Source organism: Acomys minous (genome assembly GCF_964271855.1).
Source record: "Acomys minous genome assembly, chromosome: 14".
Lineage (NCBI taxonomy): Eukaryota > Metazoa > Chordata > Mammalia > Rodentia > Muridae > Acomys > Acomys minous.
Genome location: NC_140496.1, coordinates 55,935,894 through 56,078,943, shown reverse-complemented (window position 1 = coordinate 56,078,943; position 143,050 = coordinate 55,935,894). Strand labels below are relative to the sequence as shown.

Sequence of the window (143,050 nt, the reverse complement as noted above, 5' to 3'; positions counted from 1 at the left end):
AACTCAGGACCTCTGGAAGAGCAGTCAGTGCTCTTAACCACTGAGCTATCTCTCCAGCCCTTTATGTCCAATTTTCAAAACCACCAACCACTGTCAGAAATCTTTATTAGTATCTGCAGAGGGATTACCAAAAGGCGCAGGGAGAAATGTGAGTCTTTACCAAGGTTCCCAAGTAGGATGGAAAAAGAAAACAGTCAACAACTGGAAAGGAAACTTTTCAGGGCTGCCCTTCCTCCAGCATCAAGCAAAATGTGCTAACCCCGTGACAATGTGTGGCACTGATGCCAAAGCCGGACATCTCTTCGAAATAAAACCTAGAAAGAAGAGTCGATGGTAATTTACAGTAGGATCCTAACAAGGGTCTCAGAAGGTCACATGTATCATATGCCTCCTGAAGAAAGGCCACCCCTCACCAGTGAATGCACAGAACATGACACAGCTATCCCAGGAACTTCCTGCCAGAAGACAAGTTCAGTGTCATGTCAGCTGAGAACTCCTTGGGCCCAGGGAGGAGAGGCTGCTCCGACATCCATATTTGCTGAAGCCGTCCTCAGTGCTACTCTTCTCAGCCTTTCAGGGGTATTTCAGAGATGCTTCTGCACCCCAGCCTCTCTGTATTCTATTTCCCGCCCTGCTGGCACTTTGGGAACACCTATGGTTTTCTTACATGGACAGTAGAAAGGCCCCACCCACACAGCCTGAAATCATTAACCTCCACCACCATCCGTGTTAGCACAAACACAGAAAACAGCATGCCACAGCTCTGCTCCGCATCCTTCCAGCCGGAGCTTAGCAGTCAGCCCCACTGAAAAAAAAAGTTATGAACGAGAAGTAAGAAAATCAATTTCTTTCTGGTCCTCCTACAATAGAGGCCAACTGTTGGGATGAAAATGTTTCATGCCTCCATTTCTGCATTTTACCCATGACTAACCACTCATCATGAGCAGAGTTCTGAAAGTCCACCACATGCCATGCTGTGTACTGGACACACAGGCTCTGCCATGTGCTCAAATAAGTTCTCATGAAGAAATCAGGGAAACACAAGCATTTCAGGCAACGCAAGAGACTGAAGGAGAGGGTAAGGCTGGCCTGGCACAAGCCAACCTACACATCAGATAAGAGACCTAGCCTGGAGAGGCCAGAGAATTCACATAGGGTAGAAGAAAAATAACAAAACAAAACATACATACAAACAAACAAAACCACAGAAGAAGAATTCTGGGCATATTTCGGTGCCCAAAGGCCTCGCAGGTTCTAAATTTGGTCCTTCCAACTGATAGCCATAGGGAATTAAAGGCATGAAAAATAATGTGGTTTATTATTTCTGTTGTTTTGTTTTTAATTTTAAAACTGCACTTCTCAGAATGAGAGCCAGTAGGATGATTTTAGAAGTCCAACAATATTCCTGGCACGGAACCTGCACATGTGGAGGACTTTAGAGGGAGAAAGGACCACCTGGCTGTCCCCTCCCACCGAGAGCAGTTCTGAAAGCTGTGCTGATCAACAGAGCTGCATTCCAGTGCATCTCCAGATCAGAACCTGGGACTCTGGGCAAGTTTTTTTTTCTTTTGACATCTCTCTGACCTACGGTTTCCTCATTTTTAGAATGGCAATCATATCAGTTATCAGATAAAATAGGCAGCACATGTAATCCGTCTAGTTTATCCTGTGTGTGTGCACAGGTGCACCTGTTCAGAAGCACATGCATACACATGAATACGAAGGCCTGGGACAGTGTTGGTGGTCATTACTCAGGTGACGCCCACCTGTTTATGAACCAGACCTCTCGGTAACCTGGAATTTACCAAGTAGGCTAGGCTGGCTGGCTTCGGGGCTGCTCCTGTCTACACCTCCCCAGTGCTGGGATTGCACACACATGCTACCATGCCCGGCTTCTGTTAACATGGGTTCTAGGGATCAAATTCGTGTCCTTGTACCTGCAATACCAGCAGTGTACCAACTAAGGCATGCACATCCCCAGCCCCAAATTTCCTAGTCTAACCAGTGATACATTCAAAAAATATATTCATTAAACTATGATGGCTATATATCACATGAAAAGCAAGCAAGAAAAACACTATTATCTCTCGATGGAAAAAAAATACAAATTGGAAGGAAACAAAATTTGAGGAGCTAATTTGCCCCCATTCTTCCTCATGCTTTATTTTGACCTGAATAGACAGTGTGTGCTGTGAGAAGGAAGAGACGTGCTCGATGTCTGACTCAGTTGCAAGGGCAGGGCAGTCCTCAGAGTCGAGCCGTCTCATGAGCACTTTAACAACTGAGAAAAAAAATCACCTTCTTCAGGGGAGACCTATAAAGATAACTGGCTACGCACTTGCATTGATCCCTTCCATATGTTGCTACAGTTTAAAATTCAGGTTGGCAAAGAAGCTCAGTAACATAGTTCTCATGAACATCTTTTACTAGATACCATGACAAACACTTCTAGAGCTGCTTCTTCCTCTTTTTTTTTCTTCTCCTCCTCTTCCTCCTCCTCCTCCTCCTTTTTTTAGTTTTTTGTTTCGTTTTTAGTTTTTTGAGACAGGGCTTCTCTGTATTATCTTGGCAGTTTTAGGCTCATTTTGTAGACCAGGCTGGCCTCGAACTCACATCGATCCGCCTGCCTCTGCCTCCCAAGTGCTGGGACTAAAGGCGTGCGCCACCACGCCTCACCTTTTAGAGCTTCTTTTTTAAATTTTTTTTATTAATTTATTCTTGTTACATCATCTCAATGGTTATCCCATCCCTTGTATCCTCCCATTCTTCCCTCCCTCCCATTTTCCCCTTACTCCCCTCCCCTATGACTGTTCCTGAGGGGGACTTCCTCCCTCTGTATATGCTCATAGAATATCAAGTCTCTTCTTGGTAATCTGCTATCCTTTTCTGAGTGCCACCAGGTCTCCCCTTCCAGGGGACATGGTCAAATATGAGGCACCAGAGTTCGTGTGAAAGTCATACCGCACTCTCCACTCAACTGTGGAGAATGTCCTGTCCAAGTAGAGCTTCTTAAACCAGGATAAAGAGAAGACTTCAGTATGCCATGAACTAGAGGCTTTACTTTCCCTGTGCAATGAGTCCTCACAAGTCTGTGAAAAAAGACTATGAAGCCTTACTAGAGAAACCAATTAAGAGATAAAATAATCTGTATGTGGGCTCGGGATGTAGCTCAGTTAAAGTTGCCAAGCTTGCACCACATCCTAGGTTGGATCCCCAATATAAAGCAAGGTGTCCTGAAGGTGTCCACTAACCCCAGCATTAAGACGATGGAAGAAAGAAGGGTGAGAGGGAGACATGGAGCCGTTCAGTCATCCTCGGCTACCCAGTGAGTTGGAAGCCAGCCTGGGCTATACAAGACCTGATCTATAAATGAATACAAGATGTGTGTATTCTTTCACTGCTTTCATTTGCTTACGAACTGCAAATCAAGCATCCTTTGTGCGTCTGCTAGTTACAAAGCAGAAGGCAGGAAAAGTCATTGTCCTCAAGGAGTTTATATGATTTAAAGGAGACCAAGATGAGCGGCTCTCAGACGGAGAAAGGTGTCGCCAAACACAAAGACCACGGGGATAAGCTTAACACTCGCTGGGAATTCTCGAAAGGTTCCTATGATGGAGTTAGGGATAGGGACAAAAATGAGACGCTGTGCAGGGACGTGCTACAGGCATGGGGTTTGTAACCCCACGTAACCCCTAAGTAACTGATGCCCCGGAATGTGTGGCACAGCTCTAGATGAAAGCTGTTTGCTGCAAGGACCAGTTGATAATGTAAGTACAATGGAGAAGTGGGTAGGCACAGGGTATGTCCAGAATTCAAAGTGCCAAATTAAGTCATTAGCCTTTGTCAGTTACATTAACACTAAATAGCATGTGGTATACTCAGAAACCTGCCAAGAGGTGAAGAAAAAAAAAAAGAAGAGCTGTGACTTAAAGAGAAAGTCTCCAATGGCACTGAGGCACCCACAGGGTGTTTCTGTCTGTGGCTACTGTGTTGTTCCTTTGGAAGCAGACAAGCTCTTTGCTTGTTTTATTGTATCCTCTTTGTAGCCAGTTTTTTATGCTTTTCTGGGACACCAAAAATTAAGCAGACAAGTCAATTCTGGAGAGATTCAAAGAGCTTTTGGCAGGAGGAAAAGGAAATGCTATGCAAATCCATCATCCTCAGACATGCAGCCTCCAGTGAGGTCACCCTGGTCTCTTCAACTTAGCTGCACCCTCCGAGTTTTCTGCCTTTCTTGTCACTGGTTCCTTGATCTCAGTTGTTTTTGAATGCCATTGTGTTCAGTTCATCTCCTGAATGACCTAGAAGGCAGTCTGACTTTCACTGTATGGTCTTGGTTCAATCTCAGGTCTCGTCCTTAGCTCTTAAGCTGTCAACATTCCCCCCAAGGATCCTACCTCCCAACACACACACACACACACACACACACACCACACACGGTGTGTGCAACTGGAGACATTTTCCCAAAGCACAGCCTCTTTCTTCATCTCCTCCTAGCACTGGCTGCCTGAACAACTCCAGTTAGTTCAATACAACTTAGTACACATGTTTGATCGAACTAGCGATGCCAGTGAAAAACCTTCCTCCCGAGACAAGCCATTTATCCAGGGTCCAGAGCATCCTATTCCCCAACCCCACCCCACCTCACCCCGCCCTGCCCCGTGAGCCTTAGGTAACTTCTATACACATGGAAGGGCAGAAAGGCAAAAGAGGCCGGTGATTTCCTTACAGGAGTCACACCCCAGCTGTGTTCAAGCTTGCCCACTTGTCCACAGCAGCTCTCAAAGCCCACGAAGTTGCTAGCCTTGCCTGGTCCAAATTGCCCCAGCAGCCTCTTGGGAAGAGACCCACCATATGGGAATGCTGACAGTCAACTGAGCCTGACTCAACAGACAGGATTACAGCACTACCAAATTAAACTGTGCCTCGTACTCATGTGGAGGGGTAGCTGATTCCCTGGGGGTGGGGGTGGGGGCTGTTAAGAAAATGGGAAATCCCAGAGGAAATCCCATTCTAGAAGGCCTGCTATTGTGTGCTCTGGCTGTAAGGTACACCCAGGGCCCATGTGTCACTGCTCCTCTTCACCCTACCTCATGCCAACATATGCCTCACCCCAGGCCACCTGAGCCTCAATAAGCTCTCTGGCTACAGGCTTCTGTCCTGTCCATCACCTAGCCATGATGAGCCAACCTGGACATTTGTGGCTGGGAATTCTAGCAAAGCCAAACAAACGACCCCTCTTGGGCCACAAGCCGCTGCGTTGCCCAGCCTTCCATCAGCGGGTTCTTATTGTGCCCTGTGCCCAATCTGATCGCAACCTCCAAACGGTAATCCGAGTTGGACAAACAGATGGGATGCGCACAGAACAGACACACATCTCACAAGGTCCCAGATGAACCTGCTGCCCCTTGCAAAGTCCCCACCTTCACCCCCTTTCCTCACAGTGGGGCTGGGGGCGCTGACTGTGCACGCAAAGGGAGCAGGATCTACGCCGGTGCACCGCTGCACACAAAGCCCTTCACCTTCTGCTTGCTTTGCAAGCTCCTCCCTGGGCTTCGTCTCCCAGGGTCTCGGATGCCCCCTTCGGTGGTCTGTGGGACGGTCCGACTAGCTTTTGCAGAGCAGTCTCAGCCTCCTGCTCCCCGCCCCTTGCAACAGAGCCCAAAGGTAGCTCAGCCCGGCTATAGGGATGCAAAGACTCCCCAAGCGTGCACGGTTCCTGAGCCTATATAGTGGCAGACCACGGTCCGGTGTGCGGAGCACAGCTTCGATCGGCAGCTCTGCCACAGCACACAAGCCCAGCCCCGAGGTGGTCAGCTCGGATACCCAGTTCTCCATCCCCAAAGCGGGCGCGCCCAGCCGCAGCAGCGCTCCTACCTGCGATGCGCCGGGAGGCTCGGAGCGCACTGCCAGAGCCTGGCGTCCGCGCGTCTGCCTGGTGCGCCGGCGGTGTGGCCGCGGGCTAGCACTCGGGCTGGCTGCCCGCTGCCTCCTCGCTGGGGCTTCCTGTGGGGCTGGACAAAGGACATTTCCTGGGAGGAGCGGGGGAATGTTCCCAGCATGCCTCGATTTGTAGTTCGCGGGGACTTCCTGCCACCGCAGCAACAACGGGGACCCTACTCGGACCCCAGGACTGGAGGAGGGGCGCTCACTCCATCCCTGGACACTGTCAGCGCGTGGCCGATGGATGGCCGACCCACCCGGCGAAGCTGGCCGAGCCGCGGTCCTGCAGGCGCGTGCTGCCCGTACCCTCTCGCTGTCCTGTGCGCGCTGTGAGAGCGGCCTTTTCTTTAGAAATGAACTTTGTTTCGGGTTCTCTTTAAGTTGATTTTATTTTTCTCTTCATCTTCTAATAGATAGTCTTCCATTAGGGGAGGTTGAGCCTAGGGCACAGTGACGCCCAGCCTAACCTGGACCTCACCTGCCCAACCCACCGCAATTTCTCCTTCCGCAGCTTCAAGCATGTGCCAAGCCGAGTTTGTTGTGTTTGCTTCTGTTGTGTGCTAATCTACCTTAAAGCCCCCCTGCGTGTTAGGCAAGTACTCTATTGATCTTCCAAATTGTTCACCTGCCTGTTTCTCTGCCCCAGTGTTTCTCAACATGTGGGTCGCAGCCTCCTGGGGTCTCCTAAGACCGTCAGAAAACACAGACATTACAATTCATAACAGTAGCAAAATTACAGTTATAAATTAGCAATGAAAATAATTTTATGGTTGGCGATCACCACAACACGAGCATGCAGGGTCACAGCACCAGGAAGGTTGGGAACCACTGCTCTACACAGTTAAGATCCCGCTGTGGCCTGCTTAACTGCAAAGCAAAACAAAAACAAAAAACTTGACTGCTTTTCTAGAATCCAGACCCCTTAAGATCTTGGCACTTAGCGGGGGTGGGAGGGGAGCATACGGCTTTGATCCCAGCACTCAGGGAGGCAGAGGCAGACACATTGCTGTGAGTTCGAGGACAGCCTGGTCTACAAATCAAGTCCAGGACAGTCAAGACTACACAGAGAAACCCTATCTTGAAAAGAAAGAAAGAAAGAAAGAAAGAAAGAAAGAAAGAAAGAAAGAAAGAAAGAAAGAAAGAAAGAAAGAAAGAAAAGATAAAAATAAAAATCTTGGCACTTTGTCCCTAAAAACCATATGGAGCTGATCATGCTCAGATCTAGCCCAGTGACGTCCCTTTCCGCCGCTGTGGGCCTCTACCCAGGCTTCTTTTCAAGAAACGTAATTGAATTGAGATAGAAAACAAACTTTGTGCATTAGATATGTGAAAGCGGTATGACCTTGTATTAGGAACATTCTGGACTTTCTGTTTATCTTATCCTCATTCACCTTTAAGATCCAGCTGCCTCAGCCCAGAGAAGCATTCTATGGAATGTGTGGGTGGGTGGGTAAGGACCCTAGCTACCATCGAGGGAACTCTACTTCCGGCTCAATGAGGTTTATGAGGCTCCCCCTCCGCCCCCTTCCCCGCCCGTTCCCATCAGTCTGTGGGGCTCAGGATCCCTGTGGGAAAGTCAAGGCAGGGCAACATAATAACTAAACATCTAAAACCTGTGCTTTCCAAAAGATGCCGTGAAGGCTTTGGTGGACCAACCAAGGAAAAGACAAGTCCTCAGATTCTCTAGAATACTTGAAAACTAATCTGGCCATGGTCCTCAGGTAGTAGCAGCACCCAGGAGGCTAATGGGGGCTACCTAGCAAGCCCCTGGCCATAGGTAATATAATACATGCATGAGTACGCCATCAGAAGGTCACACTTACCTGTCAGTTCCATTTGTCTCACATTTTGCATCTGCACATGTGAGGACTTCAGTCTACGTCTCCGAACAGAGAGTCTTCTGGAATGTTGTAATCACTCTTTCAGGCACAGCGGCACGCGGATTGGACGGCTGTTGTGATTCAAGGTGATGAAGAGCAAGTGCATACAATTCTTTACCTTCCAGAAGCCCCTGTTGGTCTGTCCATCCAAATTACTTGCACAAAGTGCTGCCCCTTCACATTTGTAGCCTTGGAACATTCCAGCAAACGGCCTCTCCCCACCCCCCACCCCCACTTCCTCTAGAAAGAACTCAAAGGTGTTTGTCAAACCACATAGCCTGGTAGGGCTGGGTCTGAGAGGGCAGGAGGCTTGCTGGTGGCACAGAGCACTGTCTACTCCGCCTCCGCTGAAGCTATCTGCTCCCCTTCCTCTAACTCCTCTTTTCGATGTCTCTTACTGTTGTTAGTGATGCTGGATTGAACCGTTACCTCCATCACCCCTTATCTAATCTGCCCCTTCTCCCTTGCTCTTCTTTTGCTTCCAATGTAGTTAATTCATTACTTTGACAAATTTTTGTTTGCTTGTTTGTTTGTTTGTTTGTTTGTTAATATACTCATGCCTTTATAACTTTCAACAGTGACCTCACTGCAATGGCCAGTGGAGAACGTGGAACACGTGTTTGGGGTGGCGGGTAGGGATGCTAGCCATAAGTGTGGAGCTCTGCTTCCAGAGTAACAAGGGTTCCTGAGGTCTTCCACGGGTTGTTTAATGAGTAACTGAAGGTATGTTGTTACCCTCAAGAGCCCAGCTAACAAGATAGAGTTCACACAATCACTATGCAGGCATCCATGTCCAGTGATGTGGAAAACTCTATATATGAGTTTGTGTTCTCATAAGCTTCTGGTCTTCCCATAAGCCCCTTTGTCCTTCTAAGACATGGTTCTCAAGCTTGTTAGTGAGGAGACCCTTCAATACAGTTCCCCATGTTGTGGTGAGCCCCAATCATAAAATTATTTTCATTGCTACCTCACAACTGTGATTTCGCTTTTGTTGTAAATCATAATGTAAACATTTGTGGGTTTTGATGGCTTGTGGCAACCCCTGTGAAAGGATTGTTTGACCCCAGATGGTCATGACCCCAGATGGTTGAGAGCCACAGCTCTAAGGGATGGGACAAGGAATGAGAAAGAGAAAACAGACAGACAGTGAGAGGCGCAGCTAAGGTGTGAACGTCCGTCCTGAAGCACCGTCCCGTGAATGAGCATTAATGGGCTCAAAGCTGAGTGTGGGTCATAGAGTTTTCTTTGTTTGGCTTTCAAGAAGCACAGATCCTTGGGGGGAATATTAGGATTTTGGTTGGAAAACAGAGGCAGATGGTAAAGACAGAGGGCGAGAGAAAGAATGAGGGATTAGCACTCAACAAATACTTGTTGGACTAACAAATTCCTGCACTGTAGCCTGACCGGCGATGTTGACACTGAAATTAATAAAGGGCACATTCCCACTGAGACTCACAGAGTCTGAGACCAGACAGAAGTGGCGTCCCTTTCTCCCTGGTCACACTCCCCCCAGGGCCCTTCACGTCCCCAGGGGGGAGATAATAATAAGTGGGGGAAAGGAGAGACTCACACATCGCTGGTGCTAGAAAACAGGCTTTCTCTGACAAAAGGATAGATTTTAAAACTGTGCAGCAACGGGGATTCTTAGTTTAACTATCTTTAAACAAATACTTTACCTACCTCTGCCTTTTATTTTTATTTTTGGTTCTGGACATTGAAAAAGGGAGCCTCTTTGAATACTAGGCAAGTACTCTGTAACTGAGTTACAGCCCACACACTCTTTTTTCCCTCTTGGTTCAAGGCTGTGGCCAGGATGGCCTTGAACGTTTTTTGTTTCTCCTGCCTCAGCCTCCGGAGAGGCTGGGAGAACCAACTGTGTGTTCCCAGGCCCTGCTCATTTTGTTGCCTCATCATCTTGAAGTATAATACACTCCCATCCTTGCCTTTCAAAGAGGGGTGTAGAATGATTGGCCAATCGCGTTTTTAGATAAATAGCTCTTGTGCTTTGTATTAATATGATTCTTTGTTATTGTTACTTTAGGTAAACAGGAAATAGGATTTACTGGTGTCGAGGGTTGTTAAAGACAGGGTTGCTATAGATGCCTTCACCAATGCAGGGCCTGCCACTTGCTCACCGGACGACAACTGGAGATATATTTGATCCTGTTGTCATTGGGGACAAGCCACTGTCAGCCCTGTATTATCAAGTGACCTTCCTTAAGCTTAGTAAAACCCCACTTCTCTGAGATGTGGATCTTTGGGTGGCCAGAGAATCTGAATGTGACCCATTCAGAGGGCGCTTTGTTATACGTTTATTTTCTGACAACCTGGTGATGACAGTCACAAGGACATGGCTAATGTTGAACCTTGACCACCACTGTGCCCTGAGGCTTCCCAAAGGCAGCTGTCTTACTGGCCCCGGCATCTAGACTAGAAATAGCCTGAGATCAGAGGCATGGACGTCTCCTTTAAAGGATGGTCTTGAAGGTTGTCCAGCGCAGCCATCCATAGTCCAGCCATTGCACAGAGAATGTCCAAGGGTAAAGGAGCCAGGGAACAGATGTTTCAGAAGCTTGCAAGTATAAAGGAGACAACTATTGTTTTTCTTAACCTAGTAAGTAATCATCTCCCCTTCACTGAATTGCTCAGAGCACTGGCTGTTCTTCCAAAGGTCCTGAGTTCAATTCCCAGCAACCACATAGTGGCTCATAACTATCTGTAATGATTTCTGGTGTGCAGGCACACATGTAGGCAGAATACTGTATAAATAATAAATAAATCTTCAAAAAAGAAAGAAAGAACCTGCAAGTCCTTGCAGTTTAGAGGGAGAGAGAGACATTGCACATTACCATTTTAATGTGACCAGGATGTACCAGTTGCAGTGCAATACAAGGGACAAAATGATTTTAAAAAAAAAAAAGAAGAAGAAGAAGCAAAGCTGAGCAAAGGGAGAGAGAGAAAGACCCAAGAAAATCTTTATGATGTTGTTGGATTGTGGCTGAGGCTTACACATTCACAGGCTTTTTTGGTTCCACAAGCCAAAGCATTCCCTCTGGGGTTCAAGCTATTTAGGGTTAAGTCCTATGCTTTGCAGCCAAGAGTTCTTTCTATACAGCTGGACGTGAGAGGGTGCAGCGCAGCGATTGGCTGAGGTGTAGAGGGTGAGAGAGGAAGGACCCCTCTGTGCCAGAGTCAGGAACTGGAATTCCTTGTGATGTGATGGCCAAGAGATTGAGCTAAGAGTGCCAAGTCAGCATTTGATAGGTGAGTCAGAGATGTCTTGACAGACGGACGTTGGTGTTTTATAGGAGTTGTTCACTGATTGTTTTACAGAGAATCTAAAGACAGGGGCCTGTGAAACTGTCTGCTGTAGAAGCAGAGAGGAAGGAATGACAGGCTGGCTTCAAGGTGCCTTTTCTTCTTGTCACCACAACACCTAAGATAAGCTGATCCAAGCCAGGCTGAAAAGCGGACTTTCTCCATCCCTTTACACAGTGACAGGAAAGTAAAAACTGACCCTGGGTCTAGATCGACGTCCTCCTGCCGTGCCATCCATGCCTCCACAAAGGAGGAGGTAACCCTTTCTTTTAAGTTGGATGCTTATATAGTTTGTCATGTAAGTGGGGCAATTCTGAGTGTGAAGGGGGTGCTATTAATAATTAGACCTAGTTGACATCGCTCAAGCGGGTTACCTAATTAAAAGAGCTGTCACTAGGACATGGTCTTACATCAAGACCTCTTAGTCCCTCTCACCGCCAATCATTTCTGATGGCCCCTGGTAGAGGCCAAAATGGCAGCCAGTCAGCTGAAGACTAGAGCGTGAAGGAGCCCCGAGCCTGTCCTTAGGAGACAGCAAGCCGAGGCTGAGGGTCAGTGCACAGATGACTTCTCTACTCTGAAACGCAATGGCCAGTGGTGGCTGAAGCCGAGCACCCAGAGAAGGGGGCTCTCCAAAGTTCCTGTCACAGTCCAGTCAAGAAATGTGGTAAGAAGACTTCTTGAAGGGAAGATGGGGGGGGGTGAAGAATTGGAAAATGGCCAGAAACTTCTCTCTCTTGGGGTAGGTAATGTCCGCTTGTATGTGGAGGGGTGGAGCTGGGGACCAAACCCAAGGTCCTGCACATGCTAGGAAAGCACTCTACCAAGTGATCTCCTTTTGTTAAATTTTATTTTACATCAGGATCTCACTATATTTCCCAGGTTTGAACTTATAAACTCCTGTCTCAGCCTCCCTAGCAGATAGAATTACAGATGCGAATCACCGGGCTCCCTGTTAATTTTCTTGTTGTGTAGCATTTGTTTTATTGCTTTTTTTAGTGTTTACTTGCGCTCTCTCTCTCTCTCTCTCTCTCTCTCTCTCTCTCTCTCTCTCTCTCTCTCTGTGTGTGTGTGTGTGTGTGTGTGTGTGTGTCTCTTTCTCTGTGTGTCTCTCTGTGTGTGCCTCTCTCTATGTCTCTCTGTGTGTCTCTCTGTGTGTGTCTCTCTCTCTGTGTCTCTCTCTGTGTCTCTCTGTGTGTGTCTCTCTGTGTCTCTGTGTGTGTCTCTCTCTGTGTCTCTCTCTGTGTCTCTCTGTGTGTGTGTTTCTCTCTCTGTGTCTCTGTGTGTGTCTCTCTGTGTCTCTATGTGTGTGTCTCTCTCTCTCTGTCTCTCTGTCTCTCTCTCTTTGTCTGTGTGTGTGTGTGTGTGTGTGTGTGTGTGTGCGCGCGCGCGCCCCTGAATACATTCTTGTACCACATGCATGCGGGAGCCTGTAGAGGTCAGAAGACGGTGTTAGACCTCCTGAAACTGGAGTTACGGATGGTTGTGAACCCCTGTGTGTGTGCTTGGAACTGAACCCTGGCTCTCTGCAAGAGCAGGAAGTGCTTTTAACTACAGAGCCTTCTCTCCAGTGGTGTGTGTGAGTGTGTGTGTTCCTGTACCTGTGCCTGTGCATGTATGAGTGTGTTTGTGTGCCTGTGCATGTATGTGTGTGTGCATGTGAGTGTTTGTGTGCCTGTGCATGTATGTGTGTGTGAGTGTGTTTGTGTGCCTGTGCATGTATGTGTGTTTGCATGTGAGTGTGTTTGTGTGCCTGTGCATGTATGTGTGTGTGAGTGTGAGTGTGTTTGTGTGCCTGTGCATGTATGTGTGTGTGTGTTTGTGTGCCTGTGCATGAATGGGTGCACACGCACACGCATGTGCATGTGAGTGTGGGAGGGAGGGTCAAGGCTGGCCTTGACATCAAGATCCTCTTGCTTCTGCCTTTCAAACGCAAAGACCACAACCCTTCAGCACTACCCCGGCAAATGTTTGCTGGTTCTTCTCAGCAGCCTGCAGTGCTCCCTGTGGGAGAGTCTATGCTAGAAGCTGGTCTGCCTCTTCATCTCCATCAGGAGCTCTATTGGCACAAATACTGATTGTTCCTAGTCAAGAGAAGACAGTTAGAATACTGACGCTGTTACATGTGTGCCTATCATCATTCCAAAGGGCTGAAGCATATTGGAGGCAACCTAGTCATTGCTGGAGAAAAACAAGAAGTGTTTCCCACTACCGGCTGCATGCAGAGTGACTGCACTGTAGTCTAGCCATAGGCTGGAGGTAGACACCCAAACAACACGAGGCACAGTGCCCTTTCAAGTGTGGGTGAACGTACTTTGTGCATAGGAGGAATGGTCACTTGCTGGGCATTTTTGTGTGGGCATTTTTAAAACTACATGTACCAGAAGTGAAGGCAGGAGGTGGACCACGGTTGGATGAAGGCTCAACATCTAGTTCTACTTTTCCTGTTTAATAGTGGCCTGGTTTTTCCTCTGTAAAGACTCACTTCTCTTCAACTTGAGGCCTGCCCAGAAGAGGGACTTTCACAGATACACACTAGCTCACTCCATCAATTTCTAGCACTGACCCCTCATCAGTGAATGTCAGGGACAGTCAAATGACCACCATGCTAAGCCAGCTTCTGCCTGCCTGCCTGCCTGTTTGCCTGCCTGCCTGCCTGTCTGCCTGTCTGCCTGTCTGCCTGTCTACCTGTCTGCCTGTTTGCCTGCCTGCCTGCCTGTCTGCCTGTCTGCCTGTCTGCCTGTCTGCCTGTCTGCCTGTCTGCCTGTCTGCCTGTCTACCTGTCTGCCTGCCTGCCTGCCTGCCTGCCTGCCTGTCTGCCTGTCTGCCTGTCTACCTGTCTGCCTGTCTGCCTGTCTGTCTGCCTGCCTGCCTGCCTGCCTGCCTGCCTGCCTGTCTGCCTGTCTGCCTGTCTACCTGTCTGCCTGTTTGCCTGCCTGCCTGCCTGTCTGCCTGTCTGCCTGCCTGCCTGTCTGCCTGTCTGCCTGTCTACCTGTCTGCCTGTCTGTCTGCCTGTCTGCCTGCCTGCCTGCCTGCCTGCCTGCCTGCCTGGCTGTCTACCCGCCTGCCTGTCTACCTGTCTGCCTGCCTGCCTGTCTATGTGTTTGTAAACATGTGCGTGTGTATCTCTTTGTCTTTACCTCTGCCTGTGTGTGTCTATGTATTTGTGTGATGCTTGTTGGTTATGCTAATCAAAACCATAGCACAAGGTATTGGGAAGATGAGTGAGTGAGTGAGTGAGTGAGTGAGTGAGTGAGTGAGTGGTTAAGAGCACTGGCTGCCCTTGCAGAGGACCCACGTTCAGTTCCCAGCACCCCCCCCCCAGCACCCACACAGTGCCTCACAACTGCCTGGAACTCCAGTTCCAAGGGATCAGACAACTTCTTCTGGCACCTAGGTATACACATGATACACATACATAAATAGAGGCCAAACCTTCATATACATAACATTAATAAATCACTTTTCAAAAGGAGCATTTATTATTTGTTTTAAATTAACACACAGCTAAGCACACCAGAAGGTCTAGCCTGTATGCAGAGTCGAGAAGAGAAAAGAAGAGCACAGACAAGATGGAAATTTCTTTGAGTTCAGCATATCCGTTTCTACTCTGTCTTCTCCCTTTGTTGTCGTGTGAATCAAGCAATCTCCATCCCCAGCCATTTTGTTTTTTATCTAATATCCACAGACACTGTTCCAAGTGACCACAGTGTGTGTGTGTGTGTGTGTGTGTGTGTGTGTGTGTGTGTGTGTGTGTGTGACTATTCCTCAGAAAAGATGGGGTGGGGAGAACAAGACGGCACAGAAGGGTGGGTTTGCAGCAGCAACAGCCATCAAACAGGAACTGTTCCTTGGGAGTCACACTGTTCTTCCACAGTCAACACTGGAGGGTCCAGCCGACCACCATGGAGACTGAAACGGTGTGGAACGTCGTCAGTCAGGGCCTGGCTGTTACATGGCGCAGCTGTGTTTTCAATATTCTATTGGTTCATTTGCTTGAATAAAGAAAGTCTTTTTTGAACATAGGGCCTAGCTCAGGCTTTTTGTTTCCTGGAGGCATTTAGCATTTCTCTCTTAAGTCCTGAGAGTTGCAAGCATCCTCTGAGACACTGGAACCTTTCTCCTCTTCTGCCTGGAGCCAGCATTCCAACTGCAAACCAGCCGGCCTGCCTGTCTGCCTGCCTGCCTTTCTTTTCTTCTTTCTTTCTTTCTTTCTTTCTTTCTTTCTTTCTTTCCTTCTTTCTCTGTGTAACACTATTGGCTGTCCTGGAAGTTTCTTTGTAGACCAGACTGGTCTCAAACTCACAAAGACCTGCCTGTCTCTGCTTCTCAAGTGCTGGAATTAAAAGCCTTTCTTTTCTTTTCTTTTTTAAAAAAGATTTATTTATTTAATGTATATGAGTGCTTTATCTGCATGTACACTGCATACCAGAAGAGGGAATCTGATCACATTATAGATGGTTGTGAGCCACCATGCGGCTGCTGGGAATTGAACTTGGGACCTCTGGGAGAGTGGTCAGTGCTTTTAACCACTGAGCCATCTCTCCAGCCCCAGACCAGCCTCTCTATGGGCAGCTCCTAACCTCACCCTAACCTGGTGGTAGGGGAGGGCATGACTAAGCTCAGTGGCATCTCTGAGATTGTGACTATCTAAGGCAGCAGCCCTCATTCCTTGTTTGCCCTTTGTTTTCTTCATATTTGAAATGACTTAAGCTTTGTTAATCAGCTGTTCGGACGCAATGAGATTGGAGACTGTGACTTGCTCATGGTTCTGTCCAGGAGTTTAAGATAGCAGACAGCTCTTGAAGTCTAAACTGCCGAGAACACTGATGGACTCCTAAAAATGATTCATTTGGTAAGCAGTTGTGAGAAACATCAACGCTCATCTGTGGGAAACTTGGTCGGCATATGCTTTTCCACAGTAAGCTTATTATTGCGGTACATATGGTATGAAGGTAGATATTTCATTAACATGTTCATAATCTGAAGTACATCTTGTGCCCCAGAGGAGACTTTAGGGAAATGGAAGGGAAGGTATTTCCAAGGAATTGGGTGGGGGTGGCCATGAGAAATGTTATCACTGGGATGTGCCTGGCTGATTGAGGGCTGGCCCTAAAATAGCTACATTGTTTCCCATGTAGCAAATGCCCATCACGGGGTGGCCTTCATCTGGGCTGGGATCTCTGATCCTCAGGCTGAGAAGTGGAGGAAACTGTGAGTCACCGGAAAACCCAGGCTCAGCGGTTCCACTCACCTCAACACTCCCGAGTTTAAATGCATTTCAGTCCTTGAGTATTAAACACAAACCTGTATCTAATTTACTAGAGAAACATGGGCAGTGTGCTGCTACACAGGGACTCCGGATAAGAACATTCCGTGTCTGTTGCCTTTCTGCTCCATGTTGGAAACTGATGACACCCCAGCAAGAGAAGACACTTGAGATACTGAGATGGAAAGTGAAGGGCTCCCAGAGGCCAGAATTACCTGCATGAAATGCACTGTAAGCCAAACACCCTCCCGCTTATTTTAATATGCGCAAACAATCTTGATTTTTTTTTTTTAAAGAAAGGAGAGATGGGCTTTGAAAAGCCATGTTATTCACGGTTGCTCATCAGTAGGCCTTGGATACTCAACTGAATTTCTACTTGTATAGGACAGCAGTTCTCAGCCTTGGGGGCTCAAATGACCCTTTCACAGGGGCTGCATATCAGATATTGACAATACAATTCATAACAGTAGTAAAATTACAGCTATAAAATGGCAACGAAAATAATTTTGTGGTTGGGTGCTTAAAAAGTCACAGCATTAGGAAGGTTGAGACCCACTAGTATAGGAACATTCAGAACGGGAGTGTGGAGAGGTCCAGGAAGTCCTATCCGCCCACCCCGTCATCCATCTATCCATCCATCCATCCATCCAACAACCAGACACTCACTGCACTAGTGTATGTCTGCTCTCTTTTCTATACGGTGCTTGATTCCAGGGGCCCCAATGTGAAAGCCAGAGGCCTGAGAACAGTCAGGCAAGAGCACTAATCTCATGAACACTCAATGCTGTGCATAAGTTAGCAAGCACCTGGGCACTGTTGGCGACATTAGGAGCTTTTAGAGATGCTTGCCCCAGTGTTGACATGGCATCACGGGGTGGAAATGGGCTTTCTGGCCATTTCAAATAATGGCAAAACCTGAGATACTGTAAGAAGGAGGCAAGGCAAAATGGCTGTACAAGTAGAACAGCTTGAGACCAGAGAAACGTAGACTCAGGAGGACGTTTTATGTTAAGGAAAGAAATAATTGAGAAGCATGGGAGAATAGCAAAGTAGAAGGATCCAGAGAGTCCTAGAAACCTACAAGTAGAACATTATGATAGGCAGATCTGGGCCCAGGGGTCCTGCTCAAACTAAGGCACCAGCCAAGGACAATACAGCCGGTAAACTTTAAACCCCTACCCAGATCTAACCAATGGACAGAACACTCTCCACAGTAGAGTGGAGAGTGGGATATGACTTTCTCACATACTCTGGTGCCTCACCTTTGACCATGTCCCCTGGAGGGGGAGACCTGGTGGCACTCAGAGGAAGGACAGCAGGTTACCAAGAAGAGACTTGATACCCTATGAGCATATACAGGGGGAGGTAATCTCCCTCAGGAACAGTCATAGGGGAGGGGAGTAAGGGGGAAATGGGAGGGAGGGAAGAATGGGAGGATACAAGGGATGGGATAACCATTGAGATGTAACAAGAATAAATTAATTAAAAAATTTAAAAAAGAAAAATAAATAAAGTAAAAAAAAAAAGAAATAATTGACACAGCAGTAATGCAATGAAACTCTGGCTGAGAGGGAAAAAACAACACAACATAGCAAACAAACAAAACCTATGCTGACAAAGGGACCAGAAATAAAATGGCTCAGGCCCCTGTAGGTTGAGTGGGATCCTGGAGTTAAGCCACTTTGTTTTCTGTTTCTTTTGTTTTGTCAACTACCACTTCTGTCAACAGGCGAGTTTTATGTACTTTACACCAGCCTGACCACAACTTTTTCAGTGATGTCGCCAAAACTTGATCCTATTCCAAATAAAATTGCATTAACATCTAAGCCTCATCCACACCGTCTGCCACTCATCTCTTTTCTCTCCAGCTACGACTTTTGCACAGGCGAAGAGATAAATCTGTTCATTCACTAAATGTTTATAAGCATTTGTAGTACTAGGAATATGCCGGCGAATAGCACATGGGTCCTGTTCTCAAAGAGCTTATGGGCTCAGGTTAACCACAGTGGTTAGCATAACAGCAGTCATAAATATTTGATGGTACTGTGCGCATTGTTCTAGGACATAGGAAACCTTCCGTTATTTACTGTCCCCTGACACCCGGTGTAGCAGTTCCTCTTGCTATCTTCCCTTCCTGGGTCACTTTGCCGTTGGCTTGAATATCTAGAGCTGTGCCGTGAGCCCTTCTTTGACCACAGCCCAGTGGGATGAAAGATCTGACGCAGACACGTTCATAGAGCAATATCCGAGGTACTATGGCACCTGAGCTGGAGGAGCCAGGGAGTATATTGTGAGAAAGATTTGAACTGAGCTTGGAAAGCTGTTGGCTGAGTACAGAGGAAAGGGAGTGAGGTGATGCTGGGCCAAAGCAATCTTCTGGGCAATTGTCCTGAACCCAGAAGCAAACTGGTTTGCTTGCACAGCCACTGCAAAGCATCATGGGAGGCAAAATGAGCCCAAGACACAGGAGTGGGATGAGAAGGAAGCAGAGGTAAAGTAAGAATGGATGGAGTTTCCCTTCCTTCCTGCCTTCCTTCCTTCCTTCCTTCTTTCCTTTCTTCCTTCCTTCTTTTCTTCCTTCCTTCCTTCCTTCCTTCCTTCCTTCCTTCCTTTCATAGTTGTTGGGTGTTTTCTCAGTTTTTTGAGATATGGTGTTGCTATGTAGCAAATACTCATGATCGTCCCAAGGAATGATCGTTTGAGGCCCGTCTAGAATAAATAGCAAGAGTCTATCTTAAAAAACAAGTAGCTTTTCTAAGATATATCTAAATTAACTTGTAAATTAACTTGTAAGTTTAACAAGTGAGTAATAAGTCATTTTTAAATGTATTTCTTTCTTTTTTGGTTTGTTTGATTTTGTTTGTTCAGTTTTGGTTTTTGGTTTTTTGAGACAGAGTTTCTCTGTGTATCCTTGGCTGTCCTAGACTCACTTTGTAGACCAGGCTGGCCTTGATCTCACAGCCATCTGCCTGCCTCTGCCTCCTGAGTGCTGGGATTAAAGGTGTGTGCCACCATGCCTGGCCTTTCTTTCTTTCTTTCTTTCTTTCTTTCTTTCTTTCTTTCTTTCATGTATATAAATGAGTGTTTTCCTCTATGCATGACTGTGTACATGTGCATGCTGCTGCCCTTGGAGGCCAGAAAAGGATATCGGATCCCCTATAACTGTAGTTACCAACGCTTGCAAACAGCTTGATGTAGGTGCTAGAAGCTGAGCCAATGTCCTCTGCAAGAGCAGTAAATGCTCTTAACCACTCAGCCATTTCTCCAGACTTAGGATTCAGTTTTAAGAAAAAAAAAATGTTACCATAAATGGAAAGCATCTAATATTTGAATTCAGGATTTCCAGGAACTTAGCTTCATCCATTCATTGCTTTGTTTGATTTCTTCTGCTTTTCAATTGCAAAAATCTTAAGATATGAAACAGTCATTTTTGTTTTGTTTGCTTGGGTCAGTATCTCATATAGGCCAGGCCAGCCTGGAGCTCAGTGGTACAGCTAAGGCTGGCCTTGAACTCCTAATCTTTCTGTTTCCACTTCCCAAGTATTTGACCAGTGTTTTCTCAGTATGGTGGTATGTGCCTGTAGTCCTAGCACTCAGGAAAGTGAGGCAGAATTTGAGGCCAGCCTAGGCTATAAAGCAATATTCTGCCTCAAAATACCAATAATGGATGGATGGATGGATAGATAGATAGATAGATAGATAGATAGATAGATAGATATTACACAAATGGTATGTGTACTATATCCTTGCTATTGAGGAATTATGAAAAATATGTGGAATAAATGCTAGAAGCCACTTGTCTCGGCTTTTTTTTTAAGCTGCTGTGACAAAGCACCATAACCAAGGCAACTTATAAAAGAGAGCATTTAATGATGGTTTACTTTCAGTTTCAGAAGGAGAGTCCAAGACCGTCATCGTGGTGACCATAGCAGCAGGCACCCATGGTATTGACCTTACATCTTTTTTTTTTTTTTTTGCACTTATTTATTATTAGTATACAGTGCTCTGCCTGCGTGTACACCTGCAGGCGAGAAGAGGGCATCAGATCACATTATAGATAGTTGTGATCCACCAAGTGGTTGCTGGGAATTGAACTCAGGACCTCTGGAAGAGCACTCAGTGCTCTTAACCTCTGAGCCATCTCTCCAGCTCCAAGAGCTTACATCTTAACAGCAAGTTGGAGGCAGAGAGACAGAGACTGGGCCTGGCATGGATTTTTTAATGTGTTGTTGTTGTTGTTATTGTTGTTACTACTACTACTACTACTACGGTTGTTGTTGTTGTTGTTGTTGTTGTTGTTATTATTATTATTATTATTATTATTATTTTGTTTTGTTTTTTGAGACAAGGTTTCTCTGTGTAGCCTTGGCTGTCCTGGACTCATTTTGTAGAGCAGGCTGGCCTCGAACTCACAGCGATCCACCTGCCTCTGCCTCCCAGAGTGCTGGGATTAAAGACATGCGCCAGCCACCATGCCCAGCTAGCATGGGCTTTTAAAACCTCAAAGCCCACCTGCAGGGACACACCTTCTCCAACATGGCCACTTCTCCTAGTCCTTCCCAAACTTTTGGGGGATGGTCTGATGTATTTTGATGCTAATTACTGCTTGCTGTCTCTTTTGCTTAATAGAAAGCCATCCCACCTGGGCAGGACAGGAGATAGGTGGGGTTAGGAGAGAGAGGAATTGTGGGAAGAAGAAGAGAGACCACCATGAGGAGAAAGGAAAGAGGCCTGAAGTGAAGAGAGGAAGGCCGCCATGGGTTAGCTGGAGGAGAAGCACATGGCCGGTGTGGATGGAGAATCCAGCCCAGATGAAGAACATGAACAAGTATATGGGATTATAGATGGGAGGTAGCTTGATAGACGTTATTAGAAGCAGATGGCATGGGATTGAGACGGGGATCCCATGCCTGAGGGCCTACTATGGAAAACAGCTTAGAGGATTGATATCTGCCCTGCCCCAGGTTAACTAACCCTATTTTAAAATATAACAAGTGTCTGTGTCTTAATTGATTGTTAGCTGGACCTACAGGTAATACAGATAATTTAAAAACAATACCAAACAGTTCCTCAATCTGCAGGCCAAGCACTCAAACACATGAACCAATGTGGACCATCTTCATTCAAACAACCATGTCAGTCTTCGCAGCACTAGCCTCCCTTTTCTTCCAGTGCCTTACAAAAGACCCTTTTTTTTTTTAAAGAAAATATATCTTGAACAAGACTATGTAACTATATATAAGCAAGTTATCTCTACTATGGGTAAATATGAGTGACTAATGCTTTCCAGCTACAAGTGCTGGAGAAACTGGAAAACAAAAGACAATACCAAGGAAATAAAACACTGTCCTATACTTAGTACCTATGCAAAGCTCATATGAGAGCAGAAAGGGGAACTTTGTTTTTATTGATGAAACCAATCATCAGTAGCCCCACCCCTTTGTATTTAAGGATATTGATTTGAGGAGCCATTCACTCACACAGGGTCTGGCTCTGGGCTCCTGACACACCTGTCAGAGACCGAATCTCCATTCTTTTACTGTGTGGGGGCTTCATGCTTTGTCGCCTCTCTACACTCATGCCCATTTCACAAATACATCCCACCTCCCTGTGGGTGCCTGTGGTCTGTGCAGTCTGTGCTGCATAACACATGTGTTCTATTTTATCCTCTTCCCATTGCTTTATGAGATGTTTTGTGCAATTTGCTGCTTTTATCTTCCCAACTGGACTCAAAGATCACTTATACAGGGATCATTTTTTCATCTTATTTCTGATTGACACATCGTAATTATACATGTTCTCAGGCCATAGTGTGACAATTCAACCCACGCGTAAAATTTCTGACAAACAAACCAATTGTAATTGGCACTTCCGACTCCTGCAGCATTTCCTCTCTCTTTGTACTTGAAGATTTCAAAACTCAATCTTGTAATTCTTGTGTTGTAACATACAATAAATTGTGGGAAAGTCAGGCAGTGTCTGAAACCTCCAAACTCCTCTCTTATAGTTCCTTATAGAATATCTCATAAACTGTTGTGAAGTCAGGTATGTGACCTTAGCACTTGAGAAACAGAGGCAAGAAGTCAGGAGTTCATGGTCATTGTCAACTATGTAGCAAATTTGAGGCTAGCCTGGGCTACACGAGACCTTGTTCACCATCACTGTCCACATAAATAAGTAAACAAACAAAAAATAAGTAACACAAATAAACAGATAGATAACACAAACTCCAACTGCCTCCTGTGCTGCAGAACTCCCTTTTCCCACGGGAGTGTACCTGTCATCCTTCCTCCCTCTGTCTGCTTCCAGTCCTTATCCCCTTGGGGGACGAGTGACCCTTTCGCAGGGGCCACATCTCAGATGTCCTACATATCAGATATTTACATTACAATTCATAACCATAGTAAAATTACAGTCATGACGTAACAGCAAAAATAATGGTACGGTGGAGGGTCATCACCACATGAGGAAGCTTCGGCGAACCTCTTCCTGGCCCTGATCTCCAACGCAGCCTGACTCCAGTCCTCTTCTCAGTGGCTCAGGTGTCCTCAGCTCCTGACTGTTCCCAACCAGAAATCCTTTCTTACCCGTGGCTTCTCCGCCATCGGCTTTCTTACTTAACAAATCGCGCTAGCCTTCCCACCACTCCAGGGATCATGCTACGGATTCGTTTCTTCAGGCGGTGTCCAGACACACGCTAACCATTTCCCGTGTGTGCTCTAACAGCTGGTCCCATTACTACCATTTTTTTTGTTCTACGATTACCGAGGCCACCCATACAGTGGACACTCCTGTCCCAGGGATGTGTCCATTCTTGGGTCACACTAATGTGTTTCTCACGGACATTTCTCTTTTACTGTGATGTTTTATGCATGTTCATTGTTAAATAAACCAGCTTAACAACTTCAAAAGGTCAACTGGAAAAGGAACGAGCCAACCTGTGTACCCATTAAATATAAATAGAAGTTATTATGTCTCTGGAAGACTTTTTTTGGCTTTGAGAGAAGAATATAAGGTGAGTCAAGAGGCAGATGATTAATATTCTACCTTTAGCCACATCTGTTGCAATATTTGGGTCTCCTCCATGTGAAGAAGTGTTTAGAAATTGGGGGAGGGGTTATGCCAAGCCAGGATCTTACTATAGGATGAGACTGCTGCTCACAATGAAGTTTTGAGTAAGTTTCTTGAAAGTTGACTGACCAAGTGTGATGAAGAGAGATAGAAGTCGGAGTTCTGCTAGTCAGGCTTGGTTCAGCACCTGTGGTCAATTCCGGTAGCTTCTCTCTCTGCACACTGTTACAGCAGGCCTCATCCCTCAGCCTGGAGCTCAGGTGTGTGCATTCCTGACTACAGGAGTTGCAATGGCGGCATGTATAGTGACCACTAACATTTACTGAATCCCAGTGACGAACAGTGGACCTGGAGGCAAGAACCTTTTCTCTGTTAAGGGCCAGATAGTAAATATTCGAGACATTGTAGTCGTATGGTCTTTGCCAGCTTCTCCACTCTGATGCTGTAGGGCAGAGGTAAGGAGGCAATAAGAAAATGAATCAACATGATTATGTTCCAATAAAGCTTTATTAAAAAACAAACAGACAGACAGACAAACAGTTGGCCAGGGCCAGGACCCTGACGCCACCATTGGATTGAACTATTGAGAGTCCTTAGATTTCAGTGCTTTGCTTAAGTGTGTCTAGTGTTACACTTTAACTTTTGCCTTTAAAACAGATCATGTTTTAAAATGTGTGATAAATTCTTTTTTGGGGGGGGTTGGTTTTTTTGTTGTTGTTGTTGTTTTGTTTTTTTTGTTTTTTTGTTTTTAACTAAAAGAAAGGAGTAAGAGGTCAAGGTTCACACGAAGCCTCTGGGAAACCAGAACTACTGGACTGGCTACGAGGTGACAGGTGGAGAAATGTGTTGTCAGCTAAGCTTGCACAAAAACACCCTGGGGCACCTCGCTAGCAGACCAGGTTGTGCGATATTTCTTAACTTTGTCTCCAGCTTGGAATCCCATATCGGCCATAAGTAGTATTTGGAAAGAAAGGGAGGAGGTGAAATGCCTGGTTTTGTGCTTCCCACGTCTCCATTAAAGCACAGGTGTTGTAGGCAGGGCATTCATCACTGACTTTCCTATAAGCCCCCAGCTCCCGCTGGGCCACTTTGTAGTCATGCTGTCTAGTGCCCAATCGTGGCTGGGCAGGGTCCAAGCCCCCACCACCACCCCCACCACCCCCTCCCCCCCAACCCCCCCCCATCTCTTAACATCTAGTCCTGGCGTCTGTCTAGGGACAGGGCTTCAGGGAGATGGTGTTGAGTAACTATGTTCCACAGTCTCAACTAAAAGTTACAGTTAAGTAAATTGATCCAGCACCCCAGGGGCAGAGGCAGAGGAATCTCTGGCAGGTCAAGGCCAGCCTGGTCTATGTAGTCCAGGACAGGCAGGACTGCATAGTGAGATCCTGTCTCAAAAAAAATTTTTTTTAAATAGCCATTGCAACATTTTTAATGATTTTATTAACATATATAATTGTACACAACGATGAATTTCATTACATTTTCATATATGAATATATTTTATCATAGTCACCCCACTTAAACTCTCTTGACCTCCCATTAATTTGTACTGCCTAATTTACCCTCACCACCAACAAAACCAGCAGCTCCTATTCCCTCTTCTATGAGGACAGAGAAGGTTTGTAACCTGAGCAGATAACCAACACAGAGAGGTCTGACATCCATCTTATGCCGCTGTCCTGAGAGAGACACCATCAGCTCACAGTGAGAAAAGGAAAGAAATCCCTGGCGTTGCCAAAGCCTGCAGGCCAAGCAGTCAGAAGCAGCCCCATGATGCTTAGTCCCTGGCATCTGACCCCACCCAGTTTTCTTCAGTGTCTCATGCCTTTTGCCCCACATCCAGATGTGAACATCGCCTTTTGACCCTGAAGTTGTGTGGAAGAGCAATCAGAGAGACTGCCCATCCATCTTACCAACTCGCTGTTACATAGCCCAGTGCGGAGCTTGAAGTCTACTGGGCACAATATGGGTGTGCACAGTCCCCACCTGCAGGGAATTCACAGCTGGCCGTAGAAAATAAGACACGCGTACAGAAGATGAGCTGAAACAACATGCACAGGACTGCACTTCATACTAGACAAGGAAAGAGTGCTGGGAGCTCCAGGCTCCCTAGAGAAGACAGGTTCTGAAGACTGGAGGGGGTATTTACCTGGGAGTAGTGGAATCCCAAAATGGGTGTTTGGAGATAAAGTGCCAGGTTGACCTTAGCCAGGCAGGGTCAGTGAGTCAGGAGGGGCAAGCCAAGACCAGATGAGGCACAGCCATTTGACTTCATTACAATAACTAAGAGCAAGGGTGCCCAGACCCAGGCTGTGCAGGGCCTTGGTAACTCTAGAGGCTGTTGTGCAAATCAAGCAGAAAGACCAAAGGCTTTGGAAAAGCATGGCGATTTCAAACCAAATCCCAAAACTTCCATTTATTAACAGTGTGACTTCTGGCTGCTTGTTTAATTTCTGTCCCAATTTATTCATGAATAAACTGTGAGTTGTTCTTACTACACGTGGTTCTGGGGCAGGAATGTGCCAGCTTTGTTTTGATGGGCCAGACTGTAGATATTTTCTTTTCTGAAGGCCACAGTTTTCACAGCAGCCATATGTAAACAAAAGAGCACAGCTGTGTTCTAATAAAACTTTATTTACAGAACAGATTGGCTAGAAGAATTTCATCTTTGAGTCATAGCTTGCCAACCTCTGTTATAAAAGATTAAGCGAGCCCTTTTCTGAAGAGAAATGGAGGAAGAGGAGATGGGGCGGGCAGAGGCGGGAGGGGGCGGGGACTGGGGAAGAGGAGGAAGGGTACATGGGGGTTGGGATGTAAAAAGGAAAGAAAAAAAGTAAATGCATTTCTAAAATAAATAAACATTTAAGTGAAATAATATTGACAAAGCAGTTACTACAACACAGAATTTAAGTTGGGCCTGTTTGCACGCATCTTTAATTCCAGAGCCCCAACGGCAGAGACAGATGACTCCCTGCAGCCACAAGACCAGCCTGGTCTATGTAATAAGTTCCAGGCAAAGCAGGGCTACATAGCAAAACCCTCTCTCAAAAAAAAAAAAAAAAAAAAAAAAGAAAGAAAGAGAATTTAATTATCAATTGCAACATTTTAATGTCAGATGCTAATGTAATTAATATATTTTATTTATTCCTATAACTATTAAATGAATATTTTTATTAGCATGTGGAATTATACACAAACTTGGGTTTCATTGTGATATTTTCAAATATGCACATATTTTTATCACTTCCGCTCCCGTTACTCTCTCTTGTCCTCCCACTCCCACTATCCCCTCCCACTTCCCATCCAGTCCCACTTCTACTTCCTGTCTTTGCCTGGGATTGTCGCCCAGTGAGTTTGATGAGGTTAGTTAGGATTTCTTACAGGCGCATGCGCGAGACTGTGCTGGAGCATGGATGCCTCATCAGTGGCTATATTATACAGCAGTGTCTCTTCGGCCCCCAATAACCACTAACCGTCTATAACTCCTCAGGCAGGGGCAGGTACTGGTTCGCCCTTCTGCACCGGCCCCTCCACCACCCCCACCCCCACCCCGCAACACACACACCCCGAGACGTCAGTGGGCCTGGTCTTGTATATATCCCGCACCGATAATCAAAGCTACTGCGAGTTTAATAGTGCAACAGCCTGAAAGACAGCATCCACAACAACCCTCGACTTCTGCTCAATATCGTACTCTGGTGTCCCTTTTTCTTTGAGGCTCCGTGAGCCTTGGAAGGGGTGACATGGATGTTTCTTTTAAGCCTAAAGTGTCAACAGCGTCTTATTCTCAGCGCTTTGACCAGCTAAATGTCTCTGCAGTAACCATTGCCCACTGCAGATAGAAGCTTTCCTGGCCAAAGCTGAGAGCAGAACTGACCTATGGAGATCATCATGGTTATTTAGAAGGTAATTTGATTTAGCAGGACCTTTACTGCCCAGGCCTCTGGCATCCCAGGCTAGAGCTTTTGGTCATATTTACCAGCGCTGCATTCCAACTTTGACGGGATCCTCTGTCGCTCAGAGTGAAGGGACCCCACCCCCACACTGCTGTAGTGGATGCTTACCTATCTGTGCTTTATCACTCGCCCCTTAAGATGGGCTTTAGAACTAAGAGTTGGGCAGTTCTTAAGGGCGCTGTTTACTCACAATATAAGGAAACGAAACATCCCTTTGTTACAGTTACAAAGGAGAAGCTGGTCCAGTTCTGTGTTGAGAAGACAGGAAGCTGAACCCAACATCCAGTCTCTTTCCCTTAAGGCTCAGGTTAAAAAAACAAACAAAACAAAACAACGACAACAACAAAAACTCCAGAGTTCCCTCTGCTGGGCATGGGGCGGAACTGCGCAAAGGAATTGTTGGTGACAGGGCGCCCCCTACCGAAAGGTAGCAGGAAATTCTCAGTTCTATCTGTAGCAACCATTATGTTGCTATACTCAGAAATCTCAGCTGAATGTGATTGTTCACACTGGTAATCCTAGCTAGCCGGGCAGCTATGGAAGAAATAACTCGAATTGAAGGACAGCCTGGACTACATAGCAAGACTGCACCTCAAAAAGTAAGCCCAGGTCTTAGCACTTAAGCTAGTTACAGAACATTTAACACTGCAGCATTTTCATAGGTTCTCTCTTGTTCTCTTCTCCCTCCCTCCTCCATCCCTCCTCCCTCCTTCCTCCCTCCCTCCCTGATTCCCTCCCTCCCTCCCTGCCTCCTTCCTCCATGTTTTATTTGTTGAGACAGGGTGTCACTATGTAGTTCAGGCTAGTCTTGAACATGTGACCCTCCAGCACCCTCTAACTCCTGGGATATAGGCATGCACTACCGTACATAGCTTCCCGTTTTCTCTTATTCTTGGTGAAAACACTTTCACTTCAGACTGTTCTTCAGCTAGGCCCATCTAAGGACCACTTCCTCACACCATCACAGTCACCCTCTCTCTCTCCCTCTGTGTGTGTGTGTGTGTCTGTGTGTGTGTCTGTGTGTCTGTGTGTGTCTGTGTGTGTGTCTGTGTGTGTCTGTGTATATGTGTCTGTCTGTGTGTCTGTGTGTATGTATGTGTGTGTGTGTGTGTGTGTGTGTGTGTGTGTGTGTGTGAAATCTGGGACAAATGGGCTGACCAGCATTTATTTCATTATTCTGTAGCTTTGCATACACGGCCAGTCTCCGGGTAATTGTATTTTATCAGCTCCTCTGTATTTCATCCTCTGTGCCATTCTAATAAGAACTTTCTCTCCTTGTTTGGTTTTACTCTAAAAGCTCTGAGCCTGGGGACCTGCCCTGATAAGTATCCTGGATCCTCCGGGTCACAGCAGTCACTGCCTACTTCCTCCTTCCTCCTTTGATGAGCATGGGGTGAACTGTCTCACCCAGCTGATTTCCCTATGAGCCTGTCCTTTATGCAAAGTGACCTGATCTGGAAAGTCAGTGGGTCAGAATTGGTGGGATGTGTTAGGTGCGAACTGAGAAGTGTAGGCCTAAGTTTGCTCATTTGTTTTGAGATGGGAGCTTGTTCTGTAGCCCCCTCTGAGCTAGTACTGGATATGAAGCCCATGTTCTTCCTGAACTTGCAGTAATCCTCTTGTCTCAATCCCTTGAACACTAGAAATTACATTGCCACCATGTCTGAAAATGTTTTGAATCAATGTTTTTGTCAAGGTCCAGTCGGTGGGTTTGCATCATCAACATTATTCTCTGAAGGCTTCATAAATGCTATGGACATGGGAGATTTGGGAGAACTAAACAAATGCTTAGCTGTCTCTAATTGTGTCTCATCATGAGACCCAAAAGCTGGGTTGGTAGACTGACAAATCTTCCTGATTTGCCCAAGACTAAAATCTGAAGGGTTTAGGTCCTGAGTAAACTGGGAGCAGCTGACCACTTTCCTGGTTCGAAAGTGCAAGGCCTTGTCTGTAATCAGGGCCTGGAAGCAAACAGAGCCATCTAGTGGAGAAACCTGAGAGAAGGCAGGATGACCTGGACTCTCAACTTGTCTCTTCGGAGATGAGCAGGGGTAAAGAATGTTGCCTCGGGTAGTATCAACTGAGCAATCAGATCTGGAGTTCAAAGAGCCAAGGACCACTCCCCTGGGTCTAGTGGTTAGGATTTGACACCCTCAGAGGATCAGAGGTTCCAACACAATGACCAGAGTTTATTCCTTACTCTGTATGCGATCCCCCATCATGCTCAGGGCACTCACGAGGCGTAGAAGGGTTAGGGTGTGCCAAAAGATCTGAACTGTACCTAAAATCTGGGCATGCCATGGCCAGCACTCACTAAACGTTGAGAGTAGGCAGAGAAGGGGAGAGGCAGCAGCATCTCTGGTCAGCTATGAAGATGTGGCCCAGCTTGCGGGAATCTCAAAGAAAAACCTCCCAAAGAACTGGTGTTTCCACTAAAGTTATGCATCTCTGGAAGTTTCCAGAATTACTTAGAGAAGTAAGCACTACAGGTAAACAACAAAAACCTAGTAGTTACAGGTGTGCAGTTAAGGGTGTGGAGGCCGGAGATGAGGGCTGTTATTATGAACATAACCTCAGGCTATCGTTATGCAAAACTGCCTAGCAAAGCTTGAGACCTACAAACTGTAATCATGCTAAGCTATTATAAAAGCAAACTTGCTGTCAAGTACAAGTAATTGAAGGGAAAAAAATGGGCTGTCCAGAAGTCATGGCCCAGTGAGTTTTCCAAGAAAATATCTTGGTAATCTCAAACCCAAATTAAAAAATAGAACTTCAGCATTTTCCCAGAGGGCCACCCAAGGCTCATATCCATCCTCATAGAGCATCACCATAGGTTGGCATTATGTGTCCTTGAGCTTTAAGTAAACAGAAACATGTGTAATTCTTTGTTCTTGTTCTTCAGACTCAACATTACATGTATGAATGACAGCCATGTTCTGACATCAGTCTGTGAGCATCACCCATGTCATGGCATCAGGCTCTGAGCATCACCCATGCTGTGACATCAGGCTGTGAGCATCACACATGTCATGGCATCAGGCTCTGAGGATCACCCATGCTGTGACATCAGGCTGTGAGCATCACACATGTCATGGCATCAGGCTCTGAGCATCACCCATGCTGTGACATCAGGCTGTGAGCATCACCCATGTCTTGACATCAGGCTCTGAGCATCACCCATGATGTGACATCAGGCTGTGAGCATCACACATGTCATGGCATCAGGCTGTGAGCATCACCCATGTCCTGACATCAGGCTGTGAGCATCACACATGTCATGGCATCAGGCTCTGAGCATCACCCATGTCCTGACATCAGGCTGTGAGCATCACACATGTCCTGACATCAGGCTGTGAGCATCACCCATGCTGTGACATCAGGCTGTGAGCATCACACATGTCATGGCATCAGGCTCTGAGGATCACCCATGATGTGACATCAGGCTGTGAGCATCACACATGTCATGGCATCAGGCTCTGAGCATCACCCATGCTGTGACATCAGGCTGTGAGCATCACCCATGTCTTGACATCAGGCTCTGAGCATCACCCATGTCCTGACATCAGGCTGTAAGCATCACACATGTCCTGACATCAGGCTGTGAGCATCACACATGTCTTGATATCAGGCTCTGAGCATCACCCATGATGTGATATCAGGCTGTGAGCATCACCCATGTCATGACATCAGGCTGTGAGCATCACCCATGTCTTGACATCAGGCTCTGAGCATCACCCATGTCCTGACATCAGGCTGTGAGCATCACACATGTCTTGACATCAGGCTGTGAGCATCACCCATGCTGTGACATCAGGCTGTGAGCATCACCCATGTCCTGACATCAGGCTGTGAGCATCACCCATGTCCTGACATCAGGCTGTGAGCATCACCCATGTCCTGACATCAGGCTGTGAGCATCACCCATGTCCTGACATCAGGCTGTGAGCATCACCCATGTCCTGACATCAGGCTGTGAGCATCACCCATGTCCTGACATCAGGCTGTGAGCATCACCCATGTCCTGACATCAGGCTGTGAGCATCACCCATGTCCTGACATCAGGCTGTGAGCATCACACATGTCTTGACATCAGGCTGTGAGCATCACCCATGCTGTGACATCAGGCTGTGAGCATCACCCATGTCCTGACATCAGGCTGTGAGCATCACCCATGTCCTGACATCAGGCTGTGAGTATCACCCATGTCCTGACATCAGGCTGTGAACATCACCCATGTCATGACATCAGGCTGTGAGCATCACCCATGTCCTGACATCAGGCTGTGAGCATCACCCATGTCCTGACATCAGGCTGTGAGCATCACCCATGTCCTGACATCAGGCAATGGTTTTCAGTATTTTCAGTACTGAACAGGATCCTATTAGAAACATGCAGAATTTACTCATGTGTTCTGTCTCTGGCGGTCATGTGTGTTATTTTCAGTTTAGGCTTCCTTAGGCAAAGCACTGCCCTGGCCTTTCTACTGCATGGATCTTTTTAAAATTTGTTGCATTCTGCTGTGTGTAGGTCTACATGTGCGGTAAGCACCTGTGTGGAGGACAGAACACCACTAGTGGGAGACAGTTCTTTCCTTTCACCACCAGGGTCCTGGGGGCTGAACTCAGTTGTCCTTTTCAGCAAGACCTTAGCCTGCTGAGCTTCTTCACCGGCCCCTACACATTAAGTTTTGCTCTCAGATCAAGCAAATTTTCTGGATCCTAACTATTAATTTTTTTTCTTGTTGAATGTCACCAACTGAAGTCCTGAAGATTAAGATTCAAAGACTGTTACACTTTGGCTCTTCAATATCCATGGAGTGATCATAGCCGAAAGCCTTTGGCCCCAGTACGTCAGCTGCGCTGTTGGGAAATGGTGAACCCCTCAGGAGATGGGAACGTCCTCGCTGTAGAAAGTAGGTCGTTGGGGTGTGCCCTTAAAGAGAATGATGGGATTGTGCAGCCACCACCTCCGCCTTGTGTGCTACCGGACCCCAATAAAGTAAGTGTGTTCCCCACCACAGCCACCTGCCTCTCTACAGAAACATCAGCTGCAAGTGACTGTGGATGGGAAGGAGGAGCCAAAACCAATCCTTCATCCTTCCAGCTGATTTTCTTAGTTTCGTCACAGCCGCAGAAGGCTGGCTAACACAAACGGCAACTGGCTTCTCTCTTTCAGAGGAAGCTGCATGTGTTGGTAAGGGAGCTGGCTTGTAGACAATCCACTTCCATTGAGCTTGAGGGGCATGTGTCTGCAATTCCAGCACTTGGAAGACTGAGGCAGGAGAATTGTTCTGAATTTGAGGCCTAATTGCTATGAGTTTGGGAGGAGATTCATTATCCCTGCCTGGGATAAGCTCGGCCAGTCTGAGGGTCGTGAATTCATGGAAGGGGTGGGGGGCGCAATCCCAATGTGGCTGACTTCATCACATGGTATGGAACGGTATTCCTCCTTGCTGAGGGAGCAGTTATCTCATCCCTGTTGTGCCTGTCTGCTAAGTTACCTGCCCAGAAAGAATGTGTCCATATAAGGCAGGGATTGCAGCAGGCTAACACACACAGGTGGCTTCTTCCAGGTTAGCCTCTCATATAGCAGGTAAGTTGGATAAAGGAGAGGAAGAGACAGAGGCACTAGCTTTCTCTTCTTTCTGGGGGAACAAGGAAAGGTCAATGCAGTTCCCTGTTTAAATTGACAAAACTACTTTTTATTACAATGAACTTGGTAAGGTAATGCAGCAAGGAGTGGTACCTGTTGCTCTTGCAGTACTTTTCCTAGAGGTACATAAACAAACATCTATTCACCGCAGATAGTGTGGACAGACCAAATAAATGGTGACTGAAAGTGAACGTCACCATGAAAAAGCCTGCCACTAAGGTGGGTGATTGTTGGAGGGACCCTGCTGTGGGAGGTTGCAGACCTCCTAGCTTACACAGCCATTCTGAGCTCTGTGTTGGATGGAGGACTCCCTCTCCCCCGCAGGGCTTCCTGCTCTCTGCCTAACTCCATTTGGAGAGTGTCCTCAGGCATAGTTGCCCCTAACCATGGTTGATATAAGGCCTTTGTCACATCTCCCTGCTAGCACTCCCCTCCCTATGCCTGCACGATAATTAGGTACTGCGTTTCCTGTCATAGGTCATATGACAGGAGTGTGCTCCCTAATGAAAAATCAAGCATCCTTAAAATGCCTAATTCCAACCAATTGTGGACACCTATCCTGGGAGCGCACCCCCCCCCCATTCTCCAAGGACTGTACAGCCTTTGTCCTCCCCAAATAAAGTTGAGCTGAAGTGGTTCCCAGAGTGGTCAGTTTCCATCGTGCTCATGGCCTGCTGAGGCCTGTGCTCCCCCTTCTGCTCCACCAGATTTTGTGGGCTGATGACCAACAGGTGATGACGTGTCTGGAGCCCCCTGCCCAGTTTGCAGGTAGTCACCAAAGACTCCTTTCTCCTCTTCCTCCGAAGTGCTTGCTGCTTATAAAAGACGAGAGAGATGGCCCATGAGGCTCCCTCCTCTCCTGGAGAGGACATTTCTTGATCCTCCTGCCTCAATCTTCTGAGTTCTGGGGTGACAGACATGTGACACCATACCCAGATACTACTAGGATGTTTGCTTGGTTTTGTGGTGTGAAGGATGAATCTCAGGGACTTTTGCATGTTCTGCAAGTGCTATGCTGCTGAGCCACAGGGCCACCCATCTCAGGTTTTTGTTTGTTTGTTTGTTGGTTGGTTGGTTAGTTGGTTGGTTGGGTTTCTAAGCAGGACTGTGTAGATAACTCTATGGGTAAACCATTTACCATGCAAGCATGAGAACCAAAGTTCATATCTCTAGAACCCATGTGAAAATGTCCAGTGAGTGTGGTAAGACTGCCTATAACCCCAAAGCCCAGGATGGGGAGTCAGGAGACCCCATTCCCCAGCAAGCTGGCTAGCTAAACTAGCCCAGTTAGTGAACTCGGGATCCAACTGAGATTCTTACCTCAGTGTATAAGGTGGAGAGTGGCCAGGGCAGACATCTCACATCAACCTCTGGCTACGTGTGCATGTGTCCCTGCACACAGTATGTCTACACATATTTGAATATGTACATATGAGCACACCACACACACACACAAGAAAAGCCATAACAATGGGGAAAACTCTCAAATTAAAAAAAAATCATGGGCTGGAGAGATGGCTCAGAGCTTAAGAGCACCTTCTACTCTTCCAAAGGTCTTGAGTTCAAATCCCAGCAACCACATGGTGGCTCACAACTGTCTATAATAAAATCTGGTGTCTTCTTCTGGCATTCTGGCAGAATACTGTATAAATAAATAAATAAATAAATAAATAAATCTTTTTTTTAATCACATCCACCCCCTGGCAATGGGCAAAGAGCCCCTGTGGGGCTGGTGGTTTTCTATTAGTTAAAGGGGCAGAGCAGATGGCAGTCCCTTAGTCATCCTAGGTTTGTGCCTGGCTTAGTGACCAAAGCTGTTGCATGCCTAGGGCACATAAAATCCAGAAGAAAAAGTGGATAATGAAGAAGGAGAGGAAGAGGAGGGAGATGAAGAAGAAAAAAAAAAGAAAGAAAGAGGAAGAGTTAAAAAAAAAATCTCACATCAGGGCTATCAGATCCAGTAGATAATGGCATTTGCCCACAAATCTGATGGCCTGAGTTGTAATCCCGGATCCTATGGAAGGAAAGAATAGACCCTGGAACCTGCCTTCTGATCACATATGCAACACGTGTGCATGCATATTCACATATATCTCTCACTAATAATAACAACAACAAATAATAATAATAAATTAAAAATCATACCCCAAAAGGAAGGACCAGAAAACAGCAAAGAAAGACTAGATCCAACAGAGACTAAGATCCAGCAGGGTGGCCACCAGATTCTGCAGTCCCGTGTCCTGTATCCGGGTCACATGGTGTCATCCTACACCCTCCAAGGGGACTTACGCAGGCCCTGAGCTGGGCCACATGCAGTCCATATGGCTGAGTCCTGACATGCTCCAGCTTTCCTCGGGCCGCATCGCATCTTCCTAGCCTCTCCAGGATCATGGCTTCTCCATATGACCAGGGAAAACCGATATGTTTAATCAGATTACACAGTGGCTGAGCAGACCGGGAAAGCACAGCTGGAAGAGGAGAGATGTGTGTCTCTGAAGCATGCCATAGTGGTAATGAACTAGAACCAGCCAGCCAGCCGCACTGGAATTTCCTCCAGAGGGCACATCTCACTTTCTGCATTCCGTTCTGTGAAATGTGCCACTCATAATTAGCAGATGCACATGCAGCATGGAGGGGGTGGGGCTTGTGTTTCTGTCTCGAGCATCTGAGTGAGTTATCCACTGGGGTCAGCAAAGTGAACAGTTGAAACAACTAACAGGATGGAAAATTACATGTTAAGCAGGAGCTACTTCTCCTTCCCATGACTGAAACTTCTTTTCTTCCTCCTCCTCCTCCTCCTCTTCCTCCTTCTCCTTCTTCTCCTTCTCTTTCTCCTTCTCCTCCTTCTCCTTCTTCTTTTTCTTTTCTTTTTTCTTTTTTTTTTTTTAATTGTGGGTCAGTAGTTAAGAGCACAGGCTGCTCTTCTAAAGGACCCAGATTCAATCCCAGCACCCACATGGTGGCTCACAACCATATGTAGTCCCAGTTACAAGGGTTCTGATGACCTCGTCTTACACATAAAATAAATAAATCTCTTAAAAATTAATTAACGTATTTATTCACTTTACAACTCTATCGTAGTCCCCTCCCTCCTCTCCCTCCAGCCCTACCCTCCCTCCCTCTTTCCTCATCCCCCTCCCCTATTCCTCAGAAAAGGGGAGCCCCCTCTTCTCCTGTGGCCTCCTGAGGCAGGCTCACCATGGGGGAGCAATCCAAAGAGCAAGCAACAAAGTCCACGACAGAGACAACCACCGCCTATTAGGGGACGCCCATGAAACCTGAGGGACCCACCAGGTACATCTGTGTGGAGGGCCTAGGTTCAGTCCATGCATGGTCCTCGGCTGGTGTTTCAGTCTCCCCATCTCCTGACCGTAGGCTCTGGTTAGTTGGCTGTTGGTCGTCTTGTGGAGCTCCTGTCACCTCTGGGTCCTTCTAGCCGTCCTCCCACTCTCCCACAAATTTCCCTAAGCTTCGCCCAGTGTTTGGCGGTGAGTCTCAGCATCTGTTTCGATCTGCTGCCCGGTAGAGGCTCTCAGAGGACAGCTGCTCCTGTCTGTGAGCATAGCAGAGCATGGTTAATAGTGTCCGGGGTTGGCTCCCTTCCATAGGGTGCCTCTCAGGCATTGATTGGACATTCCCTCAGTCTCCACTCTGTCTTTATCCCTGCACAACTTGTAGGCAGGGTGTAGTTTGGGTCAAAGTTTTTGTGGGTGAGTTGGTGTTGCTCACACACACACACACACACACACACACTGACTAAGAGTCCTGTTTAGTTAGAGGGTGTCCTCCTCTTCAGTCTCCATGGCCCCTGCTAGCAGGAGTCTCAGCTAGAGTCACCCCCGTATCCTCCCAGAAGCCTCCCCTGTCCTGGGTCTCCAGCTTCTCGCGGAGATGCCTCTGCCCACAGTTGCTCTCCTCTCTGCAGGCCCCTGTCCTCCTGCCCCCACTCTCCCCAGGTCTGATCTCCACCCTCCTTTCTCTTTACTGTCTTTCTCCTACTTTGTTCCCTCTCTTCAACCACATCCGCTATCCTATTTTCCCCTCTGAATGAGATGTAATCATCCACATTTGGGTCCTCCTTGTTATTTATCTTCTTTGGGGTCTGTGAATTGTAGTGTTTTTATCCTGGATTATGTGGCTAAACTCTGCTTAGAAGTGAGCACATACCATGTGTGTCTGTCTGAGTCTGGGTTACCTCACTCAGGATAATATTTTCTAGTTCCATCCATTTGACTGCAAATTTCATGATCCTCTTGTTTTTAATAGCTGAGTACTATTCTATTGGAGAAATACTTTTTTTTTTTTTTAAGTAGTTACCAGGGAGCTGTGGCTGGCACCTGTAATCCCAACACTTGGTAGACAGAGGCAGGCAGATCTCTGTGAGTTCAAGGCCAGCCTGATCTACAAAGCTAGACCAGGGACAGCCAAGGCTATTCAGAGAAACCTTGTCTTGGAAAACAAAACAAAACAAAACAAAACAAAACAAAAACAAAGTTGCATTGATTTTTTTTTTCTTGAGTGCCACCTGGTGGACAAATTTCTAATTTCCAATTGGATGACAAACTGCTGGAAAAGCTTAGATTCCTCTACTAGAGGCACGGGTTTTGTTTTGGTTCCCCAGCACCTAGCAGTTAGCACAAGATAGGCAACCAGAAATCTTGTTTAAAGAGTAAACCCTGATGTAATCTGGGCCTGTTGGGAGTATGGAAGTCCAGTATGAACTGCTGCAGGGGAGGGGTAGGTGGGCCGGAGGTGGGGTGGGTAAGAAGGCAACTTCCAGCCTTCTTTGACTTCAAACGCCAGTGCACTGCTGGAACTGAACAGGAAAATCTGTTCCAGGCTCAAAAGCACCCAAAATCCCACACAGGTTCCCAGAGGTCATGCAAGGACCCTGACAGAATTTTCCCTGAACCCAGTCAATGTCTCATAAAAAATAAACACAGGTCCTCTCCCCAAAGAAACATGGGGTGACTTAACTTGTCCATGTCACTTTAGCCCCAAATTCCACAGTTTCCAGGTCCCAGGCAGCAGACCTCAGGGTGTCAGGCAGCAGTTCACCTTCTGTCGGGGGGCATAGATTTAGAAATAGAACCCTTAGCCAGGCATGGTGCTGCAGGCTTGTAATCCCAGAATCTGGGAGACAGGAGCAGGATTACTAAACATTCAAGGGAACCATAGGCTACAGAGTGACACTGACTAAAAAAAAAAAAAAAAAAAAAAAAGGAAAGAAAAGTAAGCTGGCTGTGGTGGCTCTTGCCTTTAATCCCAGCACTCAGGTGGATCTGTGTGTGTTCCAGGCCAGCCTGGTCTATATAGTGAATTCCAGTCCATCCAGGGCCATAGACTGAAACCTGTCTGAAGAAGAAGAAGGAGGAGGAGGAGGAGGAGGAGGAGGAGAAGAAGAAGAAGAAGGAGCAGAGAAAGAAAGAAAGAAAGAAAAGAAAAAAGAGAGGGAGGGAGGGAGGAGAGAAGAAAAATAAGAGATGGAAAAAGTGGGTAGAGACACTTGCCATCAAGCCTGAGGACCACAGGGTGAGGAGAAGAGAGCCCACTCCTCCAGGCTGTCCTCTGACAGAAACATGTGCACTGTAACTAAGTCTACTAAAAATGACGCCAAGGTCAGAGGAGTAGCACTGGTGATGTGGCTTAATGGGTAAGAGTTTGGTTTACCGTGCACGAAGCCCTGGGTTTGACCCCAGCTCTGGTCCAGGTTCAGTGCCCAGCATCGTATAAACTGGGTGTGCCGGCACGTGTCTGCACTCCCAGGACTTAAGAGGTAGAAGCTGAAACTTCTTAAGTTCGAGGTCACCCTTGGCTACATTGTAAGTTCAAAGCCAACCTAGAATACGTGATATGCATCTCAAAATTATAAATAAAAAGAAGACTAAGAATATGGCTCAGTAAAGTACTTTGAAACATGAATTTGATCTAGAATCCATGTTAAAAATAAAAAGGCTGGATATGTTGGCATATACACACAATACAGGTACTGTCTTCACATGTACACACACACACACACACACACACACACACACACACATATATACTATTGTACAACATTCTTTAATTTTACAATGTCGGCTCTAATTGCTTTGAAACCCATGAACTAAAACACCCCTGTGTTCCTGGCCAGAAGTTAATGAGCCTTCCCTGCTGACTTCCTCTCTCTGCTCTCAGCCATACACTGTGGCTCTAATCTCTGCCAACACCTGTGCATGGCTGCTTTTTAAATAAGGTCAGTTGATGATAATCATGGATCGGCAAGGACCAGAGGGCAAGAGTGTCCTTTCTTTGAAGTTTCAAAGCAATCAACATCTCTTCAGGGAAAGACCGAGGTGCTTCTTCTCTGAAGGTGAATGATTTCAAAGGCTCTAAAGTGGTGCCCCCTTCCCTGCCCCCTGAAACAGCAGTCCCTGGGCTCCCTGCTGCAGACCAAGGCAGCCTGCTGTTCTGTGCACTTGAACCCTATCAAGCCTCTGCGATCTGAGAGGTTCACAACAGTAGAGGGTTTTTTTTTTCCCTAATGTGCAGTTATCGTTTGTGCTGTTCAGCTGATTCTAATCAAGCAATGCGTGCTGAAACTAGGAACTTCTTGAGCTAGTTGGGCTTTTAAAAAGACAGGTTTGAAAAAAGAGAGATAAGTCTGATGTAGACATACAGACTCCCATTATGTTACACATGTACAAAACACAGCTAGTGGATATAGTACACCAGGGTCTAAGTTCAAACCTGATACACACACACACACACACACACACACACACACACACACACACGCATGCACGCTAGATCCCTTGACTTAGCTATGCTGACAGTTATGGGAAATTTCCTAAAGCCATTGGTTACAAGCCCCTGGGGAGAAGCTGATGCTTCCTTTAAAGTAAACTGTCATGAAGCGAGGTGCAGCCAGTGGTGCACACCTGTAATCCCAGCTCTTGGGGGAGACAGAGGCTGCCTGGAGAAGGCCTAGCTCTTTGGGGACTTGTATTTCTAGAAGGCTCTGTGGGATGAACATAGACGCTGAGGGAAGGGCTGCTTTTCCAGAAGGTCAGAAGCATGCTGCAGAGTATGGGAGCCTCAGAACTGCATCTGATGTACTAGAGGGGTACACTGGGTAACCCCACATCCACTGACATCTATGGAGCTCGACTCCCCCATCCGTGCCCTATTTACATTTTGGGAGACCTTGGCCTGGGGTCCCCACAGGCTCAGGGGTTCTGTAATGGTTGGTCTTCACTGTCAGCTTCCCTGGATTAGAAGCTGCTAAGGAAACAGACCACTGTGAGGATTTATAAGTGTTTTCAGAGAGGGGATGGAAGACTCACCCTGGATATAGGGGACAGAATCTCATGTGCTGGGTGAGATCTCTGCCAGAATAAAGAGGAGAAGGTGGGGGGACGGAGTGACGGCTCGTCAGGCAAGAACGTGTGTTGCTCTGGCAGAGGACCAGTTCGGTTGGCAACACTCAACTGGGCCTTGCGCGACCACCACCTTGCAGCTCCAGGGAATCCTACGCTCATTTCTGGCTTCTGGGGGAAACTGTGCTCACATGTGCAAACTCAAACAGACCCAATGCATACACGTAATAACAAAATCACACCTTTGCTAAAGGGAGAAGCTGAGCTGATTGTTTCCTAACTGCTCTCTACCTATAGCCGGCTGCCTCAGCCTCCTGCCCCTTGCCCACGCCTTCCCTCCTATGGCCAACTGCATCTCTTCTTGGTTTCTTCCTTAAGTTGCTTTGTGTCAGGCATTTGACACAGCATCAGAAAAAGTAAGTGAAGACCAACCACTACAGAACCCCTGAGCCTGTGGGGACCCCAGGCCAAGGTCTCCCAAAGTGTAAATAGGGCACGGATGGGGGAGTCGAGCTCCATAGATGTCAGTGGATGTGGTGTTACCCAGTGTACCCCTCCAGTACATCAGATGTAGTTCTGAGGCTCCCATACTCTGCAGCATGCTTCTGACCTTCTGGAAAAGCAGCCCTTCCCTCAGTGTCTATGTTCATCCCACGGAGCCTTCTAGAAATACTAGTCCCCAAAGAGCTAGGCATTCTCCAGCCCAGGCTGGCCTCCCAGTGGCCTCTGTCCTCTGCACCAAGGTCCAGGATGACTACAGGTGTGAGCTAACACACTCAGATAATTCCTTTTATCGCCGTATGTTTGAAAAAAAAAAGTGGTCTTTATGTTTTAAAGATATATTTGCTGGTTATAGGATTTTAGATTGGCAGTGTTCCCTCTCCATCCTTACGTGCTCCACTGTGTGCTTTCTTAGTTTCCCTCTGTGTGAATCCTGACTCCCATCCCCCATTCCAGCTACACTTAAGGCTTTTTTTTAGTTTTGCTTTATTTTAATTTTTAAGATGATACTGTGTCTATCAAATCGCCTTCAAACTAACTGTGTTTCTGCCCACAGATTGGTGCTGTTGTCTGCATCAGTGACTGTAGAAAGTTGTGTTCTCATCTCAGAGGGATAAGACCGGATGATGGCCGAATGCTCAGACCTAAGTGATGGACATCTATACCACCCCATCCAATGGCTGGAGACCATCGCAGAGGAAGAGGGTTGACAACAATGTTAAGAGGGAGGAAGGTCAGAAGTGTGCTGGAATGCTGTCTTCCTGGAATGACCTGGCCACTGCGCTCTTGGAAGTCTCAGCAAGTGAATATGTGGGAAGGAGATTCACAAGGCCCCGCCCTCTCTGATAATTTTTAGGCAGTTGGCAGTTAGTGGGGGAGGGGCTCCCAAGGCCCTGCCCTTTATTGAGGAGCTACTGGCAGCTAATGGCTGCTGGTGAGAGGGAGACATCTTCAGTGCGTGGCTTCTGCTAAGTTTTCCATGCCCATCACATCCACGTAAACAGCCTAAATTCAACTCACTGGGTCAGCCCTGTGCAAGGAAAGGAGAAAGGAGACTGGGTGGGAGGAAGAAAAGCATGGGAGAGGAAGCAGGGGAAGGTAGTGGGCTGCACATCAAAGTGCATCATGCACAGGTAGAAAAATAGAACAACAAAACCAATTATTAATATACGGTAATAAAAAATCCGGAGTCAGGTCTCCTGTATTCCAGGCTTCCAATGTGGAGTAGAGGCAAGGATGACCTCGAACTCCTGTTCCTCCCAAGCAGAAGAACTTCAGACATGGTGTCTAGAGACCTTACTTTTCTTTATGAATTTATCCATCTTTGTGTGTGTATGTGTGGGAGGGGGGAGGGGGCACCATTTTGCTTTTCTTTGAGGTAGAATCTCATATCCTGCAGGCTAGGCTGGCCTCAAGGTCATGACTCTCCTGCCGTAGCCTCCCACGGGCTGGAATTACAGGGTACTGGGTTCAAGGAAAAAGGGAGGCAGGAGGTGTAGAGAGAGGGAAATAAATGGTAAAGAGAGGAAAGGAAAGAAAAGAAAAGAAAAAGAACATATTGGACCTGCAAGGGATGACAGAAGCACACACTTCAGGGCACAGGTCTTCGCATTTGCCTGGAACTCCCACTAGCCACGCAGACCAGGATGCTCTGGACCTCACCCCACCTGCTCCCACAGGGCATTAACGCAGAGCTGCCTGTTCTGGATCTTGCCCTACTTGCTCACACAGCTGCACGAACTGGTTTCCTTTCTGCTTCTCGGAATGAAACAACAACCCAACTTTAAAGGAATAAGAAAATAACTTATGACAAGCTTAACGTAAGTGAGCATATGACCCCCCAAACACCTGTCTGAATTGCCCTGAGTGAGATCTCCCACTGTGGAAGAGGCTACAATGGAACTTTTTGGTCAGAGAACAAAAGACGTTTACAAATCAATGCATTTAGGAACTATACCTGGAAAGCTATCTAGGATGCAGATATAATCTTATCCTACCTTAACTGTGTTTTTAGCTTTGGGGCTGTCGGGCTTTAAGTTCTAACAGCCATGAGTTTTATCTGATGGGAAGATGCTAGCTTCAATACAGAGTTTGATAGTCAATAGCTGTTAAAGGGGCCTAAGACATCTTAACAGTCTCTCTGTGATCACAGCTGTGGCCCAGCAGCCTGCAAACTCTTCTGAGAAGTGTAAACCCATGCCTTTGCACCTGATTAGGGTTGGCCAGCCTTCCTGTTAATCATTTCCAGGAAGCAGGTTCTTGAGGAATGAGGATATCAGAGTGGGGACAAGCTCTCCAGGTCTCCTTCATCCACCTCACTTTAGGCTTGGGTGGTCATTAGTACTAGGGATACCAAGCAAGTGTTTTCCACTGAGGTACACCCTTAGCTCCATACAGGGATTTTAATCCAGCAACAAGTCTACTCTGGCTACAATACAGACACATCCTTATAGAACACCTTTAGTCTCAAACAATGAAGGTAAAGTTAAATTTGTAGAAGGAAGCACTCATGTTTGAAACTGATGTCTAATTGAGAGACAAAGTGACAAATCAGAAAAATTTGACAGAATGAGTCAGAGAAAGGAGAGGCCCAACTCTTACCAGAAGAGACAGGAAAAAGAGGAATTATGGAGCCGTGCAGTAGGTGAAAAAAAGAAGAATGCAGTTTTACTGGGACAGTTGCACAGAAATAGGGTCCCGAGAGACACAGGTGAAGACAGACTGAGCCAGAGAATGAGAAGGAGCCAGAAGATTAGAACAGCTTGCCAAAGTAAATATGAAGCCAAGCAGAGCAGTTCAGTCAGAGGCCAAGAGAGAAGCCAGATTGAATCAGTCAGCTAGAAAAGGAGTTTGAGCCAGAACAGCTGAGTTGAACCAGCCAGCCAGAGTTCAGAAAAAAAAAAAACTAGAAGGGTGAGCTTATCCAGCAGTAAGTCTCAGAGGCTAAAAACATTCCAGGCCTAGGTTAGATTGTACGGAGGTTAGAAGCTTCCAGGACTAGGCCTAGGTTAGCAGCCGGAGACGAAGGCAGTAAGCTTCCGAGACAGCAATTACATCAGGAGAGTAAAAGTTACCTTTACCTGGCTCTTTTCCATTTGTTTTTGTTGATGCTGTTCTATGTTTGTCTCATGGAGGATCTTATTCTGTACACAGTACCAGGGCCGCCTCTACACACCATGTAGCTCTGACTGACCTCTAGTTGCAGCACCCGTCCTGCCTCAGCTTCCAGAGCGCTAAGATCACAGCTGGGAGCCACGGCATCCAGTTCAGCTCCGTTTTTTAGAAACCTAAATGGTTAATGTAACTGTGGTGAGGGAGAAAGAGCAGGGAGTCCATTGTTTTCTTCGCCCACTCTATCTTCTTAACACGCTTTCTATCTCAAAAGCTCTTAGCTTCTATCCATGATGTAATTCCGTCTTTTCATTCTTTCCTTGTTCCTGAGAAGGTAGTTTCCTACTGCCATTGTAGCAAATTAAAACAACAAACATATTTGCTGCTGTTCTCTAGACTCTAAAGACAGTCTCTCTGGAGAGAAGGTGTCACCAGAGCTGATTGCTTCTGGAAGCTGGAAGACAGGCCTTTCCTTGCCGTTTCCTCTTTGTAGGGGTCATCTGTACATCTTAGCTTGTGGCCCCTTCCTGCCTCTTCACAGCACGCCACTTCCTGCCCCCTTCACCACATGGCCTTCTCTGTGCCTGCTTCTGTTTCGGTTTCTGCAGTCGAAGCCTGGGCCACGGCAGCCATGATGAGCTGGCCTCGGCCACCGTCCTCAGCACACTAGAGAGACAAACGACAGTAAAAAGGAAGGAAAGGAGAGTTGCCCAGGGGCCCCCACATCCACTGTAGGGATACTAACGTGATGTTTGAGTTTTGAAAAAGTAACTTTATTCTCCTGGCTCAGTTGTTGTCTGGGAAGCTAACTGCCTCCTCCTGCTAACCTAGGCTTCGTCCTGGAAGCTTCTAGCCTCTGTACAATCTAATCTAGGCCCAGAATGTTTTCAGCTTCTGAGACCTACTGCTTACTAAGCTCACCCTTACATGTTCTGTCTGGCTCTGGGCTGGCTGGTTCAACTCAGCTGTTTTGACTTAAACTCTTCTCCCAGCAGCTGACTTACTTCACCTGGCTTTTCTCTCAGCCCAAACTGCTCTGTTCAGCCTCAGACTAATTTAGCAATCTGCTCTAACCTCCTGGCTCCTTCTCATTCTCTGGCTCATTCCATCTTCACCTGAGTTCTCTCTTTCTGCAGCCCCCCTCTCTCAGTAAAACTGCTTCTTGTAAGTAGGTCCCTTTCCTCTCTCTTCTCGTGAGAGTTGGGCGTATCCTATTCTGTCAAATCTTCTCTGATTCATCACTTTTTCTGCCACTCAAATAGACATCACTTTCGAACATGGGTGCTTCCTCACACAGTTAACTCTACCTTCTTTGGGATTAAAGGCGTGAATCACCATCTGAATCTAAGATTTTCTTTACCTAAGACTTGCTCTATACCAGGCTGGCCTTGAACTCAGACCTGTATGCCTCTGTCTCCTGCATTAAAGGCATTTGTATTCCATCCAGATCACATAGACTTAGAAGATCTTTGGATGTGATCTCTTTCCAGAACAGCCATGTTCTGAATTAACATTCATCTACAACTTTTTTTTTTTGGTGGGGGGGGTGTGAAATACCTGCTAGCTCAAAGAAGCAGAGAAAGTACCCAGCTATCCTTCCTACTCAGCTCACGTCCTGATGTAAAAGTCCCCAAAGGGCTCAGTAGCTCAGCTGACAGCCCAGGAGGAAAAGGCAAACAAACAAACAAAACCAAAAAACAAACAAACAAAAAAACAAGGCCAAAGGCTTGCTAGCCCAAAGCACAAAAAGCCAAAGACCAAGGAGCTGAGTTGCTCAAGAGCAAAAGAGTTAAGAGCCAAAGAACTAAAGCTAAAAACCCCCAGAATAAAGCCAAGAGCTAAAATAAAAGCTTCTACTTCTACACACTGTCTTAAACCCTCAACTCAAAGTCCCTCCTACTCTTTAATCCCCGTCGGCTGGTTTCCACTCCGCCTCTTGACCTAGGGTTAACTTTATAAAATCCTGTGCACAGGTAGCTGTTGGATTAAAAGTGTGTGTGAGGCTGGCTGAACCATACTTTAATCACCTGTTTACAATAAACAGTTCTTGGATTAAAAGTGTTAGGACTCAACCACAAGAAACAGGGATTTACAGTTCACAACCTCAGGGATCACAATGGGATCAGACAGATTTTTACAGTTCACAACCTCAGGGATGGCAATGGGACCAAAGATTCTGCAACATTTCCCCCCTTTTTGTCTAAATAAAAGATATTTTCTCTAATATCAATAAACTATGTACTATCTTGTTAAAAAATGCACTTATGGTGTCTAGTTCATTAGTATTTGGCAACCTTAGAAAAGTATTCTACTATATATCCTATCTTGGCGAGTCCAAAGTTCTGTACCTAAATCTACACCTTTTGTATAAAAACTTGCATTACCAATCGCAAAACATCTTCAGACCTAAAACATCTTAAATCCTAAACAACTAAGTTTAATTGTAAAACTATTAACTATTTAGTCTTCAACACCATTAAAGACCTTAAAAGGATTATATAAACAAACAGGAAGTACAGACTCTGCTGGCCGCCTGGACAGTCATCCAAGATATCTCTGTAACGTTGGAGCATCGTCTTCAGCCTTCTGGCTCAGAATATCTGACAGACATATTTGTGAAGTAGGAACTATTAAGGACTTGCTTACCCTGTCTTGGCAGACATCAGCAGTTGACTCAGCCTGCATCCATCAGGCAGAATTCTGTCTTTGCCAGAAATGAGGGCAGTTTGGCCCAGTGGCTAGTTTGCCACATTTGAAGCCATCTCCATAAGGAGGTTCTTTGATGCTCATCTTCTTCTTCAAAGTTGAAAGGGGGTGCTGCCAGGAGCCGACATGTCTCCTTGTCAAAATCTCAAATTAATTTTTTTCCTCCTTTATTAATTTATTCTTGTTACATCTCAATAGTTATCCCATCCCTTGAATCCTCCCAATCTTCCCTCCCTCCCAATTTCCCCTTATTCCCCTCCCCTAGGACTGTTCCTGAGGGGGATTACCTCCCCCTCTATATTATCATAGGGTATCAAGTCTCTTCTTGGTAACTTGCTGTCCTTCCTCTGATTGCCACCAGGTCTCCCCGTCCAGGGGACATGGTCAAAGGTGAGGCACCAGAGTATGTGAGAAAGTCATATCCCACTCTCCACTCTACTGTGGTGAGTGTTCTGTCCATTGGCTAGATCTGGGTAGGGGCTTAAGGTTTACCGCCTGTATTGTCCTTGGCTGGTGCCTTAGTTTGAGCGGGACCCCTGGGCCCAAATCTGCCTATCATAATGTTCTACTTGTAGGCTTCTAGGACCCTCTGGGTCCTTCTACTTTGCCTTTCTCCCATGATTCTCTCATCTAGAGTCCCACTAGAATGTCCTCTCCTCTGTCTCAGTTTCCTGGTAAGTGAAGGCTTTCGTGGGACATGCCCCTTGGGCTAATATGCAGATAGAAGTGAGTATATACCATTTGAGTCTTTCTGCTTCTGGGTTAACTCACTCATTATGATCATTTCTAGCTCAATCCATTTATCCACAAATTTCGGGAATTCCTTGTTTTTAATAGCTGAATAGTATTCCATAGTGTATATGTACCACAGTTTCTTTATCCATTCTTCTATTGAGGGACACTTAGGCTGTTTCCATGTTCTGGCTATTATGAATAAGGCTGCTATGAACATGGTTGAGCAAATTTTCTTGCTGTGTGCTGGAGCATCTTCTGGGTATATTCCAAGGAGTGGAATAGCTGGGTCTTGAGGAAGCCCTATTCCCATTTTTCTGAGATAGCACCAGATAGATTTCCAAAGTGGTTGTACTAGTTTGCATTCCCACCAGCAATGAAGGAGTGTTCCTCTCTCCCCACATCCTCGCCAGCATGTGGCGTCACTTGAATTTTTGATCTTAGCCATTCTGATGGGTGTAAGATGGAATCTCAGAGTTGTTTTGATTTGCATTTCCCTGATGAAAATCTCAAATTAATAAAGCATCTTTAAATGCCGTATTCTACAGATCTCTGAGGTTTTTGAAGACCATCTATCAGTCTCTAACATCTGAATTACTAGTTTCTAGCTAAATACTAACTTAGAAAACTAATACTTCACAAAACCACAAGTTTGATTGACTATTAGTTTGCACTTTTTAATTATCCTAAACAGTTTTTGATAGTAGTTTTCAAAAGGACTAGAACTTCACATTGCATTTCTAGGAATTACAAAGGTACAATATCATAAAAAGATAATATATAGTACACTGTAACTAAAAGAACCTTAATTTTGTATTAATATACAAAGATCTAGAAGAGTAGATTTAATAATTACCCTTTTTGCTATTGTTCCTATATATTTCTATGTCTCCCTTTTGTCTAAATAAAAAGGAACAATTTTAACTTTAATACAGTAAAATTATTGGCAATAATGAAGCAATTTTTGCCAAGCTTTCCACAAAGTCCAGCTTGGTTGTATTTGGCAGTTTTAGGATTAAGTATTTTTGAGTTCAAAGTTCTGTAAAATGTTCATCATATGAACTCAAAAACTTGAATGTTCTAAGCAATCCGTACTCCAAAGCTGATCTTTGGGTGCTATTTGTCAGAACATAACAGTCAACCAGGGGTGGTACCACCCAAAATGGACTGGGCCCTCCCATCAAGCCCAATCTCAGGAGTCAAGTTGACATTAATCTAGCCAGCACAGGAGGCATTCTCATTCAGACCATCACCACACACGCCACACACACACACACACACACACACACACACACACACACACACCACACACACACACACACACACACACGCCACACACACACACACACACACACATTCTTGCTCTTTCTCATTTCCTCCCTCCCTACTTTTATTTCCACGCTGGAGTTTGAATGCAGGATGCTCTGCTGAAGCAGGACAGAAAGACAGGGCAAGCTAAGGGAACAAAGCCCTTACTTAGCTCCAGAATCTGCCTGGACACTGAAAACCTGAACACAACTGAAATAATTGGAATTGCTTACAAAGATGATGCTTGTCTTCCTAAAGACACCTCTAACAAGGATGTTAAAAACAAATTATGCTTGCTTAGGGCCAGAATGTGTGTGTCCTTGAATTTAACTGTTAGTGCCCCTCTGTTATCCCAAATCTAAACAGTGTATGATGATAATTAGAAGTTTCTTTATAAAAAAGGGGGACTCTTTTAATAAAGAAATAAGTAAACCAGTTCACATTTTTACTTAATTTTAAACTTTACTTAAAATTTAAGATTTATTTTTATCTTTTTAACACTATTTCAAAACTTTAAGAAATGCTTTTATGTATATGGGTGTTTTGCTTGGATGTATGTCTGTGCACCCACTTATGTTTGCACAGTACCCATGGAGGCCAGAAAAGGGCAGCTGTAACTCCAGAACTGGAGTTAGAGATGGCTGTAAGCTGCCATGTGGCTGCTGGGACTCGAACCTGGGTCTTCTGGAAGAGTGTGAAGGCTCCTGACTCTGAGCCATCTCTGTGTCCCCAGCTGAGCTTTCCCTTTAAAAAAAAAATGGTGTAAATTACATCCTTTGAGAATTTTAACTCAGAGATCCAGAGTATTGTACCAACCATTGTAAAGACAACTAAATGTTATTCTTTGGAGAAGCCAACTACCCTATTTTGGATATGTACTGATATTTACTATAGTGGCCTATAATAACTTTCCTAACCCTAACCCACCCCACATGCTCATTCTTGAACATGAACTTTCCCTTATTGTAATAAACTTTGCTTCATCTTTACTTTCTCTTAAGCTCTTTTCTGCAGCATAGTCAAGGATTCATGTTTCTTTAAGTCAGTGAGTCTCAATCTTGGGGTTGCATAGCAGATACTTTCAATTAATAACAGTAGCAAAATTACAGTTATGAAGTAGCTACGACATAATTTTATGGCCGGGAAGTCAGCACAATATGAGGAACATGGGGGTTGCAAGGCTAGGAAGGTTGAGAACCACTGCCTTAAGTGGAGGTCCCCAAGTGGAAAGGAAGTGGTCTCAGGCTGCTGGTGACATTGCTGACACTGTCACCGAGCTATATCCCCACCCCCTTAGCTCTTTATATAACTAGCTCCTTATCAGTCTCAGCCCAAAGACTGTCTTCTCAGGAAGGCCTTCCCTGAACATAGTCAAAAGGCGGCACCCTCCCCTCCTTCCTACCACAGCATGCAGCTTATAATCCAGTGAAGACTATATGTATTTATCAGACCCAAAGGTTATTATTTTTAACCTTTTTTTTTCTTCACTAGAATATAAACTTCCAGAAGCATTCCCTCCCTTGGAATTACAAAACTTTATTTAAAAGTATCTTCAACTTAAAATCTAAGGGCACCTTTGACCCCACCGAGCAGTCCTAAATACAGACAACACGGCAAGTTCTTCATATAAAAGAATTCCACGGAAAATGGCAAAATATGACTCATGGCTCCAGGCATGAGTCCCACCTCCGAGTGGCAGCAAAATCCCCCTCAGCCAGCTCATCTGTAAGGTTATTGTACCACCCAGACTTTACAGCTTACATCCTCCAAAGAACAGAAAGGAGTAAGAGTCCACTTGACCAGTGAGCTGTCGCAGGTAACAGGTATCCTAAGGTGAGAAGACAGTGGACTTGCCTGTCCCAGCAATCCGTTATATTGAGACCCATTTCTCCTTTCCCCTTTTCCTCACTAAACTAACTGGAAAGCTTCTTTGAATAAAACAGGAACTGGGTGTTGTAGCGCACACCTTTGGGACTTGGGACGTAGTGACTGTGGATCTCTATGAGTTCAAAGCCAGCATGGTCTACAGATCGAGTTCTAGGACAATCGAAGCTATGTAGAGCGACCATGTCTTAAAAACAAATAAGCAACAACAACAAGAACAAGAAAAAACATAGCAAGATACTGGAATGTGGCCAATAGCACACAGATCTTACATGATTCAATTTTCAATCGTGTAGACAGCGGGGGGGGGGGGGGGGGGGTATTCATGACGCTGATACCATAGCCAGTTAGAATGTCAAGACCCTCAGAAAGTCTATGCGGTGAAAGAGGTGAGGTCACTGTAAGTCAGGGCAAGCTGCAGGATGCACCGTGGGGGCTCCTCTCTTTGACCTGGAGCCAGGTCATAGGTACATCAGTGAACCCCTTCCTAACAGGCCAGAGATCTTCACCAGGACTGCCAACCCCATCCCAAAGGCTCACAGGTAACAGGAAGTCATCTCTTGTCTCATTATGTTTTGATACAAGATCTCCTGTAGCCCAGGCCAGCCTGGAACAGGCTTTGATCTTTCTGATCTTTCTTGTGTCCACCTCCCAAGTCCTGCGATCATAGCCACGTGCCGCTATGCCAGTTTGGCGTGAGATTTTTCTCATTTAAAGTTTCATTTCCAGCCTTTCAGCAGTGTCTCCATGAGTACACACCGACTCACCAACTGTCCGAGAGTGAAGGCCTGCGCAGTACACCAGTCCCCACCTGTCTTATCTCTTCCCCACAGCAAACAATTCCATACTATCAGTTTCCTGTTGCCGAGAAGAAAGCAGAAGCTCAGAGAGGCGCCTTTACAGTCAGTTTTCTCTTTATTTGAGAAGCTGGAAATCAAACCCAGCTGGGTCCTTTCTAGTCTACGCTTCAAACTACCTGCTTTCTTTCTCACCATGCAGGCTTGGAGGCCACAGCTGGGCTTCAGATAGAAAATTACTGCTGGCGGCGGCCGTCCTGCCACCCTCATTAGCTCTGTTGCTTTTATCCACACAGCCACGGCAGCAGCAGTGGCTGGCCAGCTCTAGCAGCTCTGTTCCCAAGGGGCTGGGGCCAGAGGAGGGAAAGGAACAAAAGTCTAGAGAAAGGAGCAGAGCCACTTCCCCAATTCTTCCAAGAAGGCCAAGGTTCCCGTTGTGTGTCTGGAGATAATTCCACAGGCAGAGGAGTTGCCAGCGCTCAGTTCTGAAAGAGATCATCTTACTTGCATTTGATGTCGATTGTGGCTTATAGCGGTCTTGGTAGCACACGCTTGTAATCCCAGAACTCGGGAGGCAGAGGCAAGCAGACTTCTGTGGATGAAAGGTTAGCCTGGTCTACAAAGAGAGTTCCAGGACAGCCAGGCCTGTTATACAGAGAAGCCCTATCTCGAAAAACAAAACAAACAAACAAACAGATTGTGAGTCATAGTAGTAAGGGGTGTTATTTATATAGCACAATCAGGGCTCAGCTTATCCAACAGATTTAATCCTTTCTAAAAAGAAAAAATTAGTCATCCAATTCTAAAGAGTGAAACCACTGCCCACTCTTGTAGTTCATTTATCAATGACAAGACCTCTTTCCCCATCCTCCCTCTCCACCCCGAGCTGACCTGGAGCTCTGGGCTCAAGGGATCCTTTGGCCTCATGCCTGGCCTATGCAGATCTAGATTTAAGTTTAAACTCTTTCTCAAGGCAAGACATAAGAAGCTCTTGCCTTTCCCAGACTTGTCTCTGGCCTCCTGCTGGATTCACCCACAGCTGTGGTGAAGCTATGAGAAATTTGGAGTTTCAGGCTGGGATGCTTACTTAGCATTCGCAAAGCCCTAGGTTTGATACCTAGAGCTGCATAAAAAAAAAACTAGGCCTGTGATTCCAGCATTCTGCAGATAGAGGCTGGGGAATCAGAAGTTCAAGGTCACCCTTAGATGTATAGTAAGCTCTAGGCTAGGCTGACTCAAAACAAAACAAAACAAATAAACAACAACAAAACCTCAAGTTAGCCAGGCCTGCTGGCACACGCCTATAATCCCAGCACTCTGGAGGCAGAGGCAGGCGGATCTCAGTGAGTTTAAGGCCAGCCTGGTCTACAAAGCGAGTCTAGGACAGCCAGGGCTGTTACACAGAGAAACCCTGTCTTGAAACACAAAATAAAACAAAACAAAACAAAAGCAAAAACAAAAACAAAAAGACCACAGAATATGAATATATCCAAAGTCCACGTTGCCCATGTATGAAAATGCCATAATGAAACACATTATTTGTATAATTATTTATATGATATTAATGTATGATAATAAAAAAGACAAAAACAAAAAAAAGACCTGAGGCAGGTTTGTACCCCCCACCCCACCCCCAAAAGTGCCTAGCACAGCAGTTTTACATTGTAAGCATTCAGGAGATGTTTTGCCCAAAAGTTAACTTACCAAGCCATGTCCTGGATGCTGGGTAATGTGGTTTTACACTGGGGATGTGTAAGGCAGATGGTGTGTAAGACACAGACTCCTCGGACACACAAAAAAAGGCCTAACTTAAAAATTATAAACTGGGGCTAGGGTGGAGCAGTGTGCCTGTGAGCCACTCACCTCCCTTTCAGCCCTCCTAGCACTGAAAGAAAAGAAGAAAATGGATTATTAGCAATTAAACTGTTTTTCATTCCATCACCAATTGAGAGCTGACAGACATCTCACTAAGTCCTACATTGATTTTGTTGTTGTTGTGTTGTTGTTTGTTTGTTTTGGGGGGTTTTGTTTGTCTTTTGTTTCTCCCAGAGTGGGCTTCTCTGTGTAACCCTGGCTGTCCTGGAATTTGCTTTGTAAACCAGGTTGGCCTGGAACTCAGATATCTGCTTGCCTCTGCCTCTGCCTCTGCCTCCCCAGTGCTGGGATTAAAGGCGTGAGCCACCACACCCGGCTTAGGGTTGCCTTTTTATGTGTAAAACTTTTTAAATGTTTAACATTTAAAAAGATGTTTAAGTCCGGGCGTGTGGCAGAGGCAGAGGCAGGATGATTTCTGTGAGTTTAAAGACAGCCTTGTCTACAAAGAGAATTCCAGGACAGCCAGGACTACTACACAGAGAAGCCTTATCTTGAAACCCCCGCCCCCCTCCAAAAAAAAAGATACTTAAAAGGGCTGTCGAGATGGCTCAAGGCTAAATCAAAGGAGTTTTGTCCTGGAGTCCACGTGTGGAAGGCAAGTTCCAACTCTCATGTGTTCCATGGAGTACACACACAACACACACACACACACACACACACACACACACACACACACACACACACGGTTCCTTGCTTGCTTGTGAGATTAAGAAACAAGAGGGTGTGTGTGTGTGTGTGTGTGTGTGTGTGTGTGTGTGTGTGTGTGTGTGTGTGTGTGTGTTGCTGGGAATGGAACGGTGGTGGGTCTTTATCATGAAATTTAGTTCTCTCGTGGAGACCGTTTATTTCTCCATTTATTTCAGATACAAATCAGCCTGTCAGCGTAAATCGTGCGTGTTAAAACTCACCAGATGCAGGTAAGAGCTTCACTGCTAGAGAAATTCGTCAGGGTAGGATTTAAAAAAAAAAATGTGTGGGAGGCTCTTTCCTGGGGAGGCGGAGTCGGCAGAATTTAAGTATTTCTGACCAATCAAAAGGAGACCATTGGCGAGAGGAGGGGGAGGAGGATAAAGGGGGAGCGGGAGACGAAGAACCCTCCCCAGCCACCCGAGCCAGCGCAGTTTCCTGACTGAAGTAGTTCTGCCCAGAGCAACTGATCCCGAGGCCTGCTCCAGCAATGGCCTTCGCAAATTTACGCAAAGTGCTCATCAGTGACAGCCTGGACCCCTGCTGCCGGAAGATCCTGCAAGATGGAGGGCTACAGGTGGTGGAAAAGCAGAACTTGAGCAAGGAGGAGCTGATAGCCGAGCTGCAGGTTAGGCGAGCTAAGTCACCGGGCATCTTTATGGCCAAACCTCATGGGTGCCAGAGCTGCTCTCACGGGTGCCAGGGATGCCCTCCCCTGTCTTATCAGCTGGTCCCGGGCCCTCCCGAGATTGGGAACCAGCAGGGGGAGGGAGGAAAGGAAGAGAGGAGCGAACGGCCAGGAGCTGGAGGATGCAAACTTTGCGTACTGTTTGCAACCGCGTGTTTCTAGCCGGGGTTGCAAAGTGCAGCTGCTCCATCTGGTACTGCGGAATGCCAGAACCTCTCCGGAGCTTTCGCCCCCGCGGCAGGCTCCCGACTTGGGGGAGGGGTGCTGTGTGCGGAGACGCGCACAAGGGAGTTGGGGCAACCCATCCCCGCTCCCTGCAGGCCGCTGGAGTCGGGGCAGGGGGCGCTGGCTCTGCCCCTGCCGGTCCCGTGGCATCTGTGGCAGCGGACTCGCACCGCCTTTTTTCTGATGCAAGACCTTGGCGCGCTTTCTCCGACCCCGGGCCTCCGGAGAGCGCTCAGTGGGATTCCGGGCGGGTAGGGGGTGCAGCCAGAACCCCGCGCCGCCCACGGGGCCGCCTCCTGGAGTCAGTCTCTACCACTGGCTTCATTGCCGAACCGGGCCGACTTCGCTACATCAGAATCCTGCCCCATGTGCCATGGGGAAAGATTACTTTTACCAACTCTTAGGATCAAACTTATTGGTCGATATAAAACTTAAAAGCATTTCCTTTATTCGAAAAGGTTTTGCTAAGTTAGGTGACTTTGCTCAGATTTAGTGGGTTCCTGCTTTGTGAGCACTTCACTCTAGTTCCTCCCCTTCCTGCTGGTCCGACCCATCCAGGTAAGCTGCCTCCCGGCTCAGCTGCCCTGCCCCACCCGCCGAGTTCCACGTGCTCCGTTTATGGCCTAAAGCCAGAGCGAATGTGCATCTCCTCTTGTGCAGGCTGAGAGGCCTTAAACCGCAGAAACCAAGAGGGCTTGCTCTGGCTGCCTAGAAACTCTCTCTACGGTTGCTTGTCTGTTTCTCCCAAGATTCTGCCCCGCCTCCAACCCCCTTCCTCTTAGGAGCTGATACCCTAGCCTTCATTCACAGACTTCTTCTGGTCAGGTCTTTGAGAAGCGTGTAGGAGATAGGTGGCCCATGCCAGTAATCCCAACACTCAGGAGGCGGAGGCAGGGGGATCTCCCGTGAGTTCGAGGCCAGACTGGTCTACAGAGCTGGGTCCAGGACAGCCATGGCTACCCAGAGAAACTCTTGTCTCAAGAAGAAAAGTGAAAAGGCTGGCTGGTTCATGCCTAGCGCTAAGGAGGCTGAGTCAGAAGCGTCTCTGAGTTGGGGGGCCAGCCTGGGCTACAGAATGAAGCTCTATTTGGAAATCATGGCGCGGGAAAGAAAGAAGGGAAAGGCGGTAGCTCTTGGGGCGCAGGGCCCAACACTGAGACAGCTGGTCAGGTGATGGGTCTGAGACAAGGAACAGTGGAGCCTGCTGGAACGGCAAGTACAGAGAAGGGATGGCTGCGGTGGTCTTTATGGGTGGGAGGGACTCGGATGTGACTCTTACAGTGGATGGGATTAATAGAGCCGTCGCAGCTTTCTCATCTCCTGGCCCAGTGACCAGGAAGGCTGAGAAATTACTTTTGGGGGCCCCAGTGGCTGCGGTTGGAGGGCTTTGCTGCTTGCCAGGGGCACAGAGAACTGTTATGCCCAATAAAGGGGCAAGAATAGGGGGCATGAGGAGCAGTGTAGGGGTGAGGGTGGGAGGGGAAGGTGGGAGTCTGGTGCTAAAAACAGAGTACTTTCACGCCATGGAGACTCTTGATTGGCTGGTCTGTGAGGCTTCGGTCTGCCTTGGCAAAATACCCAGTTCTGAATGCCAACTATTAATCTTGGTTAACCTGCAGGGGCCCCCTGATTCCTACCCTCCCTCATTTATCTCCTTCTGAGAGTAGTCTGGCAGAGTGTCTCCTGCCCTCCCCCATGTTAATCTTTGCCGCAAGAAGCAAGAGTTAGCCCCGGCGCTGGAACTGGCCTCTGCTGTTCTAGGCAAGCTGTTTGCACTCAGCCCAAGAAGGAGGTGTTACACCATTCACTGTCTCCCCTAGTGATAGGCCGCCAGTCATGGAGGCAGAGCACACTGGGGCACTGGGTTTCATAAGCCAATAGCAGCGTTGTAGCAAACGGTGGAGACACAGCAATGCTGGCAGTGTCTTGTTTCTTGTACGGAGTTTCAATGTGTTGGAGTGAGTGTGAGGGCACGGGTAGATGTGGGTATGAGAGTACAAAGACCCAAATTAGAGGTGGTCTTTTTCTTTCATCATCATAGCCATTATTTGACACAGGTTTTGTGTGTGTGTGTGCATGCGCACATGTGTGTGTGTGTGTGTGTGTGTGTACATGAGTGTAACTGAGTCCTTTGTAATTTGTTTTGTTTTTTGTTGTTGTTGTTGTTTTGTTTGTTTGTTTGTTTGTTTAGTTGAGATTCAGAGAAACACAGCATGCTCTGGACGTGGTAAAGCATGCCCGTGTAATCCTACCACTTGGGAAGCTGGAACACCAGGATTGCCACATTGCAAGACAATCTTAAAAGAAAAAAAGAAAGTGGGGGAGGGCAGAGGGTGCTGCCTCACGGTGGATCTCTATGAGCTCCCGGCCAGCCAGGGCATACCTGCATTCCCTACAACAGGGGCATCCCCTGAGAGCGTCCCTGATGTACCCTAGGCACTAAGTGGTAGCAACAATAGAATTACCCACAAGGCCAAGCCCTTCCCCTCGGGGAAGGGAGCATGTGTGAACTTGAGGAACAAGAATAGGAGTAGGTTTCCCTGAGTTCTCGTAGTTTGTCTGGGACAGCCGTAAATCAAGCGCATCAGTGGCCGGGTGTTTCCCAGCTCTAAAGCCTAGGAGTGGGAATGCTGAAATTTGTAGGCAAGTGTGGAACATGCACATTCCAGATGAAATTGCAGGCAAGGAGCCATGGAGGTGTTTGTATCAAGGTACTGGCAGTCCCACTTGGCCCCTGGGGGGTGTGGAGGATTCGGTTCTGAGAGCCTTGAATGTAAATTCTGCCTCTTCAGCAGTGTTGGAGCACTGTGATGGAGTCCTGCGATGACGGGTGTGCATCACGCCTAAATGAGGCATTCAGTATTTATATACATATAGGAGGGGAGGAGCACCCTCGAGGAGTCTTTGAGCTGTGGTCCCAGGGAGGAGACAGATGGTGTTCAGGAGTTCAGGGCTCTGAGAACTCAGCACAGATCATGGGTTGCCTGGTCGCCTCAGTAAGTTTGTACTGAATAATCTGAGGAAATGGCTTGTAGTTGTTATAGGGAGCTTGGAAGCTTAGCAAACTCTGAGCAGTGTTGGCTCTAACTCAGGTTCTGGGCCCTTGAGACATGCCAGCTTTGGATGCACATCTGTCAGTTAAAGGTTCCTCAGAGCCAAAAGCTGGCTCAGCTGGTGGGTGGAAAGTACAGTTTCAGGGTGATGGCCCACAGAGCAGACCAACCTTGGGGGCTGTCAGAGAAGGCAGGCAGTTGAGTTCCCAGCATCCCCTACAACTGCTGTGTCCTGAGGGGGGGGAAGGGGGGTCTCTCAATCGGGTAGCTTTGGAGGGAGTGCTGAAGGCCAGAGGGCTGATTGGGCTAATTACCTGGAACAGGGAAGGGTCTGGGCTTCAGATCAGAGAAGAGATAATGGTTCTCCCTTTTCCTGTCTCCCTGTGTATATGAGACTGGGGGTGCAGGGAGAGGGGCAGGGAACAACCTTCAGATGTCAATTTTTTCCTTTGCTGGAGGGATCCTACGTGCAGAAAATCCCAGGATTGTGCAACAAGTGGTTTTTGTTTGTTTTTCCAGCTGAGCCATCTCACCAGCCCAGATTTGTTCTTTGAGAGGCAGGAACTCACACTGTAGCCCAGGCTAGTCTCACATTTCTGACAGTCCTTAGGCTCTCACAGTAGTGAGCCCCCACATGCAGGTTGCTACACCCATTTACACGCAGGTGTTGAAGGGTCTTTGCACAAGTCTTTACATTGCTGGCCTATACTTTTCGTGCATGCTTTATTGAGTTGTTTTTCTTTAAAGAAAAGTGGTCATCTTTTTGGTGGTGTATGGCATTTTATTCTTTTTGCAGCACCTTCATGTAGAGGCTTAAATATAGAATATAGCCATTTTACAGTTTCTGGGATGTGTCTTTTTAAAAAAAGAACAAAACTTTGTCATTCTAAGATCTTAAGAAAACCCAGGGCCAGGCGTGGTGGCACACCCCCTCTAATCCCAGCACTCAAATGGCAGAGGAAGGCAGATCGCTGAGTTCCAGGCCAGCCTGGTCTACAAAGTGAGTCCAGCACAGCCAAGGCTATACACAGAAACCCTACCAGAAAGAAGAGAAAGAAAGAAAGAAAGAAAGAAAGAAAGAAAGAAAGAAAGAAAGAAAGAAAAGAAAGAAAAGAAAAGAAAGAAAGAAGAAGAAAACCCAATAAACATTTTTCTCTAGTGCTTTATTTTAAATTTCTTTAGTTCACCTCTTGGTCCTAGCCGGTCTTAGCCAACCCACTAGAGCAACTGTTGGCAGGTTTCGATGTTGTCTGTGACTCACCTGTAGGGTCGGGACGGTTTCTTGGTCATTGTACCTACCAGTGACCTGGGCAGAAGAAGAAAGAAAAGAACTGGGGCCTGAGGTGGGTGATGGAGGTCTACAGAGCTGACTGGCTTGTGGTTGTGTGGGGGTGTGTGGAGGGGGGCAGGCATGGCTGGGCATGTGTTTCTCATTTATAAAATGAGCTTGGGACACATGTGAACTTTTTTTTGGGATTTGTTTGCAGGCACAGCCCCAACAGGCAAGAGTGCCCGAGGTACAAGCGGCTCCAGAGAAGTGGGTTCTAGAACCACTCCTGTGTTTTTGGGTTTTTGTTCTTTTCTTTTTTCCTTCTTTTCTTTTTTTAAGGCAGGGTCTCATGTTACCTGGCCTGGCCTTGAACTCTTGTCTCTGCAGATGTAGTCCATTCCAACATTTAAGCCACCCCTCCCCTAAGCCTAAGCCTCTGAGCAGCACAAGCTGCGTTCGTTCGTCCGTCCGTCCCCCTTTCCCCAGCAGAGACAATATAGTGCTTGGTCCTCCATTCCAGGCCTGTGCACAGTAATTGCAGTGCAGGCCTCAGCCTCTGGGCCTGTTTCTGTCTTCAGAACCCATGCCCTGGTGGAGAGATGCAAGAAGGCCTTCGTGGGACCTGGCTGAGAGCTTCCGTGGGGAAACAGAGCCTGAGGAGCCTTCCAGCCAACCATGCTAACATTCGCTTACCTGTGCAGATCAGGGATAAGGAATAAGACGACCCAAACTTTGGCCCCTGGGGCTTGATGCTCTTTTAAATTCTTGGGATGTGTGTGTGTATTTAATTGGTATTTGTTATGTTGTTTTTACTAATTAATTAAATAGAAGCATAAGCTTTTAGATTAATTAGAACTCCTGGCCCCCAAGCGCTGAGTTTACAACCGTGTGCCTGCCCCCATAACCAGCTGCTTAGTGCCTTTATAACATTTTGTGCTGGCCTGAGGCCACCCACATAGGACAGAGTACTGCCTTGTTCACTTGCTGCCTCTCTCGAGGATTCTCGTTCTGTTTGGGCAAAAAATGTCCCTGGGGCAGGGGGACAGCACATAGGGTATGATTCTGAATGACGCCATGGTTGGGGGACTTGGCCCAAGTGTAGCAGCCAGGACAAATTCGTGGTCTAAATTTTCACGCGTGTGTGACCCTCTGAGGAGCAGACGGCCCAACTTAGGCTCTGCCCCTTCTCTGGTTTTCGGGAACCACTTTCCCTCCAGCAGGAATGCCTTCCTCCGTTTTGCTCACTCCTTCAGCCAGCATTTACAGGCTTCCTTCCGCATGCCTGGCCCAGGGCCCCAGGATTGAAACCGGATTCCACCCCTGCTCTTCAGCGGCTCAATGTCCGATGGAGGAAGTGATGTGGAAGAGGGCCAGGTGCTATACAAGCCTGTTTTGCTCTCTTCTCACACACCCGAGGCCGGAACCCACATACATCTCTTTCTAATAAGGGATGCAACGTAAAGTTGAGCCCAGGCCAGACTGATGAGTGTACAGATGTCGCTGGTTCTTTCTCTCTTGGGAATTCACCTATGGGGCAAGGCAGCTTACAGGAATGCTAGTGTGTAACAGAGCTGACTAGGACCTATCTCTGGTCACATTGAGGGTACAATAGGACGGGTTATCCCTTGGCTTCAGGTACTTATTGGGGTACCATCTAGGGAAAGATGAGTCAGATGCCTCGAGCCAGGAGGCTGACGCTGTAGCTGGAGTGTGTTGGCAAGGCACTTGTATCTTACAAATAGTCTCAATTCCAAGTAAAATCTGTGCAGGTTTTCATCCACATCACCCTACAGCGTGCAAAGAAGCCAGAGCTGCCTGCACATGGGCATTCATCCACACAGGGAATACACCAGAGGCCTCAGGTGTATTACAGAACAGCTGTATGAACTCAGGTATTTTCTTCCTCTGCCCAGGACTGCGAAGGCCTTATTGTCCGGTCAGCTACCAAGGTCACTGCTGATGTCATCAACGCTGCAGAGAAGCTCCAGGTGGTGGGCAGGGCTGGCACAGGCGTGGACAATGTGGATCTGGAGGCTGCCACGAGGAAGGGCATCTTAGTCATGAAGTGAGTAGTGGAAGCTGCGAGTGGGTGTAGAGACTGAGGAGGGAAAATAGTGCTGGCATGAAAGCTGGTGGAAGGCCTCTCAGAGTGCCGTCTGAGGTAGGCCTCTCAGAGTGCCGTCTGAGGTAGGCCTCTCAGAGTGCCATCTGAGGTAGGCCTCTCAGAGTGCCATCTGAGGTAGGCCTTACAGAGTGCCGTCTGAGGTAGGCCTCTCAGAGTGCCATCTGAGGTAGGCCTCTCAGAGTGCTGTCTGAGGTAAGCCTTTCAGAGTGCTGTCTGAGGTAGGCCTTACAGAGTGCCGTCTGAGGTAGGCCTCTCAGAGTGCCGTCTGAGGTAGGCCTCTCAGAGTGCTGTCTGAGGTAGGCCTTACAGAGTGCCGTCTGAGGTAGGCCTCTCAGAGTGCCATCTGAGGTAGGCCTTACAGAGTGCCGTCTGAGGTAAGCCTTTCAGAGTGCAGTCTGAGGTAGGCCCCAGATCCCTACCATGTCGACTAGCTCAGCACACTTGTTCCACACTGTTCCACACTGAGGCTCTCTCAGACAATGTGCAACTCACGCTCCTGTAGTGCTTGCACATCTGCAGCTCTGCGTAGGAATCAGAAGAGCGGGCGTAGGTGAGGCCTCTGATTTCCTGCTTTAGTCTTGCTCTTGTGGTGTTTGGATAGCTCAGTGGCGTGCACCCTGTACAGATAGATGCACACGCTCTCTTGGTGGAGTGAGCTCCCATCTTGTCTCTTCCTTCACTTCCCTGCACCAATCTGAAGCAAAGAGTTCAGTTTCTCTTCCAGCTCTCTGGGCCCCAGAGGAGAGGGGTTCCTCTTAATGCTGTGCTTGTAGAAGCCTGAGGGCAAAGGTCATGGCCGCCAGGTCACTGCTGCACTGTCCTGCACTAGGCACCTGGGTAGTATAGCCATTTGCAGTCCATGTTGCTGACCCTAAGCCAGGCTGTGCCTTCCCCTCCCCGCAGGAGGGTAGGGGTTGATTGACAGAGTGAACCTGTCAGGGGCTGATGGTGGGGATATTAAAGGATAACCCAGCCCCACTTCCGCCCACGCCCCTAGCTGCTTGCTGAGGGAAGAGCCAAAGCCCTGTTGACTGGCACAGAGAGCGTTTTCCCATCCTTCTGCTCTTTCATAGTCTCCTGTCGCTTTGTCACCTTCGTTTCCACAGATGAACACGCCCCATAGAAGAAGCCGAAGGGTTAAACGTGTGTTAGGTTTTGGAGTTGCCAACACCTTTCTCCTTTCCGTAAGATGAGCCAGGCTAACTCACTCATTATGATAATTTCTAGTTCAATCCATCTGTCCACAAATTTCGGAAATTCCTTGTTTTAAATAGCTGAGTAGTATTCCATAGTGTAAAAAAAGAAAGAAAAAAAAAAGAAAGAAAAAATAGTAGGTGGATAGTACTCAAGGAACAACACCCAACATTGTGCTCTGAACATATGTATGGACATGTGTGTATCCTCACCCCACAATGTGAATTTTCACACACACACACACACACACACACAAAATGCATACATAGGCAAAAATAATAGATCAAACTTTTTGATATCTTAAAAAAAAAAAATGAGCCAGGTCAGAATTCTCCTGGGTTTTGCTGTTTGTTTGGTTGTTTGGTTGTTGTTGTTGTTGTTGTTGTTGTCTTGAGGAGTGGGCTTTTTCTCAGTTCAAAATGTGTTGAGTAAGGAGGAGAGAACCCAAACAGGTAGAGATGAAAACACGAGCTTCATTCCATGGGGCGCCATGAGGGTTCCCCGGCAGCGGGCTGACCTGAATGTGGGAGACTCTGCTTAGAGGCGTGGCGGAGGAAGGATCCGAGGAGAGTGTAGATGGATGAGCCCTGAGATGAGAGAGGACTGGAACACCCGGCCATCTTTCCATCCCTTGAGGTGTTTGGCTGAGGGAAGGCCTCCGCCTGGGAACAAGAAGCCAAGGTAGCCTGGTTCTTAGGGCATCGGAGTGTCAGAGAAGCCAGAACAGGAACGGGAGCGCGGGACTGGAAGCATAGCATGCTGGCTTGCTTTGTCTGGGCCTGCTGACGTCTCTTCTTTTGGGTCTTTAGCACCCCCAATGGGAATAGCCTCAGTGCTGCAGAACTCACCTGCGGGATGATCATGTGCCTGGCCAGGTAAGTCCCTGACTTCTGTCATTCTGGGGAGCCAATGAGAGTCCTGCAGAGTGTTGCATGCGCATGCGCAGACACCTTGTAGCTTCTCGAGGGGCGGGGGCGGGGTGGTGGTGGTAGTGGTGGTGAGACAGTGTAATGACAAGTGGATGGAGCACGGAATACAGATGAATTGCATTCTAACAAGCCGGGCAGTTGTTTGGCAGACATGGCTCGCTTAATAGGCATTTCTCACGTCTCCGTGATACAGGCTTTCTATTAAAATGCGATCTGAGGCTGTCCTGAGTCCCTTTGCAAGACCCGGCACTCTTTCCTGGGGCCTGAAACCAGCTGTGGTTGAAAAGTTATCTCTTCCCTATCTTCTCCCTCCTGCTGGGGAAGTTAACCTTTGCCCTGCCTGACCTCTCCCAAGATTCCTATCTAGCAGTGTAAACATTGCCTGGTCAGTAGTGGAGGACAGTGGGGAAGGGCGCACAGCAGCACACGCAGCAGAAAAGTTTCCCAGGATGCCTGGGATGTGCCTGTCCTGGGAGGACTGTACAAGACACGCGCGCATGCGCATGTGCCTTGGTTTTACTTTGGTCTGTTAGATTAACAGAAGTGTCCGTCAGTCTTCTGATTCTCGCACCCCACCCCAGAGGGTGAAGAAAAGGTAATTTAAAGAAGACTGTCCTCTCCCAGCATCCCTTGCTGATGCCCCTCATCCAAGATGAGCACAGACCAAGATGTATGTGCCTTATTAGGAAGTACCTGACTCAGAGTGCTCAGCAGTGGGTGTGCAGGCAGCTCTCCCGTGCCTGGGTGAGTGCTTTAGCCCGAGCGTCCCCGGCATGCAGGAGTGAGCTCCGTCATTGAAGACATGAATAGTGTGGGCCCGAGCGCTTCTCATGGAGTCCAGCGTAAAGAAGGTGTCCCGCACGCGCCGCTCTTCATCTCTTCTTTATGGTTCCCAGAGGTGGTTCTGGTGCCAGGACCTACACTCTGTGTCTTACCATGAAATTCTAACGTTGCCCTAACTGCCACTTTCTCTGTTTGACCCAGAGAACAAAACATGGCAACTCAGACCTCTGCGTAGGAGCCACTAGAAGGAGCTAGTTTATGGTGTGTGGACGGGTAGCGGGGGAGAGGAGGCAGGCAGGTGGTGCACGTGTTGGAAATATTAGGTTCATTCAGGGCAGGGTGGAAGGGGAGATCTGGGCTGTGGTACCCACCTGCCTCAGGTTAGCTCGCTTGAGGTTTGAGAAGGAAGGTTCATCAGCTGCCCCTTGATATCAGGAGTGGTCATTGCAGAATTTGTCTCGATAAACCTTGGAAGGCTGGCCACTACTTACAGGAGGAAACTTGCCAAACCCGCTCACCCTCCTTGGTACCTTAGTGGTGGAGGTACATCGGATTCTTCCCTCACGCTCCTGGCTAAAGAAGATGTCTTATGGTGCCCAAGTCAGGCCCTGGCGACTCCTTGCTGTCCCAACCTCCCCTTACTCACCTGAGCCTCAGTACCCATGTTAAGTGTGGTTCCCAGGAGAATGACCTTGATAGATGGTAGCTGTGCTGAGCTATCCTTGGACCCACTGAACATGTCGTATTCTTGCAGGCAGATTCCCCAGGCGGCAGCTTCGATGAAAGATGGCAAATGGGACCGGAAGAAGGTGAGCTGCTGCCTTGCCTTGCCCATGTGGGCTCAGCACCCAAGCCCCACCCACTCTTAGTCCTGACATGGACATCTTTGCCTTTTGCCTGTCTGGTTGCAGTTCATGGGGACAGAGCTGAATGGAAAGACACTGGGAATTCTTGGCCTGGGCAGAATTGGAAGAGAGGTGGCCACCCGAATGCAGTCCTTTGGAATGAAGGTAGGAGGCTTCCAGACTTTGGGGCCTTGGTCCTTTCTGAGGCAGTATTGGAAGACAAGACTAGGCATGAGAAAAGCTGAAGGCTTTGTCGCTCCTGGATCGCTAGGGCCTCTTATTAAGTAAGCTGTAAAGTCAGGGAGAAAAGGAGTGCTGACAATCGGGACATCTGAACTCAAAAGCTGAGAATACTCAGTGTGGGTCCCTCAACTCCTGGTTGTCAGTCACCCTTGAGTCTCAATGGGCCAGCAGACCTTCTTCTATGACACACACCCTTTTGGGTCATGCTACAAGGGCCTTCTGGGTTTTCTGTGTCTCCTCTCTCTGATAATTGAGAAAACAAATAGCTTTACGGCCAGGAAATTCTACGGCAATTGTCTCTCTGTCTTCCCTATATCCCTCATGATCCCGGCAAAGATTAAAGGTGCTGATAGGTGGGCATGGTGTCCCATGTCTCTAATCTCAGCATTTCAGAGCCTTTGGCAGGTGGCTCACGAGTTGGAAGCCTACCTGGGTTACATAGCAAGAGCCTTTCTTTAAAATACCTGCCTGTTCGCGTGTCCTGATACGAGAAATTACTAGGCAGCGTTGTATGTGTCTCAGAAGTCACTTTGACCCTATCTTTTCCAACTCTGGGAGCCAGGAGGCTCCTGGCTGGATGAAGGCTGTGATGATCCTCGCATGTCTGCTCTGATAGCTGAAGGCAGCTCAGTGAATGCCAGCGGACATTCCGTATTTAATGTGATTGTTGAGGGAACTCCACGGATTGTGAGTCACACAGTCGCCAGAAGCCTTTAGTTAAGCATAGTAAGAAAATTGTTTTGACAATAATCAAAACATGCCCTGCATGGGTAACGCTACAAAGAGGTGTTAGGGAGTCTCTCTCCTCCTTCTGGCTGTCACTGCCCCTCCTATCCTGTTAGCGCTAGAGTGAAAGTTAAGGTTGAGGGTGACATCCAGAATGTGCTTAGGACTCACTGAAGGGAGGATGACCCAGACCCCAGGTCCAGGGCCACATCCCTTTCTCCGACACTGAACATCCTCTCCACTCTTTAGCATATCTTTTAAATCTCACATCTTTCTGAAGTCGCAGGTACTTAGGTCCCTGAGGGTAACAGGCCTGGCCCAGCAGGATCTATACATGATAAAAAGGAATTTCAGCATGGCTCTCTGCAGGTGGAGGGAGCAGAAGCTGCCATGAGCTACTAAGAACACTTCTTTCCCCTTCCTCTTCTGGGAGAACCCAGGTCTAGATTTATCCCATGAAGAATTCTGAGCTAAAAGCTAAAGCAGTCCTACATACATGGAACCAGTTCAGCTGAGAATTTCACTGACTGTGCAGTGGCGTAGGGACAGTAGGGCTCACGGTGTCCATTGTCCTTGCGGCATCAACACTCAGACTCTTCTAGCGTTATGAGAACGTTATCACCAGGAGGCCTCAGCAGTAACTGAAACTAGCCAGAGAGCCCCTCTTCGTTTCTCAAGTAGTGGCTATGAGAGGGACGCCTCCCCGCCCACCGGGCACTGCCCAGCTGCTCCCATACCTACAGGTGTGGGCCATGTGGGGCTTTGAGCATCCAAGTCAAGGTGTAACAGATACTTCTCAGACAAGTTTGTCTTCGAGGGATGTCCCAAGCCTGCTCATTTTAGTGTTCGTCTGTAGCTTTGAGGGGATGTAATAACATTCTTGTATGTGTTTAGGATAGAGTCTAACTATGTAGTTTAGGTTAGCTTCAAACTTAGAATCCTCCTGCCTCAACCTCCTGAGTCCTGGGTGTGCACAGCCATACCTAGCCATCTTTAATGACTACCAGGGCTCTGAGGGGCTTCTTCTTATCACTCTTGCCTGTGTCAGCTAACACCACTGCCCACCCCCCAACATTCCTGGGTTCTAGTGAACGCCATCTCAGGATAAAGATCCTGCACCATCCAACCACCTTCTGTGTCCCCGAAGCCACAGAGAACAAGATAGCAAGTTCTAAGTACCTGGACTAGGAAACAATGATCACACTATGAGATTATATTACACTTTTATGGTGTGTGTGTGTCTGTGTCTGCACACACGTATGTGCACAAGAATACGTGTGAGTTCCAGGGATCCAACTCAGGCCCGCGTTGGTAGAGAGGGCCTTTGCCTGCTGAGCCATCTCACAAGCCCAGTGATTAATTCATATTAAGTCCACTTTCAAACTAGTCTTGTTCTCTTTAAAAAGAATAATTAAACTGGTAGAGCATGGAGATTTGTAAGCATCTCCTTACCTAGACTGTTTTTAAATGTGGGAGTTTTGTTGTTTGATTCATTTCGGGATACCAGGCCTTGAGCCCAGAGCCTCACACAAGCGGATGGGTTGCTACACCACCGAACCACACCATCAGACCTTTTCATTATTCTGTCTTGAGGCAGGGTCTGGCTGACTTGCCCAGGGTAGCCTTGAGCTTATGACCCTTTGCCATGGCTTCTAATACTGAGATTACCGACCAGTGCCAGGATGCCCAGCTTAATGTAATATTTTCATTACGTAATGAGTGAACGTGACTCCTGTGTGAGCCTCTCTGCCCGAGCCTCCTCTTCCTGTGGTATATGTCACCCCAGACTGTATTCTCTGCACATACGTGGAGTATGCACACTCTGCCCAGAGAAGGTTGCCGACCTGGGTAGAACACATCATTGCATGTGGTGTTAAGCTTGTGTGTGCGATGCTGTGGTATGTGGATTACTGGTTCCACTGGTTATCCCACCATTCGGACATTGAGGTTCAGCAAAGGCCTCTCCCATAATTCCCATGGAGCATTATTATTGTTTTTAAATTATTGTATTATCAGTAGACCCAGCTAGCAATCAGTTAAGACACAGACGATTGTTATATTTTAAAATAGCCTTAGTTAACCTGGGGCAGGGTAGATATCAATCCTCTAACTACTTTCCGTACTAGGCCCTCAGGCATGGGATCCCCGTCTCAATCCCATGCCATCTGCTTCTAATAACTTCTATCAAGCTACCTCCCGTCTATAATCCCATATACTTGTTCATGTTCTTCATCTGGGCCGGATTCTCCATCCATGCCGGCCATGTGCATCTCCTCCAGCTAACCTCTCTTCCCTGCAGGTCTCTTTTCTCCTCCCCGTGGCAGTCTTTCTTCTTCCCTTTTCCCAGACTCCCTCTCTCTCCTCGCCCCACCTATCTCCTCCCCTGCCCGGGTGGGGTGGCTCTGTATTAAGCAAAAGGTGGGTCAGACAGCAAGCAGTAATTAGCATCAAAATACATCAGAGTATCCCCCAATACATTATGAAGTCCCAGTCTGCATCCCCTGGGTTTACTAGTTAAAGGGATTAGTGTACAGTTCAAAGAGGGACCTTGCCGGCTGGAGGAAGCCTCAGAGTTCTGCCTTAACCACTATTCTCACCATAGCTCGGACCATGCAGCACCTGCAGGTTCCAGAGAGCAAGGGGAGGAAGTCAGAATTAGGCCCGGTGTGGTGGAGCGCGTTTGCCATTCGGGAAACCCAGGAAGCATTAAGAATTCAATGCTAGCCTGGCAGTGGTGGCACACGCCTTTAATCCCAGCACTCGGGATGCAGAGGCAGGCAGATCACTGTGAGTTCAAGGCCAGCCTGGTCTACAAAGTGAGTCCAGCACAGCCAAGATAACTCAGAGAAACCTTGTCTTGAAAAAACAAAACAAAAAACAAACAAACAAACAAATGCGGATCACTGTGAGTTCAAGGCCAGCCTGGTCTACAAAGTGAGTTCAGCACAGCCAAGATAACACAGAGAAACCTTGTCTCAAAAAAACAAAACAAAACAAACAAACAAAAAAAGAACTCAGTGCTAGCCTGAGCTGCGTACTGAGATCCTGCCTCGAGTATACAGAAGAGTTAAGCCCTAGAAGATGCAGAAAGGCTGGGCATCCCAACAGGAAGTTCAGCTAGAATATATCTCAGTGTCTGCATGGGGCGTGTAAAAAGCAACTAGACAAGTTTGGGCGAACAAATGAATAGCGGCTAGCAGTGTTGTGTCCGGTGGAAAAGGCAACATGACTTTAGCAGCATTAGAGAGGAACAGGTTCCAGAACAAGGGAGACAGACCCGCGTGCAGCCTGCGGTGACCTGAGTCATCAGGCCTTACACTCTGTTGTTACCTGGAACATTGCCTCCGCGTGTTGAGAAATGACAGCCGTAGTTACTGACTCAACTTGTTTATGCTAGCATGTCCCTTAGGACATGTAGCCAGGCCCAGGCCAGCTCAGAGAGCAGCCGTATGCCTCCTTGCAGGAGCCCATCGGCATCTCCCAGCCATCCATGTCTTTGTGGTCAGCATTGTGGTGAATCTTCGCTCAGCAGCTGAGGGTCTGGCTGTCACTTGTCTTTCCTGGCCAGTCTCTGTTTCCTAAAGTCTACTGCTCAGTTGCCATGGTCACAGGAGCATGCAAGGCCCAGCAAGGTTATATACAGGCTTAAGACAGTAACACCAGGGTTGTGAGAGGTCACTCAGGGTGTCCCGGCTTCCAGGGTCACCACTGTTTCCACTCATGGCTTACATTAAGTCCCTAAGCGGCCGCTGCTCAGCCACAAAAGTGACAGTCACTTTCCAGTGCAGGTAGTTCTTACCTCAGGAAAAAGAATATATATTAGTGCATGTGAGCGTGCATGCGTCGGGTATGTGCTTAAGTTACAGCACACCCTGTGGAAGTTGGTTCTGTCCCTCTACCGTGTGGGATCAAACTCAGGTGGTCTGCAGCAGTGGTGAGCACCATTAGCCACCAAACCATTTCACTGTTTCACTTAGACACACACACACACACACACACACACACACACACACACACACACCTAGAGTTCCTAACTACCCTGGAACAGTGACCTTCATACCTCCCACAGCCCCAGTGACACAAGTAGGAGTGAAGGGGGTATTCACCAAGGTTCAGGAAAGCTGCCATGGGATATGGGGGTGGCGGGTATCAGTGAGAGCTGGGGGTGGACATTGGGCCGTCACCTAAACAGCTTTGAGGTGATTGATAGTTTTTGTGAAGTTTGTGTGTAAAATCTGTTGCAGTGGCAGGAAGAGTTCTGATGCTCAAAGCACAGAGAGAGGAAGGTGTATCCAGACCAGCTCTGCCTTGGAGCCCCGTGAATGTCAGGGCCTCATTGGCCTCCTGTTAACACCAGCAAGGTGATGCTGGGACCATGGCGGAAACATCGTGTCTCGGTTGCTTTTCTGCTTTTCTACTGCTCCTATAAAACACCATAGCCAAAAGCAAGTTGGGAAGGAAAGAGTTGATTCCGTCCAGAGAAGACAGGGCAGAAACCTGGAAGTAGGAACTGATGTGTGGGCAGCGCAGGAGGGCTGCTTATAGACGTGCTCAGGCTGTGTTCTTATACCACCAGCCAGGACCGCCTGTCACCTGCCCTCGGTGAACTGGCCTCTCCCATGTCAGTCATTAGTATCCCACAGACTTCCTAAGGGCCATGCTATGGAGGGTTTTTTGTTTTGGTTTGGTTCTGGTTGGTTGGGGTTTTTTTTTTTTTCAATTAAGATGCCCTCTTTCCATCCAGATGTGTCCAGGTTTGTGTCAAGTTGACAAAAACAAAATCAAGCCGGGCGGTGGTGGTGCACGCTTTTAATCCCAGCACTTGGGAGGCAGAGGCAGGCGGATCGCTGTGAGTTCGAGGCCAGCCTGGTCTACAAAGTGAGTCTAGGACAGCCAAGGCTACACAGAGAGACCCTGTCTCGAAAAACCAAAAAAAAACAAAACAAAAAAAAAAAACAAAATCAAAAACAAAACAACCAGCACACTTCCCGGCTTAGGTACACTAAGACATCTGAGCCTTTTCAGCCTTTCCAGGACATATGGGAACCAGGCAGGCATGTGTTGCATGGGCCTGATGTTATTCTCTCCGCTTTCACCAGCACCTAATGTGAGCACCCAGCACATTTCAGCTCCTTTACGCCCTAGTTAGTGCTAGTGAAAAAGCCAAGAGCACAGCTCCTCCCAGCCAGATTCATTCCTGGCAGGCGCCTGCAGATAAGTGAGATAGCACCTCCCAGAGGAAGAAGCTGAGCCTGTGTGCCCTCTGTTCTGTGGGCAGGGCCTGCCCCCAACCCCAGGCACCTGCCTCCGTAGCAGGGACAGTGGGCCTGGTATTCGGCCCTGAGCTCTGCCTTGGTCCCTGAGGGTGGAAAAGACCGCAGTGAGCTCCCCTGAGTCACGTGTGGCTTTTTGCTCTCTGGTGTTCTTGCCCAGTCCTCACTGCACCCGAGAAGACAGAGACCTCTGGATTAGAGATGAACAGGGCCATTGTTCCAGTCTGCTTTGGCACCCGCAGACAAAGGGGGATTGTGAGGATGGGGCCAGGGACTCTGACTCTCCCCCTGAGCAGTTCCTGCTGTACAGAAATGAGCAGGCTCCATCTGGGGGTGGTGATAATGTCTGGATAGGCCCTCCGAACCCACAAGCCCATGGTGCTCTGTGCTTTAGTCCTTACAGGGCCACCAGAGGCAGTGTCTTTCCTCTGGCCTTCACTGGTGGCTGGGGTGGGGGAAGGGAACTCCTTGGCTTTGCTTATGAACAATGCTAATGATGGGAAATGTGGCCTGCAAGTGCTAACTTATTCGTAACCATTACCGGCTTTTTTTTCTTCTTCTTCTCCTAAAACTCTTGTGTGTGAAAAAAGAAGTGTTTGTATTCTTGTAAGGCGGAATTTTTAGCCCCCTAGTTTCAAGTGGTTCCCTCATGCAGTAGCGCACAGGAAAAGGGGTGGCACCGCTCGTGAGGCCTCACTTCCTCCTGGGTTTTGCTTACACACTGAGTCTACTACGAACATATCTTTGAAGGGCGGAGGGGACTTTCTTTTGAAATACTTGTACCTTAGTGTGAGCAGGAAGTAGATGAAGGCATCTCGTGTTGGAGTCTTCACCCATCTAGAAATGCCTGACAGGTGGCTGCCAGCAGCTGAGGAAGGACTCCTGGCTCCAGCCACACCCACCTCAGCGGATTGACAAGGACATGAGGGCCTAAGTGCCTGTGCCTCTTTCTCCATCGTCAGAATCACAGACAAATGCTGAGCTCTGGAGGGAGGCCTGGGAAAGCCTCCTGGGCAGATGAGGCAGAGTGCTTAGGTCTTTGTTACTATAAACCCCACATGCCTGCTTCCTGAATCTGCCCAGGGGACAATGTAATTGAGGACATGGCTCTTGGGACTTGAATGGCCCTTACTTGAGACTGTCTCTGGTGCAAGGTTTTCATCTCATTCCACTTTGCTCTCTCCCAAGGAGTGTGCATGCGTGTGTGTGTGTGTGTGTGTGTGTGTGTGTGTGTGTGTGTACACATATGTCTCATGGTTTCTCTACTGCCTCTCATGGCTCACAGTCAGGCGTCATTGTCCCTTTTGGACAGTGCTGCCCTCCTATTATCCGCATGCTAACCTGGCCCCTCTTATCCCACCTTTCTATCGGGTAGGAGGGCAGGCACTAGTAGGACAGGCCCCATGGCCTGAGTATGCAGCTTTCCGCTCTATGGCAGCTGAGTGACCACTGCCTTGGTTTCTCCCTACCAACACTGGGAAATAATGGTGCCTAACCCATCATGTATGAGGAAAATGAAAGCCACACAGCCAGGCCTGGGTGCAAAGGTCTGTGATCCTAGCGCTTCAGAGGCTGAGGCAGGAGGATTTCGTAGTAGGGCAAACTTGGGCTTTAAAAAAAAAAAAAAAAGCACGGGGCACAGTAAATGTTACATTGCATTGCATTGCTGTTACCAGCATTGCCTTGATCAGGTGTGAGCATCTGCACTGTCTCCCACCCATGTTTTCATGACAACCCTGAACCAGCGTCATGAGGCTGACATGCCCCGATTAAAGCAATTGCCATTGGCCACCGGTACTTCAGTGTGAGCTGAGACTCCCAAGTGCTCTGCATGCTGTGTAGTCTAGGTTATTTCAAAGCCAGGGACATTTTAATCCTCAGTAAATCAAATTCAAAGAGAGGGGCTCTTCTCCCCGAGGACATGTCAGCCCTAGTGTCTCACCCTTGTTTCTGACGGCGTGTCTTGGTGTCTTTTCTGATGCTCTCTGCCCCACGGATGTTATCCTCTCTCACTTCTCACTCACAGCCCTCACCAGCCTGTCTTCCCTTTCCTAGGATGTCAGGGGCGTCATGTTCTCCACATGGCTGCCCTCCTGTCCCAGGCCTTCCGAGCTCCTGAATCTGCTGGGGCTGGAGCTTGGTGACAGGCAGCCTTTCCTTTGCTCTGGCTGTGCTCCCATCTGCTTCTGTATGCCTCCTTCTGTTGGCCTATAAGAGGCAGGAGAGTACCCCTAAGTGTGCTGTACCGTCCGAGAATTACCCTAGAGGACTCAGTTAGGCTTAGCCTGGCGCCAGCTACCTACCAGTGATGGGGTCACTCATAAGAACAATACTGGTACTAAAGTTACCTCTTCCTTCTCGCTTCTGACCAGACTGTGGGCTATGACCCCATCATTTCTCCAGAAGTCTCAGCTTCCTTTGGTGTTCAGCAGCTGCCCCTGGAGGAGATCTGGCCTGTCTGTGATTTCATCACCGTCCACACACCCCTCCTGCCCTCCACCACAGGTAGGCTCTCGGCTTGGCGTGCGTTTTCTGCAGGCAGCATCGAGCAGGTGCAGAGAGGGATGTGCTGAGCACGGTGACACATTGTCACACGTCCTTGTCTCACATGGAGGAGGGGAGAGCTAGGTGGGAAAGCATGGGCATCTGAATGAAGTGCACACATGTCCAGCTGGCCTCCCGTGTGGAGGCGTCACGGAACCCTGCAGGGCTTTTGATTCTTGGACCCACTCAAAGCGCCCTCATAATCTAAGACTTGCTGAGTCTAACCCCAACACTGCACAGTGCATGTAGGAAGACAGAGGTGAGGAAGAGGTAATTATCCAGGAGAAAGAGGCCTCCTCAGAGAGGTGGCGTGAGGGACCCATGCTAAATGAGGTGGTCAGGAGCTATCACAGTAGGCAACATCTCTTTCTTCCAGGCTTGCTGAATGACGGCACCTTTGCCCGGTGCAAGAAGGGTGTGCGAGTAGTGAACTGTGCTCGAGGAGGCATTGTGGATGAGGGTGCCCTGCTCCGCGCCCTGCAGTCTGGCCAGTGTGCTGGTGCCGCGCTGGATGTGTTCACAGAAGTAAGTGCTGGCAGCCGCTGGACCTTAGGTCAGAGGGGGAAAGTGAGGAGTGGAGAGGCCACGGGCAAGAAACTGTGGCATCTTCCAGGACAGTAGCTCACTGTCTCGGGCATGGAGGAAGCTGTGCTGCCAAGGACACACCTGTGATTTTGAGCAGATCTTTCTGTTAGGACCTATTCCTGGTCAGGCTGTTGCCATGTTAATAACTTGGGGAAGACAGAGGCAAATTGACAAGACTAGGCATTCTGGACATGGAAACTGGGAGTTGGCATGTCATTTGACTTAGTCAGCCCTATGGCCAAGGGGATGGCCTGCCTGGTAGCCATTAGCATTCCTCTTCCTTTCCTGGGGAGGGTCAGAAGCCAGTGATGACGAGAATATTCTCCCGTAGTCCCCAGAGTGTACTCCTCCCCCAGCGTGTTCGAAGACTCAGCCTCGACAAACAGAGCTCAGAGGACTTGTGTCTACCAAATCTTGTTATTTCAACATCAGGGTCCCTCGGTGTGGCCGGGGGTTGGGGGTGGATGTGGGGGAGAGCACAGGCCTTGGTTGTAGCTGTGAAGCTGTGTTAAGTCACCAGCCCTCTCTGAACCCCCACAGCATTCGGGCACCCCCAGGCCAGGGTGCATAGTGTTCTGGTTTGCGCTTCGGACTGTGTAGGACCATCTTCCTAATAGCGCAGCAGCATCTTCTGCCATCGGTATCTTAGCACATCTGCTGTTAGGAGGCCGGGACGCCTAACAGTTCTCAAAATTCACTGGGAACAACAGCAGAGGGTACAGAGCCATTCCCAGGACCAATTTAGCACTTATCTCTCTGGGCAGGAGCCACCACGGGACCGGGCCTTAGTGGACCACGAGAATGTCATCAGCTGCCCCCACCTAGGCGCCAGTACCAAGGAGGCCCAGAGCCGCTGTGGGGAGGAAATCGCAGTCCAGTTTGTGGACATGGTGAAGGGGAAATCCCTCACAGGGGTTGTAAGTATCTCTCCATGGGACTGGGGCCTTGGGTCCGGGAAGAGAGAAACAGCAGCTAGGGGTGGACAGGCCCAGGCCTGGGAACTGCAGAGTTGGAGCCTGCACTCATGTTGGCCAGGAGTAACTCTCCTATAGTCTTGATAGCTAAGACCTTGGAACTGAAAGTCTGGTTCTGAGCTGTCAGATTGTAGCCTTGCTGGAGAGATTGTGCCCCTTCCCAGGGCCAGCCACCAGAAAAAGGCTCCTTTGTTGTCCACATGCCTTGGGAATGAGGAGGTGTTGCTAGGGTGACGGAGCAAGGCAGAGTGTGTGATGGGGTAGGGGGTGGTGCTAGGGTGACAGAGCAAGGCAGAGTGTGTGGTGGGGTAGGGGGTGGTGCTAGGGTGACAGAGCAAGGCAGTGTGTGTAATGGGGTAGGGGGTGGTGCTAAGCATTCTTCGCATCATGTCCTTGGTCAGAACTTATCTTGCTTTCTGTGTGGACCTTCCCTCTTAGTTGGCCCCCTTGCTTAGTCTGGTGAGGACCAGATCTCAATATCTCTCTCTGTCTCTCTGTCTCTCCCTCTCCCTCTCCCTCTCCCTCTCCCTCTCCCTCTCCCCCCCCTCTCTCTTACACACACACACACACCCTGGCCCCAGCCCTTAGGGGATAGGGGACACAGAACATGGAGAACAGAGCTCTTTCTGGGGGCAGGCTCTTCACTACCTCCTTTACCAACACTTTCTGGGCCTATGCAGCTATACCTCAAATTTTTGCTGTGTGTGTGTGTGTGTGTGTGTGTGTGTGTGTTGTGGCAGGGTCTCATTATATAGTCCTGGCTGGCTTCAAACTCATATCCCTCTGCCTCCTGAGTGCTAGGGTGCTAGGGTTAAAGATGTACACAGCCACACTCCACATTCTTTTTTTTGGTTTTGATTTTGTTTTTCGAGACAGAATTTCTCTGTGTATCCCTGACTGTCCTGGATTTACTCTGTAGACCAGGCTGGCCTCAAACTCACAGGGATCTGCCTGCCTCATGCCTCCCAAGTGCTGGGATTGTCCACATTCTTTTTAAAAAAATTTTTCGATGTATACAATGTTGTGCCTGCATGTACACCTGCAGGCCAGAAGAGGGCATCAGATCACATTATAGATGGTCATGAGCCACCATGTGGTTGCTGGGAATTGAACTCAGAATCTCTGGAAGAGCAGCCAGTGCTCTTACCTCTGAGCCATCTCTCCAGCCCCCTCGCTTCCCCCTTCTTATAAACCATAATGGGCTTATTGTCTTGTTAGAGCTGAGTTCTAACCCCTCTGAGGACAGAGAGGGCTGACTTAAGTTTCTCTGCAGCTTATGTGTGTGTGTGAGAGGGCGATTGCCTTTCTAGCTGACCCACAGCCTGGAGACTGTCACTGGTCGGCTCAGAATAATGCTAGGAAAGACAGTTTCACTCAGCGCTCCTTCCTCTAGTTAGACGGCTCAGTTCTCTGTCTTGAGACAGTCAGGATGCTGTTAGGTCTGTGGTGATGAGGGGGCTTCTTGAAGGACAGTTGTGTGAGGGTGTGCAGAGTCTGCAGTTACTAGATGGCATTGACCTGTCTGTCCTCTCTCTCCTCTGCACACTGTGCTGGCTCCTTGAGGCCAGAGCACGTTTTTTTCTGCCCATCTGGTCACCCGATGAGCCTCTGAGCAGGTGACCTTGACTGGGGTCCAAGCTGAGTTGTCTGACCAAAGAACGGAAGGCTGAACAAAGCTGCCCGTCACGCCTGGTGCCCTGCTAATGAGTGCGCCACACACACATGCTTCAGGGCAACCTGATGTAGCTTGACCCAGATGTAACCACCTGTGTGGTAAGATCCCGTGACGTTCTGATGCAAGCTCCGTGGAGCACAAAGACAGAACGTTGCCATCTCAGAGAGGGCGTGAAACCTGTTAGCCACAGCGAGCACCAGCAAACCAAACTATCCACCCCCAAGCTACTGACGGTCCTTGGGAAGAGAAGACAAGTTTTTATTACAAGAGGAAATTTCTCCCTAGTTCCTCCTGCATCCGCTGATGAGCATTAGGACCGGTCTGAGGCACCAGAGACACCTGACTTCACCCTGGTGTCGTCTTTCCTATTGGTTTCTTAAGGCTGACCACTGCCCCTCCTATTTCACACACCATGAGTCTGCAAGCACCATCCCTAGGCTGGGCTTTGTGAGCTCCACAGAGTGGACAGGAGTGAGTGTGACCTCTGCTTTGAGGCTTCATGGCTGAGCACATCTGCTCTGTCTGCGTCCACCTCCTAGTCCTCTGCTTTTCCTTCCTTTGTTTCCTGGAACTTCTTAAAGCAACACTGACGCCTCTTGACAATAAGAATAGAAGTGTTGTATTTTTTCTCACCTCATAGCTGCTTATTTGACTTTCTTTTTTTTTTTTTTTTTCATCAAAACCGGTTTTTGTTTGTTTGCCAGTAGGGTGGGGAGGTGGCTTGTGTTTAGAGTCAGGGTTTTACCCTGTAGCTGCACTGCCCCTGGAACTGAGGGGGGCCTCTTTCCTGCCTTGGCCTCCCTACTGCTTGAAATTCCAGGCATGAGCCTCCATGCCCAGATATAAAGCCCAGATTTCTCATTAAATCCTTCTTTAGATGGATTCTTTCTAACTGGGAGCCGGAGTGTCTGCAGCCACAAAAAGGAATTTTACTTCAGAACAAGGAAGCTCTGTTCTTAGAGGTCCCTCGGAGGGGGAGAGAGGTACATGCCATGAGACTCTATACTTTGGATGTCTAGGGCCATTCCAATTGGCTCCCAGCATGCCTCAGTACACTTGGGATAGGTGGATGCTTGAAACATAACATAGGTTCATCAGAGCTGCCTGAATCTCTATAAGTTATGGCAACCAGGCATAGTTTTCAGTGACAAAGGGGAGCAGTCACTTAAAATAATCAAAATAGAAAATAAAACGAGCCGGGTACAGTGGCTCTCTCTTCTATAACCCTAGCACCTAGCAGTTAGCTAAGCCTGGAGTTCAGCCAGACTAGGCAACTATAGAGCAAGACTCTGTCTTAAAACAGAAATTTAAAAAAAAAAAGGCAATTTATATCACTACCCCCAAGAAGAGCCACTCTGTCTCACCACTGTCTGTAACTCTATGTTTTTCTGACGTGTCCAGACTGCTCTCCATCACACAAGAAGCCAATCTCCCACACAGGGGGCCAGAACCAGTGCTGCTCAATGAAGGAAGCAAGGCCTCTTACAAACCCTGCTCTGGCCATACGGTGTGGTGGAGGCCTTCTGTGTCCCCACAAGCTCTGCAGCTCTCCTCACCTATAGGGACGTCATTGTCCCTGCTTGATGGTTGGTGGACATTGTCACCCAGCACCTGAGTTGCCTCTCTATGCCAAGCTGGCTCCTGGCCACGTAGCATTGATTCAGTTGCTCATCCGAGCACGTGCTCTCTTACTTCTTTTCAACCTCACCCCGCTCCCCTCTTCCTGCAGGTAAATGCCCAGGCCCTGACCAGTGCTTTCTCCCCACACACCAAGCCTTGGATTGGTCTGGCAGAAGCATTGGGCACACTAATGCATGCCTGGGCTGGCTCCCCTAAAGGGACCGTCCAGGTGGTGACACAAGGTGAGCCTAGGTCTGGCCAGGCGGCATGAGCTAGGGGCACTGCCTGGAAACGGTGGGTGGGGGCCAGGGGTCGGGGGGGTGGGTAGGGGATGGGGGTCGGGGGTGGAGGGGGGTGGACTCATCTCTCCTGGATGTGTCCAGTGCTCATTGCACATTGAGTGGCAGACTCGAGGGACTTGAATGCTGCTCTGAGTATAGCTCTCCCACTACAGAAGTGGACAAGGTGTGTGAGCTCCCTGGGAAAACGTATTTAATTTTCCCAGCTCATGTTTATGCAGTGTTTTTAGGGTAGACATGTTTCCTGTGCAAGAGACCAGAGAGTTTCATGTAAAAGACATTGGAATCTGTAGAGAATCTATACTAGCCAGCAAAACTGTATGGGTCTGGGGTTCTGACCTTTGGCTGTGTGTTGGCAACCCTGCCACCTTGGTAGTGGGTCCACCAGTCTACAGGTGGGGTTGGGTGGCTCCCTTTGCCCTGTTTGGTACCTGATACTTGGGGAGAGACTGAAATCGGGCAGGGCAGGTAAACCTCAAACACTGGGGTTACCAGAGACAGGCAGAGCCAGGGGATGCCATGCCCACTGCCCAGAGGACCCAGGCCCTGAGCAGGGAACTGCCTGTGTGGTTACTGTGGTAGCTCGCATCTGAGCACTTGCAAGCATCTTGAATTACAGCCACTTGTGGGAGCACACAGTTTTTCAAGTTTCTTTTGGGAAGTCAGGCAGGCCATGGTGTATGGTTGCATTGGTCTGGGTTTGGGGTGGGGGCAGTGAGTTTCTCAAATTGGTTAAAGCATTCTGAGCTTGGATCCAGATGTGTCCCCAGCTGGCTTTCAGCACACTGCAGGAGTTACAGTGCCCAGCGCAGCTAACATTCCCAGGGCACCAAGAGCCTTGTACGAGGGGCAGGTGCCTGTGTGGCCCTGCCCCCTCCTCTGGCACCTACTGAGCCTTAGGGCAACTCCCTGTGTCCCCCAGGAACATCTCTGAAGAACGCCGGGACCTGCCTGAGCCCTGCAGTCATCGTCGGCCTTCTGAGAGAAGCATCGAAGCAGGCAGATGTGAACTTGGTGAATGCTAAGCTACTGGTGAAAGAAGCCGGCCTCAATGTGCGCACCCTCTTTACTCAGTCCTGCTCTGCTACCCCCCTTTTATAATTTGTTTTATTTTTTTATTTTATTTATTTTTTGGAGACTTTCTCATAACCTAGGTTGTCCTTGAACTCATGATCCTTCTGTTTCTACCTCCCAAATGATAGGATTATAGGCGTGTGCCACCAGGCCCTAGGATTATAGGCGTGTGCCACCAGGCCCTAGGATTATAGGCATGTGCCACCAGGCCCCACTCCACCCCACATTTTAGAAACCTGTTCACAGTTTCACTCATTGGGTTGGCTTCTTGCCATCCACCCTGCCTACTTGCGGGAGTTAGCCTTTTTCTTCACCTGTGAAGAGACAGCATCTCAGAGTGGGCTCATACTCACAGAAGTTCCGTGTGTAAAGATGCATCAGTGCTCTGAGGAGGAGGTGTAAGGCACCTCCTTTTCACAACTGAAGAAAAATGACTGCACAGGACTGCATCTGAGGGGCTGGGAGATGCTTGCTAATGCCAGGGCCACACTCCTCCGCCACCCTCAGCTTCCCTTTGCGGCTTCTGCTCTCATTCCCCTTTGTTTCAGCCAGTTCAAGCTGGATGAAGCCACAAGAACAGAGCTCTCCCCCTACTGTCCCCCTTCCTCCTTTCCTGCATCCTAGTCAGGCCGTGGTCTAAGACTGGAACAGAAAGGACCAGGCTGGTCAGCTACCCAATGCTCAGTCCTCGTCAGCCTTGCTTTTCTCTTCCCACCCTTCCTGGCCAGCCAGGCAGACCCCTGCTCCTCCCTTTATGGGGCATAGTGACTTCTGAGAAGCTAATATTCAGGGACATAAGGCTCACTCCATTTTTCCCTATCTTCAAATTACTGGTCCAGGCTAGGTCTCTCTCTCTCTCTCTCTCTCTCTCTCTCTCTCTCTCACACACACACACACACACACACACACACACACACACACACACACACGGGTGATTACATAGAAAGGACAGGAGAGAGTTTAACTGCCTGTCTTCTCTCTGCAGGTCACCACCTCCCACAGCCCTGTGGTCTCAGGGGACCAGGGCAGTGGGGAGTGCCTCCTGACTGTGGCCCTGGCAGGTGCCCCCTACCAAGCCGTGGGCTTGGTCCAGGGCACCACACCAATGTTGCAGGTGCTCAATGGAGCTGTCTTCAGGCCAGAGGTGCCCCTCCGCAGGGGCCAGCCTCTGCTCATGTTCCGGGCTCAGCCCTGCAACCCTGTAATGCTGCCCACTATGATTGGTGAGGAAGCCTTTGTGGGGAGGGGGAACAGGGGGAGAGGGTACTGGTGCTGGCCAGGCTCCTGATGCAGAGACGGGGTCAGGGGTGTGTGTGGGGGGGGTCTTCCCTGGAATTGGGCCCCAGGGAGATGTTACTTTGGGCCTTTCTCTGTGCCTCAGGGCATGTCTATATGTACCTCACAGAGGGTCTTACAGAACTTTCCACAGCATGAGGAACAGCTCATAGGGGGAACGGACTTATCTGTCTGAGGTCACAGCAATATGGGCAGAGTGCCAGTTATCCCCAGCCATGGCACAGTCTGCCATGTTCCCGGGAGCTTACTTAATGGCCTGTTCCCTCTACAGGCCCTGGTGGCCATCCTAGCAGTAGCAGTGTGTGTCAGAGCACCCCTTCTGAGGTGTGTCCTCCATCTCTGGGACCTGGGCTGCTGAGGGTTCTGGGGTTTGTCTAGGTTTAACAGAGGATGTATCCCCAGACCCTGAGTAGGGGGTGGGGTGGGGATCTTATTTCATCATCTTTGCCACTGCCCAGAGAGGGAGGCTCTTTGCTTTTCTTATTATCTTCCTTGCTATTGGTCCAGCTCCCTCTGCCTCACCTGATGTTCAAGCACTGCTGAAAAGAATCTGGAGCAGAGGACAAGTCACCTGCCCTGCCACTGCAGCTCCTTAATATGGAGACCCGCCCCCTCCCTCCACTGTGCAGCTTTGGTCACAGAAGCAAGGCTTCTCGATCCTTCTTTCGAGTGCTGTACTAACCAGGGCTTTCCCTTTTTCCCTCCCAGGCCTCCTGGCAGAGGCAGGTGTGCAGCTGCTTTCCTACCAAACCTCCAAGGTGTCTGAAGGAGAGACCTGGCACGTCATGGGCCTCTCCTCCCTGCTGCCCAACCTGGACACATGGAAGCAGCACGTGTCTGAGGCCTTTCAGTTCTGCTTCTGACCCTGGGACTCAATAGCCCCAGCCCCTCCGAGGGCTCTTCTGAAGAAACGCACTCACTGTGGTCTCTATGGAGAGGCCTACTACATTTCTGGGGCAGAACCTGAGCATCTGCCTGAAATAAAGTCTAGCAAAGCGTCTTAACTCTCCATGGGTGTCTGTGCGGTCATTATCCAGAAAAGCCAGCAGAGGGCACCCTCGGTCTGCCTCTGGAGGCAACTGACCGGTAGGCTATGTGGAGGAAGGTTATCCAGAGGCACTTTCACAGGAACATAGCTCAGAGTGGTTCAGAACTCTTTCATGCTAGGAGTGCACATTAAAGAGGCCAGGCCCTGGCTGGTTCTTTGCCCTCAGAATTCTAGCCATACTGTCCTCTACCAGCAGTCTTGTGGGGTGTGCCTAACCACGTGGGTAATATGCTGCGGGCATACATATGGGGCAGTACACATCCTCCTGGGTCAGGGGAGGAAGTCATTTGAGAAGAGGATGTTGGCGTCCTGGAAGTTGTTTTGCACAGACTTTGTGAGGTGAAGAAAGGTGTGCGCCCAATCCTCGCCATCCTTTGTGGTATTTTACCTTGTGGCATCCTTGCCCTGTAACTTCAGAGTGGAGTTTTCGCTCTTGAATGTGCTGCCTGTGAGCCAGGGCAAATGTAGGAATGGCGTTTTAGACCTGGGCCTAAATACCAACCCCTGGACTGTCAGTTTGAATGATGAATATCCCAGGGCGGCTTAAGGAAGACCTCCTCAGGCCCTGTAAGGCTAGTGAGGAAAAGATGGAGGGCCCTGGGGAAGCGGGTGGAGGGCGGAGGGGGGGGTGGTTATTGCTGACCGATGTCTTCTGCTTGTAACCCGAGGTTGGGCCTTCAGCAGCCATGTAGTGACAGCAACCATTTAGTTGACCAGCACCTTGACACGGTTTTAAATTACATTTTATTGGGGAGTAGAGCACATGCATGCCACAGTGCACATGTGGCTTCTTGCAGACAGGTTCCAGACTTGACTTATGGAACAGACTGTGACCCCAAGTTTGGTAACAAGAGGACACTTGCAGGAACTGATTCTCTCCTCCCACGTGGGTCCCAGGGACGGAACTTGGGTCATCAGGATTGTCAGCAGGTGCCTTAACTCACTGCTCCATCTTCCCAGGCCCACACTGTGGTAGAGGTAGACCAGGGCCCAACAGTGGGACACAGTAGGGCCATCTTGGTAGCCAAGACCCTGCAGAGAGCTCTTGATGGACTCTGTCCCTGCCTTGAACGGGGTAAGCATTGGCCTCGCTGTAGACAGACGTCATAGCAGGGGGCGTGGCAAGGAGGAGGAGCTGCAGCCGGGGGTGGCTGGTGCTGGGTTGGCTGTTCAACCTGGGCAATGCAATAATGGCCGTCACCTCATGTCATGTGTGACCCTGAGACTCCCCAGCTAGACAGCCTCCTTCAGTACAACCTCTCCCCAAAGCTGCTTCTAAAAGAAATGAAGGCCTACAGCCCTTGTCCTTCCTATCCCTCCCCTGCCCACTTTCCTCCCCTCTTCTGATGCTCACTGCTCACATCCCTAAACTGTTGCTGTTTTATGAGGACTCTGGAAAAGCCATACTCTCTTTACCTAAGGCAGAGTGTCTCCTACCTCGGCCATCCTTTTGGTTTTGGTTTTGAGACAAGCTTTCTCTGAGTAGCCCTGGCTGTCCTGGAATGCCCTTTATAGATAGGGCTGGCCTTGAACTCACAGAGATCCGCCTGACTGCCTCCCGAGTGCTGGGATTATAAGCATGCACCTCTACCACCTGGCTTTATCCTTTTGCTTTGATAAGGTCTTCTATAGAACCCTGGCTGGCCTTGAACTCAGCCCTGCCTCAGCTTCCCAGGTGCTGCAATTTCAGTTGTGCGTGACTCCCCTGCCAACCCTGTGGGGTTTGTTTTACTGTTTGGTCTAGGTAACACTGGCCGTTATGTCAAGAGGGTTGATTTACCCACCAGCATCTGGCCCTGCCTGGATGTGGTGTCAGTAGGACAGAGAAATAAGCAGGGGGTACTCTGTGCCACTGTCTGTATTTGGAACTGGCCAGAATTGTGGTGAATCAGACTGAATGGAAGGGTGAACGGAACGTGGTGATAAAGTGAGTGCCCAGCCCTCTGAGTAGGTCTTGGCTTCTAGAAAACACAGGTTGTTTCTTCTCTCGTTTTAATTGCCATAGAGTATTTTAGAACAAGGTACAAAATTTTAGAAATTCTCAGGAAAACTTCAAAAAACATAAAGCAGAATAGCCCAGAAGTCTGATAATAAGCTGTAACACACGGTAGATCTGTCTGGGTGTGGGGAAGGGAAGCCGATCTGTATCCTGCAGGTGGACGATTGTCTCCCCGGTTCACAGCACCAGGGAGAGTCACAAAGGAGCCACAGAGAAGAGCCTATGGGCCTTCTTGATCATTCACTATTTGCTGCCATGGGCGGGGTTTTAAGCAGATGTTGATTGGGCAGCAGCGCTGCTCACATTCTTTCCCCAGGAACCGTTGCCATGGATCTGTAAAAAGGAAAATGATTCCATCACCCCTCGCCCTGGGCTCCCCAGCCCCACATCACCTGACCTGCAGGAGCCATCTGGCCACTGTGGCGTGATTCCCTCAGGCTCTAAGGAAGGAAAAGGCTAGAACTGGAATCTACCTTCTTGCTGTACTTTCTTTCTTTCTTTTTTGGGGGGTTGGAGTTGGTTTGGTTTGTTAAAACAAGGTCTCCCTCTGTACTCCTGGTTGGCCTAAAACTCACTATATAACCCAGGCTGGCCCCAGATGTCATTCTCCTGCCTCAGCTTTCTAAGTACCGCAGTTACCAGTGTGAGCCATCAGCTATCACTTCCAACCCATTGTTTCTCTCCCTCTCCTCTCACCTACCTGGACGGACTTAACAGTCCCTTCTTTGCGCCTCACCTACGCCTAAGAGCAGCTGTATTTCAAGCACATTTCCTGGTAGGACCGAAGTCCTGTAAGCCTGTCTGCTGACCTGGACCTTCTCACCTCAGCCTGCCAACTTTCACTGCTCTGGCCCTCTCCCCCACAACTTCTTGGCTCCCCTACCTGTGCAGCCCCACTAAAGGGACCAGGTAGCTGAGACTGTTCCCATTGGTCAGGGACCATGGTCAGCGCCCTGCCCTGTACCCTGCCTGTGGACATCTTTCCTTCTGTTCCATGTCCTGCCTTGGCTACATCTTTTTGTTCTTCCTCATTCACTTACTAAAATAGCTGGAGGACTCCACTGAGATTTGAGGACTGTAAGAGAAATTGCCTCTTGCACTTCGGCTCTGCTTTTCTAGTGGGCAGACGCACCGGACATCCACACTCAACGAATTACAAGCTTGCAGTTCTGAACCCTTGATTTTCCTTAAAGAAATGCCCTCAGGAATCCTTTTATGTCTCCCCTCCCCCCGGCCTCTCCCATGCAACTCTCTTCTCTCCCAAAGCCCATCCTCACTAATTTCCCAAGCGTGAGCCCCAGGAGGGATCTTGTGAGGTGAGAATTGTCACATTGCCTCTGCCCAGGCTGAGGCTCCTTCCTGCCAAGCAGCATTAGGAATTGCCTCCCAGCTCCCACATGCAGGGCTCCCTTCCAACTACTGATCTTCACACCAAGCTCACTGTTCTAGAACCACGTGCCGCGGAGTTTCTGCTGCCGCTGTCTGCTTCCTCTCGTGAGTTCTGACTTTGCTTCCGAGAGACTTGAATACACACACAAGCTGCGGTCTGGATTTCCCAGACAGAGACTCCACCCACGCTCTGGAGCTCACAGTTCGAAACTCCCCCATGACTCTTCCCCAAGCTATGGCCTCATCTGACATGATTACAGACTTGGCACTGCACAGGATACCCAGAGGACGATGCCAGGCCTTGGTGTCCCCAGCCCTACGTACTCACTGGCCTCTGTTAGACAGGACACCGGGCGTACTTCCTGCGATGCATCTCGTCCACTCGTTCGAGGTACCAAGTACCTGGGAAGAGGTTTCTTGTGTCTCCGGGTGGAGAGAAGTTCACTGTGGGACAAAGAAAAAGAAACAGTGCTTACAAAGAGTGACCTGAGCGTGCAGCGGAGGACGCAGTGACAGGTCAGGACTGCCTGCAGACTCGAGGAAAGCACACTGCCAGGGGCTGCAAATCAGCTGTATTACACCATATAGAAGTAGGACAATAGCCGGGCATGGTGGCGCACACCTGTAATCCCAGCACTCAGGAGGCAGAAGCAGGTAGATCTTTGTGAGTTCGAGGCCATCCCGGTCTATAAAGCAAGTACAGGACAGCCAGAGCTACACAGAGAAACCCTGTCTCAAAAAAACAAAAAATAAGTAGAAATATATATATATACATGGAGGACCAGAGGCGCTGCCATTTTGGCCCTGATACTTGAGGTCTGCCTGGCTGTTCAACTACTATCCCAGGGACTGTAGAGATGGCTTTATTGGTCAGGTTCCTGCCTCATAAGCACGTCTCTCAATCGTACCCATAAAAATTATGACCCTAGCCCATTACATTCTGGATGTCTGATGACCACCCCTGGTTCCAGCATATAGGGTGGGATCTGGGGTGAATTGCTTTCTTTTCTCTTGCTCTTCCTTTTCTTACCCTTGTGGTAGAATTGCTCTCTCTGGTTCATTGTTTCTGTGAATTCCTCAGGGGACATACGCCTCCGGGAGTCTAGACGTTTGGGCAGATCCGACACACTAGACACCAGCTTCTCCAAAGGGGAACCTGGGAGGCAGAAGCAAGATTATTAGGCCTTCCTGTGGTCATTACCACTGGTGTTGTGAGGACCAGACACTACCAAGGGATTTGTAACAGAAGCCCTGGGTCCATGGCACAGTGGGGGAAGTCATGTAGCCACCACAGGCACTAGCCCAGACCAGCCAATCCCAGTTGTGGTCCTGGAAAGACCACACAGTTAATCAGCTGCTAATATAACCAAATATGGTCTAATGCCTCTGGACTGTAACGCCAGTAACTGGCCATTTGGCCCCAGCCTATCAGCTTACAGCCCCTGTGATTGCTCCTTAGCCCACCCAATCAAATTAGAAGATGGCTCTTAGAAGTCCCCTAGTTCACTATAAAAAGGCCGGGATGCCTTTGGCTGTGGTCACCGCCATTTTGTATGGACGGCTGACTCCTGCACGCTGGCTGTTTCTGTAGAATAAACTGCGCTTTGGTTTTGCATAATATTGAATCTGGGGTCTTCCTTCAGTGATTCTCAGACCCTTAGAGTGCTAATAGGCAGTCGGGGTCTGTAGGTTGACCCCACATGGTACTTAGATGCCAGATCTCAATTACAGTAGTGGTACAACAATCTACAGATACTGACTGGGTATCTCAGCTCCATCAGCTTCTCTTTAGGCAGTGAAACCAAACTGCTTCCTCTTGCCTCGTCTAACTGGTTTCCTAGTATCGACCTTCACTACGGCTGAGGAAGTGCTCACGTGTATAACCTTATGCACGAATGTCCTTTGCTCTTAGTCGCAACTTAGCTCCATCAAGACAGCCACCTGCGTGCCAAGGTGAAGCACAAGGTGGCTTCTTTCACCAGGTGGCACTTGTTCAGGAGTACCTCACAAGATGAGACCCACCTGGAGAAGCATCCTTGGCCACTCGAAATGAAAAGAAACTGGCTGCTAGCCCTGAGCCATAGGAGAAGGCGCCAATCCTGGAGCCAGCCAATTCCTGGGCAGAGTGGCTGCAGGTGAAAAAACAAAAACAAAAAAACCATAAAACATAGCCTCGAGAGCACTGTGTGCTGTATTTCATATAAAGCTTCTATGTCTAAGTCTAGTTTCAGGCCTGCCCACCTTAAACAACTAGAAATGCACTCTGTGCCCTCTACACAAAGAGGGACCTTTGGTAGAATCCAGAGACAGGCGGAATCCAGAGACAGGAGTATAAGTAACAAGTCTTGCCCAAAGGAGAGCAGACAAGGCCAAGACATGAAGGCAGGACTGTGAAGGCAGAAGCTTTCAGGTGCAGCCAAGAGGTGGTTAGACCAGTGGACTCAGTTCCCAAGTTTACTGCAATGGTTCAGAGTGTGTGTGTGTGTGTGTGTGTGTGTGTGTGTGTGTGTGTGTGTTGTACCTATGTACTTATATAGCTCAAGTTGGCCTTAGACTCTGCAGTTCCTCTACCTCAGCACCAAAGGTCTGGGATTGCAGACATTTTCTGGCACACATACCTATGACTCAGCTTTCTGAGCATTCCCTATCAGTAATTTGATCGAGGTCAACTCTAAGGGTCTTTGCTATGTAATATGCAGTATTTCCTTAAGCACCACAAAATAGGAAAGTCAGTAAAAGTAATAGTTAGTAGCACTTGAGCACCTTCTGAGCACTGTAATTTCTTTTGGGCAATTTTTATGAAAACTGTGGAAAGCATTCCAGTCCGTTAGTCTCTGTACTTGGACCAGTTGTTAACCACTGCAAAAAAGAAGCTTCCCTGATCTTGAATGAGAGCTGTACTAAGGGTAGGCATTTAGAAGGCAGTTTGATACCGTGCCTCTGTAGTAGTAATAATAGGTTCTCCTCTAGGGCCTAGACCTACCCAGCCATGTGTGGCTTACAATGCCAGGCATTAGTTCCCTTCTATGGAGCAGGCCTTAAATCCAGTTAGAAAGCTGTTGGTTACTCCAATAACATTTGTGTCACTGTTGCACTGATAAGAGTGCAATTATATCACACACTCCCACCCAAGGCTCAGGGAGCGTCACAGGAGAAGGGAAGAAAGATGGCAAGATCCAAAAATCAGGGTGGACTGTTCCAAATAGTGTCTCTTGGACATGGCAGGGCCTTTGCATTCGTGAACACCCATTAGCCCTGGTTGCCTACATAAGATCAAGTCAATCAGAATTTCTGCATTGGTAGGGAAAAGGCTTATGATGCTTTGCCCTTCACTGAGAAGCTGCCGGGAACTGCTGGCTGCAGAGGGAGGGGAATCGGTTTTCTTAATAGGTGTGACCCATGGTAGGTTGCTCATACTCCAGTGGGGGTCTCTATACCCATGTGACATAGGAAACACTAATTGGACTCTGGGTTATTTAAAAAAAAAAAGCAGGGCTAGAAAGATGGCTCAGTGGTTTAGAGCACTGACTGCTCTTCCAGAGGTCCTGAGAAACCACATGGCACTCACTGGGCGAGAAGCGAAGCCAGGCACCCATAGAGCGACGAGGTGTACATGTTCCCATTGTTCGTGGAGAGGTAAAGGGAGGCCTTGGTTTTCTTGTTGAACATGTCCAGGGAGGCCTTCAAAAGCGCCTTATCCACATCCTTGTTGGTGTAGGTTTCTTCCAGCTTTAGACCCCTGTGAGGCAGAGCAAGATGTTCACAAGAGAAGAAGCCCAGGAGCATGGCAGGCGATTGCTTCTGGAGAGTGTATATATATATATACACATATACATATATATTTTTTAATAACACTACTTAAACATTTGAAGAACTCTATGTAATAGTCCTATTATGGTTGTCTGGATAGGGCTGACCAGTGGCACTATTAGGAGGTGTGGCCTTGTTGGAGTAGGGGTGGTCTTGTTGCTGGAAGTGTGTCACTGTGGACATGGGCTTTGAGGTCTCTTATACTCAAGCTTCCTCCAGTGTGAGGCCCAGTCCCCTGCTGCCGCCTCCTCCAGCACCATGTCTGCCTGTGCCTGGCCATGCTTCCTGCCGTCATGACAACGGAGGACTGAACCTCTGAAGCTGTGAGCCAGCCCCAGTGAAACGTTGTCCTTTATAAGAGTTGCCTTGGCCATGGTGTCTCCTCACAGCAACAGGCATCCTCACTCAGACACCTGAGATGGCATTTACACACTTCTGCTGTGGCATTTATCCACACTTTCAGAGTTCATTAGGAACCTGAAAGGCAGACCATACGTACCACGCGCTCTGCTTCCTCTCTGCTCTTTCTTTTTACCTTCTTTCCCTCACCTAGTACGCAGGCCTGCTCCACCCCATGCCTCTGCTGACAGAAGGGCTTGGCGTCCTTCCGCTGTGGGAGAGACCCTCCTCCTTGCCCGTCCTCCACACGCCTAAGCCTCCACTTAACTAAGACCCACCGGAAGGCCTCCAGCCCCTTGTATAAATCGTTCTGTTTGTCACTGCTGGATGACAGGAAGTCGCTCAACATCAGCCGAGCCAGGGATTTCTGGACCATCTTGCAAAAGGGTGTGTGGAAGATCATATATTGGACATCGTCGAGGGTGAAAGGCTGGTTGTTCCCAGCTGGAAAAGAAAGCGCAACGGTGAGGGAAGGTGCCGAGAGCTACTGAGATCCATTCTTCCGAGACTGAACGATGCCGCGGGTCCAGATTCCCAGAGAGACAGTTCCTATTTCCAGCAGACGCACCCACCCATGCGAGGCTCTCTCACCCACCGCACTACGCCTTCTCTCATTCGTTCCAAAGGCATTCCTAAGAATCCCCTATAGGGAAAGATGAAGAAGGGACTGCCTGGCATGCGAGCGGAGATCCCGCTCTCTGCGCCCCCAGCCCCAGACCTTGCTTCCACTGATTTTGGATTTTCCTTCGGTAAGCTGCGTAGCATCGATCCAGGGCCCGCATGTAGCACTGGATGGAGAGCTTCCCGTCCACCAGTGGATACTCTGAGGCCAAGTTCGGTTTGTAGAAGTCGTATGCGTTCTCCATGTGGGTTCCCCTCAGCCCTGGAAAGGCGCACAGAAGGCTTCAGAGACTGCCTTAAGCATCAAGGAAGGGAGAGTCCTCGCTCTGTTCCTCACCGATGCCCAAGCCAGCCTTTTCAGCATCCTCACGTTGAAGATTACTGGTTTTAAAGGAGATTTATATTTCTCTCTCCACATCTTCATGGGATTCTCAAAATCTAGACTAGAAGGCAGACTTCTCCAAGCCTCACCTTATGTCCAGATTTCTTCTTTCACTGTTATGGCCGCCATGATCCCCTACGGGGCATTTGCCACACCCACTGCTTCGTGCACCATTATCCCAGTACATGACGAAAGCACCAGTCACGGCTTCTCTCTCCCCCTCTAAGCCCCTATTCCCCAGGCTGAACTGTCAGAAGCAAGCGCGACTATCCACCCCCAGCCCAGAGTGGTGTGTCTAAGAGTTTTTAATCACGATCTATGGCTTTATGACATACAGTCTTGGAAATGTTTATTACAAACCTTGCTCCAGGATTAAAGGGGCCTTGGGGCCGATCAGCATCGCCACAGCCCCCGCACCGCCTGTGGGCCTGGCGTTACCACTCGGGTAGACCGCAATGTCACCACAGACCACCAGGGCATAACGACCTGCAAAGACAGACAAGACAAGGCAACGAGTCATGACATCATTGCCAATTCTAGAGTAAAGTGAAGCCCCATTGTTGCTGAGCACAGTTTTACATACTGGAAATAGATGGAGCCAAACCTAAAATAAAATTTAAAAAATTATACATACACTAGTGAAACCTTTGATCCATTTGTATTTAAAATAACAAATCAGCCAGGCATGGTAGCACATGCCTTTAATCTCAGCACTCAGGAGGCAGGTGGATCTCTAAGAGTTCAAGGCCAGCCTGGTATGCAAAGTAAATCTAGGACAGCTAGGGCAATTACACACAGGTCCTCTGCTAGACCAAGTCCTCTAACCCTGAAGTATTCTCCAGGCCTGGTCTTGGTGTTTTGAAGACAGGGCCTCGTTACATAACCCAGGTTGGCTTCAAACTCAAGATCCTCCTGCATCAGCAAGTGGCGTGATGACAAGTCTGTGCCACCATGCCTGGCCAGGATTCCATTTCTCAATTCTCCTAAAACTTTGTGAATCGGTACTTGTGGAAACAATTTAGTTTTATAACAACCAACTCACAGCACCCATGTCTTCGAATGTCATCTAAACAACAGAACAAGGCATCGGGAAGAAATTACCATTTAAGCACAAGCTAGATACCCGTTATGCTCAAACAATCCTTAGGCATGCCAGAAAGGTAGCTACGAATGCCAACATTCTTGCCTGAAGACGCTGCCTCTAGGGAAACTTCTCTAGAACATTCACCTACTACAGCAGTTCTCCACCTGTGGGCCGCAAACCCCTTGGAGGTCGATGAACCCTTTCACAAGAGGCACATATCAGATATTCACATTACAATTCATAACAGTAGCAAAATTACAGTTGTGAAGTAGCAACAAAAATAATTTTATGGTTGGGGGGTCACCACAGTAATAGGAACTGTATCAAAGTATTGCAGCATTAGGAAAGCTAAGAACCACTGACCTAGGAGATGTGGACTTTGAAATTCAAACCCTGTTTGGACCAGATGGTAACCACAGGTCACCATAGCAGACATTGGTAAGATCCCCTCCCCCTTGAGTTTTTTCACTGCTGTGGATTGAGGTAAGTTCTTGAGCATGCTGGGTAAGCATTCTCCCACTGAGCCACACCCCTCGTGATCTCTTCCTTACAGAAGGAAAAAACTGAGACCCAAAGAATTTAAAACATTGATTCCAAATTACAAAGCTAATAAGTGGTAAGATAAAGCTTTGAGGGCCAGGACTCCAAACTACATTCACTGAAGTCCAAGGGCCTCCTTTTAGGAATTATAACAACACCAAGGAAAAAGTAGTGGGATTTTCCTTTCAATGTTGTACATGTGTATAATTGAAGAATAAATAATATCTATTTTTTCACTCTCAATATGAAAATTTCAGAAACTACAGAAAAACACCTAGAAGTCACTTAGGAAAATATCTTTAAATTTAGCTGTAAAACCAAACCTTCTGTCAGAGACAAAATCAAAAGATAAACTGAAAAGTGTTTGCAATACTTATAACAACAAAAATTTTTTTCCTTTATTTATAAAAGTCTCATTGGGGGCTGGAGAGATGGCTCAGAGGCTAAGAGGATTGGTTGTTCTTCTAAAAGTCCTTAGTTCATTTCCCAGCAACCACATGTTAACTCATAACCATCTATAATGGTGCCCTCTGCTGGCATGCAGGCAGAATACTCTATAAATAATAAATAAAACATCTTAAAGGATTCTATATTTTAAAAAAGTCTTTGAAAAAAAAAAGACAAGCTCTGTTATAGAAAAATGGCTTAAAATGGTCACATCGCTTGGAAGAAAATCTTGACCAGCCACACTTCAGACAGTAGGCTGAGACCCAGAATTTACCAAGAATTGTGGAAATTAAACACCAAGGAAACAAAAACATGAATCAACAAATGAACTGAATAAACATTTTCCAAAAAGATAAAGAAGGAACACAAGTGGCAAATAATTATTTTTAAAATATTCAATTTTCCTAGCCATCAGGTAAATGTGAGTTAAAATGACTCTGAGGCCAAGCCAGTCATGATGGGTATCATCAATAACTCTATCAATAAATGCTGGAGAGGTTGTGGAGAAAGAGGAATCCTTATTTGGTGTTGGTGAGTTAATTAATTAAAATTAACAGAGACACTGTGGAAATAAGCTTGGAAATTTCTCAAAAAATAAAGATAGAGCTACCATATGACCCAGCTCTTCCACTTGTGGGCATGTACCCAGAAGCCTCCGTACCCTACCACAGAGATATTTGCACCGTCGTGTTTGTTGCTGCTTTATTCATTATATTCACTTTATTTACTATAGTGAAGAATTGGAGTCATCCCAATTGCCCTCAACAGCTGAACAGACAATGAAAATGTTGACTTCTATAAAATAGAATACTACTCAGCTCTAAAGAAAAATAAAATCAGTTGGGCGTGGTGCACACACCTTTAACCCCAGCACTTGGGAGGCAGAGGCGGGCATATTAAAAAAAGAAAAAGAAAGAAAAAAAAAGAAAGAAAAATAAAATCACAATGTTTGCAGGAAAATAGGTGGACTTTAAAATGGTAAAAATATATAATATTAGGGCTGGAGAGATGGCTCAGTGGTTAAAGAGCATTGACTGCTCTTCTGGAGGTCCTGAGTTCAATTCCCAGCAACCACATGGTGGCTCACAACCATCTATAATGTGATCTAATACCTTCTTCTGGCCTACAGGAGTACACTTAGAGTGTTGTATACATAATAATAAATAAATAAATCTTTTAAAAATGTATAATATTAAACAAGGTCACATGATTTCAGAAAGAAAAACAAACTCATGTTTTCCGTCAGATGTGGAATTTAGTCAATAATGTTTGTATCTCTGCATCCAGATGTGCATGTGGGCAATAATAACATGCAGATAAGAAAAAAAAGAAAGGCTAAGTGCTAAGGGCTAAGTGCTAATGGCATGAGTTATAAAGCTAATTCTATTTTTAGTTCTCTCTCTCTCTCTCTCTCTCTCTCTCTCTCTCTCTCTCTCTCTCTCTCTCTGTGTGTGTGTGTGTGTGTGTGTGTGTGTGTGTGTGTGTGTGTGCATGTTCACAGACGCTGGTACCCTCCTAGATTGCTGCCTGCATTACATATTCGGTCAAGGTCTCCCACTGAGCCTGAAGCTTGCCATCTTGGTCAGGTTAGCTAATCAGCTTTCCCCTAGGATCCACAGGCTCCGCTTCCCCTGGGGTTACAGATGTCCCTCCGTGCCCACCCAGCTTTATGTCGCGATCTCGGATCCAAACTCTAGTCCTCACGTTTGCACTGCAAGTGCATTAACTATTGAGCCGTCTCTGCCGCCCTGGCCTCTTTACTTAAAGCAAAGGACATTGGATGATGTATCCCCTAAGATCCATGGCCAACATTAGAACCTTAGAACTAGCTTTGTAATTAGTATTCACTATGGTTTTTAAGCCTTCCTGGCCTAATTTCAAACTCAGTAAATACAGAGGCAGCCAAGGTCACTCCAGGAGACTGCTGTGGCAGTTTGGCTGAGAATTGCCCCCATAGACTCATGCATTTGAATTCGTAGTCACCAGGGAGTGGCACTGTTTGAAAGGATTAGAAGGTGTGGCCCAGTGTCTCTGTTTCTGCTGCCTATGGGCCTCTCAGCTACTCCTTCGGCACCGTGACCACCTACCTGCTGCCAGCTTTCCAGGGACGCTGGAAGGTAATGGACTAAACCTCAGAAACTGCAAAAATGGATGCTTTCCTTTATAAGAGTTGCCATGGTCACGGTGTCTCTTCACAGCAATGGAACACTGACTAAGACAGCTACATTCCTGAGTGAGATTAGTTACCTAACTCTCCTGTCTTTTTCCCTGTCCCCCACCCCACCCCCACCCCGACACGGGGTATCCCACTATTGTATCCCTGGGGAAGGATGTAAGATACAAAGTGATGTTAATATGTTTAACAAAAGCCAACATTCAGGAGCAGGTTCTGGAAAAGACGGTCTGTTCACAGTCCACCCTATGCTTCTCTCAGCCCATCCTGACCAGAGTCCACCCCTTACCATAGAAACTTACACACAGACATCTTTGCCTCAGAGACTTAGGAGGTGATTAAGAGAACTAAGCACCGAGAGATATGTTGGATTTGGTTTGGAGTTTTACCTCTACACACTCACTGCCTCGGTGTGATATTTAATCTTAGTTGTCACCTCGATGAGATTTATAATCACTACGAAAACAAACCTCGTGAAGGATTCTCTTGTTTAGGTCAACTGAAGTAGAAGAAGGGTTCTAAAAGTGTGTGACATCATGCCGGAGGCTGAGGTTCTGGACTAAACAAAAAGGAGAAAGAGGGCCAAGCAAAAGCAATTATCTCTCTGTGCTTCCTGACTGGGGAATGCCCTATAGCCTGCTGTCTCTAACTCCTATAGCCATGCCTTCCCCCATTGTGATGGACTGTGCACCCTCAAACTGTGAGCCAAAATGAATACTTTCTTCTTCCTTCCTTCCTACTTTCCTTTCTTCCTACCTTCCCTCCTTTCTTCCTTCCTACCTTCCTTCCCTCCTTCCTACCTTCCTTCCCTCCTTCCTATCTTCCTTCCTTCCCTCCTTCCTACCTTCCTTTCTTCCCTCCTTCCTACCTTCCTTCCTTCCCTCCTTCCTACTTTCCTTTCTTCCCTCCTTCCTACCTTCCTACCTTCCTTTCCCTCCTACCTACCTTCCTTTCTTCCCTCCTTCCTACCTTCCTTCCTTCCTACCTTCCTTCCCTCCTTCCTACCTTCCTTCCTTCCCTCCTTCCTACCTTCCTTCCCTCCTTCCTACCTTCCTTTCTTCCCTCCTTCCTACCTTCCTTCCCTCCTTCCTACTTTCCTTCCTACCTTCCTTCCTTCCCTAAGTTGCTTTTGTCAGGGGAGCTGTCACAGCTGCAAGATAAGGTTAACTAGAGTCTCATCTATAATCAGATGCAGAACTCACACCACACAATAAACTAACATCTTCAAGAACATATCTAACTAGCTGCATAAAGCTGCACCTAGCTGCATGGCTAGTGCCACTGTTTTTTTGTTGGGTGATCATAGCAGGTGTATGGATAAATAACCTTTCCCTTTTGTGGTAGGTACAGAGTTCCCTGGAGAGCTGAGAAGCAGAGCACAATGTTCAGCCTGTACTCTAAGAACCACACTCCTGTAATGTCCCGGAAGCACCTACCATCCCAGTAGCTGGACTCCATCCAGTTGGCGGCATTGAAGAGGGAGGCGGTGCCACCATAACAGGCATTGGTGGTATCTATGCCCTCGATGTCAGTGTTGCCTGAATCCTGGAAGAGTTCCATGAGCACTGTTTTGACAGCCTTGGACTTGTCAATGATGGTCTCAGTGCCCACTTCCAGGCGGCCCACAGCATCCCACGGCAGCTTGGTGCGCTCCATCAGCCTCTGCACCACCGTCAGGCACAGGGAGTTGATGTCCTCCTGGACTGAACAGAAGCCCATGCGGGTCTGGCCCAAGCCAATGGTGTACTTCCCAGCTTCCACGTTGTTGAACTTCTCCAGGTCAGTCTGGTCCACATACTGGGCTGGGAAGTAGACCTCCAGGGCAAGGATACCCACATCTTTTGGCCAAGTATTTGTTTTGGCCAAGGGAGTGGGAGGGATTGTAGAAAACCTGTGGTTAAGATAACGATTGTAAATCTACTAATGATCTTTTGACACAGTTGCTTCAAAAAACAATAACGTGGCAATCATTTTGCTTATGCTTTAGTACGTTTTGGAGGTGTGTTGTCGAGTGAAAATTTAGTAGTTATAGCTGTTGAATGGACCCTTTCATCCTCTTACCCTCCATAAAGTCTACTTTTCCTAGAAACATAGCTACACATAAGGATCGTGATCACTCTTTGTACAATAAATGCAAGTCTGACCAGACCCTCAGAGTGTAATATTAGTGCTGACTGTCAGTTTGATGGAATCTGGGATTACACAGGAGACAACCCTCAGGCACATCTGTGAGGGATCTTTGAGACCAGGTTAGCTTCTAGGCAGGTCTATGAAGGATTATCTTGATTACTTTAATTGAGCTAGGAAGGCCCACCCTGGAGGGGTGGGGCACTCTTCCCTGGCTTGGTCCTGGGTTGTATAAAGAGGAAGAAGCTAGTGAGCATAATGACTCGTGGTCCTCTGACTCCTGACTGCCTCAAGCTCCTGTCACTGTGACTTCCCCACCATGGTGAACCGACACCTAGAACTGTAAGCCAAAATGTTTCTTTCATTAAATTTCTTTGGTTAGGGTGTCTTGTCATAGCAAAAGGAAAAGCAACTAATAGAAAAGCCTTTATACCTTTTCTCTGCTTGTTATTTTAACTTCTAGGAGTATGTGTTGTTTTTGTCTTATTTTGTTTATCTGTGTGTCTTTTGTTGTTGGTTTAGATTTCAGTTTTGTGAGTCAGGATCTCTTATTTTACCCCAGGATAGCTCAGAATTCTGCATTTTCCTGACTCTGTCTCCTGAGTATTGGCATTATATGAGTGGTGGCTTAAACGAGGATGGTCTCCATAGGCTCATATATTTAAATGCTTGCTCATTCTAGAGTGGCACTGCTTGAGAGAGATTAGGAGGTGTGGCCTTGTTGGAGTAGGCGTGACTCTGTGGGAGGAAGTGGGTCACTGGGACGGCTTTGGTATTTCAAAAGCCCAAGCCAGTCCCTGAGAGTCTCTCTCATTTCCTGAGGTCTGTAGATCTGGATATAGAAATCTCCTCTACTTCTCCAGCACTGTGTGATTCTGCCTGTGTGCTGCCATGCTCGCCACTATGATGATGGACTAAACCTCTAACACTGTAATCTAGCCCAAAGTAAATGCTTTGTTTCATAAGAGTTGTTGTGGTCATGGTGTCTCATTCATAGCAACAGAACACTGAGACAGCAGGTGTGCACTGTCACATCTGGCCACATTTATTTTTTTGTACATTTTGTATATTAGAGTCTTTAAAATTTTTGTTGTTTTTTAAAATTAATTAATTTATTTATTCACTTTACATTCCAATTGTAGCCTCCTCCCTCTTATCCTGCCAGTCCTACCCTCCCTTCCTCTTCTTCTCTCCCCTCCTCACCTATTTCTCAGAAAATAGGAGCCCTGCCCCCCAGCCTATCCACCTTAGTCCATCAAGGTGCAGCTGGACTGAGCACATCATCTTCCCCTGTGGCCTGGTGAGGCAGCCGCACCAGGGCGGAGTCATCAAAAAGGAGGCAGCAGAGTCAGAGATAGTCCCTTGCTGAAAACCCAGTGACCTGAATTCAATACCTAGGATCTACACAGTGGAGAGAGAGAGAGAAAAAAAAACAACTCCTACACACTGTCCTCTGACCGCCACCCATACACTGTGCCACAGACATAGCCATATCCATACACGTGCACGCATTAAATAAATGAATAAGTACATGATAGAAACTCCAAAAACAGCCAAAGAAATATATCAAGCTACAGATAAGGAAATCTTCATTATACCAATGGCAAATTTCTCAGCAGAAACCATACAGTACAGTAGAAAATGGGGTGATATATTTCAAGTTCTGAAAGAAAAGAATTGCTAACCAAAAATATTATACTCAGCAAAGCTATCCTTCAAAGATGACAAAGAAATAGTCTTTCCAAGATAAGAAAAAGCAGGGTATTCATCACTGACAAATTACATCTAAAAGAATTCTTATAGGAATTCTACACTGAGGTGACAGAAGATGGCTGCATTATGAAGACAGATGGAAATGTATAACTCAATAGTAGAGCAAATACACAAAAGAGGAAAAAGAGAAACCTTTCAGAATAGAAAGCCACGAAATCACTGCGACGAAGAAAAAGAAGGAACACAGGTCATACAAATGACCAGCAGAACATGTAATAGGAAAGTACCCATATTCAATCCCCCAGTTAAAAGCTGTAGATTGGCTGAATGAATTAACCCCAAGTCCTGATGATACACTCTCTATAATAAACTCATTTCACCACCAAAGACACACATAGACCAACAATGAGAGGATGAAAAATGACACAGAAATAGAACTCCAAAGACGACAGGAATTCTTATGCTCATGTCAGATAAAATAGACAGTAAAGTCTATACAGAGATGAAGAAGGTCACTGTCTAATGATAAATGGATCAATTCAACAAGAGGAAAAATTATATATATATATATATATATATATATATATATATATATATATATCACTCAATTCAGGAAGGTGAATTATATGAAGCAAGATTACAGATATAACTGGAAAAACAGGTTCTAATACAGTAATACTTGAGGACTTACCACCATCACTTTCATCAATAGCCAGGCCATTGAGATAGAAAATCAACAAGGAAACAATGGAGTTCACCAGCACTATAGAGCAAGCAAATTGAACAGATGTTGACAGCACATTGCATATAACAGCTACTGTTTCTGGACAACAATCTTAATGCAAATGAACATGGTACATACCAAAACCTGTGAGATACAGCAAAACTGACCCTTACAAGGGAGCAATGTGCCTACATCATATAAATAGACTGTGAATGAACAACTTCTTGATGCAATGCAAGCAGCTAGAAAAGTAAGAGAAGGAAAGAAATAACAAACAGCAGAGCAAAACTATAGCAAAGTAGAGATCAAAACAATAAAAGGAACAATGAAACAGAAGTAGTCTTTGAAATAATAAATCAAACTGACTGGCCTTTAGCTTAATAAATCAAGGGGGAAAACCTGCAATGTTGGGTACAGGAGCTGTGCTGATGCTCACCATCTAGCAAGTCCAGCCAATCAGAAGCTCTGGTTCAGTGGAAAAATTTTGTCTCAAAAATAAGGTGGAGAGAGATTGAGGATGATATTCTGTGTTGACCTCTGGCCTTCTTATAAGGTACACACACACACACACACACACACACACACACACACACACACACACCTCGCACATGTACATGTGAACATTTAAACTTATACACTCACACATTTCTAAAAACAGAATGTCCCTCTACTCAATATGACCTACTATAGATTCAGCAGATATATGTTAAAATATCAATGACATTCTTCACAAAGGGAGGGAAAAACAGCCAGTACAATCTTTAAAGAGAAAGAAAGAAAGAAAGAAAGATAGAAAGAAAGAAAGAAAGAAAGAAAGAAAAATGCCAGCTGCCTGAAGATGCTCGGCTTCAAAAGGTACAAACCAGGGCATCGAGGTGTGCACCCCAAATTCAAGTACTTGGGAAGCTGAGACAGGAGGAAGAGACTGGAGCAAGCCAGCCTGGGCTACCTAGCAAGTTCCAGGTCAGCCTGTTCTACATAGCAGAACCTTTCTCAAATAAAGCAACAACAGCATACTACAGAGTTATGATAACTCAAGCAACATAGCTCTGAAATAGAAACAGACACATAGACCAATAAAGCAGAATAAAGAACTCAGAAACAAACTCTGACTTTCATAGCCAGCAAAGAAGAAGCCATCTTCTTACTGAAGAAACGAAGCTTCTCATTGAGTGGTGCTGAGAAAACTAGGTATCCACACACAGCAGGAACTGGACCAAGTCTTTCACTCTACAAAAATCCATTCAAATTGGGTGAAAGACCTAAATGCAGAACTTAAACTCATAAATCTACTAGAAGATGAACATGTTAATCTTGGCAAAGACTCATCTTGTTTTGATTTGATTTGTTTGAGACACAATTGTACTGTGTAGCCTGGACTGTGTGTTCACTGTGCAGCTTAGGTCAAACTCAAAGTCACAATTCTGCACGTGTGTGTATGTGTGTGTGTGTGTGTGTGTGTGTGTCTACGTGTGTGTGTGTGTGTGTGTCTGTGTCTGTGTGTGTCTCTGTGTGTGTATGTGAGTCTATGTGTGTGTGTATCTATATGTGTATGTGTGTCTGTGTGTGTGTGTCTGTGTATGTGTGTCTGTGTGTGTATGTGTCTCTGTGTGTGTGTGTGTGTCTGTGTGTGTGTGTGTCTGTGTGTGTCTGTGTGAGAGAGAAGGGGGATGGCATGTGTGTAAAGGTCAAAGGTTAACTGTGGGTGTCAGTCCTCTCCTTCCACAACATGAATCCTGGGAATTGAACTTGTGTCATCAGACTTAGCAGCAAGTGCCTTTATCTGTTGAATCACCTCCCTAGCCCTTCAAATACTTTTTTTAAAAGGTTTTTGAGACAGGGCTTCTCTGTGTAACAGTCCTGGCTTTCCTGGATTTGCTTTTGTAGACCAGGCTGGCCTCGAACTCACAGGGATCCACCTGCCTCTGCCTCCCAAATGCTGGGATTAAAGGCGTGCGCCACCACCACCCAGCTTTTAAGATTCAGATACTTTTAAGACTCCCTCCCCACCCCCCAAGTCAAGGCAAATATGATTACTTAACACTGAAAATGCTTCTGAACAGCAAATGGAATAATGTGAGAACAGAAAGACAACCTCCAGTGTGAGAAAATATTTGCAGCCTATTCACTTGAAGGGCACAACTCTCCGAATGTGTTGGACCAAAAGGACTTGACAACAAAATCCAATTATTTCTGTTTTTAAATAGGCTAACACCCGAATCCTCATTTTTTCCCCCAATGGAGACATGTACAGACACACTGAGCTTCACACATCATCGAGGTGATGCAGAGCAAAGGCATGAAGTGGAGCATCACCACAGTGTGGCTTCACAGGTACCAAACGCAGTGAGGCTGCAGAGAGAGGAAGCTGTGAGAGCTGGAGAGGTAGACGGCTCAGTGTGGGGAGGGGCTTTTACCCTGAAGCCCCGTGTTCTGGCTGCCAACCATGACGATCGGTGCTGAATCTCAGGAACCCACACGGTAGAAGGAAGGACTCCTGCAAGTTGTCCTCTGACCTCCACACATGTGCCATGGCACACGCACCTACACACATGTGCTCTTAGTGAATGTAAACATGTTTTTGTTTTGATCCCAAGTATGGGATAGGAAAAGACTTGTGAGAGAACAGTTGATGTTTATCCACTTAGAAGTTGAAATCACTATGTGGGTGGGGGAGTGGGTGGACTTGGTTTTTGCCTGCTGAAACACGTCCTAGAACAGACTGAGAGGATATATATATATATATATATCTCCACACCAGGAGGCTGGGGCTTTTTGGGTCTTGGTATTGTTTGGTTGTTCATCGCTCCACTTCAAGATGCTCCTAGAGAAACTGCTCCAGAGAACACTGTGGGACTCTGGGTTCTGGCTCCTGTTCCCAGTTCCACCAACAACTTTGGTGGAATTGCTGGTCTGCTGGCATCCTGCCGACTACACCAGGGAACTCGCTTTCAGGAATTGAATTCAAAAAGGTCTACTTTCTCTATTCCCATAAACCTCCTTTCTCTCCTACCTAGGGTAGGCAGGTTGGAAGGGAGGTATAAACATTAAAGAACCCCAAATAAAGTAGATTTGGAAAAGGTGGGGCCTACAGTGCTCACGTTCACACCCAAGTTTTAAAAAGAAGAGCCTTTCATAGAGGCGATGAGGATGTGAATTGGTCCAGTACAGTTGTACCACCAAAAAGCAGAGCAGAACTGCCATGTGATCTATGAATCTCAATAATGGGTCCATGCCCAAAGGAACTGAACTGAACAGACATCTTGCATGTTCACACATAAGACACACTTGCACACTTATTTCAACACGACTTACAATAGCCATGATAGAGACTCCCTTGTGCTTTCCACTGACAGGTGAGTGTGTAGACAAACTGTGACGTATATGCATGGTGGGATGCTATTTAGCCATGAAGATAAAATTCCATCATGGCGGCAATGTGGCTGAGACATAGGTTAGGCACAGAAAGATGAAGACTGATGTTCTTGCTCACAGGTGGTAGCTAAGACTTTGATCCCAAAACGGTAGAGACGAGAATAGAGACACGAGAGCCATGAAAAGGAGCAAGGAAAAGAAATGGAGAGAAGACGCTGGTGTGTACAGGGATACAACTGCACATGACAAATACGTTGTGTTATGTTTGTTTGCTTGACTTTGTTTTCCATGATGCTAGGGATAAACGTAGGACATGAACACGGTTTTTTGGGGGGCATCCACAGCAAGGAGAAGTGACTTCCAATGCCCTATGACACAGCAGGATCATTATGACCAACAACAATGAACCGAGTATTTTAAAGTAGGGAACAAGGAAGACCTTGAATGCTCCCAACACAAAGAGATAGGAAAGGTCTGTAAGGATTAACTAAGCCAATTGGCCTGATCTAGTCATTGTGTGATGTGTATGTGCATTTAAGTGTCACACCATATCACACAAGAATGGGCAGTTACCGTGTGTCCATTAGAATTAGAATACACCTCACCCCCTTCAGAACTGTGCAACCCCTCTCTGTGGGTGAGCTCTGTGTTCCTCTCTGTCTTCGTCCCTTTGAGCTGTTATCCTAACGATTTATTTCTGCGTACGCGATTAGCCCTTGGAATGATTTAGAAACCTCGACTCATTTTTACTGTGTACCACTGGTTACTCCCCCTCTCTTCTTAATGCACGAGAACAAGCCGATCCTTTCCCTTCTGGTTGCTGTGCTTGCTTGTCTTGAGACAAAGGCTCACTGTGTAGCCCAAGCTGGCCTTGAACTCATGATCTTCCTGCCTTAGCTTGGATTGCAGACATGCACCAACACACCCAATTATTTTCCTACTTTTCAAAGGGAGTTTTTCCACTATCTTCCAATCTGTTTTCTTCTGATTGGGGCTCTCAATATTTATCGGACATTCTCCATGCAGAGCTGACTCACCATAGACTAATATAGATACCCTTTGTGCCGACAAAGTGGCAGGCATTTTATAGTTCCTTGTGCAGCAGAGCAGGCCAACCCGCGGCAGCACAGAGGGCTGAAAGTGCAATTCCAAATGAAGACCTGGGAAAGGTGGTGGTGGTGGTGGTGGTGGTGGTGGTGGTGGTGGTGGGGGGGGGTGTGCGGAAGCAGAAGTGGGGTGGTGGTGTTGGCAGGGGTCAGTAGAAGAGGGAGGAGAGAATTTCTTTCTTTCCTGTGTCTTTTCAGTTCCCTTCACTCAGGATTTCCAACTCTGCTGGGGAAAGTCTGTAGTTCCCCGCCATGCCAGCTGCAAGGCCCCCTCGTACAGGTGCCCATAGGAAAGTGTCTGAAACCCGTACCTTCCTTCACCCTAAACGCTGTGAAATGATGGCTCAGCAACTCCCCAGTGTTTCTTGTCTTAGAAATAAATACTCTTTCTAGTTTTTGCCTTGGGCACCTGGCTTTCCCAGCACTCTCTGTACCACGGAGTCTATGGTTCTTACTGGGTGCTTCTCCCCACTTGTCGTTCTGGGGGCCCACAATTCTCCCACCAGGAGAGTCCATTTTTTTTTTTTTCTGAGACAGGGTATCTTTGTGTAGCCTTGGCTATCCTGGACTCACTTTGTAGACCAGGCTGGCCTTGAACTCACAGAGATCTGCCTGCCTCTGCCTCCCGAGTGCTGGGATTAAAGGTGTGAGACACCATGCCCAGCAAGGAAAGTCACCTTTAAAGACCCCAGTGAGACAAAAGCGTATCCTATGGTCACAAGATACTGAGGCAGAGCAGTCTGTGCTTACCAGCCTCTGACGAAGGAGGGAGGGGACTAACTTATTTATTTGGTGCCTTCCAAATAACTGGAGTTTGAACTTTCAAATATTTATGGGGCAGCATCCCCAGGATCAAGAGCTAATGGTTAGCTAGTGTTCGGAGCTGCCAGCTTGGATGCTTTCCCACAGGTTCCTTTCTCTCTCTGCCTCCTCTGGGCTCCACATAGAAAAGATGAGATTCAGGGAGAAGTCCAGAAAGCCGTAACATTGTCTTGGCAGAGATTTCCTGGATGTGGATTGCAGAACCTTTAAGACAAGTACCACACAAAGGCTTCCTTCTGGAAGCACCCAGGCACTTGGCTAAGAGTCCGCTCCTCATCCTGAGCTTCCTCCAAAGGATGATCACTGCATTTAATTTACACCTGCCTGATTTTGCTGCCAAGCTCAAAAGTCTGCACCACACTCTTATTCCTTCCTTTCGCCTTCTTCCCTGTGGGCTCACAGCTAACTATCTCACGCTCCATGCAGAGAAGGGTACTGCTCTGGGGAGCTACCGAGAGAAGAGGGCAAGGCTCTCAACATCCTTAACGGGGGTGAGGAAGATGTGTAGTACATAGCTCAAGTGCAAAGACTGGCGGGCCGGCGAGCAGCGGGAGTGGGGGGAATTAGATGGGCAGGTGTAGGGGGGTGGGGGAGGAGATGGCGCACACCACAAAAGGGATATAGACAAAACTGTGCAGTGTAGAAGAAGCACTTTTCCCTGGGTGGGAAAAGCAAGGAGGGCTTCATGGAAGAGGCTGAACTCGAGGTCAGCCTAGTTTATTTGTGTGTGTTTTTGTAAGTGTGGTTGAGGGGCACACGTGTGGCAGTCAGAGGACAAAAGTGCGTTCTCTCCATCTACCATGCTCTGGGGATTGAACTTCGGTCCTCAAGTTCGGCAGCCGGCACCTTCATCCGATGAGCCATCTCACCAGCTCCCGAGATCAAGCTTGAGGGACAGGTGGCCAGTTTTTTGTCCGTGAAGGAGTGGGGTGTGTGAAGGGGCAGCGGCCTCAATGGGGGTGCATGGGCAAGCTAGGGAATCCTCACAGAGGAGGGTGTGTAGGGGGCATGGAGCTTATAGCTGAGAAACACTGAGTCGCAAATGCTTAATATCGGGGCAAGGAAGCAGATGCTGGGGCAGTGGTCATTCTGGGGTGGATTTAAAGCTGCTGTGGTTCTCAACATGTGGGTTGCAACTCCCTTGGGGTCTCATGTCAGATATTTACATGATGGCTCATAACAGTAACAAAATTACAGTTACAAGGCAGCAATGAAATACTTCTATGGTGTGTGTGGTGGTGGTGGTGGTGGGGATGTCACCACAACACGAGGAACTGTATTATAGTCTCTTGGCATTAGGGAGCTTGAGAACCACTGGGCTGGAGCAGAGGTGACCTATAAAGAACACTAATAGTTCAGGCAGTGAGCACTGGGGTTAACCCTGAGGGCACCAGCAGGGATATGGGAATACGGATGCCAGAACAGAAACCGAAGAAGTCACAGATTGTTTCTGAGGACAGAGGCCCACGGTTGCTTAGCGAGCATTTGTGCCAGGCACAGAGGGGACTATAACTATAATCCCAGTGCTCTGGAGGCAGAGGCTGGTGGATCATTATGAGTTCAAAGCTAGCCTTGGTCTACATAGTGAGTTCTAGCTCAGCCACGTCTACCTAAAGAAGCCTTCGCTCAAAAAAGTGGGGGATGGTACTAGGGAATGGTCACCCCTAGGCAGCCTTGAAACCAAGTCCCCACCTCCTCACAAAGGCAGAAACAAGCTGTATTCTAACCTGGAATAGTCCGTTGAAATACAGTGCTTTTACCAGGGGTGGGAAAGTGGAGATGATAGTGGGGTCGTGAAGAAAATCAAGAGGTCAAAGAGCATTTCCCTCCCCTCCCCCACCCCACACCCACATCCAGGCTTCCAGGAGAGCAGGTAAGGGAAGACACAAAGCAAAGCTTTTTCCTAAGTGTTCGGTATTCGTGGATATAAGTGGAAGAGAAGGCTAAGGACTCTGAGCTCAGTGGACAGTGAGCAAACAAGAAAAGAACACACAGGCAGTGGGGTGCCAGAAGCCAGAAGCACAGATGTGACCCATCAGTTCTGAGCAACCACAGTCACTGGAACCAGCCTGAGGAGTGTTTACAGAGAAAGGAGGCATGTGCGTTCTTCTTGAGAAGCACTTGCATCTCCCATCCCCCATCCCCAAGACACACACATACAATTTCTATCTTCCATCTCTTAAAACTGAGGGCTGGAGAAACGCAGCTTCTTCACTGTGGTCTGTTCTAGATCTTGCTGCAGGGAGGAGGTGAGCTAACACAGCAGCTGCCGGATCCCTGAGTTCTGCCTCTCCACTGTAGCTGGCAGAGGAAAGAAGGCTGCTTTTCCTAAACAGAGAGCATCAGAGGCTTAGGTTTAGAGAAATGGTTCTCAACCTATGGATCTTGACCTCTTTGGGTCAATTAGTGAGACTGAAAATACATCCTGCATACCAGATATTTACATTAGGACTCACAATGGTAGCAAGGTTACAGTTATGAAGCAGCAAGGAAGATAATTTTACGGTTGAGGTCACCAAGCATGAGGAACTGTATTAAAGGGTCGCAGTTAAACTTGTTTGTTTATAACGGAGGGTAAACTTTGCCAGCTTCTGACTGGGATCCTAGTGAGTTCTGGACAGGTCCTCTGCCTGCTCTTTCCTGGTCCCCATGGTGCTTGTCTGAGAGTGACTCAGTATAGACCCTCAGAGCAGGTGACTCACCTCTGCTGGGCTGCTGAGAGCGGGTGAGCAGGTGTGAGCGAAGCCTCCTGCATCACTCTCTTCACTTGCAGGACCCGCCTTGCTGGAGCCAAAAGCCGCTGCATCTCTAGGGTATCAACAGAATGCCAGCAGTCCACAGCTCTTGGGAGAGATGCCCAGCAACTGTGGGCTGGGCTTTATACGTCTCTAGAACTCCAGCCTCCAGAGGCCCCGCCTCAGCTTATCGAGGCCTCTGCCTGCTCCGGAGAAAACTGGGCCAAAGGTCTCAGAACACAAGCAAGTCAAAGAAAAACATCTCTAACATGTACGTGGCTGCCCTGCTCCTGCCTGGCATCTAGCTGGCTGGCTCCAAGACTCCCTTTGTCAGCCTTATTTTTGGTCCAGCTATGGAAGCTTGCATGCTCCTTCTAACACATCCAACAGTCACCCAATTTGTCTCCCCAGGCCCCTGAGTCCCCTGTTGAATGACTTACGATTCCTCACCCTCTCTGTGCTGTGAGATGTTGCTCTTATCATTTTTCTAAGAAAAAGCTTTCAAAACCAAAGAGTGACTTTTTTTCTTTTTTTTTTTTTTGAGCCATGTTCTTCCTATGTAGCCCAGGCTGGCCTTGAACTAGAACTCAGTGCTCCTTCCTCAGCCTCCCATAAGCACCTTGATTATGGGTATAATCTTTTAATATCAGCCCTTGGAGCAGTTGAGAGCAGGTGTTGACGCACGTGTGAGGGGCTGGCTTTGTGGAGGCGGCTGCTGCCCTCTTATCTTTATTGTCCTTATGCCCGCACAGCTCCACACAGCTTCCTAGAGGGATGTGGCCTGTGGCCAGTGCTGTGGGAGAGGTTCAGGATCCCTCAGAAGCAGACAGTCTTGAAGTTCAGGCTCTCCTAAGAGGGAGATGTTGCCATACAGAGGAGCTTAGAGACAGGGCGGAAGGAGAGACTTTTCCTCAATGATCTATGTCTACTAAGTTACAGAGTTGGAAATCTCACTGCGTCTTTTCTCTCCAGATTTGAATACTATCCTGTGCATGCAGCTATGCTCCCGTGTGTGTGCAGGGATGGTCCTGTGTGCATGCAGGGATGCTTCCATGTCTGTGCAAGATTTGAGGCTACTGATGTGTGCTTCTACATGGTTGTGGGGTTCCAAACTTAGGTCCCCATACTTTCCCTTTACCCTCTGAGGCACGTATCCAGCTCCTGGGCCACTCCTCCTGTTATCTGACATTCTAGGTGAGTGTCTGCCTCATGCTTCACACCCAACAAGCTTTTATGTCTTGTGCATTCGCCCAGCAGTTCTAGATGTCCCCCAAATCTGACTCCCAGGGCCCCTGCCACCTTTATATTCTTGTCTCCACACTGTGGAATCCAGGCGACTGCTGCCCAGGCCACACCTACCAATAGCAGCCTCTTTGTGTCATTACGGAGAGACTGTCTGTGGATCCCCAAGCCCTTAACAGACTCCCCTGGGGTCTGGATTCCAGGAGAAGGGTTTTCAGTTCCACAAAGAAGCTTATAGAACTCAGGCTGCAACTGGACCACAAATACTATTCCTAGCTTGTTTAACCATTTCCCCATTTTATTTGGGCTCCTACAAAGGTATTACTCGTCCCAAATCAACCAGAAGAAATCTTAAGAGAATGATGCCCTGTTTTCCTTAAGGTGGGGTTGGGTGGGTTTTTGGTTGCTCTCTTGGGCTATAGATGCTTATTTTCATTGGGAGTTGGATATAAGCTGTTATTGATCTTATTCAGAGAGAAAACGAGGTTAGATTCAAGGAGGTCTCTCTTTTCCTTTATCTTTCTTTCTTAGGTTTGGAGATAGGGGTTGAAAAGAAAGAAGAGGGAATATAGCAATACATAGATATGATAGGACAAAAAGTAGATTATTGAATCTACTCCTCAACTTAATGCCTTAATTGTTACTCACAGGGTTATTTTTAACTCACTGGTATAGAATTTTGTATATTGATGAAAAATAAGTTTAATTTTGATACACTGGTATGAAATTCAAATGTAAGATTTTTCTCTACATACATTATATGTATTTCTACTCTAATATGAGGTATTTTATCCACACAACTCAAGAATAATACAAGGTTTACTTCCAATACCTTGCAGGCTGTTTAGAATAACTAAGTAATACAAGTTAATTGTTAATTGATTGAATCACAGTCATGTCAATTACTAGTCTATTTTTATCACGAGAATATGCATCCTAGGTCTAACAGATAGATATGATTCTATAGATAGATAAGGTAAAACAGTTAGATAAGGTCTTCAAAAACCTCAGAGACCTACAGAATATGGCATTTAAAAATGTTTTTGTTCTTTTAAAGATTCCTTGACAATTAGGTTAACTCCTGGCAATGCCCAGCCTACATCAAAGAAGATAATCAACATCAATGAACCTCCTTATGGAGATGACTTCAAATGTGGCAAACCAGCCACTGGGCAAAATGTCCTCATTTCTGCTATAGACAGAATTTTTTACTAAAAATGGCCAAGCTTGGATGCAGGCAGAGTCGAAGGGCAAACTCTGCCAAGACAGGGTAAGACAAGTCCTCAATAGTTCCTGCCTCACAAATATGTCTGTCAAATATATTAGGCCAGAAGGCTGAAGATGATGCTCCAATGTTATAGAGAGCTTTGGGTGACAGTTCAGGCAGCAAACTGTCTCTGTCATCTTCTCATTTTGGAAGCTGCTAACCTGCACTTCCTGTCTACTCAAGTAATTAATTTTCTCTTCTCAAGTCTCTGATGGGGTTGAAGACCAGATAGTTTAGTTTTACAATGAAGCTTAGTTGTTTAGGGGTTAAGATGTTTTTAGGTCTAGATAGGTGTTTTAAGTTAATAATGATGAGATACGATAGATATTGATTTTCAATCACAATTTTAGATGCACCAAGATAGGAAAGATGTTTTCTTCAAGGATGTCAAATACAAATAACCAAAACACTATGAATGTAGCATTTATATAACTCCTGATTGTTTCATGGTTCTTCTTGCTGTAGGTAGTATATATATATGTGTGTGTGTGTGTGTGTGTGTGTGTGTGTGTGTGTGTGTGTGTGTGTGTAATAATATAAATGTATATGTAAAATATAATAAAAAAGAAAAAACCCATAAATATTTAAAAAAAAAACTCAGATTGCCAGACTCAAGGACATCAGTGGCAACACACCCCCAACCTGTGATCCCTGCACCAAAGCTGGATGTTCTCTCTCTCTCCTTACCTCCTCCACATCCCCAAGGTCAAGCATTCCTCCTTCCCTGTTGGCACATGCCCACTCAGACTCAGTCTCCACCTAGCGTTTGAGCTCTTCCACTAAGCCTTCTACAGAGTCCCGTCATGGAGAGAATTCTTCGTTGCTGGCTCTTCTCTGAATGGCACTTGTTTTTTGTCTGGGAACTGGGGATTCCAGTGAGTGAACTAGCTGCTGTTCCCATGGCTCTTTCAAATGGTGGTTTTGATCTTTTCCTGTCCCAATTCTACTTCTCTTCCCACCTATAACCAAGGATCTTCAGTACATGGAACCAGGCAGGTACCCTTTTAGTTCTTCATTGATACCTCTATTGAATATTTTCTTTCTTTCTTTCTATTTAAAAGATTGATTGATTGATTGATTGATTGATTATGTATACAGTGTTCTTCCTGCATGAACACCTGCAAGCAGCAAGAAGGCATCAGATCACATTATAGATGGTTGTGAGCCACCATGTGGTTGTTGGGAATTGAACTCAGAACCTCTGGAAGAGCAGTCGGTGCTCTTAACCTCTGAGCCATCTCTCCAGCCTGATCTATTGAGTATTTTCATTTTCCATCTTTTCAAAGCCTTCTATTGTCAAGTCAAATGTGGTGTTGCACTTCTGTCACACCAGCACTCAGGGGTGAAGGCAGAAAGAGCAGGGGTCCATAATTATGAGGTAACTTTAAGGCCAGCCCAGGCTATGAGGCCCTGACCCAAAACAAATAAACACCTGTTGTCTTAAGGTCCAGGCTGTCAGTCTGGACCACACAATGGCCCCCATTCCTTTTGCTCCAGTAAAAGTCTTGCTCTATTTCCCTGAAAATGTATCTAAACATATGGATCAAGGCTTCCTCTCCACTCTTGGTCCCCTCAACATTCTTGGAGACATCAACCTTCAGCCTGGCTTCCTACAGAAGTTAACCCTTTAAGTTCTTGCCTTCCTCATGACTTCAGCCTCCTCATTGGAGCGCTGGGGACAAATGACTAAAGAGACTGTGACAGGCAGTGGTTTGCAACAGAGGGGGATGTAGATCAGGTGGCAAACTCAGTAAAACAGAGGTCGATGAAGACAGTTTTTGAACATGGAACTGTACCGGAACAGGAAGATAAGAGCAGCACAGTAGAAACTGGAAACTGGACACAGGGGAAAAGGCACTGCTGTAGAGCAGCCCTTGTGTGGAAAGAGGCAACACAGTCACTGTCCAAGCAGCCACACTGGCTGTGAGCCCAAAGCAGGCACCAGTCCTCTCTAGTAATAAGAGTTGGGGGTGGGGGTGGGGTGAAGAAGTGGGGGAGGGGGAGTGGAGGGCTGGAGCAGACAGGCAGGAGGGGAAAGGGAGCAGCCCTTTTGGATAGCCACTGTGTTCTCGGGAAACAAAAGTCATAGTGTTCAGCTGAGAATGAGGATTTGAGAATTTATATATAACTTTGTTAGATCTCTCTGTGTGTTTGTCTCTTTGTCTTTCTGTCTCTCTGTGTGTGTCTCTCTGTCTCTGCATGGCTATGTCTCTCTCTGTGTGTGTCTCTGTCTCTATGTCTCTCTCTTCATCTGAAATCAGGCCACAAGGGCTTAACTATGCAACTTAACTCTACCTCCCACAAATAAAACAGGAATCTGCAAACAAACGTTCTTCCTTATTTCTGCCCCTTCAACAAACAACTCCTGTGCTTAACTAGAACTGGGTTTGAGCTGTGGCCAGGCTCCACGCCTCCTGGGGAAACATGAAAGCAAAGACTTTCGATTGTTCAGAGCATATCTCTCTCTCCCTCCCCCACCCTCCCTCCCTCTCCCACCCTCCGTTCCTCTCTCTCTCTCCCTCCCTCTCCCTCCCTCTCTCCTTCCCTCCCTCCTTCCCTCCCGCCTTCCCTCCCTCCTTCCCTCCCTCCTTCCTTCCTTCCCTCCCTCCTTCCCTCCCTCCTTCCCTCTCTCCTTCCCTCCCTTCTTCCCTCTCTCCTTCCCTCCCTCCTTCCCTCCCTCCTTCAGGTTCTTCAACCATGCTGTCCATGGCAATGATCCTAGTCACTTTAAGCTACCTCTTCTACATTAAGTCAGTTCTCTTAAAGGAAGGAGTCTCACTCTCTCAGAGGTCCCACCTTGTTGCTACTATAATGTTCTATCTCTGTTAATCATGCCCTTGGTCATGTGGCTCTCTCTCCTACTAAAGCGCATTCTGAATGTTAACCTGAGAGCTCTGCTTCCTGAGCTAGTCACTCCTTCCTTCCACACCTGAGTCACAAGCTTGTAAATCCAAAGCCAAGCATCCAGCCCTAAGCTGTGTGTGTGTTTTTTTTAAAGCCATGCTTCTCTGCCTGATGTGAGGAAAAAGTGGATAGCTGAGTGATGACGGCTTTTAAAAGATTAATTACCTATATGCCAATTGTAAGCCCTCCCTCCTCTCCTCTTGGTCCCACCCTCACTCCCTCTTCTCCCTATCCCCCTCCACTACTCCTCAGAAAAGGGGAGCACCCCCTACCAACCCACCCCAGCACATCAATCAAGTCATATCATGACTAAGGGCATCCTCTTCCCCGTGACCTGGTGAAGCAGCCCAGCCTGGGGGGGAGGGGTGCAGGGGAGTGATCGAAAAGCAGGCAACAGAGTCCATATCAGAATCAGCCCCCATATGAAGCCTGGGCTGCCCATGGGCTACATCTGTGTATAGGACCTATGTCCAGTCCATGCATGGTCCTTGGCTGGTGCTTCAGTTTCCATAAGGCCCTCTGGATCCTGGTTAGTTGGCTCTGTTGGCCTTCTTGTGGAGCTCCTGTCTCCTCCAAGTCCTTCTATTCTTCCCCCACTTTTCTACAAGGCTCCCTACACTTCACCCAATGTTTGGTTGTGAATATCAGCATCTGTTTTGATCTGCTGTTGAGTAGAGCCCCTCAGAGGACAGCTATGCTAGGCTCCTGTCAGCAGAGTATCCTTAAAAGGAGTTGGCTCTCTCCCATGGGGTGAGTCTCAGGTTGGGCCAGGCATTATTTGGATATTCCCTTAATCTCTGCTCTTTCTTTATCCCTGCACATCTTGTAGAAAGGGTAGAATTTGGGTCAAAGTTTTTTTGGGGGAGTTGGTGTTCCCCTCTCTCCATTAAGAGCCCTGTCTAGTTAGAGGGTGTCCTCTTCAGTCACCTTGGCTCCTGCTACTAAGTCTCAGCTACAGTCACCCTCATATCCTACCAGAAGCCGACCCTGTCTTAGGTTGGAGAGCTTGTCACAGAGATGTCCCACCCACAGTTTCTCTTCTCTCTGCAGGCCCTCTGTTCTCCCGCCTCTGCTCTTCCTAGGTCTGATCTCTACCCTCATTTGTTCCCTCTCTTCAACTTTTTCTGCTGACTATTCTACTTCCCCTCTGGGTGAGATTTAAGCACATTCCCTTGGGTCCTCATTGTTACTTATCTTCTTTGGGTCTATAAATTGTAGTATGCTTATCCTGTGGTGTCTTTAATCCCAGCACTCTGGAGGAAGACGTATGTAGATTTCTGAGTTCAAGGCCAGTTTAGTCTATAGAACCTGTTCCAGGACAGCCAGGGCTACACAGAAAACCTTTGCCTCGAAAAGACAAAAGCAAACAGAATAAAGTAGATCAAAAGCTAGGTTCATCCACAGTCAGAAGTTTAGCAGGTCTGAGTGAATAAATGGCAAAGTGTGTAGAAGGAGTTAGGAGTTTATGGGGATGCAGTGTGGTTATCTGACCGAATAGGGAAAACTGAGGGATGGTAGCAGAAAAATAGTCAGTGGTGATTCCAGCAGAGATGAAGGTGGTACTTTAGAGTGAGCCAACAAAGTCAAGGTTGTTACACATTGGGACATATGAACTAGACTTCCCTAGGTAGAGGGGAGCTGGCTGGCTGTACCTGTGCTCAAGTTTCTAAAGGCAATCCTTTTTTTTTTTTCACAAAAGCACTCTAAGTTATTACGTGTATGCCCATAGATTAATGCTGATCAGAGAAGCTTGTTTTTGCAGTGGGCAGGAGCTGTAGGGACCCATACCTGGCCTAAGGGCTGAGAATAAGTGAGTGCTGATTCAGCCACAATGGGCCGGTCAGTCGCCTATATTACTCCCTCTGTGGCTCTGGGAACACACAGTGGGGGAGGGGTTGGAAGAATGTAAGACATCAAGAAAAGGATGAGAAGCCCTGACTCCAGACAGGACATGGCCTTTGCACGCTTGAACTCACACAAGCTGTGACTATCTGTACAAGGTTTGTACAACATTGGTTCCTTAATATCCTATCACGGAAATGGGGTGGTTCGTGGCCCCTACCTGTCCCTGAAGCCAATGGTTGGTGGGGAAGGGAGATATGTTTTCTTCAGTGGTAGAGTAAGCAAGCCTAAAGAAGAAGCCCATTGGATCATGTGAGAGAGAGAGAGAGAGAGAGAGAGAGAGAGAGAGAGAGAGAGAGAGAGAGAATAGTGACAAGGCGGTATCAGGATAAATATGACCAAAATACATATTTGTATAACTGTGTAAAAATTGTATAAATATTATGAAACCAATTTTTATATAATTAATATATACTAACAAATATATGCTAACAATAACAAAGACCAAAGTAAAAAGATTCTACAAATCTGAATGGCTGAACTTTGTGGTTATGGTGAGTTAAAATACTGTAGGTCAAATTATGTTAGGCTGCTGGAAGAGTCATGCCTTTAATCCAGCACTCTGGAGGCAGAGGCAGGTGGATCTCTCTGAGTTCAAGGCCAACCTGGTCTATAGAGTGAGTTCCAGGACAGCCAGGGCTGCACAGAGAAACCCTGTCTCAAAAAAAGGGGAGGGTAGAGCTGGAGAGATGGCTCAGTGGTTAAAAGCACTGGCTACTCTCCCAACAAACCCAGGTTCAACTTCCAGCATGCACATGGTAGCTCACAACTATCTGTAACTCCAATATCTGACACCCTCACACAGACATACATGCAGGCAAAACACCAATGCACCTAAGATAAAAATAAATTATTTAAAAAAATAAATCGCGGGTTATAGTCAGTTTCTTTAAAAACCATTACGGCCCAGCTCTGTATCTGCTCTAGTATCTGCACAGCCATCAAAAGCTTTAAAATGTATTCTTACATATACTGGATTCCACCAGTCTGAAAGGTAAGCATCGGACTGGGGAGACGGCTCAACAGATTGTGTTCTTGCCACAACACAGCCTGACAATCTGAGTTCAGATCCCTGGAACCCAAATAAACGCTTTTGCTGGGGGTGGCAGGGGGTGGGGGACGGAGGGGTGGCGGGGGGGGGGGGGAGAGTCAGGAAAGTTTCCGGAAGTTTGCCAGCAAGCAAGCCTGGTACATGCAATGCATAACAAATTAGACTTGCTTCAAACAAGGTAGAAGGTGAGGACTGATACCCGAGGTTGCCCTCTGACCACCACATGGGCACTGTGGCATGCTGGGGTGTGTACACACAGAGAGACAGAGACGCAGTCAGAGACAGTGAGCTGAGAATGAGGAATATCAGCAAATAGCATCTAGACCTATAACGGGGAATCCCTCACTCTGTGGTAGCCTGCTTACCCAGTGTTTCTATCAAAGTATTTTTAAAAGTGCCTCAGTTTTTTTCATTTAATTTATTCTGTTACTATAGACATTTTCTGTTCTTTCCTCTTCAACCTCTACCTCTTCCCCCTCCTATGCTCCTTTCTTCCTCATTTCTTGAAGCTGGAGAGCTTTCACCAGTCAAGAGCACTTACTGGTCTTGCAGAAGGCCCAAGTTTAGTGTTTAGCACACATGTGGTAGCTCACAGCCATTCATAACTCCAGTTCCAGATGATGTGACATCGTTTTCTGATCTCTGTGGACACAAGGCACTCATCCAGTGCACATACATCCACTCAGGGACAACTTTACACAAAAATAACAAATATTTTAAATTGTAGAGAGAAAAGTAATTGAATAAAGCAGTTATCATATGGAACACAGTCTTTGCAGCCACCAAAATCTGCTCTAGAATAAAGGTGAAATTGGGTGTTTTGCTTGTTCTGAGTTGACAAAAAAAGGAAATTAAAAATTTGGAGGTTGTGCAGATACTTTATGTGATGAGCTTTGACTGCAGGAATCAGGATGTCCGTATAATAGACATGCATGTAGCTATTTCCTCCCAACTACAATATGTCCTCCTGGGAGGACATTTGGGAGGCTTGAAGAAGCTGATGAAACTCACAAGGCTCAGAAAGTTCAGAAATTTGCGAGACTCATAAGGCTTCCAGGCTTTAAGAACGGGAGAAACCTGCTGCAAAGAGGAAGTGTCTTTGCATGCTGCAAAGTGAGTGCCAGGTGATGAGAGGGAAATCTTAGGGTTCTTTGTCTCATCAATAAAGCAATCTTAGAACAGACTCAAATGGTAGGTTGAAGGCTGTGCTGGGTACTTTTATGTCAACTTGACACAAGCTAGAATCGTTTTGGATGATTCTATTGTGGCAACACTCCAACTAGATTGGCCTGTGGTACATTTCCTTGCGTGATATGGACAGGCCCAGCTCACTGTGGGCGGTGCCACCCCTGGGTAGGTGATCCAGACTGCTCTAAGAAAGCTGAGTAAGCCATGAGGGGCAAGCCAACAAGCAGTATTCCTCCACGGCTGGCTTCTACTCCCATCCCTGTTCCATGTTCCTTTCACTGCAGAAAAATTATTAAAATGCACAGAAGCATATTAAGTAAAGTAAAAATGGAGAGAAACCACAGGAAGACCCCATCAGGTGGTAATTTTCTGCAGCGAAAGGAACCTTGTTGAGTCAAGTCCAATTGAGTACAGGGTTTGTCTGCCAGTCGCCCAAATGCTTGAAGGGACAGGTTCACAATCGTGTCCTACAAAGACTCCATCTTCCCAATACTTAAGTAAGCCCACTTTTTTGGTTTGTAAGAGTGTATGTGCTGTGTGTGTGTGATATGTGTGTGGTATATATACATGTGTGTGCAAGTGTGTGCACCTGTGAGTAAACATACCAGGCTCACCCACTAAAATATGCCCAATACACATGAGGAAGACGGTGCCAGAAAAAGATGGAAGATGTCTAGTATCTACCTCCATCAGCCCCTGCTGTAGCCCCTTGGGATGGGGACTCTCACTGAATCTGGAGCTAAGCTGGCAGCCAGCAAGCTCCAGCGACACTCCTATCTCTCCTCCCCAACATTACTGCGGTTACAGGTGTACTTTCTACAAGGGCGCTGGAGATTTGAACTCGGGTCCTCATGGTTGTGGAGCAAGAGCTCTTACCCGCAGAGCCATCTCCTCAGTCCCGAATCCACATTTCATACTTATTTTCATTACAATATTAACACATGTAATTGTTCAAGTCAGTGGGTTTCCCTGGGTATTCCCAGAGCCATATAATCTTGACCATCTTCCACTCTCCCTGCTCCAGTACCTCACTCCAACTCCTTTGTATTTTCCTTTGTACTCCCTTATCTACTTTTGTGTCCTTTAAAAGATTCTCTTAATTGTTCTCAAAAGAAGACCAGGCGTTTTCACTTTCCTTTGGGATTTGGATCCTGCAGTCCTGTCCTACAGAGTTTGCAAAGGTAAGGGCCATGAAGGAAATCTGCTAAATGTTAGGCAAACATTAAAAGAGAAATTGCACAAACAGTGTTTGTGTTTTAGGCAACTCTGCCACCAGGGTTGCTTCAGGAACAAGTTATAAATATGAATCTCCGGGTTCTAGATGCGCCCTTTCAGCCTTTGGAAGGCCAGCGTGTCCTCTTCAGCAGAAAGCCTCATGCTTTCCAGCGGACGCCATGCAGCACGCTCAAAGAGGCCAGGACATGTGCATCCAAGCAATGTCCTCCCATGCAAGTGGTGCTTTCCACTGGAGGGATGGGCAGAGGCTTCAGAATTACAGGAACCAGAAAAGGGGGGCGGGTGCAGCATTTCTACGGCAAGTCTAGACCTTAGGAGGTCCTTGTAGTGCTCTGTCCATTTGGATGCCAGCCATGCTGAGAAACAACAGGCCAGAGGCCGATCTGGATCATTAGCTCTATTTGTAAGATGCAGGCACTGAGACATGACAGATGAAGTGGCTTGAGGGTGTGTGATTAGAGGCCGTGGCTGGGGGTGGGTAAAACCACACCTCAAAGTCTAGGGCTTGTGAAGGTTTTCGTTTCCGGGGCTGTGAGAGGCAAAGGCCAGCGGTGTTTCTGATTTTCTTGTTGCCGCAGCCTATCTCTTGTGTGCCAGACCTCGTCTTTTGCGATTGCCTGGAATGAAAGGCAGACCTTTGATTCCAAAGCCTCCAGAGTGTGGTGCGGAGAAGGCTGTGGGGAGTGTGTTTAGATTCCAATCTCACTAGGTCAGAGTTCCAGAGGAAAGTAGGGGAAAGGGCAGGTAGTCTGAGAAAGCTGTGAGAAGGAAAACAATGGGCTCTTTGGTGTTTTTGAAGTGCATTTCCGAGTTCGGGTGCTCCCCTCCCCCACCTGTGGTCTGCATCCTCTAGAGGGTAGAAGGACACAGGTTGGGTTGTCGCAAGTGGGAAGGGCTCAATATTTGCATGGGGGAGACCTGATTAGAAGGGGCAGTGCTGCCCAGGACTCTTACGAAACAAGCCGGGTGCTACCCTTTCTCTGGCATCTGGCATCAAGCCTCCATCTTCGCAAACCTGTTAATCTGTTCTCATGGCCATGACGCCGCCCACATGATGATTCATCTTGATTGCTTTCTTGCCTCTCTATCTTTGAGTTCTTGGAATTTTATTGATAGATAGTGATCAAGTATTTGTCCTGCTTGTTATAATAACTCACATTTGTACTGTATTTGATCATGTCAACACTTTTCGACTTGGCTATACAGAAAACTGCCAAAAGCTGTTGACTGCTTCCTCCCACACCAACCCGGAAGTACATATTTGAAAAATCCAGCAGACATCCTTGAGAGGTCTGAAGGGTGTAGGCGGGGCTGAGCCCCTGAGTGGAGGTGGGGCCGGACTTTGCAGGGACGCCAACTAGGGGCAAAGACAGAGGTCTTGTTTAGCTTGTCAAAGCTCTGTACTGGAGCCCAGATGGTGAAAAGAGCTTCAGACAAACCATCCAGAGCCTCACAAAGACCTTCATTTCTATTCTCCAAGGCTGGCCTGGCAGTATTTTCTCCTAGTGCCGCATGTCCCAGGGGCATTGTGGGAAATCTCTGCCAGAGGTGGCTCCTGAAGTCAGCAGGCAGCCATGGGAGTTGGGCTTGTACAGAGTCTGTGGCTCTCCAAGGTATGCTTAGCCTTGATTGTCACCTTAAATATGCCCTGAAGGGCACAGGCCAAGCTGGCCATCAATGCTTCCAACACAGAACATGAGAAGGAGCAGGCAGTACCCCTGGAAACCAAGCTCGCCCACTAAAATAGCAACATCTCCAATACGTAAGAGGAGTAAGAGGACAGTGCCAGCAAGAATTTAGAATGATAACAATATGTGCACTTAATACAAAAAATAGCTTTCACTCCTCAGCACATAGACATAACATTGATACAGATAGACTGTTTGAGGGCTGTTACAACACAAGCCCACTAACGATAATTAGCAGGGATATTTGATTGGGGAACTCTGAGAAAAAGGCTAAAAGGCAGAGCGTGGTGGCATAAGCCTGTCGACCCAGCACATGGGAGGTGGAGACAAGATCACAGGTTCAGGCTGCGCTGGCTGTGCCTTGCCTTAACCTCATTCTCCTCCCCAAGCCTAAAAAAAAAAATCAATAGGAAAAATTCAAAGTACTTTTCTAAAATGTCTGAAATAACATTTCTAAGATACTAGAAGAATCAGTGTGCAAATATCAGTAACACCTGAGCAATGGCTAGCCCCATAAGAACTAATGAAGAAATATTCTTGAGAAATCGGTCCTTTAATAATAATTCCAGCTACTCGAAGCAGGGGAGAGGGACCCAACACCAATATAAAGAACACGGGAAATTCCTTACACTGACAGACGTTAGAGGTTAGGTCTCTCTCAGCTTGGAAGTTTAGTGAAGAGACTAGGTAGATATGGCTCGTCCTGTCTATTGGGGTAGCCTCTGTGAGTTCACATTCCAGCCTTCTACTTACCTACAAAATGAAATGACTTCATGAAGGGGGTTAGAGGGAGGCAGGCCCCTAGGGATGTATGGGTATTAATTTCCATTCTCGATACTTCCTGCTGGAATGGGAGCATCCTGGGGGTTGATGTGAAGTCTCTCTCCCTCTTCATCCTGTGCCAGTCGGTCAGTTGGTGATCCTCCAGTCAGGTGCTGGAAGCTGTCTGTACTCATGTCAGTCTGTGTGGTGTCCTGGGTTGTCTAGATGAATCAAGTTAAAAAGTGGTTGTCTTTAAATAGGAACAGTGGGGGCTGGAGAGATGGCTCAGTAGTTAAGAGCACTGTCTGCTCTTCCAGAGGACCCGGGTTCAATTCCCAGCACCCATATGGCAGCTCACAACTGTCTGCAATTCCAGTTCCAATGGATCTGACACCCTTGCCCTCATACCAACGCACATAAAATAAAAAATTAAATAACTTACTTAAATAAATAAATAAATAAATAAATAGGAACAGTGAGCCTCCCCAGGGGACACAGGAGTAGGTAGAGTCAGCTGAAGGATAACTTGTCAAGAGCTGCCCTCTGCTTTGAGTGTAGGTGTCTGCTTACAGCCCCACACCAGGCCAAGCCCGACCACAGGAATTCAGTTCCAGGAAGGAGAGAATCTTCTCCCTCAAGTTGTCCACTGACTTTCACCCTAGAGCTGTGGCATGCAGGTATACACACACACACACACACACACACACACACACACACACACACACACACACACGGAAAGAGAGAGGGGACACAGAGGGGGAGAGAGAGAGAGAGAGAGAGAGAGAGAGAGAGAGAGAGAGAGAGAGAGAGAGCAAACTAAACCAATAAATGTGGAAAAAACTTTAAGAGGATGCATTAGTGTGAAAAAAATTACAGCATGGTGCTAGAGCATGCGTACACAGACAGAGAGTAAGACAACATGCAGGAAACAAAAGTGGGGGGATTGTACCACACCATGGCAACACTGGGCTCAGCCAGACATTGAAGTAATAAGGCGGGGGCAGGGAGGGGGAAGCTCCAAGCCTTTCTGTGCTACATAGGAAGTTCAAAGCCCACCTGGACAACTCAGTGAGAGCCTGTCTCAGGGAGGAAGAGGCCGGGCTGGGAAAATAGCTCACTGCTTGGACACATGCTTAGCATACTCAGGGTCCCCACCTTGGCTCCAGAACACTCCCGCATGTTCAGAAACAGGAGCAGGGAACAACAAATACATTCTCGTGCTCTCAAAAATCCATAAAGGAAACAGCGCTGGAGAATAAACGAAGTGCAACCAAGCGTGCAGGCAGGAGGAGGCTCAGGAATCACACAGGGGGTCAAACACTCCAGGAAATGGTGTGCTGATTCAGTGATGCTTCCAGCAGCGGCAATTTATCAAGTTCGACAGCATTTCTGGCAGCAGAATTAACCAATGAGGGAGTTTGAGGAATAGCAACAGAACAGTCATTGGGAGTGAGTGGAACGGAGGCCACACGAGATTCTGCAGGAAAAGCTTTCTTGTTTTGGCTTTTGGTTTTCGGAGACAGGGTCTCTCTGTGTAGCCCTGGCTGTCCTGGACTCATTTCTTAGACCAGGCTGGCCTCAAACTCAGGGACCAGCCTGCCTCTGCCTCCCGAGTGTTGGGATTAAAGGCATGTGCCACCACCACCTGGCTAACAGGAAAAGTCTTTAAACTGGCACCTTGCTCTCTTCTCTCTTTCTGAAATCAGGCTGTGTTTGGTTATAGTGACATGGATCTAGAGGAAAAGTCAACACGCAAGCCTTTGGACAGACTATGCAGGCTTTGCTCACATGCACATCCTGATCAGTGCTGGCCCAGGACTTTGGACTCTCTCCCACCTCCTGTGAAAATTCTCTAGTAGCAAACTATTGGTAAACATCTGGCTTTATAAGAACTCTGGCCAGCATATGTAAATTTGTTCCCAAAGAGAGTTTTCCTTAACTGTTCTTTTCTTAAACATGAAAGTTCATCTCAGAAAAATAGAAAAGGCCTGTGAGATACAGCTCAGTTAGCAAAGGCATCTGCCAGCAAGCTTGATGACCTGAGTTTTAGGCCATGACCCACACAATGGACGAAGAGAACAGCTTTAGTATACACACACACACACACACACACACACAGAGAGAGAGAGAGAGAGAGAGAGAGAGAGAGAGAGAGAGAGAGAGAGAGAGAGAGAGAACACTTAAAAAAAACAAGCACAAATAAGTAAACAGAAAACATCACGATTCAGTCACAATCATGATTAATAGCTTCCTGCATAGCTGAATAGGTAGTTTCTTACTAGATGTTTAAAAATTGAAAAGACATAACATCAAAGCAGGATGCTCAAAGCACCTAGAACAGATAGAACATTTGTGACTTGCCTGAGCATCCCTTCCTCCTGGCCACCGGTTTCCCCATCCCATCTAAAAGCCACCTTTTCCTCACTTGTTTGTGTACCAGTGAGTTACACACAGTGTGCTTTCTCTTAGCTATGCAAGGTCATCCATGCTCCAGAGCGCTCCTCACCCTCAGGACCCCTTCTGGAAGACTCAACCCTGCTTCCTTTTCCCTGGATGTCTACAACTGATCAACTCAAGGAAGAACCATCTTCCCTGCTGGCCCCCTAGTCCAGCTTCATCTTTATTCACATTCACACAGTGACTGTTCAAACTGTGCCAGCTCCGCTCACACCTGTTCTGCTGCACAGGTAGGGTGAGGTTTGCTAGTGACACTCCTACCTCCTTGTACATTGGAAACTTCCATCCATCCCCCATACAGTCAACAGACACAGTCCCAACACCTATACAGATGCCAGTATAAAGAACTGCTTCATTGTGAAAAACAGAACCAAAACCAAAACCCCTGTCAGTTTCTTTATACAGTGACTCTAGACGGGAGAAAGAAAAACAACACAGATAATGGAAAAGAAGAAATGGAGAGAGGAAGGGAAGGGAGGGAGGGAAGGAGGGAGGAGAGGAGAAATCATGGATGTGGATTTGTGCTATTTACTCTCTCTGTCGTCTCAGCCAATTTCCTTCTCCTCCCTACTCCATAAAATTAGAAGATTAAATGACATAAACGTGTTTGCTTGTTTGGGGACAGAGCATGTAGCCTGTGCCGGTTTCAAACTCATAATCCTCCTGTCTCAGTTTTCCAAGTACAGAGATTACGGGTCTAAGACACCCTTCTGGACACTCCCAGCCCCCCATTTCTCTCTCCCTTGACTTCTAGAAGTGATGGCTGTAAGCCGAGACATCTTCTCCAATGGCCACTAATACAGCTGGCTTAGATGAGATCACTTCAAATTAATTAATACTTGAAAATTATCCAATCAATGTGAGTAGTTATAGTGATTAACTTTAGGCATACGCTTGGCGGGGCTACTGAGCACCCAGATATTTGGTAAGACATTATTCTGGATATTTCTGTGAGAAATATTTCTTAGTTCCAACTAAGCTTAATTTTAAGTCAATAGACTAAGTAATGTAGGTTGGCCTTGCTCATGAGAGTGGACCTCGGTTAAAAGCCCAAAGAAACAGAAATAATGAGCCTCCCATGAATGATAAAGATGAGATGCCTCCCCCCTGGGGAATGGTTGGAACACCAACCTCTTCCGGCAACAAAGTGAACAGTCAGCAATTCTTGGGTATCCAGCCCTCCGGCCTTTGAACTGGAACTATGCCAATACCCTGCCAGTTCTCAGGCCTTTGGGTTTGGACTAGAGATTTACTATGGCTTCCTTGGCTCTCCAGCTTCCACTCACAGAACTGGAAATATCAGTGTCCACAGCCATGTAAGTTAATACCTTATGCAAAATCACATGCATGCACACACATGTCCTCACAGGCCCAGTCCTTTGTTTTTCTAGAAAGCCCTGACTAATGCAATTATTAATAATTTAATTGTAGTTTGTACTCCTTTTCAAAATGATATTTCTCAAAATAATAGTACTCGAGATACCTTTACTCTTTTGTTTAACCCAGTTCTGTGGAAAATTATTTTGTTCACAAAACAAGGAACGGACATGAATTCTGAGATGTTTTCTGATGCCATGAGCTCTGGAACCTTCCTTACTGTAAGAGGTAGCTATAGAAAAATAGCCCTTTTCCCCCTGAAGGTCAAGGTTTTACACTGGTTTTTACATTTTTATTATTATTGCTTTCCTATCTGATAAGTTAAACAGTGACCAGAAAGTAGGGGAACATTGGAGGTGTAGAAAGCAGGCAAAGGTTCAATAGGCTTTAAGAAGAATCCTGCAGGGACCCCAGTAGCTACGGACTAAGTGAGGTATTTCCATAATAACAGAAGACCGTTCCTCTAATAGGAGGAGGCCTCAGTCATGGGCAAATGCATCTCTAGCCCTGTTTACCGCTCCATAAAAGTGTTTGTTATGGTTTGCATACACAGCAGGTGGAACCTTATACAACACCCAGTCAGCAGCTTCTTGAGAGGTGGGAGTGACATAGTTTTTGAATCTCTTATCCCCATATAAAAATGGTTAAAGGAAAATCAAAAGCTCATGAACACGGGCAATAAAATGAAGTGGTGGCTTATCCCTTTGATCCCCAAAGGCAAGAGGATGAGATAAGGCAACAGGTAGCAAATTCATATTGACCTGCGAGAGTAAGGAAGTGGAGGGCAAGATGGTTGGGAGGAGGCTCTGAGCATAGGAAAACCCCTAAACCCTCTGCTAGAGCCTGGGGACAGCAAGCAGGCTGACATGGGGGTGGGGGGAGGGGCAGCAGCTAAGCCTGAGAGCTATGTTGACTACCAGTGATGACGGTGGAAGCGCCGCACCCTGGGGCTGGACCAGCACTCTCACCCAGGCGCTGTTTATACTTTAACAATGTGATTGGTAGCATTCGCTGGTTTCATGGTATAAGCACTGCCATCAGAGCCAGTTGCAGGTATTAACATGAACATAAAGTTAGGAAGAGTTGTGCACGACTCCTACAAGTGGAGCCAGCTGTGGAGAGAGCCAGGGCCCCTTTCTAGGCCTGGCTGAACACTGAGTACAAAGTTCTGAGAGGAAAATCAAAACCAAGTGGAGGAAAGACAAAGGAGATAATGGGAGAGGAAGACTGAGAACTCTCCTTTTCTTGGAGAATAGAACAGAGCCATGCACTTACAGAGAACACCAGGGCGTTTCTGAACAAGGAAGAAAGAGAGGACAGTCTCTGTGAATCCAGCATGGCTACTTTGAACCAAGTCACCTTCTGACAACTAGGAAAACCAAGTATTCGCTGAAATAGACAACAGAGAAGCACTGTGGTGAAAATCCTGTGACATGTTCCTGTAGGAAGTCATGCGACACCATGCTGGCGAGAACCTCTAGAAACAGAAGCAAAGTCAACAAGTTCTCATCCTGAGCCATCTCTTCTGGTTGGAGGCCACACTCCCGGCTGCCTACAATGAGTTAAACTAGCCTAACGCAAGCTATGACTTCCTCCTTCCACTCAGCCAACAACTTCCTGCTCACTCCTGACTTCCTCCCAGTTGCCAACTGGAGGAAGGTTTACCCTCTAGAGATATGCTATGTGCCTCATCACCTCATCATAAACCCCAGTTGTCCACAGCATGCGCCAGACCACCTCGCCGCTACCCTCAACTATCTGTTCTCAATCTCTTCATGGCTCACACGACAGCTGACAAACATTAAGAAACGGCTTTTCTGTGCTTAATTTCAGCTCCATAGTCTCCTTTCCTGGTGCTTTTCTACAGCAGATATTTTATCCATTTTCATTTCTAGATTCATCTAAACAATAATTAATACGGAGGTTTGAAATACTTAGGTGGGATATGGCGGGGAGAGGGCTGGTCAAAAGAGCTTTAACTTTTTCAAACTCTGCACTGACTAGGAAGAAGGGCATGCATGGTGTAGGACGTTTAGGAAGCAGGGGCCTCTGGGAAATGTGGGAGTCAGACAGTAGTAGGTTGTTGTTCTGCCACTTGTCCTAAAAGGAAGTAGGCAGACAGTTAAGGGGGACCAAATAGAGAAGATGCTCACTCACCACTCAGGAAAACCAATTCAAGCAGGAATATGGACTTTCACGCGAGAGTGACAACTCAAGCTAGAAATAGTGGGCCCAACTTTGGAAATCTATCTGGTGCTATTTCAGAAAACTGGGAATAGAGCTTCCTCAAGACCCAGCTATTCCACTCCTTGGAATATACCCAGAAGATGCACCAGCACACAACAGGGACATATGCTCAACCACATTCATAGCAGCCTTATTCATAATAGCCGGAATGTGGAAACACCCTAAGTGTCCCTCAGTAAAAGAATGAATAAAGAAACTGTGGTCCATTTACACTATGGAATACTACTCAGCTATTAAAAACAAAGACTTCTCCAACTTTGTGGACAAATGGATTGAACTAGAAATGATCATAGTGAGTGAGTGAACCCAAAAGCAGAAAGACTCAAATGGTATATACTCACTTATAACTAGACACTAGCCCAAGGGACATGTCCCATGAAAGTCTTTACCTACCAGGAAAGTGGGATAGATGTGAGGACATCCTTTTGTGACTCTAGGTGAGAGAAGTATGGGGGAATGAGGAAATAGAAGGATCCAGAGGGTCCTACAAGTAGAACATTATGATGGGCAGATCTAGGCCCAGGGGTTCTGCCCAAACTATGGCACCAACCAAGGACAACACATGCAGTAAACATTGAACCCCTACCCAGATCTAGCCAAGGGACAGGTCATTCTCTGCAGTTGAGTGAAGAGTGGGGACTGACTTTCACATGAACTCTGGTGCCCCATATTTGGCCATATCCCCTTGATGGGGAGGCCCGGTGGCACTCAGGGGAGGGATAGCAGGCTACCAAAAAGAGACTTTATACCCTATGATCATATACAGAGGGAGGAGGTGCCCCTCAGTCACAGTCATGGGGGGAGGGGGGAGAAAAGGGGGAAAGTGGGAGGGAGGGAGGAATGGGAGGATAGAAGGGATGGGATAACAATTGAGATGTAATATGAATGAATTAATAAATAAATAATTTTTTTAAAAAAGAAAAATGTTTTAAATTGAAACATAATGCTATCATTCCTCCACCGCACCTCCTTTACCTTTCCTCTCTCTGACCCTTCCCATACACCCCTCATTTGCTCTCTCTCAAATTCACAGCCTCTATTTTTTAAACTTTTATTTTACATGTGTTTTGCCTGCATGTACTCATGTGTACCATATGCATGCATGCTGCCTGAGGAGGTCAGAAGGGGAAGTCAGATCCCTTAGAACTGGAATTATGGATGGTTGTGAGCTACCATATAGGTGCTGGGAATCGAACCTAGGTCATCTGCAAGAGCAGTTAAGGTGGCTCTTAACTACCAAGCCATCTCTGCAGCCATATATATATAAATCATATATATATGATTTTAATTGCTGTTATATACATACATATGCATAGAGCCTGCTCAGTCCACACAATGTTATTTGTGTGTGTGTGTGTGTGTGTGTGTGTGTGATTTCAGGTGTTAGATATTCGATATTTGATATTAGATATTAGATATTTGGTATTTAGCTTCTTTAGCATTTCTAGATGGAATATCATAGAAACCTTGCTGTCCCCCTGACTCTTACAGGATGTCTAGCCCCTCTTCTGCTATGACCCCTGAGCCTTAGGTACAAGAATTGTGTTGTGTTGTATCTGTTTGAGCTGAGAACCACATCATCACTTGTTCTCTGCATTTTGATTGGCTGTGGTTGTCTGTAACGGTCTCTGTCTGTTACAAGGATGGGTTTCTTTGATGAGGGGTAAGACCTGTACTTATCCGTGGGTATAAGAATACGTATTTAGAATGTAGTTAGGGGTTGTGCTGGCTTAGTAAAGTGGCTGGTATAGGTTCTTCAGGATCCATGGCATCACCAGGCTTGGGTAGTTGACTATGTTTCCAGGACTAGGCATGATTTCCCTCTTGATGACCAGGTCTCAAGTTCAATTAAGAGCTGTTGGACCTTAGGGATATCGTGTTGTGGTAGCTACTGTTTTAATTCATAGGCATCTTAGCTGGGTAGGACTGATGGTTGCTTCCCTCCCTTAGAAGCTTGCATGGTGCCTTCCTGGTGCCATGGAAGATAGTCCTCAGGGAGGAAGCTTTCTGGTCACAGCCAGCTTGGCTCTTCCCAGTCCCATGTCCAAAGTACATGGTGTCTTCAGCAATTGGGACTTACTTTCAAGCTCTGGGAGGCAACCAAAGACAACAGCAATAGCCTATACATGTTTTGGGAGTCTCTTGGATAACAACAACCAACAACTCAAGGGGAGTGTCTCATGCTGGTGTTGGCAGTTTTGTTAGATCATCTATGGCTCTTGGGGGAGCATTGTCAGTCCAGGGAGGAGATTTTCATTTAACCAACTTTATATATATGTGTGTGTGTGTGTGTGTGTGTGTGTGTGTGTGTGTGTGTGTTCATGGACGTACGTGTGTTATAGATATCTTAGGTAGATAGAGTATGACTCATTAATTTTTTTTCAGATTATCCTTGGTGCAAATTTACCTTCCTTCCTCCTCCTTCTATATTTATCTCTCTGCCTCCCTAATTAAAGGCCTCTTTCAAGTCAATTATAACTTGCTCTCCCCTCTTTATGGCTTCCCCCGACCCCTGCCTGCTTCACAGTCCAGTTTTACTTTCCTGGCTTCTGCAGTTACTCCAAGTTCTATACACACATGAGAAAATTTGGAGCTACAGAATGGAGATGACAGAAAATTTGTCTTTCTGGGTTACCTCATTCAATGTGACCTCTTCTAGTTCCATCTATTTACCAACAAATTTCATTATTTTATTCTTTTTATATCTGTACTGTATTCCATAGTGTATATATACTATCTTTTCTTTGTCTATTCCTCAGTTGAACAGCCTTTAGGTTGTTTCCACTTCCTAGCTCTTGTGAATAGATCAGCAATGAACTTGACTGAACAGATATCTGTAAGGTAAGATGTCCAGTCCTTTGGGCAAATGCCGAGGAGTGAGTAGTATAGCGGGGTCACATGGGAGATCTACTTTTAGCCTTTTAACGGTTCTCCACACTGATTTCCAGATGTTTGCAATCCCACCAACAGTTGATAAGGGTTCCCTTTCCCTCACATCCCATTCAGCATTTGTTTACTGATCTTTGCCTTTCTGATTGGGGTAAGATTGTTTTAATTTACATTTCCCTAGTTTCCAGGGGTGACAAACATCTTTTGAGATAATTTTTAGGCATTTTTATTCCTGCCTCTGGGAAATCTCTGATCCATTTCCAAACCCATTTTCTGAATGGATCATTTGCTTTTTGGCTCTGTTTTTGAGTTGTTTTTGTTTTGTTTTGTTTTGTTTTGTTTTTGTATATTCTAGATATTAAATCTCCACCAGAGGCTTAGCTGGCAAACTCCCATTCTGTGAGGTACCTCTTCACTAGATTGACTGTCTTTAGCTATGAAGAAAGTTTTTAGTTGCATGAAGTCCACTTGTCAGTTGTGAAAAGGCCCAAACTCTTGGTGTCAGCCAGATGCCAGTTAAGAGATGCTATGAATGATATAGCTCTAAATCCTTGGTAGGCCTCAGGATGGCAACCAAGGGCAGTTCTCTGAGTGTGAGAAATGTTTTTCCTCCCCTGTCAAAGACAGCTGGCTGGTTAAGAGCCAATATTCCATCTCCCCAAGCTTGTAAATCTTTTATGCAAATCTTAACCTCCCTCACCTGGTAAAACTGCTACATAAAGGCCCAGTTGTAGTTCCTTGATTTAGATGGCTGGCCCCTTCTTCTTTCCTTTCCAATGACTCTTTTAAAACTAACCAATCTTGAAAGACTTAGGGCAGACACCAGCCAGTGGGGAAAAGACACAGTCACTATCTGTGTTTGAACAGAAACTAACTGAACTCTGTGATTGGAGTTTTCGGTTTATATGTAAATATGTTTTTGTTTTAATCCTAGGTGTGGGATATGGGGGCCACTCCAGTTTGTCCACAGCTGATAACTGCCTCATGAGAAAGCATGTGATCTGCCTCAGCTGGGAATTGCCTCATACAGGGTGTGGTCTATTCCAGTGGGAATAAATGCTAGACCCAGAGAGAGAAAGAGAGAGAGAGAGAGAGAGAGAGAGAGAGAGAGAGAGAGAGAGAGAGAAGAGAGAAGAGAGAAGAGAGAAGAGAGAAGAGAGAAGAGAGAAGAAGAGAGACAGAGAGACAGAGAGACAGAGAGACAGAGAGTCAGAGATTCAGAGAGTCAGAGACAGAAACAGAGAATGAGAAAGACAGAGAGATAAACAGACTAGGGGCTCCAAGAAACAAGATGGCTGCTGGAGCTTCTCCCCTGCTGCTCTTGGTTGCTATTGATGCAGTTGACAAGAAGAAGTTGGAGATATCCTGAAATGAGGATTGAACTTGCCCCAAGGAACCTGATGACCCTGAACAGCAGGAAGTAGCTAAGGAAAACTACGCCCCCTTCTCCTGACTAACCTTCTTTCTTTCCTACCTGGTGTTGAGGTGTTGGAAGGGATTAGGGTAGAGAATGGAGAAAGAGATATAAGAAACCAAAATAAAAATAGATTTTTAAAAATAAGCCTACAGAACTCCCTGCCCCATTGTGTTTGCTAGCCCCATATGGGTCCTGGCATACCCTTTTTACAAAACGAAATTACCCTGCCAAGTTACTTTCACTTCATTCGTGTGTTTCTTTGTGCAATACCAAGAACACCTGTTCCTAGCATGAACATGTCTGTGGACAGCAGGTTGCCAACCAGCTGTCTTGGAGGGCAGGGACTGTAGGCCTGCCCTGAGGCAGGGAAGAGTCCTCTGTTTGAGGCAGGAATGGTGGGTGAACCTGAACCAGAAATGAAATTTTCTGCCTTAGGTGAGAGCAGCTTATCTCAGAAGCAGAGGCAGGCCCAGTTCCCCTACCTGCTCCTCCATTGCAGGCCCTAAAGGCGGAAGCAGTCTTCCTTCTCTGAGAGAAGCCTAACAAGTTGTGTGATGGAGAAGATGTGCACAGGGTTCATAGAGACCCAGCCAGGCTCTGACTGAGTGTGCATATACAAATAAGGTGAAGAATAAGGACCAAGCAAAAGACCACCAGAACCAGGGCACGTTCTCCATCAGGACGGCTTCTCTAGCCCTTTCTCCTCCTGCCTCAATGTTGAGGTGGAATCGAGGAAAATGGGCCAGAAAATAGTAAGAGCGGGACTCCATTCACGCCACACACACACCGCCCCATATACACTTCACCTTTTGAATCTGTCCCTGCTCCAATTGTCAGAGGTCTTCTAATTTGTTCCTAGCTAGCTGGCTACTCTGCCCACTAACTGAGGCCCTCTTGCTGCTGCTAACGGCTGGCCCCAGTAGTCTCCGGGTGGGGGATAGGGGTTGGGGGAGGGGGTGCCTCCTGTGGCTATCATGAGCAGGGTTCAGGAATCATCCTCAGAGTACATACTGGGTAACTGAGGTAACGCTTTTTATATTATTATTATTATTGTTGTTGTTGTTGTGTGTAAAAGATTGTATGGAATCAGAGTCAGCTTATGTGGTTACAGAGGCTGACAAGTCCCCAAATTTATAACAAAGAATCTTTGATTTGTCTTTTTGGGTCACGTTTCCATTCCCTTGATAAGGGAGAGGGATCCTGGAATCTTTAATTAAAAAAAGAAAAAGAAAACCGGGAGAGAAAAGCCACGAGAGACATCATTGGACGTCTTTCCCTAGATCCACAGTCAGCCTGTTTAAGCAACTCGAGCTTCTGTTGAATGAAATCTACTGAGTAAATAAAACCACTATAAATGAAAGAGCAGCCTGACATGGTCACTTCACACGTGGCTTCTGCTCCATCCCATGCTATCCCAGCACTGGGCATGGAGTTCACCTTATAGAATCTTCTGGTAATTCACAGCATTACGTAAACACTCTGTGCTGCCATATGGAAGACCATATGCTAAACGACACACACCAAACACAAGAAACTGCCCAGTGCCCATCATCTGTGCCTTATACACTGATTGCAACATGGGATATTACACAGCATGAGAATGCATGCTCCACAAGTATGCAGCAGTATGGACGACCTCCGAAAAAATGCCAGACAAAAATAAATACCTGTGTCTAAGGAGATGGCTCAGTGGGTGAAGTGTCTGCCATGCAAACATGAGAACCTGAGTTCACACATATAGAAAAAGCTAGGTGTGCCTGCAGGTGCCTATGATCACCCCAGCACGAGGGGGCAGAGACAGGTGGATTCTCAGGTCTTGGTGCACCCAGTCTACCTGCAGCTGCAGCATCCTGGTTCAGCAGGAGCCTGTATTAAAACAATAGAGTAGCGAGGGGACACCAGATAGCACCCCCTGGCCGCTACAGGAGCAGTCACAGGTGCACATACACACTTGAATACCACACACACACCATTTTTGTTTTGTTTTTTGAGACAGGGTTTGTCAGTGTAGCCTTGGCTGTCCTGGAGTTTGCTCTATAGACCAGGCTGGCCTCGAACTCACAGAGATGCCTCTGCCTCTGCCTCCCAAGTGCAGGCATGAGCTATGACTGCCCACAATTTTTTAAAAGTACATGTACAATTCTCTTCTGCAGAAACAAAATAGACAAGATAACCCATGTAGTTGTATGTCAGGGTACTGGCTACCCTTGACAGAGGGGGTCATAATGGAAAAGGGCACAAAGGCAGCTTTTAGAGTATTGGTTCCATGGAAACACCCTGCCTGTGAAAACGTATCAAGCAGTGGATTTGGGATATATGTGTGGTTTTGTTTGTATCCTACACACCTTATTTAAAAAAGTTAAGGAAAATTTTAGATGCCTGTGCCCTTTCCAAATTCCCTCCAATTCTCGTTATATGTGTGTGTGGGGGGGGGGGGAGGGTGGTATTGGCCTGCTTGCATGTCTGTGTACTGTGTGCTTGCAGTGCCTTCCAAGGCCAGAAAAAGGTATCAGATCTCTTGGCACTAGAGTTATAGAGGTGGGAAAATGAACCAGGTTCCCCTGGAAGCTGGTGCTGTTAATTGCTGATCCATCTCTCCGGCTCCAGACCTTCCTTCTCATCTTCCATGCCTGCTGTCAGCGTATAAACACCTCAGCTTCTTACTCCTCATGTGGTACTGGGCGGGTCCTGTATTGTGTGTTATGAGAGCAGGGAGTGGGGGATGGGGAGGGTAGTGGGGTGGGGAGCTTAAACTCAAATTGCCCAAAATTTATACCTTGCTAACACCATTTGTTAGGGGCCACTTCTCCCCATTTCATCTCCCTCTCCCTGCCTCTCTGCAGGTGTCTGAGGAACACCACAGCTCCATGGTAAGCTTGGTTTTGTAATCTGATCTGGAGAAAATTCAAACCAATGTAGTCCTTTAACTTTCCCAGAATCCTGCACTCAGGCCCTGTGTACACAGGTATAAGGAAGGGTTTTAGTGTGTGGAGGACACACCTGAAGGGCAATCCCCAAGGAAGCACGCTCTTCAGTTAATTCCAGTGTGGTTGCAACTTGTGGCAGAAGACGCAACAAGAGTAGTGAGTCCTCAGCCCTGAGATGGTTTTTGTGCTTGCAGACCATAGGGAGTTTCTCCTGTTGGTTGGGAAGAAGCCGACTGTCCCACTGAGGTGCCTGTGACAGTCAAACAGCAGGTGACCTCCAGGAACCACCAAGGTCTCTGGAGGCAGCCAGGGACTTTGGTCCTGCAGCCATTAGGAAATGAATTCCAGGTTGCTGTATTTGCTGCCTAGGACCCCCAGGCAAGCTGTGTGCCTCCTGACCCTCAGAAACTCTGAGGTAACAAATGGATGCTGCTTTTAACAAGCAGGCTTGTGATTTTAAAAAAAAAATTAATGTAGCCACAGAAAATAAATATACCCTTTGTGGAACATTTTTGTGTGCGGCTCATGTGTGTGCATGCTCACATATGTGAGGGACTGGAGGCCAGAGGACAATCTCAGGCATCATTCTTCAGGTGATCCCCCCACCCCTTTAAAAACAAAAACAAAACAAAACAAAGCACCTCCTCCCCTCTTGGAACTTGCCACAGCAGTTAAAGTGGACATCCGGTAAGCCTCAGCGAGCTTCCTGTCTCCACTTGCCCAGAGGTGGGATTGCAAGCAGGCCACTGCACCCAGCCTTTAAAATGTTCTGGGCAAGCACTTTGCTCACTGAGCCATCTCCCCAGCCCTTCTGTGGAATGTTTGTGGGTTTTAAAATTTTTATTAGTTTATATATTTATTATTTTTTGAGATTTATTATTTTCTGTGTATGGGTCTATTGCCCACATGTATGTCTGTGCACCATGTACATGAAGTACCTCTGGAGGCCGGAAAAGGACAATTACGATGTGTTACCAAGTGTCCAGTGAGCACGGGTGTGCGCGTTAGCGTCTCTCTACAAATGCTTTCTGGGCAGAACCTGGCTTCTCCAGGGTCTGGACTAGGTCAAAGGTCCCCAGTTTGTTGTCCCAGGCTCATCTCAAAAGTCTGTTGGGTTGTAAGTTGGTGTGTAAGGTTTCTCCTTCTCAAACACATTGCTTAGGAATTCCGGCAATCCTTCCAGACGCTGCGAGCGAGGACACAGCAGCGTCACTCAGCGCTCGCTCCCTGGGCTTTCGTGCAGCTGCGGACAGTCTGGAAGGGAACCCCAGCAGCATCCTGTTCTGATATTTGCTTCATTTAACAGTTCAGCCCACAGACCAATCAGAATTCAAGAGTTTATTCCCTGGAGAAATGGTGGGGACAGTCCTTTTGGCAACTTGGATGGTGGCTGAATGGAGCTTTCCCTAACACTGGGCAGTCAACTGTTCACTGTTCCCAGTGTGAGCCACAGGCTCGCTTTGTTAACCCAGGCCAGGATTATGACCACTCAGGGCCCATGATGACGATTCGTCTTTGAAGACACTCAAAGGAAGCTTGGACCATAACAACTCACACTATTTCTCTCTCTCTCTCTCTCTCTCTCTCTCTCTCTCTCTCTCTCTCTCTCTCTCTCTCCTTCCCTCTTGACATACCCCTGCTCCCCATTTCTCTGTTTTATCTACCTCTAGTCCCTCTGGGACCCTTCTCTTCAAGTGTGTCTTTCATGACACATGGAGGAGTTAGGATTGCTTGTCTCAATAACTAGTTTCCTTCTCCATCGTCAGAATGAAAGCCTGAAAACTCCTGATAAAGTTCCATTGCCTTTCTCTGAATAATCTTGCCAAGCACTTTCTATTTGCCCACTACTCAAGAGTGGTTTTCCAGGACAATCCTTTTGGGCTTAACTCTCCTCACAGAACACAGCTATTCCTCAGACTAGCAGCGATTCTGAGGCTCCTGTGTGGCTCTCCTCTCACTGTGGTTCAGCATTCGGAGTATGGACAGGCTTGGATAGGACGCTTTCAACCACCTCCAGGTAAAGGAATGCCTGGTCCAGGCTGCTAGGCGCCACTCTTCCCCCACTTTGTTTGGGTCATCATGCCCACAGGCCCCACCCATGTTGAGCCAGGGCTCCCTGAAAGCACAGGGCAGGGGCTGGGGGGTAAGGGGTTGGGGGAGCTGCTTCCCCAGCATTTGCAGAATCTTGTTTTCTAGGGCCTAGGCTGTGCAAACAGCTTACCTACCTGTGTCCTGTGATAGCTTTGGTAACTGAGACCCTCAGGAATTTTAACCAAGCAGCAAAGCTTTCTGTTAAATCCTGGAATAATACCCAGTGGCAACATAATGACAACAGCCATTGACATCTGCTCTGTGTTGACCAGGTTATCTAGGGACACATGTCAAGTGTTCCCAACTTAAAGTACCTCTCAATAGTTTCATTAAATCTATTCAATGGCCTTTTAAAACAGCTGAGGGTTTTTTTTTCTATTTGTTTGTTTATTTCTTTTTTTGCAAATGGGAAAACTGCCTCAGAGAGATTGGGTGAGCTGTTCAAAGCCACGCCACTATTAGTCAGCAGATCTGGGATTGGGAGTGCATTTGACAACAAAATCCATGCTTTTTTCTTGCATTGTTTGAAACCATGACAACAAAAAGGATTGTCTCAGTTTTGCACAAAGGAACATGCAAGCAAAGAGAAAGCAGCTTTGAAAGGAAATTGGTTTTTACGAAAAGGGTGCACCAGAAGCTAGCAAACACACCAGGGCAAGGAGTTCTCTTAGTTTTTATTCTACGAAGCCCAGCTCTTCCCTTTGGCCCCAGCTCTGACTTCACAAGTTTTCAAGACTGGCTAATTTTAAAAGAATTGGTGCAAAGAAAATGAAAGAAAGGAGAAGGGGCAGGCCACTCAGACTATCAAGTTTTACAATTGGGCCTTTCTGCAAACAAAGGTTTAACAGATAAAAGAGATTAAAGTCGGGAGATTTATAGAATATTGACCCTTGCCAGGCTAACTACCTTTGATAGAAAAAAAAAAGTTCTTACAATGTGAAAGAGCACACATAGATGTCTTTATCAACCTAATTTTACCTACACTGCTGTGCTGGACTTTTCATGGCAGCGACCTCAGAAGGACAACGGGATGGAAGAAAGGGAGGTGACTCTGCTCCCTGGGAAGGGTACTGTCCATCAAGGCAGGGAGGGTGTGGCCCAGAAGAGCAGCCAGGAAGCTGCTCAGGGAGGCGGCGCTGGCAGGCTCTCTCAGTCTTTATTTCTATTATGGGCTCTGAGCTTGTGCGATGGTTTCACCCCCATTCAAGGCAGGCTTTCTCCTGAGTCCTCTCTGGACTCACCCAGAAGTGCACTCTAAACCTTCCAGGCATCTCTCTATCCGATCAAGTTGAGAAACACCCATCCCCGTTGCTTCCCCCAGTAAAGCCTTGAGATTTTCAAGCTTTGTTCGGCTTTGTGACAAAATTCAGCAGGTATATTTGCTTCACTTATGAGGAAGAGGAAGCCAGTGCAGGCCAGCTCTCTAGGAGTCCTGGTGCAGAGTGGAGTGGTGTGGAGTGTGGCTGCACGGGGCGCTTGGGATGAAGGCCCCATGTTATGTTGGTCTGGCAGGAGTTAACGGGCACTTGAGCCAGAATCCCATTGAACTCCCCGTGCCTCACATTCCAGGCCTCTTTTGCAAGCCAGCTTTAGAGTCAGAAAATCCAATTCTCTCTTAAGCCAAATTTATGTGAGCTTGGTGGGTTTTTTACACACATATATATGTATGTGTATATATATATGTGTGTATATATGTGTGTGTATATATGTATGTATATATATATATGTTTATTTCTATTTATTACATCATTTTCTTGACTTACACATAAAAAATATAGTCTTGATTCGGTGTTTGCATATATTTTACATAAGATGATTTTCTTATTCAACTGGGAGAACACAATAATTTCCAATATACAAAAGCAGTGTGTAACAATTTAAAACTAAAATATGAGTTGAGTTGTTTTTTAGAAGCAAGAAATACATTTTAAATTATTTAATTATAAACCAGGTATGGTAGCGTATGTCAGGAATCCTAGTGCTTAGTAAACTGAAGCTGGAGGATTACTGTGAGTTCAAGGCCACCTTGAAATTGCACAGTAAATTCCAGGCCAGAATAGTATGCTTAGTGATACACTGCCTCAAAAAATAAAATGAAATAAATAAAAATTTTAAATCATAAGTTTTTGTTTAAAAAAAGTCTAAAGAAAGTAACTTTTGAAAGGTTACCTCAGTCCTACCACTGCAAAATGGTGAACACTGGTTTCCTTTAGCTGCTGTTGAGCCTTTTTCTTTGTTTTTTTTTGTTGTTGTTGTTTTTGTTGTTGTTGTTGTGTTTGTAGACAAAGCCTCAGCTTGGTGCCAAGGCTGCCCTTGAACTGGGGGAGTTCCTCCCAGCCATGCAAGTGCTGAGGCTACAAGTGCGCACTACCACACTGGATCGGAGAACGTGATTTAAAATATCTCTATCTGTGCATGCAGATGGTGGGGGACAGAAATAATCTTACAGCCATGGGAATATAATAGATACAGCATTTAAAAAATAAAAGCATTAAAGGTGATTTTTTAAAAATAGAAAGTAAACCTGTAAAGAAAAACTAAAGGAATCCCATCTTTAAGTAAATGTCTTCTATAATAGAACGTACTCTATCTGAAGGAGTGTTTGCCAGCTATCGTAGACCAGCAAGATGGCTCATCAAGTAAAGGTGCTTATGGCCAAGTGGCATTTTCTGAGACCTGGATTTGATCCCTAGGACCCAGGAGGATAATCTCTGCCTTTTCAGTGAGCAGGTTCCAATCTATCATATTTTCTTACATCTTACTTTTCTTGTCCCTTTTTCTATATCTCCTATTCTCTTCTACAAGAACACAAATGCCACACAGTGTGTGTGTGTGTGTGTGTGTGTGTGTGTGTGTGTGTTCTGAATTTATCCTCTGTCTAAGCATTGGAATAAAGAGGATTGCATCTTTTCTCTGTGTGATATACTCAAGCTGGGTTATCATACCACCTCACTATCTTTCTTCTTTTCTCTATTTTGAAACAGAGTCATCTTCTATTTTCTTAGAACTATTTTTCCCAGAGCTGGAAAGATGCTAAAACTCCACTTAGGAGTGTGTACTATTCTTCCAATACACCTTACTTTGCTGGCTCACAACAGCCTGTAACTTCAGTTCCAGGGGACACAACGCCCCCTTCTGGACTCCACAGACACCTACACTCACATGCGCTCACCCATATACAAACACACATGGGCACACAATTAAAAATAAAATCTTTCTTGAAGAGAAATGTGTTTCTCTCTTCAAATATTTCTCTTTTTGTTGTATTTTAGGTTTATTTTTATTTTATATGTGTGAGTGTTTTGTCGGCATGCTTGTCTGTGGTGCCTGTGGATGTCAGAAGAGGAAGACAAGCTCCCTGGAACTGGAGTAAGAAACCATTGTGAGCTGTTCTGTCAAAACTGAGCTCAGATCTTCACTGAGAGCTAAGCCATCTGAGCTGCTGAGCCATCTCTCCAGCACTACTTTAGTGACTTTTAATTACTAGCTCCACGCAACTAGAGCCCCATGCATGCTAGAGAAACTCTACCACTAAAGTGCATGCAAACCTCAGGGCTAAGCTCTTGGCTAATCAGTTTTCCGTCACTATAGCAAACTTCTAAGATGAAGGACTGGTAAAGAAAGGAAAGGGTTTATTCTGAGTCACACTTTGGGGCTTTATTTTTTGAGGTGGCTTTGAGCTTGTGTTGGCCTTTTGTGGTGTGAGTGAGTGGGAGAACAAAGCCACTCATTTCATGGTTCAGAAGAAAAAGAAATATCGAGAGACTGAAGTCTGATGGTTCGCAGCTAAGAAGAGCACTCACGTTCTTGCCGAGGACCCAAGTATGATTCCCAGCACCCACATGGAAGCTCACAACAGTTTGTTTCTCCAGTTCTGGGAGATCTGATGCCCTCATCTGGCTTCTGTAGTTATTCTATACAGGTGGTTCATATACATACATGTAGGTAAATCATACAAATAAAAAATAAATCTTTTTAATACCCCCCTAAGGTTCTAGAACTCCCTTTGAGCCAATGCTAAAAGGCACTGGAAAACCTCTTCCTAGACCCTCCCACCTCTTCATAGTGCCACTCTGAGGGTCTAGCCTCCAACACATAGGGCCTGGGAGAGAGGTTCAAGATCAAAAACTGTTTTCTTTCTTTCTTTCTCCCCCTCCCCATCCTGCCTCTTTCTCTCCAGTTCTTCTAGGTCTCTTTATATTTCTTCATTGATGCAGTGGAGCACAGGATGGGTGCCAAGCATCTACAATGCATCCTGGCTTGCTTAAGAAATTGCTCTTGGAATGCTTACTTTCTATTTATTTATTTAGCAGTTGTTTTTGTTTTGCTTTTGCCTTTTGAGGCAGGCTCTCACTTTGCAGCTCTGGCTTGCCTGGAACTTGCAAAGTAGACCAAACAGGGATAAATTCGTACAGGTCCTCTTGCCTCTCTCTCCTGAGTGCTGGATCAAAAACGTGCACCACACCCAACTTTCATCCTTTTTACTTTTGTAACATCGACTCATAAGTGTGTGAGCATTCCCTATTAATTACTAATGTACACATCAATGAAAATTTATGTTATGTATTAATCACAATGCAGTGCAGTGAGCTGCGGGCCTGGGGAAACTGGCCTGCAGCAAGAGTGAGCTTGAGATGTGTCTAAACACTGAAATCTCATCTTGAAACGGGCAGGAGTAAATACCACTCCCTCCCTCCCTGTTCTGGGCCTGCATGACCCAGTGCACATAGTATTGTAACCCTGATCTCTGCCACCCTTGAGGTAGTCACACAGCCTGGTGACCAAGTTTCAGGTTAAAACTTCCTGTTTCCTTATAAGGACATGTCCAGAAAGCACCTGGAATTCCTCTTCATACAAAGGAAGAATTCCCAGCCCCTCCGTCCCAGCCAGTGATGTACACTCACCCTGAAACCCCCTACCCATCTCCCCTTACTCCCCCAATACTGGAGAGCTGTTTTGCTGACAACTTCTGGTTTACCATATTCTAGACTTGTTCACTATATAATTATAAACTCAGGCTAGTGTGTGTGAGGGCACAGTGAGACCAACAAACTAGATCATTCCATGGGTAGAAAGAAGGTTTAACATAACCATGAAACTTCTGCAGCACTATCTCACAGGTCATAGAGAGAGAATACAAAGAGGCATTTGGGGGAGTCCAAAGCTGCCATGGCTACCTCTCGGGGACACCATAGACAGCAAAAAGGTAGGGGAGAGTTTTGCCAGTTATAAAGAGAGGAGGTAGCTACAGGGAGGGAGACGCAAGCCAGAGCAGCTGGGAGCTAGCATGGTACTTTGGTATGTGTTACAGGTAGGTGCCAGATGCCCCATTTGCCAGAGGTAACAGAAGATGAGGGAAGTGGCTCTTCCTGGCAGGCAGAAGCTCATTGCACAGCTTCCTGAGGAAGGCTGAGGGTAAACTTGTATCTGTCTCTATGCAGTTCTTCTGTTTCAGTGCTACTTAGGGTTTTGGAGGCTGGGGCCTAACAGATAGGGAGATGGCTGGATCATCAAGTGCTTGCTGCTCAAATGTTAGGCCCTGAGTTCAGATCCCAGGCACGGCCGTGTGTGCCCGCAACCCCAGCACAGAGGAGGCAGAAGCAAGGGAATCACTAAGGCTTGTTGTGCAGCCCCTCTGGCCAAATTGGTAAGCTCTAGGCTCAATGGAGACCCTGCATCCAAAAATAAGGTGGTGAGTAAGTGAATATGGGATCGGACGTAGACGTCTGGCCTCTGCACACATGCATACATTTGCATATACTTACAAAACAAATAAACACAATGTGATAAAATATTTTAAAGTTGGCATGGAACAGTCAATAGGACACTTGCTATTCTATAGTAATATATTCTAGAACCTTAAGAGGCTCTAATTCTAACCTACTCACAAATTTAGGCTCCCACCTGCAGAGTCCTTTTGTCTGAACTTTGTCCCTAAAACCTTAGCCTCTCCAGCTGCCTTCGTGGGGCCCTCAAGCTGCAGGACAGAATATCGATCTTGGCCATGAACTCTACTGTTGACGCCTGTTTACACATCTATATTGTCTGTCCCCTGACTGCAAACAGACTGGATCTGCCCTCCAGCAGGGCACCCTGACCCACCATTTACTGTGGACATTCTTTGATTTTTATGTTCACTGTTACTTTTTGTAGCAGCCCCAGTAACCTCAGAGATTGACCCCGACGTGGGGAACTACGTGATGTAGATACCAGTTGAACAAAGAGTGAGCTGTTCATTCCAGGGTTATCAGCTTGTCCCCACGGGCAAAGGTGAGCAGACTTACTTTGTCTGTCTCATACTTAGTTCAAAGAAATGAATTTGAATGCTAAAGACCTAATTACCCTTTGTTGAATCACCTCACTTATCCACATTGAACTTGACCTTGAAGCATTAGTTCAAGGGTCTCATTGTGTGGAGAAATCGAAGTCTGGAAGGCAA

The 143,050-nt window shown here is 47.1% G+C and overlaps 2 protein-coding genes across 10 annotated transcripts; one reads left to right on the top strand and one right to left on the bottom strand.

The window, feature by feature from the left end:
• The first annotated feature begins 53,808 nt into the window (after positions 1-53,808).
• PHGDH (phosphoglycerate dehydrogenase) lies at positions 53,809-82,481 on the top strand. Of its 4 annotated transcripts, XM_084757559.1 has the most exons (13): positions 53,809-53,959; positions 54,228-54,281; positions 61,201-61,352; positions 63,416-63,481; positions 65,073-65,127; positions 65,230-65,328; positions 73,778-73,910; positions 74,326-74,474; positions 75,299-75,451; positions 78,913-79,045; positions 80,025-80,155; positions 81,162-81,399; positions 82,181-82,481. In XM_084757559.1, exons 2-13 carry the CDS (start codon positions 54,276-54,278, stop codon positions 82,333-82,335), a joined length of 1,470 nt encoding a protein of 489 aa, XP_084613685.1. In that variant the 5' UTR covers positions 53,809-53,959; positions 54,228-54,275; the 3' UTR covers positions 82,336-82,481. The 4 variants fall into 4 exon arrangements, with proteins under 4 accessions (XP_084613685.1, XP_084613683.1, XP_084613686.1 ...); XM_084757557.1 differs by lacking the exons at positions 53,809-53,959; positions 54,228-54,281 and adding an exon at positions 54,412-54,679; XM_084757560.1 differs by lacking the exons at positions 53,809-53,959; positions 54,228-54,281 and adding an exon at positions 55,392-55,522.
• A 760-nt stretch (positions 82,482-83,241) lies between these two features.
• On the bottom strand, positions 83,242-108,105 carry HMGCS2 (3-hydroxy-3-methylglutaryl-CoA synthase 2). Of its 6 annotated transcripts, none has more exons than XM_084756566.1 (10): positions 107,934-108,105; positions 96,801-97,255; positions 91,481-91,606; positions 90,836-91,000; positions 90,396-90,561; positions 89,477-89,647; positions 87,931-88,037; positions 86,939-87,064; positions 86,233-86,352; positions 83,242-83,487 (listed from the first exon to the last, which is right to left on the bottom strand). In XM_084756566.1, exons 1-9 carry the CDS (start codon positions 108,035-108,037, stop codon positions 86,246-86,248), a joined length of 1,527 nt encoding a protein of 508 aa, XP_084612692.1. In that variant the 5' UTR covers positions 108,038-108,105; the 3' UTR covers positions 83,242-83,487; positions 86,233-86,245. The 6 variants fall into 6 exon arrangements, with proteins under 6 accessions (XP_084612692.1, XP_084612690.1, XP_084612694.1 ...); XM_084756564.1 differs by having other exon boundaries at positions 86,237-86,352; XM_084756568.1 differs by lacking the exon at positions 83,242-83,487 and adding an exon at positions 83,528-83,695.
• Positions 108,106-143,050: the final 34,945 nt, after the last annotated feature.

Bases quoted from the DNA above. Each gene is read 5' to 3' on its own strand.
- HMGCS2 (XM_084756566.1), bottom strand. From the start codon at position 108,037: ATGCAGCGGCTTTTGGCTCCAGCAAGGCGGGTCCTGCAAGTGAAGAGA. The intron at 91,001-91,480 runs GTTTGTAATAAA...GCGCCTTTCCAG, and splicing joins CCCTTTAATCCTGGAGCAAG to GGCTGAGGGGAACCCACATG. The intron at 89,648-90,395 runs GTGGGTCTTAGT...TCTGCCTCACAG, and splicing joins AAGGGGCTGGAGGCCTTCCG to GGGTCTAAAGCTGGAAGAAA.
- PHGDH (XM_084757557.1), top strand. From the start codon at position 54,542: ATGGCCTTCGCAAATTTACGCAAAGTGCTCATCAGTGACAGCCTGGAC. The intron at 65,329-73,777 runs GTAGGAGGCTTC...GCTTCTGACCAG, and splicing joins TGCAGTCCTTTGGAATGAAG to ACTGTGGGCTATGACCCCAT. The intron at 73,911-74,325 runs GTAGGCTCTCGG...TCTTTCTTCCAG, and splicing joins CCTCCTGCCCTCCACCACAG to GCTTGCTGAATGACGGCACC.